This window comes from Trichoplusia ni, chromosome 11, assembly GCF_003590095.1.
Source record: "Trichoplusia ni isolate ovarian cell line Hi5 chromosome 11, tn1, whole genome shotgun sequence".
In the NCBI taxonomy this organism is placed as follows: Eukaryota; Metazoa; Arthropoda; class Insecta; order Lepidoptera; family Noctuidae; genus Trichoplusia; species Trichoplusia ni.
Window position 1 is genome coordinate 7,738,983 of NC_039488.1, and position 117,505 is coordinate 7,856,487.

The 117,505-nt window shown below is 35.1% G+C and overlaps 7 protein-coding genes across 9 annotated transcripts; 6 read left to right on the plus strand and 1 right to left on the minus strand.

Annotated features, from left to right (window-relative positions):
• Positions 1-1,190: 1,190 nt before the first annotated feature.
• On the plus strand, positions 1,191-18,193 carry LOC113498696 (organic cation transporter protein-like). 2 transcript variants are annotated; one of them, XM_026878813.1, is made up of 13 exons: positions 1,191-1,275; positions 8,045-8,214; positions 8,933-9,161; positions 9,633-9,816; positions 10,333-10,462; positions 11,416-11,544; positions 12,034-12,226; positions 12,675-12,780; positions 13,515-13,762; positions 14,584-14,663; positions 16,467-16,642; positions 17,034-17,206; positions 17,860-18,193. In XM_026878813.1, the coding sequence occupies exons 2-13, from the start codon at positions 8,127-8,129 to the stop codon at positions 17,897-17,899; spliced, it is 1,776 nt and encodes a 591-aa protein (XP_026734614.1). In that variant the 5' UTR covers positions 1,191-1,275; positions 8,045-8,126; the 3' UTR covers positions 17,900-18,193. The 2 variants fall into 2 exon arrangements, with proteins under 2 accessions (XP_026734614.1, XP_026734613.1); XM_026878812.1 differs by lacking the exon at positions 1,191-1,275 and adding an exon at positions 6,470-6,562.
• Positions 18,194-19,712: 1,519 nt separating this feature from the next.
• Positions 19,713-29,018, plus strand: LOC113498697. The gene is made up of 7 exons (XM_026878814.1): positions 19,713-20,305; positions 22,600-24,360; positions 24,693-24,887; positions 25,510-25,608; positions 26,968-27,003; positions 27,392-27,454; positions 28,817-29,018. The coding sequence occupies exons 1-7, from the start codon at positions 19,996-19,998 to the stop codon at positions 28,936-28,938; spliced, it is 2,586 nt and encodes an 861-aa protein (XP_026734615.1). The 5' UTR covers positions 19,713-19,995; the 3' UTR covers positions 28,939-29,018.
• Positions 29,019-38,450: 9,432 nt separating this feature from the next.
• LOC113498796 lies at positions 38,451-52,756 on the plus strand. The gene is made up of 15 exons (XM_026878941.1): positions 38,451-38,454; positions 38,690-39,034; positions 39,522-39,710; positions 40,226-40,295; positions 40,586-43,652; positions 46,746-46,892; positions 48,387-48,476; positions 49,112-49,141; positions 49,649-49,675; positions 50,225-50,275; positions 50,883-50,927; positions 51,122-51,163; positions 51,687-51,761; positions 52,441-52,557; positions 52,706-52,756. Exons 1-15 carry the CDS (start codon positions 38,451-38,453, stop codon positions 52,754-52,756), a joined length of 4,350 nt encoding a protein of 1,449 aa, XP_026734742.1.
• Positions 52,757-53,015: 259 nt separating this feature from the next.
• Positions 53,016-57,380, plus strand: LOC113498797 (dentin sialophosphoprotein-like). Its single transcript, XM_026878942.1, has 5 exons — positions 53,016-53,120; positions 53,571-54,656; positions 55,086-55,148; positions 55,471-55,530; positions 55,920-57,380. Exons 1-5 carry the CDS (start codon positions 53,043-53,045, stop codon positions 57,378-57,380), a joined length of 2,748 nt encoding a protein of 915 aa, XP_026734743.1. The 5' UTR covers positions 53,016-53,042.
• A 1,941-nt stretch (positions 57,381-59,321) lies between these two features.
• LOC113498712 (enhancer of rudimentary homolog) lies at positions 59,322-64,378 on the minus strand. The gene is made up of 3 exons (XM_026878829.1): positions 64,227-64,378; positions 63,954-64,139; positions 59,322-63,088 (listed from the first exon to the last, which is right to left on the minus strand). The coding sequence occupies exons 1-3, from the start codon at positions 64,227-64,229 to the stop codon at positions 62,966-62,968; spliced, it is 312 nt and encodes a 103-aa protein (XP_026734630.1). The 5' UTR covers positions 64,230-64,378; the 3' UTR covers positions 59,322-62,965.
• A 389-nt stretch (positions 64,379-64,767) lies between these two features.
• Positions 64,768-77,497, plus strand: LOC113498750 (breast cancer type 2 susceptibility protein homolog). Its single transcript, XM_026878891.1, has 10 exons — positions 64,768-65,203; positions 66,104-68,678; positions 68,712-71,097; positions 71,774-71,948; positions 72,588-72,795; positions 73,286-73,395; positions 73,590-73,700; positions 74,103-74,301; positions 75,355-75,451; positions 75,956-77,497. The coding sequence occupies exons 1-10, from the start codon at positions 64,949-64,951 to the stop codon at positions 77,061-77,063; spliced, it is 7,224 nt and encodes a 2,407-aa protein (XP_026734692.1). The 5' UTR covers positions 64,768-64,948; the 3' UTR covers positions 77,064-77,497.
• Positions 77,498-79,109: 1,612 nt separating this feature from the next.
• Positions 79,110-109,069, plus strand: LOC113498597 (glycogen [starch] synthase). Of its 2 annotated transcripts, XM_026878672.1 has the most exons (19): positions 79,110-79,324; positions 87,739-87,883; positions 89,326-89,403; positions 90,316-90,422; positions 91,261-91,452; positions 91,869-91,963; positions 92,511-92,613; positions 92,871-92,979; positions 93,677-93,830; positions 94,560-94,680; positions 95,198-95,364; positions 95,726-95,840; positions 96,752-96,829; positions 97,367-97,541; positions 98,597-98,726; positions 105,312-105,393; positions 105,957-106,089; positions 108,880-108,998; positions 109,029-109,069. In XM_026878672.1, the coding sequence occupies exons 2-18, from the start codon at positions 87,745-87,747 to the stop codon at positions 108,975-108,977; spliced, it is 2,076 nt and encodes a 691-aa protein (XP_026734473.1). In that variant the 5' UTR covers positions 79,110-79,324; positions 87,739-87,744; the 3' UTR covers positions 108,978-108,998; positions 109,029-109,069. The 2 variants fall into 2 exon arrangements, with proteins under 2 accessions (XP_026734473.1, XP_026734472.1); XM_026878671.1 differs by having other exon boundaries at positions 108,880-109,044.
• The last annotated feature ends 8,436 nt before the right edge of the window (positions 109,070-117,505 follow it).

Here is a 117,505-nt window from a genome sequence, read left to right on the forward strand (position 1 = left end):
TGTGATTCCCGGCTGTAATCCATACACCTTTGACAGTCGTTACAGGTAGTCAGAAGCTTGAAAAGTCTGTCAACCAGTCTTTCTAAGGGGTATCATGATGCCCAGGTAACTGGGTTGAGGAGGTCAGATAGGCAGTCGCTCCTTGTAAAACACTGGTACTTAGCTGAATCCGGTTAGACTAGAAGCCGACCTCAACATAGTTGGGAAGAGGATCGGCCGATGATAAGTGGTCATTTGATTAAACCAAAACCTAACTAAAAACCAAGACCTAACAAGACCTAAAAAGCATAGCATAATACGAGAGGGGCGTCTTTCTTTCACACCCTCAGTACTTTTACTTTAAAACTAGGATCACTGGGTTTGATGACATATTCAAACGTTACCCAGTTTTGTCTGCCCTTGACCGCTTCGGAGCTGCAAATGGTAGGTTTTTTGTTGATATGACATAACTTTGACAGCTGATAGCCGAGCGGTATAGTACAACATGCGAAACTCTCTGTACGTGAAGTCGTGAGTTCGATTATCGCGGTGGACGAACTGATAGGATATCAAGCTGAAAGGTTAGAGTGATTTTTAGGATGTCTTTGGTGGGATAAAGTTTGGAGTGATCCAGAATTGCTTGTCTGGGTGTCTTGAGCACGTGGGTTATAAAAAATCCACAACTTTCATACACCGCCATCTAGTCTCAAACTAAGCAAAGCCTGTATTATGAGTACTAGGCAAATGATAAACATACTTACATATTTGTAAAAACGTACCTATTATGCATATACTCATCACACAAACATCGAACCCACGACCTAAAATATAGAAGTCAAGGCTTTTAACCACTGGTATTAAAAGATTCCAAATTTTAAGACATATACGCCGTTATAATTTAAATGAAGAGGGCTCTTTCTAGTTTTTTTTTGTTTACTCTATCACTTAGGTATCTTTTTTAACTTCGTCTTATTTTAATTAAGTCAAGATCTGATGGGATCCCAGACAAATAGACAGAGCAGATATTTTTAATTACTTAACACATGTTTTCAATTCTAAAATTTAAACCAGTTTAAAACTAAAAATCAATACTGGATAGATGCAGTATAATTATATTATTTAGCATACCATAACTGGAATAAGCTAAATGGCAGAAAACAATTATAAAACAGACAAACGACTTGGAATAATATCATTCAGCCGACTGGCTTTGCGCGCGATACACGTGCCTCACGTTTTTTTTTCTATTTTTATCTGTGACATAGCGTCTTTGGCGGGAATACACGGAAAAAACGGGTGAGAGGGAATGTTTATTTATTTTTTGACATTTAAATGATAATTTCAGATTTGTTTTTAAATGAAACTCGGCAAATGTTATTGTACTGATAAATGTTTAGGTTAAAAACAATATGGCAACGATTTTTTTTGCCATTTGCGCCAAAAGAAGATTAATTTGTTGTAAATAATTGTTATTTAAACTTTTTCAAGGATACTTTTTCGTCGTGATCTTATTCTTATTTTCAATGAACTCAGTCTAGGCTCAAAAATAAGTACAAAGTTTAAGAAGAAGACAGCGCTCTACAGATTGTTTAATGCCGTCTCTCTTTCGCAACTACAATAATATTACTTTCAGATGTGGTGGGAGGCCTGAAAAGATATCAACACTGACCTCATAGGTCAAGTGTGACTCTAACACGTACTGACAGAGTTCCGTACAAAAAGAAAACAATTTGTATTTCTACGTTTTTACCACGTTTTTATGAAATCTCTTTTCTTGTTATTTACTTACTTTTCTTGTTTTTCTGTCGTTCCGGTTGGATTTTTGCACCTCAATTTTGAGGCACTTCCCGATAAGCTAGCAGGCTGAAATTTTCAGAGAAGCCTCAAACCCGATGACAATGCAATTTACAACTGTAAAAACGGCTGGGCCGAGTTTGATAAAATTTTAATGGAATGACATTTAAAAACGTAGGCTGTTTTAAATCTATTTACTATATTTTTTTAGAATTTGTTGTTACATCAACGGCAGTAATATATCATACACAAAAATCCCACCTTTCTAACCATCACGGTTCTTGAGATAAACCAACAGATAGACAGACAAAAAGCCGTGTCTCAATAGGTTATCCGTTTCCGTTTTAACCTTTTCGTACGGATCTCTAAAAAATTAACGTTCTGCTACTGGGAAAAACACTCATTGGCAACTGTATATTAGGATCCAGTAGTTATTAATAGAGTCTAAATATAGTGACGGTCAATATTAACCAGGCAGTGTTAGACACGTGGATTCAAGGTCGCTTATCAAACGAGGACGAAACAACGATCAAACCGCTTGATGTAGAGTTTGATACCGTTTGATGGCTTGTTACCTACTGATATTATAAAGTTGAAAGCTTATTTGCAGTGTCCGTCTTGTAGTTTTTTATATAATAATGGATACGTATTTTTAAATTTGTCCCGCAAACATAAATTGACCAAATTACAGTGAATGAAACTTACGGGTGACGTCATGATTGAGTATAAATTTTACCATATCGTTACGTCACAAGCCCTCTCTCCTAAACTTTAAAGCAGTTCTTTGTCAATTCTAGTTTTTCCGGAAAAGGAAAAAAATACGTGTCTCATACTTTTTAATTATCTAATTGAGGGTCTAATGAGATTTTTCTTTTTATACCCAGTCATCATCCCCATTGTATATGGACTTTCGAACGTTTTTGTACACTCACTTTTCTTGTTTGTTTGTCGTTCCGGTTTGATTTTTGCAACTCAATTTGGAGGCACTTCCCGATAAGCTAGCAGGCTGAAATTTTTAGCGTAGCTTCAAACCCGATGACAATGCAATTTGCAATTATAGAAACAGCTGGACCGATTTTGGTTAATTTTTAATGGAGTGTCATTTAAAAACGTGGATTTTTCTAATATTTTTTTAATCTATTTCTCTATTGTTTGTTCCTCTTTCACGCAAAAAACTAATGCATAGATTTAGACGAAACTTGGTACACAAATAGTTTATTACCAGGATTAACACATGGGATAGTTTTTATCATGATTTTATGTTCCCCTAGGATCATTTTCGCCCGCTGGCAACAAATAGTATCAAATAGTTTGACTGGCCTGTTCAGTTGGTCTAGTGTTTAGTGGTTTCAATTCCAGGTGGTTGTGGGTTCAATTCCTCAGGGTAAATTTTTTAGTGATGAGCACGATTATTTGTTCTGTGTCTGGGTGTATTATATTTATATTATGTATGTGTTTAGAAATATATCAGTATGTTTGTTCACATTTTGGGCCCATAAAATTTCACCAAGTTTAGCTCAATAGATTTTTATTTGAAGTCAGTTGTATATTTTTGTTATTAAACAATATTATAACTCTTTAGATATCAATAGAAAACAAAATGTATAAAAATGATGTCTCAGACTTTAATTTGTCAGTTCAATACATTTAACTGATCCAATCAGTATTACCGAGTAATTAAACTTGCCTCTAACAATTTTACAAGTATTTAACTAAATCAATATTTATAAACCTACTTACCTTACTAACGTCATAATTTCTACCAGCTGTGTTTATACAAGTGTAATTTATTGCTTAATTAATCAACAAATAAATTACGTATTTAAGCAATTTGCTTGTACCCAAATCTAGTTCAAATATATAATTAACTAGCTTTTCGTCCGCAGCTTCGCCCGCGTCGAGGTCGGTTATATCGCGTTTCCAAGAGAACTCTCCAAAAATCCGGGATAAAAACTATCCTATGTTCCTTCTCAAGGTCAACTCTATCTCTGTACCAAATTTCATTAAAATCGGTTCAGTGGTTTGGACGTGGAAGCGTAACAGGCAGACAGAGTTACTTTCGCATTTATAATATTAGTAAGGATTAGATGTACACGCGACTTCCTCCGCGTGTTAAGAAAAATGTTTATTATCTTACTTGCTACTATATATCCTACTAATATTATAAACGCGAAAGTTTGTATGTATGGATGTTTGTTCCTCTTTCACGCATAAACCACTGAACGGATTTAGACGAAACTTGGTACACAGATAGTTAATAACCGGGATTAACACATAGGATAGATTTTATCGCTATTCTATGTTCCCTTGTGATCATTTTCCTAGATTTGCACCCAAATGTAGATAATTAAAATTTGAAAAAGTAGCCTAAGTTACGCTTTATTACATCAGCTGTATACCTGTAGAAGTTCCATCAGAATCGGTCCAGCTGTTTCAGAGATTAGCCGGAAGCCGAGTTACATTAACTCCGCTTTCTTTATTTGACCCTTTGTCCGTCTGTCACCAACGGTTAAGCAATGGTTGGTACGGTCAAAAATAGGGTGACCAATTTTTCTTGCAAATTAGTTTTTTTTTCAGTTTGTACGGAACCTTCGATTGGGCGATAAAGACTTGCACTTGACCGGTTTTTATATATAATAGTTTTATTTTAAAGTATATAGCTATGTAATAATTCTAATCAGTTTTAATGGTGAACTATTGACACTGTATTTATTTATAACTACTAACTAGATTACAAATTGTCTCATTATTAGTAGTTTTTTCATGTAAAGTTGCCTCAATCTATTGATAACCTGATCTCATGATCTAGGTTAAGCAACTCTCGACGCGGCCGGAAATTGGATGGGTGACCAACTATGTCGTGTTTCGGCTTTAAATTGTGGGTACTTGCAGTAGTTACAGATAGTCAGAAGCTAGAAAGACTGCTAACCAGTCTATCAGAAGTTAGAAAGTCTGGCTGCCAGTCTGAATAAGGGGTATCGTGTTGCCCAGGTAACTGGGTTGAGGAGGTCAGATAGGCAGTCGCTCCTTGTAAAACACTGGTACTTAGCTGAATCCGGTAAGACTGGAAGCCGACCCCAATATAGTTGGGGAAAGGCTAGGCCAACGATGATGATGTCCAATATAATTTTGACGTTCAAAAACTGCTAGTAGCCTCATTAGAATAAATGATTTTCATTTCGACTTAGAGGAAAAACTAACAAGTAAATTCCTCTGTTTTATTGAACATCTCAGATATTTGTCTTTCAGATTACATTTATTAATATTTACCCAACATTTGCGTCAACCAGTGATAACCGGTGATAACCGGTATCACACTACTGGTAATTTCGAATAATTATAGTTTTAAAATGTAGGTTTTTATAGGCAATATTTTATTCTAAATCCCAGACAATGTTAGATTTCATTTGATTAGAAATGGAATAGAAAACTTCAAATGTATGTGAATAACATTCTTCTTCGACAAGTGACGTGACTTTGACTTGTCAGTTCAATACATTTGAGTGATTCGTCAGCGTTAGCGAGGAGACATGTAACTTGTCTACGGGATCCATTTCGATATTTTTTAAAGAGTTGGATACATTCTTAGTCATTAATTTATTTTAATAAACTTATTTTTATAACATTTGCTTATGGAGTTTCTTGTCGGTTCTCGTCCTTAAGAATGACAGTTTGGAACCGCGCATTTAAGGTCAATGCTGTAATGTTTAAAAGTGCCTGGAAAACGGAATACTTAATAAAAAACCTTTTGATTTTCATATTCTCTAAGCATTTCTATTCAACCTGGGAACCAATTCCCAATTATTATGTTGGAATAATGCTTAAGAGAATACGAATAGTGTCATTTCAATCCAATTTCCATTTATTCATTAGCCATTGTAAATAGCGAAATTGGGGAAATATTTGGCGGAATACGATAATTCCAATATTGTTAGGGCTTGAGGCACAGAGTATGCCACACGCAGTCAGTCTATCTGAAAGTTATAATCTATATCTATATCTATACTAATACATAAAGCTGAAGAGTTTGTTTGTTTGAACGCGCTAATCTCAGGAACTACTGGTCCAAATTGAAAAAATATTTTTGTGTTGAATAGACCATTCATCGAAGAAGGCTTTAGGCTATTAACCATCGCGCTGCGACTAATAGGAGCTAAGATATAATGGAAAGTGTGAAAAGAACCGGGCAGGTATACCTAAATCATAACTTATATCTTCTACCCGCGGGGACGAAGTCGCGGGCAACAGCTAGTTTTCCAGATTCAGCTGAGCCCAGTACCTATGTTTTATTTATATTTTTTCTGAAAAACTGTATGACGGACTATACCTAAAGATTACCACCAAGTTCCCGTTAAATTACTTGACAGATTTTTTCATACAAATAATGTAAAATTTTTCTACTATCTATCTGCCAGATAGGAAATTACTTTTCAAACAGGCGCCTAGTCAAATACTGTGAAAAATCAACGTATGACAGTCGGGATTTTAGGGCTTAATTTGAAAATCATTGAAAGTAATATTATACCAATACCGTTTATTTACAAGGCTGCTCCCAAAAATTACAGTCAAGTCTAACTAAATATTAATTAAACACAACATCTGACAGATTAATCCCTTTATTATTTAAGATGTGAAAGATAAGAGGTTTACAATAAAAAGATGATGTTTTCGCATTTTTAAACCATTCTTTAAACATCGTTAGCTGAAACACCTGGCTATTAAGAATAGTTTTAAAATTATTAGAGTTTTAAAATTAAAAAGTTGTTGTATTATCAAGTGAACAATTCTGGTAAGTTTTAACCGACTTTGTGATAGGAGAAGTTCTCTTTTCGATATTTTTATTTTGTGTTTTTTTAAGCTAGATTTTGACGACTCGTTTTTCATTGATTTTTTTTGTTACCGATTTTCATACAACCCTGACATAGTGATATATTTTTTTCTAAGGTAAAAAATTTCGATTAAAGTCATACGTAGGTACTAATGATTTATCATTTTTAGAGATCGTGGCTCCCGAACGGATTGACCGATTTCAATTGAGTTTGTTTTCTATTAAAGGTGAATTAGGGTTTTCTTAGATATTTTAATATGAAAATCAATTTAAGGGGTTTCTTGTATATATAATTCTTTATATATTGTTAAAATAAATTCTGAACTACACTTCATATAACTTTATTTCGCTTTAGCAACGAAAACAAGGGATTAATTTTTAGCACGTGTTTAAATCATAAACTGTTAGTTTGTTCATTCTCTTTATCTAGTTACCATCTGTCTGAGTAAATAAATATAATATTACAATAGCCATAATACTTCAACAAAGATAGATTATGTTGTAACTGTTTTAATAAAAAACATGTGCTTGAGATTGTAACTGCGTTTTTGTTAATTTTAACCACTGAAAAAGTACACTTTTATGTTTCAATTTAGGGCTGTAGTATTTAAACTATATCTGTGTATTATATATTACAAGCTTTTCCCCCGTGGCTTCGCCCGCGTCGAGGTCGGTTATATCGTGTTTCCAAGAGAACTCTTCAAAAGTTCTATCCTATGTTCTTCCTCAAGATCAACTCTATCTCTGTACCAAATTTCATTAAAATCAGTTCAATGGTTTAGACGTGAAAGCGTAACAGACAGACAGTTACTTTCGCATTTATAATAATTATTAGTAGGGATAACACACTTATAGGGAAGGTTTGAGCATTGATTACCACGCTAGCTCAGTGCGGTTTGGCGATTCCATATTCCAATAATTGTAGTCTAGGTTTCTTCAAGTTGTATTCCTTCACCGTTTTGTCAGTGGTGTCTTAGTATAATTAGAAAAGTATATATCACTTGCTACTGCACGGATAATTGAGGTCACCACGCCAAACACACAAACGCGCGTAAGACAAGCATTTGTGTGATCCACGAATGCTTGTCCTGAGTCTGGGTGTCTTTGTGCATGTGACTTGAATGTTTGTGTCATCTTACTAGTAACTTCATTCGTTTGGGAGTATTTTTTCAACTAACTTTAAACTTTGCAGACTTTTCCTCCGAAGGGAGTTTTTTAATTCATCTTAATTTGTTTTTTTTTATATATTTGTTACCACAGAACTTCGGACTCGATAAACCGATTTTGTTGACTCATTTTTCATATAGATATGAAGCTTGAAATAGCTATCATTTGGTCCCATAAATTTAATCAACTTAGTTTTATTTATTTGAATGTTATTTAACAGTTGTATGTTTTTGTGTTTAAAATAATATTATATTTAATAACAATTATTTGTTTCAGACCGGCGCTTATAAATTGTCGTCTAAGTAATTAGAAAAGACGATCGGAAAAGTGTCTTTGAGGGCAAAAACGTTTTTCGAAAATGGAATCACATGAAAAGAACGTAGTTTTCGCGGGAGTGATCCTGAATCCCGCCACCATTGAAAACAATATGGAAATGAAGAATGCAGGTAACGCCATTTTTTTAATTCAACCCAAATGGTCATCTAAATTTCCATTTTGTCCATTTTGATCCATTATTTAGACCGTTAAATAGATTAAATAATACAACACAGGCGTTTTTACGTGAAAGTTGAATCTTAAAAAAATCAACTGTTGTAAAATTGAGGCAATGGGATTTTGTCATAACGACTTAGCAATTATAGAAGGAGCCTCCCTCAATAAATGGGCTAACAAAAAGTGAAAAGAATCTTTATGTGCTATCTATTATCTATCTAATATCCCAGCTATATCTATCATTTTAAAAATCAATTCAATCGGACCAGCAATTCCTGATACAAGAGTTTTCTAACAATCAAACATACTCTTCAGCATTATAACATTCTTTCTCTTACTTCTAAAACATAGCGCTCCTTATGTATATTTAACACCAGAACTTAATGTACCTATGTTTAATCAATAAATATTCTTGATTCATCTTTATCATTTCACGACCTCCGTGGTCGAGTGGCGTACGAACCGGTTTCAAGGAATCGCTAGTTTTGAGGTCCCGGGTTCGATCCCCGGTCGGGCTATAAAAAATCACTTTTCTACATTGTCTCTGGTCTGGATGTTTGTGGTACCTTCGTTGTATCTGAATTCCTTAACGCAAGTGCTTTAGCAACTTACTTTGGGTTCAGAACAATGTATGTGATGTTGTCCGCATTTATTTATTTAAATCTTTTACAGCCCAAAGCATCGAATCCCCACCGGAACCAAAGGTCCAGTTGAAAGACTTGGATGACCTGCTACCCTACGTCGGCGACTTCGGCTGGTACCAGCGAATCCTGTTCCTCTTGATGATACCATACGCATTCTTCTTCGCCTTCGTCTACTTTGGACAAATCTTCATGACTGTCGTGCCAGAAGAACACTGGTGTTTCGTACCTGAGTTGGGGAATCTGAGTGTTGAAGCAAGGTGAGTTGCTATGTGGTTTTTGGTGGTTTGAATGTTGGTCTAGTGGTTTTTGGCAGTGATTGCTGTAAGAGAAGTCGTGGTTTCGATCCCCAGCCAGGATAAATGTTTCTGTGATGAGGGATGAGGGATAAAATCGGAACAATCAACAAAATAATTTGATAGTCCTATTCTACTGTCTGTCTGTCCCTTTGTCTGTTTGACTGTTACCAGACAGTATCTCATGAACTATGATATTGTCGCTAAAACAATAAAAAAACAAGTGCATTTTTTAGTGACGTCACACTATTGCTATAAGGGCTTTTCTTCAACCCCTCCCCCCCTTTCTAAAAATTAAAAACAAAATGAAGACTTACCTGGTCCATTTTTTGATGATTACACCTAGAAACTATTCTACCCCCCCCCCCTCTTTCTGTTACTAAGACCCACTTATTATAAAAGGAAACATGTTTTCATCCACGTTTTTTTTTCCAGACGCCATCTTTCCGTTCCTCTGGTAGACGACAAATATGACAAGTGCTCAGTTTACGATGTTGATTGGACAGAAGTCATCAAGAGTGGTGCACTGGAACCGAAGCCCGAATGGCGAGTCAAGAAGTGTGAGAGTCAGTGGGAGTTCAACTACACTGACGTGCCTTATCAGACTATTGCGTCACAGGTGATTATTGCTATAATGTACTAGCTCACCTAGCAAACGTTGTTTTGCCTAATAAATTCTTTCTAGTTTCTAGATAAATTCCAGTGTAGACAAAAAGTAACCATATTATATCAAAAATAAAAAAAATCGTTCAAGACATAAAGTTTTATTGTGAGCAACATTTATCCCTTAGGGGTATGAAAAATTGATATTAGTCGATTCTCAGACCTACTGAATACGCATATAAAATTTGGTCAAAATCGGTAAAACCGTTTTGTGGGAGACGGTAACTAACATCGTGACACGGGAATTTTATATATTAGAGATATTTCTACATACATACAGACAAATTACAACCAGACACAGGACAAACTATAACTGTATATTTTATATATGTAATATGTAACACTCGGTTTTTAAGAAATATTACGCATTTTTTTATTTCAAACATCTCCCGCAATAACATATTTAAAAAATAAAACCGCTCTTGCACGTCTGTGGACATTTTTATAAGCCTCTCTCTTTCTAACCTTACAGCAAGGCTGGGTGTGCGACAAGGATAGCTATGCGGCCACCTCTCAAGCTATCTTCTTCTGTGGAGGCATTGTCGGCGGATTGCTTTTCGGATGGATAGCTGACAAATATGGAAGGATACCAGCATTAATTGGTACGTTATTTTGTCAAAGTACCGGTCAAACATCTAGTTCAGCGTTCTAGATAACAGAAATATAAGAAAAAGAACTTCACACGAATTGAAAATTTCCTGCTTTTTGAAGTCGATTAAAATTGATTTTAAATCATGTTGCCTATACATTTTTAAATAATTATTTTTGGCGCTACATAAACGATAGATATTGGATCAAAAATATAGTTTCGGTTTTTTGTCTTTTTGACTATTTATCTGTGCGTTTGTCTGCTGTGAAGCCAGCAACAGTCTATCCGATTTAATTAACTTTGAAAATTTGTATACCGTCAAACAAGCCAACGTTGCCAATCAAGGTATCTTTGCCCCAAAAGCAATTTATAAGTAAATCCTCTAATATAAGAAACAATTTTAGTTTTAGGGCAATATTTATTATTTGGGTGGAAAGTTGATCATAAATGTTACCATAAAACTAAAATTGATTCCTATGTAAGAGGATTTGTTTATAAATTGCTTTTGGGGCAAAGATACCTTGATTGGCAAAGTTGGCTTGTTTGACGGTATATAAATTTTCAAAGTTAATTAAATCGGATAGACTGTTGCTGAATTCACAGCAGACAAACGCACAGATAAATGGTCAAAAAGACAAAAAGCCAAAACTATATTTTTGATCCAATAGCTATAGTTTATGTAGCGCAAAAATAGTAATTTAGGCAACATTATTTAAAATCAATTTTAATCGACTCCAAAAAGCAGGAAATTTTCAATTCGTGTGATGTTCTTTTTCTTATATGTCTGTTGTGTAGAACGCTGAACTAGATGAACCGATTTTGTTTATTCTCTTTTTCATTTAACGTGAAATACTTACCTGTCTTTTGATCCCTTAATTTCATTCCTTTTAATTTTCATTAATCTAAGTTCTAAATTTCCCATGCATCAAGTTTTGTTGTTCAACAATAATATTTCTTTTATTTCAGGAGCCAATATGGCGGGTTTCACTGGCGGCCTCGCGACCGCCTTCACTAATTCCTTCTGGTCTTTCTGCGTGTGTCGCTTCATCGTAGGATTGGCATACGACAACTGTTTTATCATCATGTATATAGTTGGTGAGCACTAGCTGTTTGATACAAACAATTCATCATCGGCCTAGCCTTTTCCTAACTATGTTGGTGTCGGCTTCCAGTCTAACCGGATTCAGCTAAGTACCAGTGTTTTACAAGGAGCGACTGCCTATCTGACCTCCTCATCCCAGTTAGGCAACACGATACCCCTTGGTTAGACTGGTTGTCAGATTTTCAAGCTTCTGACTACCTGTAATGACTGTCAATGATGTACGAACAACAGCCGGGATCTACAATTTAACGTGCCTTCCGAAACAAGGAGGATCGGAGAATTGTTGTCGGTCTGGTTTGATTTTTATCACTCAATTTTGAGGAACTTCCAGATAAGCTAGCAGAAAGACATTTTCAGGGTAGCTTCAAACCCGATGCAATTTACAACTATAAAAACGGCTAAACCGATTTAGACAAAATATTAAAGTAGTGACATTTAAAAACGTGGGTATTTAGATTTCTTAAATCTGTTATTTGTTCCAGTCTTGGAATACGTGGGTCCAAAATGGCGGACGTTTGTGGCGAACATGTCGATCGCGGTGTACTTCACGTTCGCGGCGTGCCTGTTGCCGTGGATCGCGTTGGGGGTCAACAATTGGCAGATATACACTCTGATCATCAGTGTACCACTAGTGTTGTCTGTTTTGACACCTTTAGTTGTACCTGAGAGTGCAAGGTATGATTCTTTTAATAAGTCGTTTTTCAATTATCTTAAAAAGCTATAAAAACAAGTCAAGTTCGATTCTGAATTTTGACAATGGGTTCCGTAGATAAAGCTAAAGAATAAGAAGTTTTTTATAGTATCTACTTTGGGAATGATTCATTATTAAATTATGAGAGTTGAACTGGCGACCCCACCATGTCAGCTCATGATTAAGGACTCCGTTTGGGTCCGAAACTAGTCGGTCGATCCCGATACATGCGCGACAGTAAACCGTTGCATCAATAATCATGAATGAGAAATTTCTTCAGCAAACTTGAAACCCAGCACAGTTATGACCTTGCTAAGTTTTTAGTCTCTTGAATCAGGAAACCTATACCTATAATAAAAAAGAAATGTGAATTATTTTGGTAAAATATTACTGAAATTTTACGTATATCTAAGCATGATATCTGTTCACCAGATGGCTGATATCCCAAGGTAAAATAGACGAAGCCATCAAGATTGTACAGAAATGTTCTAGAATTAACCGCAAGAAGATACCCGATGAAGTTGTTAAGGAGTTTAGAGTGAGTTGTTTACTAATTTAATTCATCATCATCATCATCATCATCATCATAATCATCATCAGCCCATTTTGGTCCACTGCGGGGCATTTTTTAATTCATTAATAAATAGTAAGATAATATTTAACAAAATAATACCAATTGCCCAAATTAATTTCATCACCACAAATTACAATAGTTTTGCATCTACTTTGGATTCTTCATGTCTGTTCCCCCATAGCGGGGGTTGAAAGATCCCCGGTAGATACCATATCATTTTTTATTAAAGTACTCTCCGTGTTGGACCTGTTTCCCCATGCACGTCTTTAATAAGGACCGGGTCTCTTCACATAAAGTTAGCCCGCAAAATAAAAGAGGATAAAACAATCACACCTGCCTACTGCCCACTGCTGGGCACAGGCCTCTTCCCATATAACAAAGGTTTAACAACAGATCACTATCCAAAATCACTTTCCCTACTAACAACCCTAATCAATTTTGACTGCACGGATAGCCGAATGGTTGAGGTCACCACGCCAAACTCACTTAGCACGTGTCGCAGGTTCGATCCCCGCTTACGACAAGCATTTTTGTGATCCATTAATTCTTTTCTTAGTGTCTGTATGTATGTGACTTGAATGTTTTCACAAACACCATTCTATTCACCATCTCCTTGTGTTGTATTCACATACGACACAAGGAGTAAATGCCTGAATTCGGAAATCACTTTAACCTTCTAAAATTATTTTTTCCACCAGGAAACAGCAAAAGCCATAGCGAAGGCAGAAGAAGAATTAAAGAACTACAGCGTCATTGACCTGGTGAGGACCCCTCGCCTCCGACGCCACACCATTCTCCTGGTGGTGATCTGGATGTCCATCGCCATGGTCTTCGATGGGCATGTGAGGAATGTGGGGTCTCTAGGGCTGGACATGTTCACGACCTTCACAGTGGCCACTTTTACGGAATTCCCTGCTGATGTACTCTTGATCCTGACTTTGGATATGTGAGTAAATTATTGGTTATATTTTTTTTCTAAAAAGAATATTTTTTATAATCGGCTCTCGCACTGTAGGATTTTATCCGTGTGTCGCGGGGGTGTCAAAAAATTCAAATCACATGCACAAACACCCAGACTCAGGACAAGCCGCACGCAAATACTTGTCCTACGAGGAGTTCCAACCCGTGACGGGTGGCTCAGAGGGTTTGGAAAAATTTAAACACATGCTCCACTCCACTTTTATCTAAATTCTGTCTTTCAGCAGATCACAGATTGATTGATTCTGGTCACTTAATTTGTCCTACTTCCTACTTATATACGCGAAAGTTTATATGGAAGATTCTTCCTCTTTTACGCAAACAACTGAACGGATTTAGACGAAAGTTGGTACACAGATAGCGTATAACCTGAAACACGGGATTTTTCTCTTAATTTGTATTTTTATCCCGATATATGATCCCGTATATATTTTCTACTAGCTGTTGCCCGCGACTTCGTCCCCGTGGGTAGAAGATATGAGTTTTGATTTATACCTGCCCTGTTTTTCTACATTTTCCATTGTATCTTCGCTCCTATTAGACGTAGCGTGATGGTTTATAGCCTAAAGCCTTCCTCGATTAATGGTCTATTCAACACAATAAGATTTTTTCAATTTGGACCAGTAGTTCCTGAGATTAGCGCGTTCAAACAAACAAACTCTTCAGCTTTATATATTAGTATAGAAGTATAGATTTGTAGAGGGGGTTAGGTTTGAGGCTACATTACACGATCTCTTGAAAATAATTTCGTGGAACAAGTTGATATTAATTTACCTTTCTCCATTTCAGTTTGGGACGACGTTGGCTCGCTTTTGGCACGATGGCTCTCAGCGGAATATTCAGTCTCCTAGCAACTACGGCTCCCATAGGTAAGTGGCTGTACAACTTCTTGATAACGATAAAGATAATGATGTTTCATAAACATTCAATCAAAGCTTTTAACACTCACTTTTCTCGTTTGAATGTCGTTCCGGTTGGATTTTTGCAACTCAACTTTGATGCACTTCCCGATAAGCTAGCAGGCTGAAATTTTCATGGTAGCTTCAAACCCGATGACAATGCAATTTACAACTATAAACACCGGCTGGACCGATTTTGATAAAATTTGAATGGAGTGACATTTAAAAACGTGGGTTTTTTTTTACTTTTTATATACTAAAGATAAAGATAAAGATAAAGATATATTTATTTGTATAAACATGTGTAACATAACATAGAAATGTAAATGTGGATGGTAAAAAATTGGGAATGACAGACATAACCCTTAAGTCCAGACATGTTTTGCCACAGTTAAGCATACAAAAATTTAACAAACATAACTATTTTTAAATAAAATTACAAATTAGAACGGTATTAATTGAACATACATATTTTAAAAATATTATTCTATAACTACTTACTATACTTATGTACTACATTAAAAAATCTCTAACACTATAAAAACATTTTTCAATCAGGAACTTTTTAAGTTCCTTTTTAAACAGCTTAGTTTGATAGATTTCTTTAATATATTCTGGAATTTTATTATATATTGCGGGTGCCATACATATCACACTTTTATGTAGTAGTGCAGTTTTTGCTGGGTGCAACTGTAAATCATTTTTATATTTATTTCGCCTACTTCTACAAACACTGTCAGATAAAAGTGGAAACCAATGTGTGTTGTTTCTTACAAATAAGGCTACCTCTAGGATGTATAGGGACGGAAGTGTCAAAATATGGTAATTCTTAAAGAAGGGTTGACAGCTCTCGGTAATTTTAATTTTAAACAGCCCTTATACAGCGCTTTTGCATTCTAAAAACCATTTCTGTGTTTGTAGAGTTACCCCAAAATATTAAACCATACCTAAGTGACGATTCAATAAGTCCGTAGTATGCCGTCAATAAAGCGTCGCTACTTACTGTAGACGAAAGTTTATATAAAACGTAGGATGTGCTACTTATTTTTAAACAGAGTTCTTCAGTATGACATTTCCAATTAATCCTATTGTCAATTTTTAGACCTAAAAATTTTGCTGTATCTACTTGGTTAACTTCATTATTTTCGTGTTTACTGTAATTTTACTTGAATTTTGAGGTCTTTGACTGTAGTTAAGAATATTTGTTTTATTTATATTTATTTTTAAATTATTATTGACTAACCATGTTGTAATAGACTTTAATGCTTTATTTATATCGGCTTCGAACAGATTTTTATCTTTACTTTTAATATTAATTGTGCTGTCATCCGCAAACAGTATCATAGGTTGCTCAATTGCATTAGGTAGATCATTAATGTATGTAATAAATAACGTAGGTCCTAGTACACTGCCCTGGGGAACACCATATGTTACATATCTTGGTTTGGAATTATACTGTTTTTCTTTTTTAGTTATTAAATCAAATTTTGTAATTTGTGTTATTTGCTGCCTATCTGTTAGGTATGATTTAAATAATTCGAGTACGTTTCCTCTAATTCCGTATGCCTCAAGTTTACTAGCTAGTATGGTATGGTCCACGTAATCGAAAGCTTGTGTCATATCGCAGAAGATGGAGCAAACAGGAGTTTTCCGGTCAACAGCAAGCATAATATTTTTTAAAAATTCATAAATAGCCATGTTAATAGTTTTTTGTTTTCGAAAGCCTTTTTGTTCCTAATACTAATCCTACTAATACCCTTTTTCTCCCTGCAGGTATACCATCAGCCTCCCTCGCTATAGTGGGTCGTTTTGCAGTGAATATTTCTTTTAACATCGGTATGCAGTACGCGGCAGAACTCCTGCCAACCGTCGTCAGGGCTCAGGGGGTCGCCCTCATCCACATGTGCGGATATGTCGCAACTATACTCACCCCTTACATCGTATATATGGTGAGTACATCACTATTAGAGTATTTATATAGTAACTATCGTGAGAATTATTCATTGTATATTAGGCATCCATTGCATCATGTCACACATGTATTTGACGAATCATCTGTTTTAATGAAACATTGTTATCTGACAGATAATTAAAAAAAAACATTTTTTGAATGAAAAAATCTGTCAAGTAATTTAACGGGAACTTATATGGCGGCGGTGAAACACCCTAGATCTAATAATAGAATTCTGTTAAGTCCAAAATATTGAATCCATTTCACTCTTTGGACACAAAAGACCATAAAATCTTTTAAAATACGATTCAAGTCACTTTTTATGACTGTATACATATGTCTTTTTGACATAAAAACCAAACTAAATTCTCTTTTCTCGCCACCTCCAGGCTACCATAGCTCGTGAGATCCCGCTCCTCATTCTCGGCTGTCTGGGCATCTTCGGCGGCTGCCTGTCTCTCTTCCTCCCAGAATCGATGGGCAAGGATATGCCACAGACCATCCTGGATGGAGAGAACTACGGCTTGGGGCAGAAATTCTGGGACTTCCCATGTTGGAACAGGTAAATGATTGTTGTACTTGAGTATTTATTATTTGAAGCTTCTTTTTAGTTACACTTGTCCCGTTGTCTGTTTATCTGTTGGTCTGTAATCAAATTTTACGAGTTGAATTTGATCCTTTTTCCGGTTTCCGATTGAGTTGAAATTTTGACAGCGTATGTTACAATGCAATATTATGATATGGTATAGAGGTCAACTAACGCTGGTGCGAGAAGTTCTGGAACTGTCTTCTAGTCCAAAGCAATTTAGAAGCCTTTCAAAAAAGCTGAGTAAAATTAATGCCGTATTGTTCTTGCAGTTCTATGTACGGACAGGTAAGCCCGAAGGTGTAGGTTTGATCTCCAACAAACGCTTACGGTTGCCTAAATTTTCTTTGACACAATTCAATAATACTGCTGTTCTGGCATTAGTCAACATAAAAGGACATGTGAACTTCTGAATGTTTGTTCTTTGAAAATACAAGAAAGTATTGTGAACAATTTTAAATAAATTAAACTAAAACTAATATTTACATTTTTAAAACTATATCAATATAAAAAGAAAAATATACATTATTTACAAAGCTTCAAAAAAGACATCCTCATCCCTGCCAAAGTCAGGAAACGTACCCAGAAGGCTGGCTGCATTGCCACTAATACTGCTTTATTCCTTTCAGAAAGAAGAAGGAGATTGCAAATGGGGAAACACGTCACTGAAGAATCTACAGACCCTATTAAAATTAACTTTTAATTTATAAGATAGTAAAATGAACAAACCACCTCTTTCATCGCTATGACAAAGGCGAAAAGTGATGTTAAATTACTTAAAGGAATGAAAACATATTTTTTTAAAAAAATCGTGTGTATATGAAAGGAAAGCAGCTTTCTTATAATTTAAAACTTTCTTAATAAAAAAACCAGTATAGGTTTAATAACTACATAATTATTAACCAATAATTTCAGACAAAGCCATCTAGTCTCGAAATAGTAAATTTTGTCTTATGAATACTAGAAAACTGATAAAAATACTTATATATCTCCAAATACATCCAGACACAGAACAAATGATCGTGCTAATCACAGAAACTTGTTTTGAGTGTGAAATGAAGCCACAACTACTGGCTTAGCAGTCAGGGCCACTAACGACTAGAGCAAAAAGCTAGTACATTTTTAAAACTATATTCACTATGCCAGTTCCATTTACCCCATTTTTCTGTTTGCACCACAATCCCCAACAATTAGATATACCTAAACAGACATATTCCTAAATGACACTTTGTTAAGTGACTCCAATACCTAGAGTCCACTTAACAGTGACAAAGACAACATGACACTTAAAGGAGACTTTTGTCTAAGTGTCATTCTGGAATACTGTTCTATTTGTGATCTCTTTACACTTTTATTTTTCATGACTATTGAAACTGTTTTGTTGTTATATTAATTTGATAATTAATAAATACATATTTTTATACTAAGGTTTGTTTTTCTTTATAACTTTTAGAAGTTTTCTGTACTTTGCGCTTTAACAAAGTGTCTAGGATATCTGCAAAGATTGTCTGAGAAGGTCAGAAAAACCAGGACGAATGACGTGCTCTGTGATGGTCATCCATCTATTGCCAGACCTTATATAAAGTTGCTTAACTTTATGGATGGTAGTTCAAGGATAGTTTGAACGAAGATTATTTACAATGGATACAAAAATTTAATACAATCAGCATCTTTGCTTATCTCAGAAGAGGAAAGTTAAAAACGCTTAATAGCTGTAAACATTTTGATGTTTTCAAAAATAAATAAAAGAAATGTAAACATAGTGAATATCCGAACGCGATATGCGAGAAAACGTAAATATTGTGATTTTGTGGAATAGTGATGGGGGTGTGTCGATAAGGATTTGGTAAAATTATCGATAATTTACAAAAAAAAAAAAATATTGACAGGTTTTTTGTGTTCAGAATATTCAGTACACGTATAAAAAATAAGTGGTAGAAACTGTTGTTTTTAGATGTTTCGTTTTTTTCTTTCAAGAATCTCTGTTACCCCGCCTTCAAATGATAAAATACAATTAATTTCAACAATTATTCTCTTATGGTAGATGGATAAAGTAGGTCTTTTTGACTAAAAAAGTAATAAGTGAATTGTGCCTAAAAGAAAATCGGCTTTTTGCCGTTCTACTTACAAATAAATATAACATTAATAACTGCTAACTACATCATTATACATAAGAGCATTTAGTTACCTTACCTTAAAATATTTATTTATTTATTTAATAATCACACTAATCTACCATTACAGGTTACTTAACCTAATGCGGTACCTAGGACTAAACAAAGGTCTGAGTATTTATGTGAACTAGGGTTTCAAAGATTCAATTATTATGCACATAGTTGCAGGTGTAGATTCCAGCGACTGTTTTAATATGTAATCTTCTGATAATTCTGATATGCATAGGTAATAAGTTAGCCTGATACACATGCCCATCATTGCTCCTCCTGGAGTTGCTTGTTGCTTCATCCACTTTTCTCCTAATATCAGAAAGCCACTAATAAATTAAAATAGTAAATAGACATGAACAATCTTAAAAGTCAATAGCCACACAATATCGTAACACATCCATGCACTATACCCAAAAAAATCCCTAACAACAACTTCCGGCACAAAAAAAAACAATCGAAAAATAAACCCCAAAAAAACATCGATAGCCGCACATCACTAACCGCACCACAGAATTTACAAACAAAACCAACAAATTACATTACACATAAGCGGCATTCTTTTCATTCAAACAACAGTTCGCGCCAAGATATGTCGATAATATGTTCGCTTTAATCAACATTTTTCTCCTCACTAGAGTTCTTGTCTCTAGCAACTATCTCGAAGCGGAATCGAACTTCCAAAAACCGAAATTGGAGCGTAATAATATCGTGAACAAGGGAGTCTGGGTTCGGAATAAGTTTAAAGAGAATCTGTTTGAGAAAGGGAGGGTGGGTGACTTTATATTTCGAGAGAATTCGTTGGATGTGGATAATTTATTGCAAAACAATTTTGATGCGTTCGGGGCGAATTATATGCAGGACTCTCCGCTTGTTTCTGCTTACGTTGAAAGGACCAAAAGAGCGTCTCGTGGTAAGTACATACTCCTTATTAAAATACTTTATTTTCAAACTAGTTAGACGTCCCGCTATACATCAAAAATGACCCAAAGGGAACATAAAATCGGGGTCCTATGTGTTAATCCTGGTTATAAACTATCTGTGTAAGATTTGCGTCTAAATCCGTTCAGTGGTTTTTGCGTGAAAGAGTAACATTCATACTTACAAACTTTCGCGTTTATAATTTTAGTAGAATGAATAATTATTTTTGTATAAGGGTGGTTGAGGTCACCACGCCAAACATTCGATCCCCTTCTAGGACAAGCCTTTGATCCTTGAAAGCTTGTCCTGAGTCTGAGTGTCTTTGTGCATGTGACTTGTTTGCAAAACCGTCCGAATTTTCACCAATAATGTTCTATGTATTTTTACCAAAGTCTCTAAAGGATCCATTTTCCGTTTTATTTTTGACCGTGACTGTTTAGTTTTTAAAGATAAAAATACAAACTCCAGCTTATAAAACAATATTTCTTCATATAAATTTGTCACTTTTGAGTTATCTGCTTCTTTTTATCACCATTTGTGGTGCCTTAACTCCTCTTAGTCTCAAACCCATCCATATTCGAAGCGACGTAAATCACCGCCACCAGACAACTTTACCCATCATCGCTTACTTTCATACAAATCGATATTCATAAGCTTGAACAACATAATAAGCAACTTAAGTACCCGAATGGACGGTGTGTCTTTGTTCCCTTGGAAGATGGGTAGGCCTTTAGTGTGGGACGCCACTTGTGTCGATACTCTCATATTCATATTCATTTATTTGCATACCATAATGTGATACAGGTGTTACAAATTAGGCTTAGAGCTAAAGTACAGTTATGGACCCTGTTAGGGCACAGCAACATAGATAAATTCTAACAGAATATAAAACTCTTACGCCATCTCATCTTCCCGGCTCTTCGTGCTGCGCTGGCTCTGCTGCCGCGGCTGCTGTGAACAAACGGCGCAAATATAGTAATCTAGTTGGTAGTTAATTCATAGTACCCGAATAGTTTTATTTCCAACACGTGCAAATATCTATGATTTGGGCTAACGGTAGTCGTTTAGAGAGTAGATAGCCTAGTGGTAAGACCTCAGCAAAGTTAAGTCAATGGTCGAGTTCAATTCCATGACTTTTCAAATATTGCGGGCGTTAAAATATCACCTATAAATATTACATCTTCATTTTAAAATATGTGTCCTACGCCTAATCTCTCTCCAGTCGTTTAGGTTTGCCGCCCCATCGGGTTGTGAGAGTAAGGGAACAGAGAGTGCACCTGTGCTAGCAATATAATCTATTCTTCTGGCTGAACGTACCGTTGGCTAGTGCCTTTCCAATAGATAGTCGTGGCCAAAATCGATCAGGACTTTCAAAATGTCCTTTGGAGACTAAAAATTTCGTGTATCGGAGATATAAAACCTCATTTTAGAAGGGTGAAAATCAGCACCTGTCTCTGACTAAGCAAAGCTTGTATTAGGAGTACTAGATAACTGATAAACATACTGATATCTTCAATAACACCTATAATAAAGATAAATGAACCCAGACACAGACAAAATTAAATGCTCGTGCTAATCACACAAACATTTGTCCTGGGTGGAAATGGAACCCACGACCTCTGGTACAGCAGTCAGGGCTACTTACCACTAGACCCACAGGCCAGTCCAGAAAGTATAAGAAATGTATATGCACAGAATCCAGTATTATCAAATAAACAAAGATATTTATAAATATTTGTCTTTACGCCGCGCGCGACATTCGGTAACTTTACAAACATTGCGATCACAGAGATGATTATTATCATTATTTTGTCATTCATTGGATGTTGTGTCTCATATTATGTCTGTTATAGTTGAGATTATCAGATTCAAGTAAATAGACATCGTTTAAGTGCGATTCCGATTGGCTACAATAAGGGTTCTAAGTATCTAACTATTTAGGAAAATACTTGCCCAGCATTGGGATAGCATTGGCTAGAGTTGGATGCCAATAGCCGAGTGGTTGAGGTGACCACGCCAAACCCACTGAGCGTGGCGTGTTGCTAGTTCGATCCCCGCGTAGGACAAGCATTTGTGTGATTCACGAATGTCTGTTTTGAGTGAGGTTGTTAGTGCACGTGACTTGAATGTTTGTAGAACAACCCGCGGCACAATTATTAAATTCCATACTGTGTGGATCATTTTTGTATCAACTCAATATAAATACCAGTTTTTTTCAAAAACACCCAAAAGTTTTAAATTACTACGAACTATAATGAATGTACTTAATAACTTTATCCTCCGCAGTCGTACGAGAACAGCGTCCTAGAAAGAGTATAATAAAAACCTGCACCGGAAGAAATTGTAAAAGCAAACCCATTAATCTTGACAATCAATCAGGGACCGTCGATGTCGTCAAATCCAAAATACTGAACGAACTCAGACCTACTTCCGTTTTCAACGATTACCCTTACGAAGTAGCTATCTTACTGAATAATAACAAAAGCGAACTAGATTTAACTAAAAATGACACTTCTGTCTATCAAAATGATGACGCCAATGCTATAGTTAACCAAACAGGTGACCAAATCCAAGATGCTGTATTCACAATGGAAAATGAGAACAAAGAAAACAACACAGTCACAAGAAACATTATATCTCCTAAACGTAGCATGAAATATGATTTCGAAACGGAAATTATCAAGAAATTTGAGATCACCGAAGATTTGAATAGAACGGACCAGGATAATCAGGAATTAAACTCAAGTGTTAAAGTTAACGATAGGAATATATTTGACAAAGATAATACTGTATGGCATCAGAATGCACCGATGCCAGATGTTAATGTGTACAAAGTTGTACCCAAAGAGCCGCAAAAGAGTAAACCAGTCACAGAAAGAGGTCTAATAAAAGTAATCTCGATGTTGACAAAGACCTTCAAAAAGATTATAAGACAGCATCACGAAATCAAAGATATACATAACAGAATTAATGACATAAATGACGAATTTGGTAAAAGTGCAGCGACAATAACAAGCAAATTCCAAGATTTCGACGTCAAATATTTGTATTTACTAAAATTCCATGAGAAATTAAAAGTATTCGACGCCAAAATGGCTGCCAAAGAAGAGTTCTTCAAAAACAAAGAAATGGAAATGGCTAGAAACTTTAAAGAGTTCGAAAATCAGCAGAAGAAATTCTTGCAACAGCAACGTCAGTTTTACAATATACAGAAACTGATGCTAGCTCAAAACGAAAAGATTAATCTGAAACAAAATTTGATCGCTAAAACTCAAAGTGAAATATCACACCGTCAGAACAACTTTGCGAGAATATTAAAGAAGGCAAAACAATTATACATAGACAGTAGAAACCCAACGATAACTAAACTCAGTTCAAGTTTAAGTAAAATGAACAAACCGACAACGAAAGTTGAACCGAAGTTAACGACTACAAATCCATCGTCAACAACAACCGAATCAGTTAAAATTAACCTCTTCTCCATCCCAACATCAAACAAAATAGAAAATCAAGATGACTTAATTATCAAAGAAAAAGATGAACAAACGATCGACGATTTGGTTTATAAATATTACTTCAATAATACCTTCATTGATAATCTAATGAAGAATAATGTTCTAAACAGTTTCATGGCACCTTCTGAAAACACTGGTCATTCGCGTAACGTTAAGAATAAAAGGAATGAATTGGAAACTACTATTCTACTACCTGTTTTCGATTCTAATGACTCTGAAGCTTTTGTTAGTAAAGACAGAGAAAGGAGATGGATCAACCATCATTCGAAACATAAGAGCAAGAGGAGAGATCGCGGTAAAGGAGCAATAGCCGCGATAGTCAACGCTACCGATGCTAAACATTCTAAAAAACAAACTAATAATGTTCCCGTTGTAAATGAAGTTCCGAAAGATGCACCTAAAGAAATCAAAATGAAGAACGATCCTTTTTTAACTATGGCGACGAATTTCTGCATTGAAATTAAACAGAATTTGAATGCGCAAATGCTGAGGTGGTGCGTGGAAAAGGCTTTGAGAAGATTACAATTTCTGGGTGAGCATCTTAGTAAGTTTTTATTAATTGAAAATTGACGAAAGACAAGGTTTAAGAGATACATTAAGCTACATACCATTATCAGTTCTTTAAGTCCGTTTTATTAAAAAAAAAAGCTGTAAGATTATTTCTCAACATCATTAATGTCCACTCTAATGAAATGTATTCAAAAATGAATCAGGATTCTAGAGATGAAATCAGTTACAATTGAAAATTAAACCTTAAATCAAACCAACGAAACTTTCGTAATCACCTTTGTCTTTGCATTCAAATTGATTTGAGAGATTAAAAAGTCATGGCTCAAGTAGGTACTAATTTCCATTTTTTTCCAGACATTAAAAACTTTCCAAACTCGCCATCTTTGGAGATACCAACGACAACGCCTCAAGCGAAACCTCTAAATATACCGCTAAATACGAAATTAAATGTATTGGGAACGCAATACACTGGATTGAGTACGACACCCAATGGTGCGATGGCTGGAACATCATCTACTGTAGCTAGTGGTCAAGTGGCTGAAACTACAGGTAAAGGACCCTTTAGAGTGAACCTTTAGAGTTTATTTTTGACTGCACGGGTAGCTTTGTTGAGGTCACCACGCCAAAACTACTGCGCGCGTCGTGTCGCAGTTTCGATCCCTGCGTAAGACAAGCATTTGTGGGATCCACGAATGCTTGTTCTGAGTCTGGGTGTCTTTGTGCATGTGATTTGTATGTTTGTGAAACTCCCCGCGATACAAGGATTAATTTCTTAGTGCGGGAGTTGTATGAAAATGGGAAAATAACTGTTCCCAGTTGATGGCAAAAGCTGCCTTAAATCTGCGATGCAAAACATTTTAAGATTCACTTGCCTCCATAGTATCTCAACACCTAAACTAGGCCAAAAGACATGCAAATTCTTAGTTTTGTAAAAAATTACAATTATCTTGAAAATTAAGTATAGTTCAAAGATATTTTGTAAAACGAAATTCGTTAAAACTTATGAACTGAACAAGTGATGGAGTTTTAACATTTTTAGAATTTGAAACTGAAAATTTCTATCAGAAATCACACAGCCACACCGATTTTTAATTTTATACAAAAAATGTTATTTTTTCATTAACCTACCTAAACCGTTCTTTTGTTCCTAATTTTGGATCTAATCTTTTAGGCTCATCGTCGACTACGCAGACGCCTTCACCAGCAACCATAGCGGAAGCAAAAACAACATCTGTGCCACCGTCATCCACCGTCAAAGCCTTCTTTCCTGGTAAGTTAATTTAGCATCATTGTATACAACCTTTTCAAAATATATATTGGGGTGACCTCAGAGAACATATTTTACTCTGAGTGCATAAGTATGGAGCAATATGTGCTAATATGGTAATCATGGCGGGCGCAATGAGATTAAGGAAGGAGTTAGACCAGTAAAATGGGAGAAATTAGTTGCTGGCCTAGTCTGTGTAACAATCATGGTCATAAATAATGAGGCATAACAAACAGTCGATGAAGCAAGTAAACGTTCACTGCATGGATGGTTGAGTGGTTGAGGTCAAAACGCAAGAAGCCCGCTGAGCGCAACGCGTTGCAGGTTCGATCCCTGCGCAGCGTTTGTGTCAGCGATTTGTTGTCCTGAGTCTAAGTGTCTTTGTACATGTGACTTGAATGTGAAACCCCACGATAGGGGTTAATTTCCTTAATGCGTTTTAAAAAAGAAAATCAACAAAAAAAAGCGTAAGGGAAACAGAATAACTAAAATGTTATTATGTATTAAAAGTCGTCAGCTAAATTATCACACGAGAAATGGCAAATAACTGTTATTCCATAGAAAGAAGGCTGGTAAATTTGATACTGTCAACAGCTCAGAATTTGAAATGCACCCATTGTCTTGCCCAAGATTCTTTAGAAATTTCTTTCAATACAAAATTGTTAACAGAATGCATTACTGGTTTGTGTTACTTCTAACTCGACGACCTCCGTGGTCGAGTGGCGTACGCACCGGTTTCAAGGTGTCGCTAGCTCTGAGGTCCCGGGTTCGATCCCCGGTCGGGTCAATGTAAAAATTCACATTTCTACATTGTCTCGGGTCTGGGTGTTTGTGGTACCTTCGTTGTATCTGAATTTCATAACACAAGTGCTTTAGCAACTTACTTTGGGTTCAGAACAATGTATGTGATGTTGTCCGCATTTATTTAAAAAAAAACTACTGGACAAGTTACATTTACTGAACGATGACGTTCGCCAAACTAATGTTATTTCTTAAATCTTTAACCTCAATGAAAACGGTCGAGTGTCATCATCATCCTAGCCTTTTCCCAACTATGTTGGGGTCGGCTTCCAGTCTAACCGCATACAGCTAAGTACTAGTGTTTTACAAGGAGCGACTGCCTATCTGACCTCCTCAACCCAGTTACCTGGGCAACACGATACCGCTTGGTCAGACTGGTGATATAACTTTTAAAAGCCACGCCTTAAAGTAGTATTAATATGGTAGACCCTTGGCTCTTTATGTACCTCAGAGACTCGAATAATATTACATACCTTTTGAGGTGTCGTTAAATTCGTCTCAATTGGGAGATCCTCTCAAGCTTGAATAATTATAATATTCACTTTCTTTTGTCTTTTGCAGGTAATGAGGAACTAGAATCAAATTTGAAACAGTTCGGTGAGTTTAATTAATATTTATTTAAAACTTCCCATTAAAGCAGTACATTTGTGGACTCTTTAAGTTTCGCAAATGTACATAGCTATATTAAGCCTACACTGTCACGCCTTCAACACATTGTGGAATGCAAATAAGTGTTAGGAATGTGAAATATTGCAGAGGCAAATATTAATAAAAATAAACTTTAAAATATGCAAAAAAAATCACATTGACATAGATTTTTTAGAAAATGGTTTTGTTGGAAACCTTTCCATCTATAGACTAGGACATCCCCACTACTGGTAACATTTTTAAAAGACTACCATTTTTAAAGTACAAAAAATCTCAAAAAACACTTTGCAAAAAGAAAAAAAAGAAGAAACTAACTTTTACTATATTTTTTCTACAGATTTGAAACCAGACATCGAAGGAAACTTTTACTACGAGGGAAGCGTACATGCCAGTGAAATATGTAAGTTTATATACATGTAGATATAGTAGGGCCAAGGAACTAGATAAATGTAAAACAATCTGACCTCTACTGAGTAACTGACATTAGCGACAAGACGTTAGTTGCTCCATAGCTGTCGTTAAATGACTGTCGTTCGCGTTTCGTGGTACAGGAAAGTATAATTGCAGCTGCCGTCAACATTTTCATTTTAAATATCGCAATAATCAGCCAATGAATGTCCCACTGCAGGGAATAGGCCTCTTCACAGAAAGAGGGAGTTTAACTTATTGAAGAGAAAATGTTGAAAAGCCGAAATAACGATTGGAAGTGATATAATTTAGCAGTTCATGATATTTTTTCGTCTCGTTGGCCTTACTCTATTAATTATTATAGAATAAGTAAATATCAATAGTGTATTAACCAATAATTAGCTAGTAATTGTCAGGTAGGTAGTCCATAATCGTATTTAGCGAAAACCGGTGAAGTTAAAAACTGTTGGAAAATACGTAGGAACTTTTGGACACAAGTGACATTCAGGGTTAATAGGGATCGATCGGACTCGCTTTGGATCTCTCTCTCTCTGTCTAATGCTCTTATATCATTATGACGTCAGCTTGTCCGTGGTTGGAACACGGTAAAGTTTTTAATCCACGCGTCTTGACATAAACTCAAAAACGATCATTTATCATTCTGCACAAGAAATCTGTCAATGTTTTATTTTGTATCTCCCATTTATTTAATTTTTTGCGCAAGCAAATAAGCATCGCCATTATTTCATCAATCTCTGGCTGTGCTAGACAAACGCCCCTTGCCATACTAAGATGGATCAAGCATTTTTCATTTCACTTGTTCAAATGAGCTTGTTGACCCCAGATTAAAATTTTCCCTCCGATTTCTTGAACCTGGTGTTACACTTTATTTTTTCTCTCATATCTCATCTCTGGCTGCCGACTCGCTAGCCACTGTAAGTCAAGATAAATGAAGGGGCATATATTTATCCACATTGGGACAAATTGCCGATACCCCATAACATTTCACATGAATGTACGCATCAAAGTCCTGGAAATAAAACCGGGTCTCTTCTTGTGAAATTATCTCGTGATAATAATAATAATTTTATACCCCAAAATCATCATACACTTTGGCATTAAACATAGAGCAAAATTTATCCCGGTACTTGTCAAAAATGAATGTGTGTCATTCCCATATATGTATTTGAAGTTTTCTTTTCATCTCCAATTCTAATGCGATCTAACATAGTACATATTCAGAAAAAAACGTTAAAGCCGCTACCAAAATGTCAGTTGTTTTTTAAAGTAAGGTCAAAGCAACATACAAGCACCCTGTACGTTAAAGAGCGTGTAGCAATTTTGTTTTTCTCAGTTGACAGCGAAAGCCAAGGGATCGATGATATTATACCGGGACTTGAGAGCAACTCACGGGTCGACATGGATCCCCTTGCCTTTGACCTCCAAGCTAAACGAAGGGCCTTTGTAAGAAAGTAAGTAAGACTTTACGCTCTTTTCGTTCACGGGTGCTCAGGGTGTTGTTTTTTTTATAAGGTCAGGATTTTTTTGGTTGAGGTTTTTTTGTTTTTATTTGATTTTAAGGTCGTTTGGTGTTTTGTTTTGTTTGATGAGGAATTTGTTTTCGGTGAAATGTTTTTTTTTTGATGGTTGAAATGAGAGGCAGGACTTTTTGGAGAAGATTTTTTTTCTCTTTTTACGTAACGCAGGAGGTTTTCGCTGACCCTGTTTTTTTTTATTTTCTCTGTGACGTAGGATTTATTCAGAGAAATATTTTTTTTTTGTTTAATATGTTAGGCACTATTAGGCAGAACATGTTGAAGGCAAGTTTTTTTTGCTCTATTTTTAACATAAAGCAGGACTTTGTAGATCATACGACGTTTTACTTTTATGTTATGAATATATTTTGGCTAGATTTTGAATTGTTTAGAATTTGTTTTATTTCAATTGTACGGTAGATTTTTTCTCCATTTCATTTAAAATATTTGGCAGGAAATTCTCGCCGACCTAAGTTTTTTTGTTTTATTTTTAAAAGAAAGGTCATTTTTAGGTCTTTTTTTACTTCAGTGCATAAAAAGCACAACTTGTGTTTAAGAAGAAAAGACTGCCCAATGCTTTTGGTCACGGCGTCTCACACTGTACACGACGTGTCGTGGGTTTGATCCGCGCGTAGTACAAGTATTTCTTTGATGGACGAACGCTTATTCTTAGTTCAATTTCAAGTACATAAGTCTTTTTTTCTTTCATATAGGCGACATTAATCACTAAATTTAATGCCCCACAAAACCGTTTACACGTAAAATCAAAGCAACTCAGTTTTGAGGCACTTTCCGATAAGCTAGTCTGAAATTATCAGGGTAGCTTCAAACCCGCAGTTGCAATTTAAAACTACGAAAACGGATGAATCGATTTTGAAAAAATTTAATGGTATATTCAGATTTTCTTTCAATACATTAATTCATGCCAACCAAGATCAGTATTACGGTGTATAAAATGAAACCGCATTACAATTTTACGTTGTCGGTAAAACGAAAAGTAAAAGTAACGAAATCAGAGAAAAAGAGTCAGATTTTACAGCCGGAAACACTTTGCTATTAACGTGAACAATAATACTCGCAAAAATCAACATTCATCTCTTACTATCAAGCTAAAACGAACCTAGTTCATATATGCCATAAGGTTTAGTTTTGTAATAACAGACTTATATTCATTTATCGCCACATGTTCTTGTACTTGTATTTCAAGACTGTTTTAGGTACAATTCAGATACACCTTAAGTATTAATGGTCAGAAAATTACATATTTATCTCGACTATAATATGATAATAAATAAATTATATGAAAACTAGCTGTTGCCCGCGACTTCGTCCCCGTGGGTAGCAGATATAAGTTATGATTTATACCTGCCCTGTATTTTTCACATTTTCCATTGTACATATCTTCGCTAACCTAAAACCTTCCTCGATGAATGATCTATTCAACACAAAAATATTTTTTCAATTTGGACCAGTAGTTCCTGAGATTAGCACGTTCAAACAAACAAACTCTTCAGCTATATATATGAGTATAGATAATATAGTTGACACACTGTGTCCCACTGCTGACAAAAGTCTTGCCCAAAATCCTTACACCTAGGCTGCGAATCAAAAAATATATATAAACTTTTTAATTAAACCTTCTCATTTCTTGTTTCAGATTGAACGAGCGAATAAAACAGTCATTGGGTTAAATCAGCCGCTTATAGGCAATCTATCAGAAGCTACTAATTTTTAACTAGAAATATTTTAAAATAATACAGTCTTAAATTTTGTACCTAGGGTATTGTCAATAATATTAGTTAGGCTGACACACGAATAGATAATGGCTGAGAAGGAGTAAAAGAAGAATCGAATGACGTATAAGTTAAAGAAGAAAAAGAAATGATGAAAATGATATAGAGAGAACTAGAAAAGAGTCCATTAGTATAAAAAGGGTGGTTAAGAAGTTAAAAAGAATACTAATATGTGATACTGTGTTACAGTAACATGTGTTGTGTTGTCAGATAGACAGTCGCTCTGTAACATACGGGGCTCAGCTGACGGTGAGACTGGAAACCGATACCAACATAGCTAAGGAGAAATTTATACATGCTATAAAATGTGTAGAAGATAGGAATGGAGTTACAGCTATAGAAGAAGATATTGATGAAGATGATGATTTTGAAGAAAGTTGAGTTGAGAAGGACTTGTACCCAGAAAATGCTGTTATTGATGTACTAGACCTCAAAACAGCAGAGCAAGTACAACAGTTCAAAAACAAATGAAGTCCAATGCTGAAGTTTCCAGAACTTCTGCCTGTTATGAAGACCTGAATGTCGTCAATGATGCTGTGATTTATAAAGCAAATATGGGCGAATCCAATTTGAAAGATCTGAAGGAATTAACTGTGAAACGAAAAGAGTATGATTTTTAAATAGTACCATCTATTGGAAGAGAAGTGTCTAAAGCAGAAAGATGATACGATGATAGAAGAAAGACTTTGATAAAAGAAAGAAGGAGAATTCAAGAAATGAAAAAAGAGAGATCTTACGGAAAATGTTTCAACAGAGGGAGTTTGATGCGAAAAGAAAAGTAGTTTTAAATTAATGCAATTAAATGCAATTTGCTTAGGAAAGATTTAATAATTTTTTTCATCTACATTTTGGAAAACATTTTTATTCTGCCAAAGAAACAGATGAATGTAGTACTTCATTTGATAAATAATTAAGATTGTTATAAACTTAAAAATGTATTACGATATTTTTGCTAAATACCTGCGTGTTTTTGATACCTAATAACGCCCAGTACCTGTAAATGTCACAAAATGACAGTTAGCAAATTTAAAAATATCTTTTTGGTGAATATGTATATCTTTTTAATACTGTAAGTAATCTTTTCTTAACAAATTGCATTTTTGCAACTAAATAAGGTATCTTGTAACACTAATATACGTTATTTCTTTTGAAATAGTGAACAAAAATGCAATTTTAAATGTAATTAACTATTAAAATTGTGGTTTAATAAACTTAATGCATAATAGTTTCTTTTTTATTATTTCCATTTAAATCACACAGCGCCATCTAGTAGCACAAGTAGCTAATATGAAAATGTAGTTGAATGAAAGCGACACTAGCGCCACATTCTCCTGCGGCATAAATAGGACCTAACCTCACAGTATTACATAACACGAGAAAAGTCTACATCAGTTAAAAAAACCTCATAAAAGTTACTCAATTACAATGTACACACAACTTAGAAAAAGTCATTGTCAATCATTGGCACCTTGCCTGCGTTAGGATCGAACATGTACCTCGTGCATTAAACTCCAGGCATAGAACTGCAGGTTCACCACGACCGCGACGTCAGGCGTGACAACAATAGCCCTGTCCGCCATTCCACCGCTCACTCATCTCAGCCCCTCTGGGCCGAGGTGAGTGAGGGGTGAAAAGCGGGAGGGCTTTCTGACACTCAATCAGCTGATAGGCAAAGAATGGGAGGGGCGCGTCGTCCTGCGCATCCGTTCTTAAGAGGAGTGAACGATGTGCTATTTATCATTTGAGAAGAAGTCCAAAGAACTAGGGCCACGCAGAGCATGTGCGAGCGATCCTGTGACTCTGGTTAAAGCAGTAGAAGGAGGGATGTACGTAGTCAGCGGGAGTCCGACATATCTCCACGCCCTGCCGTCGACGTTTTTTTTTATCTAGCCCCCTGCGTTCCATCGCTTGGCAATGGCCTCCCCCAGATCCTTCCACGATTCTCTGTCCTGGGCCTCATATAACCACGTAGTAAGCGTTAAGGTCCTCTCGCCACCGCTTCCTAGGCCTCCCCCGGCGACGCCGTCCATCCGCTGGCTCCCATAGTGTGGTGCCGTCGACATAGGTTAAAATAATTAAAGTCTCACACCGAAAAAAAATCAAACTTACATTTCTACAATCATTAAGGTCAAAAGAAAACACTCGAATGCATAAAGATGACAGGTCAGGGTCACGTGACATATCGAAATGTCATTTCCATACATTCGTTTTTCTTGACGTCAACGATTGCAGAAACGTCATTTGTCGAAAAGGACAGGAGACGACTCGCACGCTTACTCTAAGCATGTGGTTTTAACAATGCGTAACGAACAAACATTATTTATGACTTTTCCATTTCCTTTCTCATTGCTAATTAATTAGCAAACCGGAATATATTCGATAGTAAAACTGAGTAAGTTATTTTGATTTCCTCAGTCAATATGATAGTTTATTGAACATAGTTGTGGTGTGCGGTGAGATAGGAAGGGCTTCTACCACCTGTAAGGGTCAATTTAAACTGAAAGAAAGGGGTGATTAATCATGGCGTGCGTCTATACACTCTCCAAATTATAGTGAACTTTTTTGACAATGGAAATCCTTATTGTTCTATTTAACCAACAAATTTTGACCACTTTATACTTATGTATGTGACTTAGAATGAATATTGTATTCAGTTTATTTTTATTGTATTCTAATAAAACACTGTTTCCAATATAATAATGTCCTATTCTTGTTCTAGACTTTAAAATATTTTTATGCTGGAAACAGCAGAAAATTTGGACCTTATGTTAGGTAACGCCTCTTGTAACAATATACTTCCCAAAAATAAATATTATATTCTTCCATTCTTTCATATTCTCTTGAAAATTAATGATAAATAGAAAAAAATCCCACGGGAACAAAAATCGGGATAAAAACTATCCTTTGTATTAACCCAGATTATAAACTATCTGTGTAAAAGGTTGCATCAAAATCCCTTCAGCAGTTTATGCGTGTAAGAGGGAAAAACATCCATACATACAAAAAATCGTGATTATAATGTAATATTATTGTTATATCTCAAGACACTGCCGACCTCCTTCAGTGTGAATTGACCCTTAAAGTTGTGGAAGCGGGCCAGCGCACTACAAAGTATATAGTGGCATCTCTTTCCCACACACGCCATAATATTGCTTTTAGATGTGGTGGTTGGTGCTCAGATAGAAAGTTATATTTAAATAATATAAGTGGAAATTGAAGTCAGAGTTTCGTTGCTTAGCAACAAAATTTAATAATTATTGTCAAATGTTAATTGTCAACTAATCTTTGTGTAAATAGTGAAATTACCAGAACTGTCTAAAAACAGAAGATTGGTGTTTTATTGGGATCTAGTCGTACTAGTCAAATATTATAAGGTAAGTTATATTACATAGCCGTTAGAAGATCTTGAACCGTTTTCGCAGCACACGCAACGGAAGCCCTCAAACATGAATAATTCTCCCCATTTTTTCAACATTTCCATTGTATCTTCGCTCCTATTAGTCGCAGCGTGATGTTATATAGCCTATAGCCTTCCTTGGTAAATTTTTCAATTCGAACTAGTAGTTCCTGAGATTGGCGCGTTCAAACAAACAAACTCTTCAGCTTTAAAATATAATATTAGTATAGATTAAGCTCTGTAAAGCTGACTTAAGAACGCACTTTTGTATGTATACAATAAAACAGATGGCTGGCAGGGGTTGAATGCTAGTGTATGAAGAATTACAACGCATTGCCATACAACGACACAAAAGCGCGGATGACGTAACACGGCGGTTCAGGTTTAGTCAGTAAGAGTCTGACACAAACTGTTCTCTCCCCCGAAGGAGAAAAAAAAAAGTCTGGACGCGAACAGGCGAAGATAGATCTCGATGGCGCGCAATTGGAGAGGCCTTTGTCCAGCAGTGGACGAATATGGGCTGATGATGATCATGATGCCATGGGTTTTGCATGCGGGGAACAGTTTTAATTGACAGCTAGCTCCCACATGCGAGGAAAGAACGAACTTGAATGCAATTCGGTTTGGCAGTTAGCTTTGAGAAGAGGGAAAGCCAGTGGTCCCCGAATGCTTTTGTTTGAGGCCAGTAATTATTTTCTTTTTCTATTATTTTTTTTTTCGTTATAACTAATACGGTTAATCCACGTCTGTAAGTCTGACAACCAGTCTAAGGGGTATCGTGTTGCTCAGATACCTGGGTTGTGGAGGTCAAATAGGCAGTCGCTCCTTGTAAAACACTGGAACTTAGCTGTATCCAGTTAGACTGGAAGCCGACGACAACATAGTTGGGGAAAGGCTAGGATGATGATGGAGCTGTCTTAGGCTTAAAAAAGAAATCCCCATCCTCACTACAAAGCATGAAAAATTGGATTAAAACCGATCAAGAGCGGGTCAAACTTGTGACTCTGATCTAGTTCATGTCGAAAATTATTGATGAACAGAAACGTTAAGGAAAATACTAGGTTCTGCTTATATTAGTCGACGAATACGTTTCTGATTCGTATCACCAAAAAAACAGTAAAAAAGCCGGTCATAAGCAGTCGGACTTGCGATACCGAGGATCCCTTACAAATATCACGAAGAAAACCTAATCTGGTTCCATCCCCAAACAGAAAACTGGAATTTGAAAATTTGCTAAAAGGGTCGCCTAGCAAATTATGAAACGTAGCAAGCGTTGCTTAACCTAGATTTATATTTTCACTATTGGTTGGAGCAGCAACAGAAATACATACATTATCTGTTAAAATGTCATCTGTTTAGCTATGTGACGCTTAGTGACAGAGGAATATACCGACAGCCTTAGAAACAGAGTTTCATTTTAATCCTTCGGTATAAGAAACCTCAATAACCAACGTCCTTGATCCAAAAACAAAAAGTGGACGAAAATCAAAACACATCCGTCTAAAGCCAAGTCAAAACAATGGAATTAATAGCCCAAAAAAAACATTTTTTTACCCTCTAGTAGATTTTATCAGGAAAATTAAAAAAAACTATGACGAAAACATGATTGTTTACGAAAATGTTCTCATTTCGATTCTGACGGTCGTGCCGAATACGTGTTAAGGTGAGTTAATTGTTTATTTAGTGTTTTAAATAACAAAATTAAGAATATTTCATTTAATTTAAAGAAATATCTCTAAAAGAAAGTCTGACAACCAGTCTGACCAAGGGGTGTCGTGTTGCCCAGGTAACTGGGTTGAGGAGGTCAGATAGGCAGTCACTCCTTGTAAGACACTGGTACTTAGCTGAATCCGGTTAGACTGGAAGCCGACACCAACATAGTTAGGAAAAGGCCAGGATGATTTTCTATGTCTCCTCAAGGGTGTCGCGAGTGGATCGAAATAGTACATTATTTAGCTCACGAAAAGTTCCATGGATGTGTCAGATCTCATACAAGACTAAATTGTGCAACCCTAAAGTAGGAGTGATGACTTCTTACAAAATTATAAATGAAGCCAAACCCTTTGTTTTAAAAAACGAATTTGACATTTCTTGTCTGACTACCCTGAGAAGAAATGTCGAAACCAACTCAAGTGTAGTTGTCACTTTTAAGGTCCAGACAACTTTAAAATACAAATTTAAGTGTATAAACTAATGCAGAAGAACTTGGTCTGAAAACTAAACCATACAATTTTACTATGTTACCCATTATGATCCATTTTGTCTTACAATATCTACAATATGGCGTTTAAAGACTTTTAATGTAATCCAAACCAAAATTTTGTTATATGTTAAACATTATGATCCATTTCGTCTTACGTGCGACCTGATTTCAATGGATCAAGTTAAGACGTATCACCAATGTTGACAAAAGAAATGAACGAACCTACTTTCGAAACAATACTCAGCTTTTTAATGCCTCATTGTTAAGACTTTTCTCTTTGTACAGAAGAATAGATTTTTATTTGCTTAAAATGCAGGTGATAGCAATGACATTCAAAATCCCTTTTTCGTGGTAACTTTCTTTACGATGTTTTCTACGTGAACGGAAAACTACTATATTGTAAAAGGCGTGCTGCTGGGAAAAAGCACTTCGGAAGCGGTGAAGGGTAGGCGAAACTGGATGCTGTTAGTTGTAATTATCATTATTAAAGTGCTATGTCCTAGATTTATAGAAAACATCAATTTTGAACTAAATACATGGAAATCACTGCCGGCCGGGATTATAGGGCAAGGGCAAATACAAGGCTGGTGGCATCACCACGTAGAAATCAATCCAATTCAAGGTCTTTATTAAAATTGACGTCTACATTAAAACATTGGAATGCTATAGCAATGCTTACCCTCTATACGAGGTAATAGCCAGCTTCGAGGTCATCTAATTAAATAAACGACTTTTAACTAACCTCTAACCTCTGACCTTTGACCTTTGACCTTTGTCCTCAGTATAACCCCGGCAGCACCACCCCACACATGACACGATGCGACTACGACGCGATGTTCTACAGGGTGTTCTGCGTAACTCTGCTGGCGATAGCATTCACTTTCACTGTAATACTGACGAATGTCTTCATAGACATCGATGGACTGATAGCTAGTAGGAAAGGTATGTATAGACATAGCCCACCAAATGGGCAGATAACCAGGGTAATAGTACCCTGGTTATCTGCCGGATGACCTCATTTCTAATAACCAAGGTGACAAAAAAATAAGCTGAGCTGCTGAAAATTGGCAAGGGGTGGATTCACGGTTCTGGGCGAAACTTTACGAAAATTTACAATTGTCGATAAAATGACACTATTTGTATTCTCCATATTTTGCCATCACATCCAACTCAATAAATGGAAATTCAAATTCATTCATTACAATGAATTTCCAGTTGCTAAACTTTTACTATAGAAAGACAACTCTCACTTTAAGGAACTTAATCCTTGTGTCGCGTTGGGTATCACAAACATTCAAGTCATGACATGACATGACACCTAGACTCAGAACGTGTATTCGTGGATCACACAAATGCTTGTCCTCCGCGCTCGCTATCAGCATCGTTTGTCGATAGCGCATATATCCTACTCATGCCACTACTGAAATTCAGAATCAAAAATCATAATGCTTTCTATTTCTTGTAAGCCTTAAATGGCGACTAGACACTTTAGGACTACCCATGGAAATGAACCAGAAAATATATTTTAAAGTTCTAAGGTAATATCAAATCACGGGACAGCTAATTGATATTGAATTTGATGTATAACCAAAAAAAGATAAAACGTCAACGAAAGTCAGTGTCAGCCTACTGAAAACACATTTAGAGGTGTATTTCTAAAACAAAAATATTAATAAATCAATAAATGTTTAAGAAATCAGCCTTAATTTCCAACTGAATTTTAATTTTCCAGAGAAATTGAATGCTCAAATAAATGAAAATACAGCCAACGACGAATTCTCGAATATGAATACAGACAACGATGACCTTAATTACGGAGAAAATGACGATTCTTATAGAACTAAGCGGTCTATTGGTATGTAGACAACATAATAATGTCTGTCTTTTATTAGTCCCAGTTCTAGGCAAAGTTCCCATCAATCACAAAACTTTTAAGTTAATTCACATTGAATGAGTAGCGACCGGTAGATACTTGATGAAGCAAAAGATACAAATAGTTTTGAATCTTATATATCCAAGGAGGTCGTGGCTAAACTACTGCTGCACAATAGGGTCCGTAGATGGGTGACCGTCTATCTCAAAACGAGTTCTTTCGTGTTTCTCAAACATTCAAGTCACATGCCTAACGATACTCAGACTTAAAACCTAGATTCGTGAAACTACAAAACGCCCCACCAGGGAATTGAACGTGCGATACGTCTCACCCAATAGTTTAGGCGTGGTAACTCACCTATCTGAATACAAACTTATTTACTCTAATATTATGACTATGACTAATAAAACATTTCACTAATTACAGAAACTCAAAACTTCCTATTCCATATAAAGAATCCGAAAATCAAGAACATACTGACAAACCGACTAACAACTCTTCTAGAAGAATTAGACGCAGAAGAAACCACACCAGATGCTAATATAAAAGATATAAAGACACATAAAGATCCAGCAAAAGGTACAGATGCTGATACTACAGAGAAAACAGCAGAAGATGGAACGAAGCAACCGCAAAATGATGAGGATTTACTTCATCTGACAATGCATAATATATTACTACAAGGAATCATTGGACACATGGATTTGAATGATGTATATAAACGTGTACACACATTAATGTCTAATATTAATTTGCGAGACGGTAAAAAAGGTAGGGTTTTAATTTTGACTGATTACTATTCTTCGGAACTTTATTCGGGTTCTTGCTGGTTAAAAACTGATTTATTTACCAGGAAAGAGATCCTATGTTTTAATTGCCATACACAAGACTGAACAGACTTCAACGACTAAATACGTGACACAATGTTATGGATAAACTTGATCTCACGAACAATGCCATGACGTGGTAAAGCGCCTGGTTTTACACCAGTAGTAGCAGGTTTGCGTCCTGTCTGGGGATTAAGTTTTTTTCATTGCAGTTTTAGTTAATACTCGCAAGAATGTTTATAGTTTTATCGGAATTTGTTTAATATAATAAAACTTTACATGTATAGTATACGTTAAAAATAACAATTGTGTAATTATTAAATGATGTAACGGTTTACTCACGCGTATTTATCGGGGTAGCCCGACTAGTTTCGGCTTTTCGAAAAACTATAAAAAAGGCCATAAGTAAAAAGATTTATTTGAAATTACAGATCAGAATATTAAAATGGATGAAATGGAAAACTTACTGACCGGTAACAAAGCAAGTATAACAAAGTCAGCTATAGAAGACAAGTTTTTGGAAGAACTAGTCAATTGCAATGAACTGCAACATCAAATAACCGAAGCTTCCACGCCACAGCCTAAAATAGAATCAAGGAAGAACATTGGAGTCATCAAAAGTGAGAATGCAATATTAAAAACAAGAGTATTCCTAACCGCAGCTTTCTTAAAGTTTATAATCTTCAATAATGATGATGCTACTATGCAAATTGTCTCGTAAACAGAAAACGAAGGGGATACAGTGAAAATCTCGTGTGACGTCACTTACCAGTACATTTTTTACTAGCTCCCAGTACTATGCACTTCAGCAACTTAATTGCTTTTTAATAATGTGACAAAATAAAAATACGTGTTCAACATTCTTTTGGAAATCTAACTAAACAGATTTGTATTATTAGTGTTAGTTAAATTCCCAATTCTTAATAGAATCTTAAGTTGGTGTCAGTAGCATTAGAGATCCTATTCCACTCTTGGGCCAACATATTCCAAAAGCGCTTATTCATTCCGACTTTCTCAACCTTGATCATAGGAAACGTTCGGTAGTGACGTTTCTTTTTAACGAGTTACTTGATTTAGTCAAATTCATTCCCAGACTATTAAGTACTGTATTAAAAATCTCATATTTGCTTTTCAGCTCCAAATGTTATAATCAAAACAGTAATAGATATTACTTCAATAGGCGATAAAGCCAAAGAAGAATCTAAGTAAGTACCTCAACCATATGTGAAAACTAAAACTTATCATTTTAACATACATCCATAAATGTCCATATTTTGATTCAAATGGTGAAAGAGACTTTCAAATTTGGGGGAATGATGATTCTCAAATAATCATAGAGATAAAGACCAAACAACCGAAGGTGAAAGAGAAAGGTCTTTGTCCTAAAGTGGGATCAAATGATCTTATGACCATAGATAAAATCCCCAAAAAGTTTTTTTTGTAGGATATACTCCGGCTCTGCCAGCAGCGTTACTTTTGCCCTTTTTCATTTCAGAAACCAAAAAGACAACATAAAAGGCGTTATTGAACTCGTTTACAACGGAAAGACAATAAAATTCACAACACCAGACTCAGATGCAACTAACTCAATAAGAAAACAAAAGTCTAACGCAGTCAAACCACAAGTTCTGAAAACTATAGAAATACCAAATACAAAAGAAGATTCAGATTACAAGAAAATACCAAAATCGTACCTGAAAAACTTCGTAGAAGAATACTTTAAAAGATTCCCGCAAGACAAGCAAATCAGTACTGAAATTAACGAGAAATATGAAACAAAACGGATGAAACGTCATATCAAGATAAAATACGATAATGATGACGCATCAAAGGAAAAAACTAAACAAAAAAAGAAGACTGAGGACGACGAACTCTATGTTGAAATTGAAACCCACTTTGACAGCAAAGGATTGAAAGGAGAAAAGAAAAAAAAACTGATCAGGAGTCTGATCGAAAAGATACAGAACGCTATACATTCAGACATGGATGGAAAGTTAATAAGCAAAACAAATGGTAATAAGAAGAAAATAAAACAATTGCACGTGAGAAAGAGGACACAAAATCCATTGGAACACAAAGACCGAGTATTAGTCAACAAATATACTATACCAATAAACGATTTTGAACGACGACAGTCGAACCCAATCACCAAAACAATTAAATTGCATGAGAGCTCACCTCTGATTGGTACTAGGTCAGGAGATGACTGGAGAAAATCTTACTCTGGTCCCTCATTTTTAACTGCAAGTAAATCCATAAATTCAGGAGAAATGAGTGAAGTGGATCTCGATTATAGCAAAGTTTTAGACGTTAATGGAATTCCGCAGAGGCTACAGAAACCATTAAATACAGAACTTAGTGAAGAAACTGTCAGTACGAATTCTTATTACGATATAGGAAACATGAAGTTTTTTATCAAGGACATTGATGGGTCAGGGTTTTCTATCGGGTTTAACCAGTACGTAGATGAACCACCCGACCCAGACACAATGAAACTATTTACTGGTCTAGAAAACGTTATTAAGACTTATCATCAGAATTACGATCCCGCTGATCCTGTCACAACGGAAGCAGCACCCCTAATTGAAGAAAAAGCTCAAGATGCAGACCAACCTAATAATGAACACATCATAGTCCGGAGGTCTGTTAATAAAAAGCGAGATTACCATTCAAACGAATACAAAATAATATTCGATGATAATTTTTTACCGTACAATAATTACCGCGACATATTCGAATCAAAAAAGTCTGACACGGATATTGAAATAAGCAAGAATCAAGTCAAAGATATGCCCTTAATCGTCGACGAAAATGTATTCGAGAAAAATCTGAAACCATCTGAAATATTTGGGTTAGCAAATCTATTTCAACGCAAAAAGAGATCAATCAACGTTAAAAAAATATCAAATTTGAAAAGCAAGATCAAATTAAACAGGTATTTAAATACAAAAGCGATGTCTACGAAACGGATATTTTTGAACAAGAAGAGGAATAAACGGCAAGTTAACAAAATAAGAATTATAGCAACGGATATGCCTCATTTAACAAAAAACTCCGATGAGAATATTTTTGTTGTGTCCGACGAAAATGTATTCGCTGACAGAGCGATAGTCAAAGAAGTAGAAACGGCAGAAATTGATCACGACAAGCAAGAAGACACAGAATATGTGCCTTACCAGCCTGAAGACAACATGCCAATACCCGCCAATTACGTCACAAAATTGTTTGACGGTAGATCTAGGCATAATCCACTAATGGCTAAATATCCACATATATTCATGGAAGAAGTGTCAAGATCTCGAGAAGAATACATACCGGATAACGCTTTACTATTCGGCAAAATCCCTGGGATAGGGAGAATAGGCCCAAACATGGAACCGGAAAAGATAGAAGAGATTCCGACTCCAGAACCACCGAGCGCTCCGCCACCCATCCCAACAGCAGCTGACCAGTCAAAGTCACCAAAAGTGCAAGAAATAGTCAACGCTCTCGCCCCATCCCCAACGAAAACAAACTACAAGGTCACTGTCAAAATTATTCCCAAAAATTTGACAGGTCTTAACTCGGGCTTCAAAGAAATACACACCAGTATAAACAAACGATTCCATAAAAATGGACTTATGTATTCTTCGTTAGTTAATGTATCAGAAATATCTAAAGTAGTTAAACTCAACAGATCAAAAGACATGATAGATTTCAAACCACCTGACACGGTTGTAGCAAGGAAAATAAAAGACCAACAAGATAAAATGCAAATATTACTGAAACAGCACGCGAGGCATATCAACGAACAGCTGAGTCGTTTGAACGAAGAGAAATCGAATATTGAATCGTTTCTTGTTGATGGAGATAACGGCACAGATCGCTTTGATGAAATGGACATACTCCCTCAAGCACAAGCTCCTGTCCTCGCTAAACCAGCGAAAGGAATTGTAAGCCAACTAGATAACATCAATCAAATGACAGCTGATGCTTTCAAAGAGATGCGAACCACACTAGAGTTAACCGAACCTCCAACTACAACAACAATGGCAACAACAACAGAAGCCCAGACATTCTCAGAGAAACTAAAACACAATATAATAACAACGATAGAAAAGAACGAAAACTTAACTGATCAAATACTGAAGAAAATTGATAGAAACACGGAGATTCTACAGGCGTTTCTAAAGAAATTGACGGAGAAGATAGAGCAAACACCAAAACCGAAGGAAGAAGAGAGTAAGTCAGAGCAAGTCAACAAATTCGAAGCGAACACGTTCCCCGAGGAATGGAGGAACCAAGGGGTACAATTCAACCAGAATATGGTTATAAGGAAAAACGACTCGCATATATCCATCCCTTTCGTTTACGCATACCAGCAGCCAATCTTATCCCATAAGAGAGAACCGCCTGTCGCGAGTGTCGTGTACCACGGTCACATTCACACAAATACCATACACCCCAAAGATATACCAATATCAGAAGAAAAGGATAAAGTCACAGCCATCCATAAAGTTCCAGAGACAAATCAAACTAGATTCTTTATAGATGAACTAGAAAATGATTACAAAGTCATTCAAGTAGGTGATGTTAAGAAAACACATGATTACAATATGGAGAATGGTAAGAATGCTACAGCGAAAGCTCATAGTTAGGATTTATTTATAAGTATTTTTTCATGTAATAAATGATTTTAGAATGTTTCCATTGTTTTATTTTCTCCTTATCTAGTACAATTTGCAAAAATGTGTTTGAGACGGGGTGTTCGACAAGAAAGATGGTCTAGTTGTAAGTGGCCCTGACTGCTATACCAGAGGTCGTGGGTTCGATTCCCAAGCAGGACAAATGGTTGTGTGATGAGCGCGCTCATTTATTCTGAACTCTTAGCATATTTAGTAAATTTACTCATAAAAGTTTAAATACGTGTAGGTTAAATTTTATGCCATTAATTTTAATAAATAAAAACGCTAAAAAAGAACTCCTTGAAAAATACTTTTATATTTTGACATTATGTTAATAGTGAGAAGACAGCGAAAGGAGAAATTTATAAACCTAATTTTAGTTAAATTCAAGAGTTGATTTAAGTCTAAGTGACGCGACTGTTGCACATTTTTGCATGATAAAAACTTATAAACCAGTTACCAAAATACTTAACAAGTCATTTATACTGGGAATTATTAATAGGTTCTTAATTAACTTTGATAATTAAATAGGTACAAAGTAACTATAATTATAGGTAACGGTATTTCTAATGGTCATCAAAATGCTTTAATAAACCGCATGAATAACCCTATAAAATATAAATAATTTTGGAGAGGCAACTAGCATACATCGGAGCCCGATTCTGCTATTTACAATGGCAGATGAATGAATGGCAATTGGATTAAATTTGAAATCATTCCTATTCTCTTAAGCATTTTGCCAATACAATAATTGGATCCCGTACTGAATTTCCTATTGTTGTGTAGAAAACTGCATATGAGAATACGAAAATTGTCATTTCAAGACAAATTTCATTCATTCATCGGCTATTGTAAATTGAATTGGGGCCCAGTAGCACTGATGGACACAGACCTCCTCCTACTTACACAAAAAAAAAAGTTTTATTATTACCACCACGACAGCTCACAACGAAAATTTCAATTTGTAATCCAGATTACATAGAATGCAGGATGTCAATTGTCAGTGCTATCTCCGTACCTAAATTCAACCAAATAGGTCACACCGTTTAAAGGTGTCAAACATACAAATTTTCATTATTAAATACCGCCGCCGCGTCAGCTCAGATAAGGACTCCGGTTGGGTCCGAAACTAGTCGGGCAACCCCGATAAATACGCGTGAGTGAACCGTTGCGTCATTTAATAATGAATCATTCTCACGATAGTTACTATCAAAATACAAATTTTCGTTTTTAATATGGGATGACTTCTATGGGACGCTCAAAATATTGACTAAACAAATGTGTCACAGTTTTAACCACTGCGGTTAAGAAATTAAGATTTAACCCATATTCAATCTATTACATGGTGCAATGGAAAGATTTTTTTCAATTGTGTATCACAATTGAAAAAATCTTTTATTTATTTATTTAATCTTTTACGTAGAATTGTGGTACATAAGGCGGACTTAATGCCGCGAGGCATTATCTACCAGTCAACCTTTGGGTATAATAAAAGACAGACTTTTACTATATTATTAGTAAATTGCACAACAAATTTCGGACTTCTTGAGAATATTAATTACAAATGAGTTAATTAGGTAACTAGATATTTAATTAAAACTGTCAATGAAATCATTAGTTTAACAGTTAACTAAGATTATGATTGATGGCAATGATTAAATAATAATTAAGTTATATATAAAAGTAGTTCTTAATATAATTGTAATCATTTTGTCTGGCGTGGCGTTGTGTCAATGTCGCAATGAATTTTTTTGTGAGTGCTTTTCGTGAATTTTGCTGTGGCGATTTTAAGAATAATATTTTGTCTATTTTAGTGTGTTTCGCGATGAAACTGAAATGCTTATTAATTCATTTATTATTATTGAATTCTTTAAATATTAAATTAATATAAATACGTAAAGGCGAGCTTATTAACCCAGTGAAGGGTTTTCTTCCAGCAAATCTTGGCCAGAAAGAAAACGTTACATTTGAGGGTGTACTTAGTAAAACATTTAAAATACATAAAAGTATACTTGACCAAATATAAAAGTTATATCTGGTCATAAGTAAAAGTTCATTATCAAAAGATAAATCGATTTCGTTGTGGAATTATGATGATAAAAATGGTTTTAAACTCTTTTTTGGGAATTCGCTCTGATTTAATTAAAAGTGTTCACTAAATTGTGTAATAGCGACTTTACTATGTAGAGTATTTCAGTTGTATTTATAAGCTCAGGCAGATTTTTCAGGATATTTTTTTATGGAATCAGATTGGCGAAAGTATATGAAAATTTTAGTTCATAAGATATTTTTAAATCTAAGTTCAATAGATATTTTGAATGATGTTCAATTATGGTATTGTTTTTTACAGTTTAGTGTTTCCGTGCTTTGGCTCGGAGTTACCGGGATAACCGGACTTCCATCAGCAAAATTAAAGGTATGTGTAAATGTTCATACATTTTTTCCTTAAAAATTGGGTATTTAACTAAATCTAATAATGTAAATCTGTCTAGCCAGTTTTTCGAAAAATATAAATGGATATTTTTAATTTTATCACGTAATTTAAAATTAAGGAAAATTAAAAGCATTCAAAATAATGGAATATATGGTAGTGGGGCAAAAACATCACTTGCTAGTAAAAAGCTTACTAGTAAGTGACGTCACACGAGATTTCAAATCACTGTGACCCCTTTATTTTTAGTTTATGAGATAAAAGAAAAAATACGTATCCAATATTTTTGTTATATCTGTCTGACGGACTTAACAGATTTTTTTTAGTTTTATTATGAGTACTACATCATTGAAAAACATACTTATATATTTCTAAAAACATACTTAAATTATATAGATAAATTACACTCAGACACAGAACAAATGATCGTGCTCATCACACAAACATTATCCCTGGGTGGGAATCGAACGCACGACCTGTGGCATAGCAGTCAGGGCCACTAACCACTAGTCCAACAGGCCCGTTGATAACAGCTTTAATATCAAGATCCCTTGTTTCAGCCTTCCGAGCTGGTGTATAGAATCCAGGAAGAAAAAGATGGATCATCCATAATCATAACCAGCCCTAAATTGAAAAAGCCGACTTTAAGAGAGATAATATACTATCATATTATAGAGAGGCCGTATACGAAGAAAAACGGGAAGGAGGTTAGTCAATGACTTTTATTCCCACGATTTTATACACTCACTTTTCTTGTTTGTTTGTCGTTCCGGTTGGATTTTTGTAACTCAATTTTGAGGCACTTCCCAATAAGCTAGCAGGCTGAAATTTTCAGGGTAGCTTCAAACCCGATGACAATGCAATTTAAACCTATCATTGTAACTCCTGTGAACTAGCATAAACTATGACTACCAAAGAATACCACTATATTTTGCATTGAAATGAAACTACTTTTACGGATTTTATCGCGGTTTTAATTTTAGATTTTAGTTCCCGACGTTTCGAAACCTTTGCAGGTATCATGGTCACGGGCAGACTGAGATGGTGTTCGTCTTGACAGAAGATGTTGCTCGTTCTACCTTCATATTTTAATTAATTATTTGTGGTCCGACCTACGCAGTATGAGCTCACTGTGTCTTGATGTCTTGCAGCGCTGCTCTTGGGTTTGGCCTTGAGTTTATTTATTATTGGATCCCAAGTAGGTGATATCTTCCAGCCATCTTCTCTATTGAAATTAGGGTGTTTTTTAATCTCAATAGCCTCGCGAAACATCCTAGGTAGGAATTTGGATTCTTTAGCGAGGATCTGTGGTTGGTCAAATCTAATATAATGGCTGGAACCTTCAGCATGTTCGGCGACTGCAGACTTCGTTGAGCGGCGGTGTTTGACGTCAGCTATGTGTTCTTTAACGCGGGTCCCTATGCTTCGTTTGGTTTGACCGATGTAAGAGAGGCCGCAGTCACAATCTAGTTTGTATACTCCTGCATCTTGTAGAGGTATGTGACACTTGACAGATGGTAAGGACTGGCTAATCTTCTTGGGCGGCTTGAAGTATGTTTTAATTGAAGCTCGCTTCAGGATGTAACCAATCTTGTCAGTGACTCCTCTGACATATGGTAGTACAGCAGGCAAACGATCAACAGTGGCTGGCTTCACTCGGTTTCTGTGACGGGGCCGTGGAACTTGGAGCTTGTTGTCTCGCAGTACTTGCTTGACGTGTTGAAGCTCAGCGGCAAGGTGTCTGTCATCACAGAGTCCGTGTGCTCTCTGAAACAAAGATTTTCCCACGGTAGCTAACTGTTTAGGGTGGTGGTGAGATTCACCGTTTAAGTACCTATCTGTATGGGTCTTCTTTCGATACACGGTGTGACTTATGGTCTGATCAGGATTCCTTTTAACTAATATGTCTAAGAAGGCAAGAGATTTATTATCCTCCAACTCCATAGTGAATTGAATTTTGTTATTGATGGAGTTGAGATGTTTTAAAAATGCATTTACTTGACTAGATGGTAAAACTGTGAAAGTATCATCTACGTACCGTTTGTAGAACCTGGGAGTGAAAGGAGCTGTTTTTAAGGCTGTCTCCTCGAAGTCTTCCATGAATATATCGGCGACTACAGGGGATACAGGCGAGCCCATCGCTACACCATCTACTTGTACTATATTTTGCATTCAACTTAACTAGTCACATTATTTTCCAGGGTTCATCGACTGACTATCAGCCAACCTATGAAGAAATTCGAAGAGTATTCACAAACGGTCCTGGATTCCAATATGGCCGAATTAAAAAGGTAAAATTATAATAATATACATATAGGTACTAGATGTTGCCAGAAGGCCCGTGCGCCACGTATCGAAAACTAGCTGTTGCCCCCGACTTCGTCCGCGTGGTTAGAAGATATAAGTTATAGTTTATACCTGCCCCGGTTTTTCCACATTTTCCATTGTATCTTCGCTCCTATTATATAGCCTAAAACCTTCCTCGATTAATGTCTATTCAAAAAAAATATTTTTTTCAATTTGAACCAGTAGTTCCTGAGATTAGCGCGTTCAAACAAACAAACTCTTCAGCTTTACATATTAGTATAGATGATAACACGGAAACATAAAATATGGATGAAAAGTTTCGTATGTGTTAATCCTGGTTATAAACTATCTGTGTACCAAGTTTCGTCTAAATCCGTTCAGTAGTTTTTAGGTGAAAGAGGAACAAACATCCATACATACAAACTTTCGCGTTTATAATATTAGTAAGATTACTTTCTTAATACGTATGTATTCATAATTATTTGATAAAGATTTCACTAGAACTCGCTCGCTACCGCCGCGTAAGCTAATTTTTATATTGAAAATGGACAAAATTCTGGAAAATTTTCTGGAAAACAATATACTTATCTATTTAATAATTTGTGTTTTTTATTTGCAGAATGACCTCCCAAACGACGGAACCGGTCAGGTGAGTTTGAAATAAAAAAACGTTTCTTTTTAATCAACGAAAGTATGGGAGTGCATATGTGCGAGTATAAGACTCATGTTAATAAGTAAAAGAGGTATTTTTTCAACCATTTTTTAAAGAAGTTTAGGTTTTAATTCAACTTTATAACATTGTGTATTGGCTCATAACTTTTGACAGGGTTTTTAATGTTTTTATGCACTAGGTTTTAAATTCGATCCCAACGCAGGCAAAGTATCGATGTGACTTTTTTTAAATTATTAATACCTTCTTTATTATGCTAAGTCTCCACTCTTCGTTCAGTCGTACTGAATGATGAATCTTAACCATTCAGATTCTATTAAGAAGACCATTGCATTAAAAAAACAGATTTAATTTAATTCGGTTCAGCTTTTTAGGAGGAGCTGAATGACAGACACACTTAGAGTCGAATAATTTATAAAACTAATGCATAGATTTTTTTATATTTCGTTATTCCTGTCACAATTACATTATTGCTGTTTTTTTTAGATTGATATACGACACGGTGATATGTCGGTAAGTTTATATTTTATAATTTTCTTTGTGATTTGTACAATAGATATGACGCCATTTTTTTTTTCAATATCCGTTATATATGATACTAGCTTTTCGCCCGCGCCGATGTCGGTTATATCGCGTTTCCACGAGAACTCTTCAAAAGTCTGGGATAAAAATTATCCTATGTTCTTTCTCAAGGTTAACTCTATCTCTGTACCAAATTTCATTAAAATCAGTTCAGTGGTTTAGACGTGAAAGCGTAACAGACAGACAGACAGAGTTACTTTCGCATTTATAATATATACTTATATAATATATTATATTATATATTACTTTCGCATTTATAATATTAAGTAGGGATAGCGATAGTATGGATACAGTACGGATTTATGAATAGTACACAAAAATAAATTGATTGCTATAAAGTGATTTGAATTTTCGCGTGACGTCACTTCTCTGTTTAAATTATACGAAGTTGTTTCGTCATAACCCTCTCTGTCTGTCTTTTTTGTATAAGTAGTATTTAAGATTGTAATTTATTGTTATTTTCTTTTTCTTCTCCTTCAGGTTTCAGACCAAGGCAATATTAATTTTCCGCTAGAACGCGCAAGTGATAAGGTAATATTTAAATTAAAATAAATCTATACTGAGCCCAGCTGGAGAGATTTCGAGATTTTCTATAGATAATCCTGGGATTTTTATGTTTGTGTTTTTGTCCTGAAATTTTCGGAATTAAATTTAATGAATGCCGCGATCTTCGGAATTTTTATACAACTAATTTTATTTAAGTTAACAAACTAGAGAAATCTGTCTAAGTTCCTAGGCAGAATTCTGCTAAAATGACCTGTTTTCGATCTCGGGATCGAATCTTCTACCCCTAGCACAATATCTTAAAGTCGGTATGTAAGAGAGATACCGCTTTACACCGTGTATCGTGCTGTCACACTCACACAATTACGATACCATAACTTTAAAACGTGGTGATAGGACTCGGGGCAAATTAAAACCGATATATAATCCAATCAAGAATAGGGATCTGCTTCTATTTGTTTTAGGGTTGATCAAAATTAGATTTTATTTCCCCATTATTATAAGTATTTATAAGGGCCGATTTTTCAATCGCCAGATAACTTTTATCCGTCGAATATGTTTGACGTTTTAACAGCTTTTGTATAGAAAAAATGTATTATACAAATCGGCCCTATATCGAACAATTTTGTTTCAGGACAATGAGGCGCCGAAAAGACGAAAACGCGATACTACAATTGAGGTTTGTTCTTACTTTCTAATTACAATCATTATCATCAGCCTTGAATAACCCACAGCTGTGCATAGGCCTTCCTCTGTTTATACTTTTCTCCTCTGCCTCTTGCCTCTCATTCTTTTTTGGCTGCACATCTCATTTGCTTATGACGTAGCCGTCGTATTTTCATTTTTTAATGTAATTCTTTGTTTTCATTGCAGACGTCAGCATTTCAGAGGAAGAAAAGAGAAAGCAATATTATGGTAAAAATATCCTTTCATATGTTATTAAATAGTTACACTTTATAAGTTTAACGGCAATAATTTTAATTAAGACCGAATTCCAAACACCACACTGTATTCAAAAACTGGGATTATAGACGTCGGAAAAAAGCCTGCCAGGCTAAATTGGGATTAAGCTGTTTCATGTGGCCCAGGACAGAGAATCGTGGAAGGTATTGGAGAGGGCCTTTGCCCAGCAGTGGGACACAATGGGCTTGATTAAAACAAGTACATTAACAAATATGACAGCTGCGCAAGAGTATTTGCGCAAATGTCATATTTTTACAAGGTAGCTTACAACGTGGTTTTCTTTGTGAATTTTTGACTTACTCACTTTTGATTTACTTTATTTCTTTTTTTTATGCATACAAATATTTGCATGCCATGACAAGTGGCAAACATGTTTTTAAGCACATACCTAATGTAATGTCATCCTACATGCATGCACCTGCGTGTGTATGTATGTTTATGGCAAATAAATGATTCTTATTCTTATTCTTTACAGAGTGGGTTACCGAATTGGCCGTCAACACTTTACATGAACAAGCAGCCGGCATTCACTAATTTACCAAACGCTATTGTAAGTATTATATAGCATAACTTTAGGGCCCCAATTCTGCTATTTTTCCCGCGTTTTCGAAGTTATACTTCACGCCAAACCAACTTTGCGCGACGTGTCGCGGCTTCGATCCCGCAAGACAAGCATTTGTGCGATCGAATCATCACGAATGCTTGTTCTGAGTCTGGGTGTCTTTGTGTGAATTGTATGTTTGTGAAACTCCTGCGACACAAGGATTAAATTCCTTAGTGCGGGAGACGTTTTTTTTTTAAAAAAAAACACAGACAATCTTCTTTTGGCGCGATGGAGAAAAATTTTGGAAGTGAAAATACTTCATCGTGATGTTAGTTCTAGGTGGCATGAAACTCGATAACTATGTTCAAATAGTATATTCTAGTATTTTATTATGTTGTCATATTTTTACGTTAACAAAACCTTTTTTTATTTATTTACTTACTTTTTAATATCGTTAATATCTACTGCATTTTAGTTATTTTTTTCTCCATACGCAAAAAAATTATAACTTCTAACACATGTACATAAGTACACTCACTTTTCTTGTTTGTTTGTCGTTCCGGTTGGATTTTTTAATAGTTTAACAACTAATTTAGAGATGTTGTGGTATATTATATTACAGACTACTATTAATTAAGTGTTTCTATCGGTTCATATTCCTAAAACTATGATATTTATTTTACAGGGCGATGTGAACTTAACCCAGAATAAGGATGAGAATCAAGGCATGAAAGTCAACGGATTTCCCGGATTCATGCCTTTTGGTATGGGCTATACTGGCAATAGTGGCAGCCTGTGGAACGTAAGTAAAATAATATTCCACAACTTTCACACAACGCCATCTAGTCCCAAACTTAGCAAAGCTCGAATTATGAGTACTAGACAACTGATAAACATACTTATATATTTCTAAATACTTACATGTTATAATATAGATAAAATACACCCAGACACAACAAATGATCGTACTCATTACACAAAGATTTGACCCGGACGTCTAGACTGATTTGAGCGACTTTTTTTTTAAACAGCCGTCGACTGTGAGGATACAGTTACCGTAAAACGTGGTGAGTAGAGGGTTTTTTGGGGTGGATAGAAATAGAACTTTTATTAAAATTTGGACGTTTAACTAGAAAAAACATAAAGATTATACGCAAACTCACAAGTATGTCATAAAGTAACTGTGTCTAAGTATTTTAATGTAAGAAAATATTCATGTAACCCCCTAAAAAACAATATTCTCTATTCACCCCTCGAAACTCTACTCAGCCCGTTTTACCGTATTAAATGGAGTTTTTCTTTCAGGATTTTAACGACCCCTACCACGTTTTCCACGAGGGTGGCGACCGAGCCTTTGACCTAAAGGTACTTTATGTTTAATTATACTTAGTGCACTTTAATACTGCTCGTCGATTCACGCGGAACGATGCTGCGGTTTTGCAAACAGTGAATCTTGATAATTAGCAGGAAATTGCCGCTAGTTTCCATTCCAAACAATATTAAAACATTCAAACATTATTAACAAATAAATGTTTCTTTCTTTCTTTCTTTCTTTCCCATTTGTTCATTATTCCTTGCCACTTAGCTCTATAAACCATGCGAATCAATTGTTCTTTTTTAAATTTCACTTTTCTTCTTATTGTTTGCTGTATATATACCTACTACTAATAAAATATAATATAATATAATGTTGGACAATATTCACACAACGCCATCTAGTCTCAAATTAAGCAGAGCTTGTGTTATGTTACTACTAATACTATTGAAGTGATAAAAATTTTACTCAAGTCTCATTCTTTTTCTTTTTATTTCTAGCCTCATCCGGCTACAGACCCAACACGCAACCAACCAGCTCCAAGACCAAGTAACGGAAACTTTTTTCCCAATTTAAACCATCTAGGTATCAAAAAAGACAATGAGTACGCCAATAAGTTAACAAAACCTCTGATCACCGGTCAGGGACAGCCAGGCGAAGAAGAAAACTTTGATGGTGGTGAAGTAGATGATAAAGACAGTAGATCCTGGTCTAGTGAAAGCAGGGAAAGTGGCAGCAGATCTGGAGAAAGTGGGAGCAGATCTGGTGAGAGTGGCAGTTGGTCCGGAGAAGACAGCGGCGAAGACATTCCATCTGAACATGGTTACCATGGAAACCCTCCAAACAAACATAACTCTCGAGAGCAAAAAGGTCCTGGATTACCTCTAAATAGAAATACTGAAGTAAAGGACCAGAATAATGATATCAAAAAGAATTTCGATCAAATTTTAAGTGATTTACACAAAATTTTCGTTAGAAACAACGCATCTGTTATTATCCCGGATAACAATCCAAATTTAGTTGGGAACAAAGATGCCATCGCTGGAGGTAATAATGATACGAAGAAAGCAAATATGATAAGTGTTTTGGAAGGATTATTCACTAACATTATTAGAAATACTATCATTGTTAATAATAATGTTCCAGTTGTACAGAATCCAGGTACTTCCAATCCGAATGTACCGCAGAGGTTACACGATCCTGTTGATACAACTACAAACTCTAATACAGATCTTACTTCACTAAAAGACACTACGGATAATCCTAAAAGTAAACCTGATATCAGTACACCAGACGCTGGTAAAGATTCAAAGAATTTTGGTGTTCCCGATGAAGTTACTACGTTTAACAAAAGCAAACTACCTAATATAGATGGAGAATTGAATAAGAATAAAACATTAGATGATAAGTCACCAAGCTCAACTGAGAAACCTAATAAAAATGAAACTAACATTGATGATGAGAAGAAACTCAATTCAACTGATAAGGGTGATGAGAAAGCAAGTGATGATTCTAAGAAATCTGGTAATGTTACTGGAATGCCTGTAGATGGACTTAAAGATAATGAGGGTAGTGGAAGTGATAAGGTAAGGAGATGACGTTATGATATATTTATTGTTAGGAATAGGTTGGATATTGTGGCTAAGGTTGTTCTTTGAATAATTAAAGACTAGTTAAGTGCAAATCGGACTCGTGACAATGAGCGTGACGTATCAATAGGCTTAAAAGGAAAACAAAGCGGTGGCGTGATAAATATGAATATACACGCCTATTTTTGCTATCATCTTCAGTGAAACTTTCAACTGTCTAGCTATCACGGTTCATGAGATCCAGCGTGGTGACGAAAGAGCGACAGACAACGAACCTCAGTTATAGAGTTCTTTATCTCAACTTTGGGTACCAAACCCTGAAATAATAAAATTGTTACAAGCAGACTACCATTGCGCTTTAATTCACTTCTTGATTTAATGACAATGATTTCTAGAAATAAATTATTTTCTTTGTGTATTTTTCAGGACAACATTGATACTAGCAGAAAGAATAAAAACTTCGATCAAATTGTAGATCTGATAAATAATGTAAGTATCACATGATCTACACAAACTTGAAATGCTTAATCGCTTTGAAAGAACGCGTTTTATTAGATTTGAAAAAAAAACTGGTTCGTTGAAGGGGCAGTCGCTGATTCTAATAACCCACTGAGCACGACGTGTCGCGGGTTCGACCCCGTATAGAACAAGCGTTTGTGTGATCCACGAATGCTTGTCCTGAGTCTGGGTGTCTTTGTGCATGTGATTTGTATGTATGTGGAACCCCACGCGATACAAGGCTACAATTCCTTACAGAGATAGTCGTTTATTTTTAGATTGAATCTAACACGATGTTTGTATTTAATTACAGGACAAATTTTGGAAGTTCATGGGCGACTTGAGTGCCAAATATCTAGAAACAGTTATTGAGGTAAGAAATACATACTCAGTAGTCAATAATATAGTTAATAACATTATATGAGGGTTGTTGTTTTACCAACGCCTCTTCTTCTTCTTAGCCTTACTCTGCCAAGAGTGCAACGAGCACTCTTGGCAGAGTGGTCGTGGTCGTCATTTCAGCTGTTAGTGGCTCGCCTAACTATACGCCTCTTAGGTTCTGTTAAATTGCTTGACAGATTTTTCATAAAAAGAATGTTCTTTTTTATCTATCTATTCACTTAGTGCTAGATATTGTATTTTTTTTTGCATTTGAGCAACTCTGCTTTCTTAGTCAAAATGTTAAAATACTAATTTTAAATGCTCTTAAACATGTTATTTGTGATGAAATAATTCAAACCTGATTCTTTGTTTATATTTTAGCGCACACAAAAACTTATGAATGACGAAATTAAAGCACAAATTGATAAATACTTTAAAGAACATAAATCTGAAGTTAATAAAGATATACAACCTAAAAAAGATGAAGCGACCAATACAGAACCAGAAAAGGCTAACAATGTTGTAGAAAAAACAAATGAAGCAAATACAACGGAGAATCCAGTAACAAGCCTAGACGATTCTAAAGATAAGAAAGCTAAAGATACAGAAAACTCTAAACAATCAGACGCAAAGAAAGATAAAGCAAAAGAAACTAACAAAAAAGATATAGTAAACGTTAAATCTCATACAATCTACGGCAACGCAGTAGGCAACGATAAAGTTACAAATATCTACGTATTCTACGCATCGAAGAATCTTGACGCTATTATAAAACATATAAAAGATCTTGTCAATGGTAATAGTACTAATATATTTAGTTTCGAACATGGACATAAAGTTGAAGATAAACATACTAATGAGGAACATAATCATGGAACAGATAATACAGGAACAGTTACTGAAGCTAATATTGAACCTGTTACTAATAATACTAATACTCCTGACGCCACAACAACAGATGTAGGTATTAAAGCTAATAAAGATGAAGTTACTACGGAAAGCAGTAACAGTGGTAATGTTACTGAGAAAGCAGGAAATGACGTCACTAGTAAACCCTCAGCTACGTTAAATAATGTGACAACTGAAGCTGTAACTTCTAATAATTCTACTGAAAAACCTGGTAATAATTCAGTTAATGATAGTAAACCTGACGCAGGAAAGGATGATAAAAAGACAGACGGCAATGCTAATAGTACTACTACGGAACCTAGTAAAGCCAATGAAAGTGTAAATGGTACCCAATCTCCAAATACAACTGTTTCTTCAGAAAAAGACAAGAAAAATGCAACAGATACAGTTGAATCTAGCACAGAAAAAGGAGGCACGGACCCTGCTCAAGTAGATGCTACAACAAGCAAACCTAATGTAACTGAAAATAAAGCTGAAAATGCAACAGCAGCTGTTGAACCCGCTAAAAACTTAACGGAATCTGGAAATGATACGAAAGTTACTCCTGAAAAAGATTTAGCTGGAAATAAAACAGCTGATAGCAATGCCGAGGCAAATAATAAGACAGCGCCATTAGCGTCTAATTCTACGTCAACAGATATAAAACCAGGAAATGCTACTGATTTAGTAGAAACACCTAAAAATGCTACCGTAGACATTAAAAATGACGCCGAAAAGAATAATGGAACTGGTTTACCAGCGGAAGGAAATCAAGACAAAGCTTCCGATGAACATAAGGATTCAAAAGATAATGCTGGAGACAAAAAAGATACTGTTGAAGTGAAAGATAAAAAAGAATCTTCCGGAAACGAAGGTACAACAGAGACATCTGTCAATAAAGACTTTTCTTCAAAGAAACCGGATGAGACATCTACCGAGAAAAGTAGTTCATAAGCAAAACTAAAGTGGGGGTCTTTGTGCATGTGACTTGAATGTTTGCAAAGCCGACACACAATGATCAAATCGTTTTATTTTTAAATAAAACCATAATAAACTCCGTTGCATGTCATGTTTTATTCAAACTCTTATTAATTTTAATAGTAACTATCTTGAGAATGATTCATAGTTAAATGATGCAACGGTACACTCACGCGTATTTATCGGGTGTGCCAGACTAGTTTCGGACCCAACCGAAGTCCTTAATCATGAGCTGACGCAGCGGGGTCGCCAGTTGAACTTTGGGCTGAGTTGTTGGGTCCGAAACTAGTCGGGCAATCAAGATAAATACGCGCGAGTAAACCGTTGCTTCATTTAATAACTCTTATTTGGTTTGACTTAAATGTCGTTATATATTTTTTGTAAGCCAGCAACGTTTTATAGTAATTTTCCTAATCCTTACGTTATGGGTTTTCTAACAAACATTCAAGTTCATCGGGTTTGAAGCTACCCTGAAAATTTCAACCTCCTAGCTTACCGGGACGTGCCTCAAAATAAAGTAACCAATATTACCGGAACGACCAATTAACAAAAAGTGAAAAGTAAGGACAAAGGGTATTTGTCTTGTATACTTCTTAAAGGATACCACTTTATTATAATAGACCACTTAGTGTTATTAAGCAAATAAATCTATACTAATATATAAAGCTGAAGTTTGTTTGTTTGAACGCGCTAATCTCCAGAACTACTGGTTCAAATTGAAAAAATATTATATATTTTTGTGTTGAATAGACCATTCATCAAGGAAGGTTTTAGGCCATATACCATCACGCTGCGACTAATAGGAGCGAAGATACAATGGAAAATGTGGAAAAAACGGGAAATTATTCATCTTCGACGGCTTCCGTTCAAAAATTCCTAACTTATATCTTCTAACCACGCGGACGAAGTCGCGGGCAACAGCTAGTATTTTACTCTTGAGTCATTTTTTCTTCCTCAAACGCTTATCCTACGCGGGGTTCAAACCCGCGACAAGTAGGACAGTGGGTTTGGCGTAGCGTAGTTTGGTGAGCTCAACCACTCGGCTATTCGTGCAATCACTCGGTAGCCTCAATTAGGTAAGATTTTCTTTTATTTGAAGCTCTGTGGAGATTCGATCATATTAGGGATCTTTTAGAAATTAGAGTTTCTTTCTTAATTATTAGAATTTTAAAATTACAATACGGATCATTCTTGATTTAATTAATTATCACACTAATCTACCATTACAGGTTACTTAACCTAATGCGGTAGCTAGGACTAAACTAAGGTCTATGTATTTATGTGAACTAGGATTTCAAAGATTGAATTATTATGCACATAGTTGCAGGTCTAAATTCCAGCAACTGTTTTAATATGTAATTATCTGATAATTCTGATATGCATAGGCAATAAGTTAGCCTGATACACGTGCCCATCATTGCTCCTCCTGAAATTGCTTGCTGCTTCATCCACTTTTCTCCTAGATATGAAATCCTTACTATTTACGATTCCCATGTTTCAAATTTCTGTCTTTCCGCGATTTCTTGATGTTAAGTTACGAGACCGAATACCGAACACCCCGCTGCGTTCCAAAACTGGCATCATAGATGTCGGTAGAAGGGCTGCTCGACTAAAATGGGATTGGGCGGGTCACGTCAGCCGCATGGACAGCGACCGCTGGGCTAAAATCACCACTCTATGGGAGCCAGCGGATGGACGGCGTCGCCGTGGGAAGCTTTGGAAGCGGTGGCGAGACACTCTTAATGTTTCCGCACGGGCTGGTTACATGAGGTCCAGGACAGAGTCGTGGAAAGATTTGTGGGAGGCCTTTGCGCAGCAGCGGGACACTGGGCTAGATAAAAAAAAATAAGGATCAAAATTTGCTTAGGATAATTTAAAGGAAGGAATTTGCAGGTTATCAAAATAAAAAGACACAAATTGTTATTGCCAAATAGTTATTTAACTCTTATAAGGAACTTACATAGTATCTTAAATAACCTAGAAAGTAACGAACGAGAAAAGTAAAAAAAATGACTTACACATCCGGTAGACATTAACAAAAATCACACACTGTCTGTATGACATACTTAATAATAAGTGACTAATTGTAAACATTTACTGATCGCATGTAAACTTTAATAATCGCGTGTAAATTATACTGATCGTGAGTAAACTTTACTGACCGCGTGTAAACTTTTGATCACGTGTCATATTTTTTTCGTTTTGTCATATTTTAACTTGTATTATAAGTTCACGAAGCTGTTTACTTGTTTTATTCAAAACTGTGTCATATTTGAATATTTTAAGGTGGTGTTGCAGTTAGCAAGCACACAGCGAAGTTATATCATAAACAATATTTTAACTCACAATTTATAGAAATCAACTATTAACAATTGACATAGATGGTGATTGGACGAACGATGTGTTTTTTACAATTAATTTGTACAATGATCAGGTTAATATTGATCACTTGTCATTTTTCTTGAGAACTCTGATCAACAAATATTACAACTGATCAGTGATCAAAAAGGGCCACCAGCGCCTCGTTAAAATATAAAATTATTGTAATTGTGAAAGAGATGCCTTTCTACGCCGTATAGTGAGCTATCACGCTACCACAATTGCAAAAACCCTACTTTTAGACACACTGCTAGTCCCTAGAAAAGATCCTGATTGTTTTCGATTAAAAACAATATTTAAGAAATAAATATTGTTACCTTAATATTAGTCCAACAAAAATTAAAGAAGAGATTTTTTGTCATATTTATACGTAATGGTGATACTTTGAGTCTACGACAACTGGGACTTGACTGAAAGAGATCTACCCTTTAAACAATTAATCAAAGGTCATATTCGGTATATGACATTTAAACAGACTTATTACTAATATCTTTTATATTTTTAATTTTTAATTATAAGCAGTGCTGACTGTCAGGACGAAAGCCAATCAAATTTGGAAAGCTGTGACGGTCTTTTACTACCTTATTCGTGATAACGAGTTGGCACTCTACGCCATGTAGTCCAGTTCATCTTTTCCTTGTACTTTCAACACTTGGCAGACACCAGCACTGGTTATAACATAAAAAATGACTTTCAAGTATCACCTTAACAAATTTAACTTACCAAAAAACGATTAATTACCAGTTCTTGGTAACAGAGTATGGAACAAATGGAGTGTTAATGACCTATAGGCTATAGTGTTCGCGTGCTAGTCCCTTCCTTCAGATATATAAGAGATGAGACAAGAAAACCTAAGTTCAGCGTAAACCACACGGTAATTTAATATAAACCTTAACTGCCTTGACATACGGTCAATATTTCACAACGCTGGAATCGCGGCTGAGCGCAGTTCCTTGAAGTGCGAAGTTATTCTCCACCGTATGTCAACGTAGTTAAGGTTTATATTAAATCGTTATCTAGTTAGAGGTAGACCGTCTTTTGTCTCTCTCCCCCATCTTGCCTCGCACATATTTTGAGTAAGAAGTTGTATGAAATCTGGGAGGTATACACTATTTCTTTTAGTACAAATGATAATGATAATGATGAACTACTGATCTTAATGCATTATGGGAAAAAAATGACAGCTATTTAACAATCAGTAGAATCTATTCATCCAGCCCAAACTTCCGAGGTTTGTTCTGACCTCAAAACTTAGGACTAGAAAACAAATTACACGCGAAATGAGAACCTCATAATTTTTGGAGACGGTTGAAAACGTCGTTCGGGCTTAGCATTTACACGTCGGAGTAAATCGTATACTCTAAGGATGCGACTAGCACGAGAACATAGTTATAATCTATTTGTATGTGTATTACAAAGTTACAAAACGACTTATTTGATGGTAAAAGGCACGGTAAAGGCTTATAACAATCCAACGTACTATGCCTTTCAGTTCTGTTTTATCATCATTCTGAAGCATTACAAATAGATACAAATTTATCACACAATAATATAGTCAGGATTATTGATTTTAGTTGTTTTAGTTTAAGAGCTCCTTTCTGTATATCTATGCTTTATACTTTAAATATAAGGAAAGTTTGACTATGATTATATCTTGCAATAATATCTTCAATTAAGAGATAATTTGGTATTTGACTAAATTAGTTTGATTGACAGATTTCCCAAACATATTGAATACGTATTTTTCATATTATTGAATCATTAAAAATGTCGGAAGGTAAAACGCACTTGAGAAAATGTAATTTATGGTAGTGGGGCTAATGACATCACATGCCAGTAAATAGCGTACTGGTAAGTGACGTCACGCGAGATTTTGTTTTAATGTACCTTCATTCAACAAAACAAAAGGAAAAAAAATGATTCCAATAGTTTTTGAAAATCTGTCTTATAGACTAAACACTTTTTTTCGTCGAAAGCCACGCCAAAGTCAGCAAACATTGTATCAATTTATGCTGTTGAATCCACACACTGATAGAGAGTCAACTCTACTTATGTAAAAATGTATTTTTAAAATTTAAAAGTATTATTGACAATGTAAGAATGTATTGCTATAATGACAATTAGGGTCATGGTGCAATGTGAAAATGTATTGACACATTTCGTTGCCATAGCAACCAAGGACTATTGAACAGAATGTGTGTTTATTTAGATTTTAATCTTTTATTTGAGAATGTTACAGTATATTGCTATGCTTAGTGCCAAATATTAATTAAATTCAAGGATGTTCATAGCAAAACCATTGAGATTATATTATTAAGATAACTTTACTGACCAATCACAATTGTATATTGCCAACAATATTCAAACCCAAGCATTGTTTACAACACAACAGCAAAAACAGCATTTCCAAAACATTAATATTAAAATAACATTTAGACGGCCATTTTACAAAATTGATGCTTATTTTTGCAAGAAGCTTTTTCAAGCTACATAACTCGAACCATGACTGTATAACACAGCACTTTATAGTGATATATGAGTAAAGTTAGTCTAAATTATACAGATTTATCACACAAGGTGTAGCAAAAACATCAAGACACAAACATGAGTGTATTCCAACAACAATATGAGTTATTTAAGCAAATGCACTGCAGAAAAAAAATATATTACACTGAAAATATCTTAGGTTAAAACACACCATTGAGCAGACATCTTGGTATATACTTTTTATAGAATTTGTATTGAAATAAATCACATTAGAAACTTTTTAAAAACTAGGGCTCCAGATTCTATGGCCCCTGTCTGGAAATTATTCCTTATGAGCCTTATAACCTGCGAGAAATGCCAGTATATAATTTGCTGATAGCTTCACTTTGGGTTTGTAACTTATTACCTCTGTATAACAAAGCAAAAGTTGTCAAGTATACGAGATTTACTTGTCCTCATTGACAAATAATCAAATCAACCAATCTACAATGATGCTACTTTAACCCTTAACATCAAAGTTATAAGGTTAATTACAGAATAATTAAGTTTACAAACATTTGTACTACCGTTTAAAGAGATATTACGGTATACCGTAAGTATTTTACTCAAGATGTTAACCACTACCCATATACAGTTCTATAACCTCGTCTGCAACACTCCATACGTTCGTTACTCTGCGTACTAAATATATTACCCTAATCGGTTTGCCCTGCTGCCTGACGTAGTAATACGTATATTTTCTCTTTAATCCAGTCTTTGTTGTATGGAGCGTATGTGTTTGTTGATTTCTGGTAGACTAGGCAACTTAAATCGGCCAGCTGAAATAGGAAGTCAGTTTAATTAGTGATGAAGAAAATCTTTAATAACAATTGTCCGGCACTTCATGAGATGAAATAAGCAACTTTAATGTTATTACATCTAAAATTACTTATTATATTCTGAGTACACCTCTTCGAAAGGAAAAAATATTGATCACCACAATTGTTTAGTTGCATGATGAACAACTGGCTTCGAAATGGAAGCAGAAAGAAGGTGGTTTGGTGTGGTGAAACTTGGGGAGCCCACGTCCAGCAATGGACAGAGATGGACTGGTTTAAATCATTGTAGTTATGGGTATCCATACGGATATCCGAAATAATAGAATATCCATAACCGTAACCGAAACCGATACTATATTTTACAAATATTCATATCCGTATCTGGTTCCGATATTATATATCCATAACATCCCTGGTTTAAATATAATGGAAAATCTAGATCCACAAGTACTTGGTTGTGGGTAAAACATTATTTAATATGATTACATTATGCAATTTTTCTACGACAACCATTAAGAACATCCCATCACAAATTTTCGGTCAAGACAAAATATAATAAACATGAATATTTCTAGATTTTTCTATGCTTTTCATGGGTAAGCAGAAGTCTTATAGGAGCAGTCTTAAGAATTACAAATATATAATATAAGCGATTTGATAATATACTTGTTACGGAAAGTTATCTGAATCTGTTATTTGATCGCTGCATCGATTTTAGAAGATATTACCGTGCAATTTTTTCACAAGCATAGTATTCCATTAAAAAGTCACGTAAGAATTGTTAACGTTAATCAAATTCGGCTGAAAAATAATTATAAACGTGTTATCTCATGTTTTTATTAGAATTAGTAAATAAAATGCTTACCTGATCGATAAAATCGAATAATTGCGAGATATCGTAAGTTATTGTCGGCGTATTCGGGTTCCGTCTTTTTAAATGCTCTTCATATATTTTACATACACCCTCCATACAATCGTTGACGCTCTCATAGTCAGAATAAGTCCTAGTTTCTGGCCTCGGACCCGGTTGCACCAACAAAATTGTATGAGACTGAAAAGCGAATAATATAACATCATAACCTAGTTTTACCCGCCATTATTATTTAACAGAAAGCGATGAAGATACAGTTTCTCTTACCATTTTCGAGGAGTATTATAGAGTTTCTTCTAGGTTTTTATAAGTATTTGATTGTTTTAGAAGATAAATTGTTATTTTCACTTGTAAAACGAAAATTATCGAGGCACGGCTATAGCTGTAGGCGCTTGATATTCGTTTGGAAGTCGAAACATGCACAGATACACAAGGAAAGGTAACGTTTTTTGAAAGTATAGTCAAACAAATCTTTTAACTGTAACGATTAACCCTTTAGTTTTAAAGTATTATAGCGTAAGTTTCCAATTTGATATTATAAATGGAATAAATTGAATTCATTTAAATAATATTTTTTTCCAATAAGTTTTTCAGAACGATAACATTTTTCATTTCACGTAATAAAAATTCACAGTTTGCCTAAAATTGAATATCCATAAAAAACTCCCGAAATTAATTCTTTCATTAGCATTGTTTCAAAAAGCACTTTTTATTCTTTAAGTTCGAGTAAGTGGGCACTGTTCAGTACAAGAAAAAAACATATTCAGAAGTTAAAGATTTCAATTGAAACTTTTCTTGGAATAATGGAACGTTTAGTACAAAACAAGTGTCAACATGATGTCAATTTCAGAAAAAATAATTATTATGTTCGCGCTAAATTTATTTCATGCTCTAAGCCAAACAGAATTTAATTAAACCAAAATATTTTATAGTTTTAACCACATACTTATACAATCTCAATTTCTCCGGTGTTAAATTACATTATAAATATGACAAACGCTATAGAGAGTTTTGAGTTTGAATTAAAAAAACAAAGTACAAAAACTCCTAAAACTTTATATAATAGCAATAAGCAGCAAAATACGACTATATATAAGCCTCAAGATGTGATATCGAGTGTTTCATTACAAATGAAAGCCATACAAGTTGCGGATTCTTTAAAATCTGGTAAATGTGATAAAAAGTTGAACCAGTTAAAGAAATCGACGTTTTTAAGTGTTAATAACTTACCGGCGTACGAAGAGGTGAGTGATATACCTAATTTGTTTATTTCATGCACACTTAAATAGGTACAAGCACTAAAATAGTACAATAAATACATCATATCTCATTTGTTTGACATTCTATCTCATTAGCATGTGTACACAGAATGACAATTAAAAATAAAAGAAAAATACTTAAGTTAACTATTAACTTACTTTAGACTAACTTGAAAAGCACATAATAAGTATAAATTTCCTTTAAAAGAAATCAATTATTATTCATGTTTGAATTTTTTCAACACAATTCATACAATAATAAGTAGATTTGTTTAACTTTTTTAAGAATATGATTCTTAAAGATGGAATTATCTACTGTTCAAATAGTGACATTTGTGACTATCGCGAATAGTGAGTTGGCAAGTGAGTTCAGAGAGTTAAAAATGACAGATTTTTATTGACATTATTAAGAGTCACAACAATGACTATGCCCAATAATGTGTGCAATTATAAGTTTGCTAAATATCTGTGAACTATTTTATTGCTATTAGTGAAAACCTGTTATTGGCTGTATGTACCCTTATATTGTTTCATATTCATTTTATTGTAGCTGTTGGTTTTCCATTACAAATAAATAAATAAATAAGAACAATTATTATATTTGCTCAGGAGTCTATGTTATTTTTATGCACACTTTGTGTAGAATATTTTTTCTTATAGTTTATGAATGGAGTTTTTGAACAGATAATCTGAGTTAAACCTGTTCATCGTCTTTAAACCTTCACATGCTTTGTCCCTCTGTTTATAACAACTTTTGCCTTTCCATCCATTTTAACAAGAACATAGCTTGAAATGGGAAATAGTCATACACACACAAACATACAGCAACAAATTAAAAAGAAAATTAAATAATGATAATTTATTTTTTCTCCATGTCCTTTCTAGGTAGCAAAACAAACAATGAAGTTTGACACCCAATTTGCAACAGACACACAACTGATAAATGTAATAGAAGACGCAGAATTGATTGACGCACATGCTGGTATGACAGAGGAATTTGATTCCTCATTCCGTCAGGCAGAGACAGAAGATCAAAGGGACATAGAAGAAGATAGTAGAAGAATGAAAGATGCTGAAAGTGCTAATGAAGCATTAAATGTAAATAGAAATGATAAAATTGCTTCTTTGTTGCAAAATTCCATCAAAAATGACACAGGCATTAAAAACGATGACAGAGTTACAGCAATGGAATTCAAAAATGATGTTTTGATCATTAGAAATAAAAGGAAACTGGATACAGATGATGATGATTTGATTGATTTATTTGACAAGAATGATGAAAATAAAGGTTTTAAACATGCAACAGATGAACATACACAATTTGAAGAATACAGTCAAATGCTAAACCAATGTATAGAAATTGAAGACGAGGACATAGAAAGGCCACTTAGTCCAATATTTATGCAGAAAAGCAAACCAAAATCTAAACCGTCTACACCATTAGTAGTTAGTCTAGAAACATTTGAGAAATTTGAGCAAATAGCAATGCCGATCGTCGAATCAAATGACATAAATACTGCTAAACACGTAATTAATTCTCAAATTCTAGATAATGAGCTACTAATTAAAGTTAATGAGGTTTTACCACCAGATAAAGAAAAACTGACAAACGATGTAAATCTTAAATTTCAAATTGATGAAACAGATGATAATGGAAAAGAGATAAAATCTCTTATAGTCGAAGATCCAGACTTGGATATACAATTTCTAGAACTAGACAAAGAAATATCTGAGGATCTAATAAAGAAAGCCAAAACTGAGAATACTGAAATATTAAAAGATGAAATACTATTTAGTTCTGATGAAGAGGAATTCGTTCAAAAATCCTACCAAGATCTACCATTTACGTGTGCTCTGGCAACATCGTTTTATAATGTCAAGGATATGGATGAGACAATGTTTGTGGGGTTTCAAACGGCTAGTAACAAGTCCATACAAGTCTTCACGGAATCTTTTGTTCAAGCCAAAAGCCTATTAAGCAATGTGAGTGAAAGGGACGACGATATAACTGTCACCGACTTAGTTAATAACTGTGATGGTAATGTCAAAAGTAAAGATGTAAAAATGGACTTTATTGATAAAGAAACAGAGCTTGATTTAGAATGCAATGATGATGCAAATGATAATAAAGAACTTTGCTGTGAAGAAAAAGAGGTTGATTTAGTTTGTACTAATGATGCAACTAAATGTGAAGGACATAGGAATATAGATTTTAATGGTAAAGCAACAAGGCTTGATTCAGCTTGCAATGATGATGATGCAAATATGTTAGATGTGCAAAGGAAAGCAGACCTTATTGATAGAGAAACAGAAATTGGTTTAGCTTGTAATATACAAGCAGTTGATAATATGGATATAGATGTAGTAATAGAAAGACCGGTTATTATAACAAAACATGAAATTGAAATTAAATCTGTGTCTAATAGTAATTTTCAAGGATTCAAAACGGCTAGCAATAAAAATATTAAACTCAGTGAGAAAGCTCTTGCAAGATGTAACAAAGTATTTCAAAATATAGATCTAAATGAAGATTTTGGATCACAAACTGAAGAAATACCGAAAAAAGAAAATAAAAACTTAATTAATGAAATAATTAATAAAGATGAGTTTGAAACCATTAATGAACCAGAAACCAAAATAATGAAAAATCATACAAATGACATTCAAAGCATAGACGATGTTATAATCCAAGAATTTGAAAATATTGAAATGTCGCTAGAAGAAGACGGAGGTATAAGAAAAGTTGAGACAGAGAATGTTGTTGGTATTAAAAATGAAACAGATGATAATGCTTTAGAAAAATATCAAGATTACGTCAAAGATATCGATTTTGATAACGATTTTACTCAAGTTGATACTAATGATGAATTATCTGAAAATATTACTGAGATCAAAACACTTAACGAACGTACAGCAGACGCTAAAACAGCTGAGGTAATTGAAATAACTAGTATTGATACAATAATAGACAATATAAATTCAAATAAACCATCGACAAGTAAATCTTTCATTGGATTCAAAACAGCTAATCACAAAAATATAAAAATTTCAAAACAAGCCTTAGCTAAAACAAAAAGTATTTTCAAAAATATTGACTCTACAGAACCAAAATCACTTGAAAAATTAAATATAGAAGAATATAATACTAATATGGATAAAAATAATATTTTTGAAGGTTTCAAAACTGCAAGTAATAGAAATATTATTATCACCAAAGAAGCTCTCGCTAAAACAGCCAATATATTTAAAGATCTAGATTCAGATATAATAATACCTGAAAAATATGAAAAAGAGGATATAAATGAAAATATAGAATTGTCAGCTAAACAGCCATCGACTAGCAAAGAGTTTTTAGGTTTTAAAACTGCAAATAATAAAAAGATTACCATATCTGATGCAGCTTTAGCTAAAACGATAGATATATTTAAGGAAATTGATGTTGATTGTAAAAAGGACAACAATATTGATAGGGCAAGAAAAGAGATAAATGAAGATTTTAATGAATCTTCTACTGATTTGCCTAATTTTGTCGGATTTAAAACGGCTAATAATAAGAGTATAAAAATATCTGAAACAGCTTTAGTTAAAACGAAGAATATTTTCAAAAATCTAGATACTGAAGATTTTGATTTTCCATCGAAAAATAATGAAGAATCTTTGAAAAGTCAAAAAGGACTTACTAACAAGTTTTCTAATGATAAAAAAAAAATTAAAAAGCCTTATCCTGTAGAAGATCTAGATAGAAATAAAGATTTAAATAAAAGCCTTCAAACAATCGATTTCAATGAATCATTTACAAACAAAGCAAGATTCGTTGGCTTCAAAACAGCTAATAATAAAAATATCAATATATCAGAAACTTCTATTGCCAAAACTAAAAACATATTTAAAGATATTGATGATAATGTTGCTAGTTCTAAAACAGAAGAGGAGATTAATAAAAATGTTGCCAACGTTGAAATTTTCGAAGAAATTGATGATGTACCACCACCTTTAGGTTTTATTGGATTTAAAACTGGTCATAATAAAGAAATAAAAGTTTTAAAAGCAGCGTTAGCTAAAACTAAAAATATATTTAAAGACTTAAATCAAATTAAAGAAAATAAATCCGAAAAAGATTATTATCCTACTATTATTAAAGATGTACTTGAAGCAAATACAAAAATTAATTATAATGAAGTCAAAAGTATTGAAAATACGGTAAAAGAAATCTCGATTCCAAAATTCCAAGGTTTCACTACAGCCAGTAATAAAAAAGTCAAAATCTCAGAAGAAGCATTAATTAAAAGTAAAAACATTTTCAAAGATACAGATCAATATGAAATAAAGATCAAAGAAAAAGATGACTATCCTACTATAGAAAAAGATAGAGAAAATAAAAGGAAAGATAGTCCACTTAGTTTCCAAGGATTTACCACAGCGAGTAACAAAAAGGTAAAGATATCGAAACAAGCCTTACTTAAAAGTAAAAATATATTTAAAGATATTGAAAGTGATCCAAATACTGATGTTATTAATGATCCAACCGACAAATATGAACATGAAGATAGGGAAATAGCTAAAGGGATAGAAAACCCACCTAAATTCCAAGGATTTACCACAGCAAGTAATAGAAAGGTAAACATATCAAAAGAAGCCTTACTAAAAACTAAAAAAATATTTAAAGATATTGATAATGATCCAAATACAGATTTTAATAATGATCTAACTAACAAATTCGAAAAAGATGGTGAGAGAGTAACTAAAAATGATTTATCTGATGGTATTGATATCAAAAATTCTAGATCCAGTCCTATTTTTGAAGGTTTCAAAACAGCAAGCAAGAAAACAGTTTCAGTATCAAAAGAAGCAATTGCAAAAAGCAAAGAGCTATTTCTAGAAATTAAAGAACCTGAATTTCTAGGTTTTAAAACTGCAAGTAATAATAAAGTGAAAATATCTGAAAAAGCGCTGAAAGAAACTAGAAAAATATTTGATGATGAAATTCTTAGTTTTAAATTTGATAAAAAACATCATTTAATTGAAGATTTTTCAGCCGAAATGAAAATACAAGATAATGATAGTACTAAGTTTATTAAAAAAAGAAATTTAGATATAGGTGTTAAAGAAAATACAGATAATGGTGCAATAAGAAACAAAAGATGTTTTTCAGAAATAGATACATCTGAAATTAACAAAGAAAAGATAATTGTTAACGAAATATTGGATACGCAAATACTAAATGACTTTGAAGAAAGCCTTCATACTGAAGATTTTAACAAGACGGCAGTTACATCAAAGAGATCTGGCAGCCCGATCTTATCTTGCCCTAAAGCTAAAAAAAGAAAGAAATTTGTCACACCATATTCTCAAAAACAACCAAAATGTTTTAAAACAGTCGAGAAAATTAATAAAAATGTCACAGGAATTAATTTCACAGAGGATTATAAGAAAAATAAATGTTTTACTTTAAAAGATTTACAAAAATTAAAACAAACAAACTCTGTTACTACTGATCCTTATATACTAAAATTTAACTTTGAAAATTTATTAAAATTCGAGTTTATAAATGAAAGAAATAATTTAACTGATTCAAAATTAAATTTACATTTATTCAAAGATCTATTTACAAATTCAGTTAATAATAAACTGATACCTAACGGTTGGTTAGATAACCATTTTAAGTTAATTCTCTGGAAGTTAATATCTTATGAGGTTAAATTTAACTTGAAGTTCAATGCAAGAAATGTTATGGATCAATTGAAATTCAGATATGATAAAGAGTTATATAATGCTCAGAGGCCGGTTTTAAGGAAAATTTTGGAAAAAGATGATGTCCCATCTAAAACTATGGTGTTGTGTGTCGCTGGGGTCTATGTTGATGGAGTTAGCGTTGCCAGGTACGTGTTAAATGTTGCTATGTGTAATATTATTTTTATAATATACTAGCTGTTGCCCGCGACTTCGTCCCCGTGGGTAGAAGATATAAGTTATGATTTAGATATACCTGCCCGGTTTTTTTCACATTTTCCATTGTATCTTAGCTCCTATTAGTCGCAGCGTGATGGTTTATAGCCTAAAGCCTTCCTCGATGAATGGTCTATTCAATACAAAAATATTTTTTTCAATTTAGTCCAGTAGTTTCTGAGATTAGCGCGTTCAAACAAACAAACAAACTCTTCAGCTTTATATATTAGTATAGATTTACAGATAATTTCCTAAAGAAAAATACTTGAAAGAAAAATTGTCACCCACCAAAGTTTTGAAAGCACCACCTGTTTCTTAATCTTATGACTGCACGGATAGCCGAGTGGTTGAGGTCACCACGCCAAACCCACTGTTCGCGTCGTGTCGTGGGTTCGATCCCCGCGTAGGACAAGCATTTGTGTGATTCACGAATGCTTGTTCTGGGTCTAGGTGTCTTTGTGCATGTGATTTGTATGTTTGTGAAACCTCCCGCGACATAAGGAGCGTTTAGCGTGGTGACCTCAACCTGTCGGCTATCCGTGCAGATGTTTACCTTTATATACCTTTATCTTTTGAAAAAAATAGTATTTAAAATGTTTAAACTTTCAGTGCATCAACAACGAATCTAGAACTTCTACTAACGGATGGCTGGTACTGCATCATGTCTACTCCGGACAAAATGTTAGCACAGTTGGTCTGTGATGGCAAAATCACTGTTGGGACTAAAATCGTCACCAACGGGGCCGAGTTGGTTAATTGTGAGCAAGGAGTCTCGCCTTGGGAGGTAAGTCAATAAATATATAATAAAAAGTTGCACAACTTTTAACACAACGCCATCTAGTCTCAAACTTAGCAAAGCTTGTATTATGAGTACTAGACAACTGATAAACATACTTATATATTTCTTAATACATACATGATATACTCGTAGATAAATTACACCAAAACACAGAACAAATGATCGTGCTCATCACACAAACAGTTGTGGGTGGGAATTAAATCCACGACCTACGGTATAGCAGTCTGGGTCACTAACCACTAGACCAACAGGCCAGTGAAATTTTCTCCTCTCTTCAAAATCAAAGTGAGAAATCAAAAATACCGTTTGGTTTTATATTTATCCAGCTTTCCTTATGTTTGTTGAAATTAATGTTAAAATCTCAGATTACGGTTGTGCGATGATATTTTTTTAGAAACACACACGCCGGAAAAACACATAAAATATACGATAATAAAAAAACATACGTCAGATAGAAAGTCTTCCTCTCTCCTACGATAATGCTCTGCCCTTCGGGGTCCATAATTGTTCATTGTACCTAAAATTACCACCCCTAACTACCATTATGGAAGCAATAAAGTATTGAGTATTGAGAATTTTTCCTATTTTTTTTCTGATTTGGAGCAACTACAAAATTATTCCCAGGATACATCAGCGGTCCGTCTAAAGATCTTCGGCAACTCGACCCGCCGCGCTCGCTGGGACGCCCGCCTCGGTTACCATGGCAACGGCGCCATCTTGTCGCAGCTGTCAGCTGTCAAACTGGATGGCGGGAAAGTGTCGAAGCTTATGGTTTTTGTGACCAGAGTCTATCCAGCTATGTACGTTGAGAAATTTGAAGATGGGAGTACTGGTGAGTTATTTTTAATTAGGTAATATGGTTTTTTTTTTGTAAACTGAGATGGTTTCAAGTATTTTTCAAATTCGTACCAAGAAATATCGGTGGGAATATTAAGTGTATAAATTTTTGGGTTCCGTATCCGGAAAAGCGGAAATCTATTACTGACGCTCTGCTGTCTGTTCGTCTGACCTTCTGTCTGTCCGTTTCATGAACCGTACTAGCTAAGCGGTAACGCTTACGAGGGCAACACGATACCCCTTTGTTAGACTTTCTAGCTTCTGACTATCCGTAACAACTGTCAAAGATCTATGAATAACAGCTCAATTTAACGTACTGGTAAGTGACGTCACAACGTTTAACCCACAATTTAACGTGTCTTCCGAAACACGGATAACTTGTGAAAAAATAGATGGTCACCCATCTACTGACTGACCGTATCAAGCGTAACCAAGGACGTTATTAAACAAATAATAATAATAAAAAAATATGTTTTTGTTTGCAGTGACAAGATCAGAACGTTTAGAACATTTGCATCAGATGAAGACAGAAGCAGAAAGGCAGGGCATCATGGAGAAGTTATATGAAGAAGTGGAGAAGGAGTTCGCTGATCAGGTAAAGAAAATGTCTATAATTATTATATTTTATAGCCTAAAGACTAAAGATTTTTTCCAATTTGGACCAGTTGTTACTGAGATTAGCGCGTTCAAACAAACAAACAAACTCTTCAGCTTTATATATTAGTATAGATATAAATACAGTACATTTATATCAGGTTGCTTGTAAGTTCGAACTGTTAATAATTTCAGGAGTCGCAGGATTCCGAAGGCTATACAGATTCTTGCAATAGAACATGTCTGGACAGCGGCTCGCAAATCGCTAAACTGATGAAGAACAGCCGAGATCCAGCTGAATTCAGAGTAAGTATAAAATTATGAGGTTTAAATGGTAGGATTATAGAACTTGTGGTGATGAGGATGCTGGTTTGAATTCCAGTTTAACGAAGTCGGATAAAATTAGCTTATGTAAAGTGTTAATCCAAGGTCGTCTCGCCGCTTGCCCAAGGTGACCTGTACAACAAATTTCATCGAAATCGGCCCACCCGTTAAGCGTTAAGAGGTAACAAATAAACACGTTCACAAACACACACAACTTCGTACTACAAGGCTGACTTTTTGATTTGTGAATCTAAAATACAAACTCATTCGAATTGGTTCAGCCGTTTAGCAGGAGTTTAGTGATGCAATCGTACAGAAGAATGACATGCTGACTGCTGAAAAACATTTCTGCCCGTCTAAATTAATACTTTTCTATTATTCCAGGCACACTTAACATCATCCCAAACCCGTCTCTTAGAAGCCCACACAACGAAACGCAGGGAACATCTTCTAGAAGATATACAGAAGAGAATTAGAAAGAAGATGGAGACAGCAGGTGTGAATGTAAACAGGAACGTGGTAACGTTGTTGAAGATAAGAGTGGCTGGTGTAGAAGATAGAGAGAAAATTGTTGTGACTAAAGGTGACAGAATTTTAAAATTAATTAATCTCTACTAATATTATAAATGCGAAGTAACTCTGTCTGTCTGTCTGTTGCGCTTTCACGTCTAAACCACTGAACTGATTTTAATGAAATTTTGTAAAGAGATAGAGTTGACCTTGAGAAAGAACATAGGATAGTTTTTATCCTGAATTTTTGAAGAGTTCTCTTGGAAACGCGATATAACCAACCTCGACGCGGGCGAAGCCGCGGGCGAAAAGCTAGCTTTACTATAACTATCTCAATTTCATAGATTTTACAACAATAGGTTATTTGTTTTTAAGAGATTAACTTATGGAGTTTCTTGCCGGTTCTTCTCCATAAGAATGACACTTTGGAACCGTGCAACCAGAGTCATTCTTGTAACGTTTTAAAAGTGCTTGGAAAACGGCCTATTTGAAATAAAATATAATTATTTTTATCTTCCTTACCTACTCTTTTATGATGTGATAAAATTAAAAATACGTTTTCAATATTTTTGGGAAACCTATCTGACGGACTGCATAAATTTTTTTAGTGAAATACCCCATTATACAAAACCTATTTGACTTTTTTTTTCTTATACACGGTGATTTTTTAGTCGTCTTACAAAAGCAGCCCAGTTCATGTATGCGACGTAAAATACCCCTAGGCGCGATTATTATTTTTTTATCATCAACTATGATAATAAGTTCGAACAAAAATAAAAGAAGAAAAATCTGAAATATACTCTTAAAAATGAAAAAAACGCCGCCGCCCGCGCCCCTCACCATTGTTACAAGCCTCGGACCGCGCTCGCAACAGAGCTGTGTTTCTAAAAACTACGAATTGCATCATAATATTGAATAAAAATTACATTTTAAATTTATTTAAATGTCATAAATACCAATTTTTTTATCATGGACGTGTTCTAGTCCTTGGATACATGAACTGGGCTGCTTTTGTAAGACGACTAAAAAAACACCGTGTATACATGAAAACATTATTCAATTCTAGAATATAAAAAAAAAATAAGTATTTGGTTTTCGCTTTTGATCTATCTTTTTTGTATTTTAGGCATGATGTCAATATGGAAACCGACAGAGGAAGTACAAGAAATCATTAAAGAGGGCGCTTGGATCGATATTATGAACGTAGTACCCACAGCTGTTAGGTAAGCATATACCATTATTTGTTACAATACCAATAGGAGCTCGTGGCTAAGCTTCAACTGCACAAGTTAATCGATCACAGGTTAAGTTACGCTTGACGTGGTTGGTCCGTAGATGGGTGACCTTCTTTGTCATAACGAGATCCTCCGTGTTCCGGAAGACACGTTGAATTGTGGGTCCCGGCTGTTATTCTTACATCTTTGACAGTCGTTACAAGTAGTCAGAAGCTAGAAAGTCTGACAACCAGTCTAACTAAGGGGTATCGTGTTGCCCAGGGTTGAGGAGGTCAGAAAGGCAGTCGCTCCTTGTAAACACTGGTACTTAACTGAAACCGGTTAGACTTGAAGCCGACTCCAACATAGTTGGGAAAAGGCTAGGATGATGAATACGAATAGATATTGGTGGGGTCCTTGTTCCGCATTTAGGGTCCAAATTGGGCCCAACAGTTTAACGAACTGACACAAACATATTAATTTATATTTATATGTACTTTGCCCTTATTACAGATACTCCGAAATTCAAATATCAGCCGGCAGACAATCAATATTCAGTGCTTCAAAATACAAAGACGTAGAAAAAATTAAACCATACACAAGTCTACTTAAACGCAAATGTTACACCATAAAAGATCTAGCCCAAAACCCAGCCATGGCCACCGATTACAACGAAATCGATACCGTAGGCATGATATTTCAAATCGATCCATCGATTTCGGACTTCGATTCGACTAAACAACCCTTCCAAAATGTTTACTTAGCTGATTTTGATAAAAATATAATCTGTATAAATTTTTGGGGAGGACTAAAGAAATTTGGTTTCCATAATGTTTTGGATACCGGTCAAATCGTCTCCTGTGTGAATTTACAAAAACGGGCTGGCAACACTAGGAAAACTATACCGCATTTTCGCGTAACTGAGTTCTCGTATTTTACGAAGACGCCGAAAAGTGAAAATGCTAGAACAATAGTTGATGATTTAAATAAAATGTTTTTATCACTCGATCGAAGAAAATTCTGTGAGCAATGTATAGAAATTAAAAATAACTATTCCTCTAACAAAAATAATGCTGAAAATATATCCCCTTATAGATTTAATAATAGCGATTATAATCAGTCTAGAAATAAAATATTTATCGATTCGCCTTTAGCTAGACCGAAAACGGATGACAATTTCAACCTAACCGGCCTTGATTTTGAGTCTACATTCAGACAGACAGACACACAAAATCTATCAGAAGAAGTCTTAATTAGAAAGCGTAAAGTCAACGAAAAAATAGCTAAATTAAAAATGTATGGGGAACCACCGCCATTGACCAATCTACATATTATAAATAAATCAAAAAGTGCTTCGAATTCATATAAAAGTCCTTTATTAACTAAAAACAATCAATCTAAAACAACACACGAACTGTCAAACTCGAAATCTGACAGTTGTGTGAATGTTGCCAATGAGAAAAATTCTCCCGAAAATGTGGGAGATAGCCCAGTGATTTTGAATAGAACTTATGTAAAAAGTATAGATCCAGTCAAAATTGATTTTGATGTGAAAGATGATAGTCATGTTGATCATTTTGCTGATGATTTCGATGGCAGTCCGCCTTTGAGTCTAGATTAATTCTTTCTGTAAATTAAGGGCTTACAGGGTGTTTTAAAAATGTCTAAAAGTACTTGTTACCGATATTAAACTAATTACTAGTAATAAATTGTAGATTTTTGGATTATACTTTGCTAATGACCTGAAAAAGAATAAAATTTACTGGCCCGGTCTAGTTGTTAGTGGCCCTCATTGCTTTACCGTAGGTCGTGGATTCCATTCCCACCCAGAACAAATATTTGTGCGATGAGCACTATCATTTTTCTGTCTGGATGTACTCATAATACAAGCTTTGCTTAGTTTGAGGCTGAAGGCGTTACGTGAAAGACGTAAAATATAATTTCATTAAACAAAAATGTATCACTCACCCTTAAACTAATTTAAGCTAAGAAAACTCATTCAAAGTATTTTTTTATAAAATAGAAGAATATTTTGCGTGAAAGAGGAACAAACATCCATACATACAAACTTTTGCGTTTATAATATTAATACGATACGTGTTTATAATTAAAATTAAGAATTTACACTAAGTGCCATTTAACCTTTTAAATAAAACAGTATTAAATTAAGAATAACCGTTTATTTTAAGCTTTTATTAATCTTTAAAAAGGTAAACGTAAAAAATACTTTAAAAGTGTGATATGTCTTGTTACGTTGTAAATAATTTGTACTATTTGTTGAATAAAAACTCTGTGAACTGTTCCTTTTTGTTTTCTTTAAAAAAATATTTTTTCTAATGCTACTATTTTGTAGTAGACTTGGCAGTCGATTACGGATTTGCGTAAACGCCGGTTAAGAGAGTAACTTATGGAGTTACTTGCCAGTTCTTCTCCATAAGAATGACAGTTTGGAACCGTGCAACTAGAGTCAGTAATGTAACGTTTTAAAAGTGCCTGAGAAACGGCCTATTTGAAATAAAAACTTTTTGATTTTGATTTTGAAAGTTGAACTTTTAACCGGCGTTTACGCAAATCCCTAACCTTTTACAAGTAATTTGTAAAATAAATTTTAAATCTGTTTATTTCCATGAAAAAATATAAAAGTAATTCTAAATAATACGGTAGCAAAACTCTATTACATCTAGATTGTAGGCCAAATTGTTTATGCTTTTAATACAAAAATGCCGATATGTTCTGGAAAGTATTTCAGGAAAACTGGATTCTAATTATTGACACCTGGAAATGCCAAAAAATAAGCAGTTGGTGATCAATGCCCTATATTGGATCTGCTTTACAAAGTCATTATTAGTAGTTAGCACTAAATCTGATGTTCAAAGGTAGTGAAGTCAAAATCAAGAGTTATTTATTTAAATTAGAAGGAAACAATAGGGGTGACGACTGGTATAAAAAGAAAAATCTCGTTAGTCCTTCAGTTAGATAATTGAAAAGTATGAGACACGTATTTTTTCCTTTTTCAGAAAAACTAGAATTGACAAAGATTAACTGCTTTAAAGTTTAGGAGGGGGCTTGTGACGTAACGATAGAGTAAAATTTATACTCAATCGTGACGTCACGCGTAAGTTTCATTCACTGTAATTTGGTCAATTTATGTTTGCGGGACAAATTAAAAAATACGTATCCATTATTATACAAAAAACTACAAGACGGACACTGCAAAAAAAAAATTGTCATCATCCCTATTGACTGCAACATCTTCGGCTGAACAAATGGCGCAACAAACTAATATAGAAACGAGAATATTAAAACAGTGTTCTTTATCAAAACTCTTTATTTTCAATTTATTACTGTAATCACGGGTTAGGCAAGGAGTTCAACAAATGATAATAGGCGATAGTTTCCGGGTTCGATTCCCGCACAAAACAAGTCTACAAGACACAGGTACAATCTACATCCATTTACACGCAGAAAAATTTGAAATGTGAAATATGTTCAAACCCTACTTATTAATAAAAACATTAGGAACATCATTCCGTTAAGTTTTGTAATATATAACTTATGATATTATTGTAAATTCGTTAAAAGGCCAACGTTTTTTTTCAATCGTTCCGAAACTCAACCAGCTGTTTTATTACCTGACAACCCGACTGTCAGTTCAAGGTGACCTTCAAAGCTAGCAAGTTTGACGTTTTGTAACCTACAAAACTATTTTCATTTGAATTCTCTACCCGCGCAGACATGTACTATGCGGTAATATACTCGTAAATATTATCGGCGTTTAGAAAACTGTGCAATTACATCGTAATACAAGTTTTTAGTGCCATTTTAAGTGATAAAAGTGCTTGTCCGTGCATCCGGCGTACCGCATCAACTTTTTTTTAATCCGTAAGTATTTATTACTTTTTTATTTTCTTAGACACGTCGTTGATCGTTCCATTCTGCCTATCGGCGTGGATAAAAATAGTTCGTTTTTTTAGAGTTGTCTTAACGAACTCTCTTTTAATAGTCTATGCACGAAGTGAAAATATAAATTACGCGTTTGAAAAGTTTCTAAATATTCGCCGAAGAAGTTATGTATGAAAATTTTTATTAATACGTAAAAGTAACTCATGAAAATTATGCTAATGTCATGATTGATCCACTATTATTGGCAAAATTTAAATTACCTGTAATTTACATAAATTAACACTAGATATAAATTATATTAACCTAAATGCTACAAGTTTAACTTCGTCATTATAATTTATAAAAATATTACATATTTGTACTAATAGTTATAATTTAGTTTAAATATTTTTCTGAGTTTTTAAATAAAAAATTAACATACCTTATAAGAATCTCGTTAAAGATTGCTTAAAAATTATTACTTGTTTATTTCAAATCAAGAAGCAATTATTGTTATCTAATCTGTATATTATTTAGGAATAACAGTTTGAAATGTTTTACACTGGGCTGTTGAGGTCAGATAGGTGCATGCTCTATAAAAAAAAAACTGATGAATCTGATAAGACGGTTTCAAACAATATAATTTTGGAAATGGCTACAAAAAAGCCACATTCTGAATTATTTTTCAAATAAATAACATGGGAACTCCTGATATTCGATAATTTACTCCATGTTAACTTGAAAGTGAAAATTACTGGTAAAAAAGCAATGGTAGGTGGTGATCATTAAAAATATACTATAATTAAAATTAATAAACATAGGTAGAAAAGAAACACAGTACAATGCTTTTTATAAAAAAAAAAACATGAGCAAAAAACTGAAAGAAAGAAAGAAGTTTTTATTTTATCTTCCTCGTGAAAGACAACAGATTATCCCTAATTTTCTGGATTAATTTTATCTGGTGATAAATCTATTGATAGCAAATAAATGCTTGACCAAAAGTCTTGCAACTATTCAAAAAGATATATCTGTTTGACAGATGATTAATTTATTTTTTGGGTTGGGTTAATTTTCAAGTTGTTTTCTAAGAGGGCAGCATAGAGATTTAGAATCTTATTGAAACCCTATATTTCTAGCCAAATACAAAACTAAAATGATGAAAGATATCTGCTAAATAAAATAAAAATGCATTGGATCCTAAGTGCTCTGCTATGAAAAAGATATTGGGTTTTAAATGACACAGCATGCTATCCATAAAAAAAGAAACTAAAAAAAAATATGTTCCATATATAACATTAAAAAATAAAAAAGTGCTATGTTGTTGCCTACCTATCTTGGTCTCACATTGTTCTGTAAACATTATTACATAATTTACATTTAAATTGAAATAGTGCTATGCTATCGTCTTTTTTGGATTAATATATTTTTATTTTGATAAGTCTTTGGCCATGCTTTTCTAATTTAAATGCAGGCTATCTATCATTAATATCAGCCATCATATATAGTCATAGTTATATTATTACATAAAGCTGATAGTAATAATTGCATAATTGTCTGTTATCTGTATTATAATGAACTTCTGTTAATATATCATACACTTTCATTGATTAATGTTACCCTGGTAGTGTTATAACCTATTTGGAGCTGAAGACAATTTTTTTAGGTTATTTATTTTTAATAAAATAATTTATAATACAATTTCGTTAAATACTAACGTAAAAACTTAAATTTTTGGGATTTTTTGAGAATCATACAGAAAAATTACAGCCAAATGAAAAATTTCTTGCTTTTTTTAAGTTTATTTACAAACAGACAACCAATGACTGAATTTAATATGAGTTGAAGTGATTAATACTTTATGTGCCTAATCATGCTTTCTTTAATTAGTGTTATTGTTTATTCATCGCATTTTTCGCAATCTGTGCTGAGTCGGAATTGTTAATTAAATGATGTACCAAAAAGGTACGAAAAGACCTAATAATTGAACATTTAAACGGATAATAATCTTCTCAAGTGGAGTAGTTTACAGTGCTGCGGGTTCAATCCCCGCAAAGAACACATAGATTCCACTAACGCTTGCTGCAGGTCTGGGTGTCTTTGTGCTTGAGATTGTTCGTAAAACCTCCCTGACACTAGGATTATATTCCTTTGAGCGAGATTCGTATTATTTTTAGTATTCCGTACGGTACCTTACCTTCCGAAATTCGTCCACGTACCTGTCTCACATGAATCTTACTAGCTAGAAGGCTTAAATTTTTGCTATATCAACAAATCATGAAAATAAACATCGAGGTTAAGAAACGTTTGGTATGGTCATTAATTTGATGGGTGACCAGTTTTTGTTATAAATATTTTTTTCTCTATGCTTAACCCACAGTGGGATCATTCTAGAATTTCACCGTTTTTTAATAAAAATACACATTTTATAGTATTTTTAGGAAATACCATAATCTTTATAATATTATATTTATAATAACAGTTAACCGAACATAACCTATGTTGCTATCCGTACATGTAATCAACGATATCGCCTCTTCTGTGAACCCTACCTCTCAATAACAAAACACGCATGCGTGCGCGCATGATGCGTGCTTGTTTTGTATATCGGGAATAAATTTGATATGTTAAGCAAAGCAGGTCAGGTCAGGTTGTGGATGGGTGATCGCATATTAAAGTTCTTTTATTAAAACGACTCCCGAATTTATTCCTCGTGCCGCGAGAATTTCACAAACTTTCAAGTCACTTGTACAAAGACACCCAGACTCAGAACAAGCATTCATAGATCACACAAATGCTTGTCCAACGCGGGGATCGAACCCGTGACACGTCGCGCTCAGTAGGTATGGCGTGGTGACCTCAACCACTCGACTATCCGTGTAGTCAAACACATTCAAATGCAGATATATCCTACTTCCAGAATAAATGATTTCATTTCACATCTCTGCATTCAAAAGCTCGTGGCTGAGCTATAACCGCATAAGTGATTCGATCACAGGTTAAGCTATGCTTGACGCGGTTGGTCCGTAGATGGGTGACCATGTTTGTCATAGCGAGTTCCTCCGTGTTTCGGAAGGCATGTTAAATTGTGGGTCCCGGCTGTTATTCCTACATCTTTGATAGTCGTTACAGATAGAAGCTTGAAAAGTATGACAACCAGTCTAACTAAAGGGTATCGTGTTGCCCAGGTAACTGGGTTGAGGAGGTCAGATAGGCAGTCGCTCCTTCTAAAACACTGGTACTTAGCTGAAACCGGTTGGACTGGAAGCCGACCCCAACATAGTTGGGAAAAGGCTAGGATGATGATGATCTCTGCATTCAAAAAAAAAAACCTATGTACTACTATGTAGGTACTTAAATATTATCAAAAGTCATCATTTATAATTCTAATTGATGTATCCAGAGAGCATTACCCTAATAAAAGTAATATACAAAATTAAAAATAGTAGGTCAAAAGATCTCAAAAAAAATCTTCATTCAATTTACTCTCGCGACTAAATAACTGATAAATTTTGACACATAATAGCGTGATGTTTGTATGTGTGTGTGCATGCAAACATTATGTATTAATTACCTATTATTTTACTTATAACAAATGACAAGAGCGTGCGAGATTGTTGGACTGTTAAAAGATAATAATGTTTAAACGGAAAGACAGCGTGCTGCTGACGAGTTTGTTGCGCCGTTTCTTCAAGCATTTAGGAAGCGGTGAAGGGTGGGCGAAACTGGGTGCTGTCCAATATTATTTGACCTTCAAAAAGTGCTATTTAGTAGCCTAATTTGACTAAATTACATTGGATTGATTAATTTTTCGTTATAGATGGTTTGCGATACATTTTACAACTTTCCGACAATCGTTTCTCATTTGGACTGACAACACGTTTCGTCTCCTTTTCTCGGTCTTAAATTAAAACCTTTTCTTTCATCATATCTTTATAGAAAGAGAAAAGGTTTTGGTGGTTTTGTATTCAAAGAGTGAAAGTCTAATTCGAAACAATCACAGATAGAACGATCTGGTAAATATTCCATAGCTTGATAAGTCCTGTCGTCAAAACTAATTAATGCGAAACATCCATAGGTAAAATGTCCCATCGACGTTTTCTCAGCGAATAGTCTAAAGGAGAAACGACTGTCGGAGGATGCAGAATCTTCGCGTCGGCAAGACAACAACAGCGTTAGCAGTTTACGGCAACAGTTTGTTAGGCAACTGTCAAATCATCTAACACGGTTTGCATCAGCCTAGTTGAGACAAATGATGACCAAAAAGATAGAACAGCTTTCGGAAGACCAGCTATCACCCACCTACCACGATATCAAAGCTAATAGAAAAAAAATATATAATCAAACCAGTGATTACAAGATTACGTAGTCAAGATAATGATCTTACACGAGCCCACACACACATTCGAACGTCAATACGTACGACATACATGCGCACGCGCACACCTCCGTAATACATAAACATACCTCCGTAATATAGAAACGTCATTAATCAATCAAATGAGTTTAGATCGGTTTTTGTAACTTTTATACTTTTGTTCGTGGATCTTTCTGGAGCCTACCAAAAGTGTCGTGTCAAAAATACCCCATTATCTCAACCCTGGGAAACAATATAGGTATATAATGAATGTACCAAAAATAAATTTTTTTTTTTAAATTTGATCAACGCCATCTGTCAAATATACGTGGTATCATGAACTGTAAATGAAGTATTATTAAGAGACAAATTGAAAACCTCGTTCTTTAAAAAAATGGTTGAAAATGATTTCAAAATTAGTACATTTCTTGGCCGCGGGCGTCACGGTGTCCTTTTCTCTTCTGAGTCGTGAGTCCAACTAGTACTTCACCGATTGTATGGATGGGTAATCATCAAATGAATCTTTCCGCTTTGGGTTGACCATATTGAGTATCAGACTTCTACTGACTAAACCCCACCCATGTTCCTTCCTTTGCCCTTCGTATACCGGGGCCGCGGTAACCCTTTCAGACGAACCCTTTGCCCCGGCAACCCCACAGAGCTTGCTCACAATGCTCACATCTCTCTGAGTCGAGTGGAACATGAACGCACCGAGGACAAAATTTTCTTGTGTTAAAAAAAAAACTTCTCTCGCAGTAACGAATTGAATACTTATTTCGGGTTGACGGCTTTTACGGGTTTCATAAATATACAAATCACGTGCAAGAACGCAACCAGACTCAGAACAAGCATTCATAGATCACACAAATGCTTGTCCTGCGCGGGGATCGAACCCTCGACACGACGCACAGTGGGTTTGTGTTTGTGTGACCTCAACCACTCAGCTATCACTCATTAGATCGTTCCCCTACGTGCTCAGCTGTGTCGGTACTATAATACCTTGGCCGCATAATCTTGAACTTGTATTATATCTGCCCGGAGATAAGATAGTGACTTCTATTAAATAACGATTCGATTCGTAAATAGGTTATTATGAACTCGTACGAGTATGTTTTAAAGATAAGCGCTGTGGAGTTTGTTGCGATGTTTCTTCTCCCCAGATAATGTAGATAAGGAATTGGTGAGAGATGGCAAAAAAGGGGGCTATTATCACCTTTTCTTATATGAAATTGGAATCTTCTTCTCTTTTTTATATGTATAAAATGAGTTGCTGTTCGTTAGTCTCGCTTAAACTCGAGAACAGCTGAACCAATGTGGCTTATTTTAGTCTTGATAAATCTATATAAGATCTTAATATTTTTGAAAGTCCAGGGAACTTAGAAACGGTGATGAAATATGGAAAAGTTGAGAATATTTATTATTGTCTGCATTGTTATCATCGTCTGTTAGGCGGTACGTAGTTCGCCGGGACAGCTAGTTAGAATTAAAACCTCTCTCGCATAAAGGAATTTAATCTTTGTATCGCGGGGGGTTTCACAAACATTCAAGTCACATGCACAAAGACACCCAGACTCAGGACCAGCATTCGTGGAACACAAAAATGTTTGTTTTACGCGGAGAGCGAACCACTCATCTATCTGCTATTTAAATGTAAGGTAATGGTAATTGTGGAAGAGAGATGCCTCTCTCTACCGTGTAGTGCGCTGTCATGCTTCCACAATGATTAAGCTAATAACAAACGAAAGCTCAAATACACATAGCTTCAGTGTATTTTTTTTTCTCTAATTACGGAGAAATGCCCTTAAATACACAGGTGATTGTTACTAAAGCAATCTATTTTAATGACCGTTTTTGAGCATGAAGCAACAAGTTTTGATTACCTTTTTTTGGTTAGACGGGGGAATCCTTATGGACCCCCACTCCCTCGGGGAGGAAGCGGCTAGTGTCAGACTCACTGACTAAACCTGAACCGCCGTGCTACGTCATCCGCATTTTTGTGTCGGTGTATTGCAATGCGTTGTAATCTTTCATACAAGATTTGATCACCTAATAAGAATTTTTCAATAGTTGTGTTCAGTGAAAAAGTAATTTGCTTCAATATAGGTATAAAACAATTTTTCAATTACAACTGTTTTCTATTTAAAATCAGCTGCAAAGCAGGAAGCACAAAAGTTTTTTCTGTCTGCATCATATTTTTCTTTGCAAGAATTACATAAAACTTATGCAATTATTTGCCATATGTTTGGCGGTATTCCAATGTTTGTAGACGGTCTTGGCTGTGACCGAGGTCTTGCGTTGAATAGAGAAATTATAGAAGGTTCACTTTGAACCTATAAAAAGCATTTTCTCTTTCAAGAAAATCTTATACAGAGTATCCTGATAAATACTTCAAAGATGCAACGGTTTACTCATGCGTATTTATCGGGAGTCGGAGCCTGCCGCCGCGTCGGCTATTAAGTAAAGACTCCGGTTGTGTCCGAAACCAGTCGGTCAATCCCGATAAATACGCGGGAGTAAACCGTTGCATCTTTGAAGCATGAAATCATCATGACGGAAAGTACTATCAAAATGAGAAATATCTGTACGCGAAACGTTGCGGGTTCAGTCCCCATATGATACATGGCCTGTGTCTCTCTTCCATAACTGCTATCTTACATTAAAATACCGGATAGCCGAGTGGTATAGTCACACCACGGCAATCCCTGTTGCACTTCTGTCTATTTCTCTATGATGTTGGGGGGCGCGACTTCTCCTGACGTTGTCTACGTCCTACGTCATATAATCAGATGCCAATTCTTTGTTTATCTTCGAACTATCTTCCGGAGTAAACAAGACTTATTAGTATGTAGTATTTATAAACTAATTAGTTTCGAGCGCTCAGTCGAGAAAACAGGACAAAGAGATAGCTGTCTGTGTATGAGAGGTATATGTATAAGAAAACATATTTTTTTAGTCGTCTTACAAAAGCAGCCCAGTTCATGTATCCGACGTAAAATACCCCTAGGCGCGATTATTATTTTTTTATCATCAACTAAGATAATAAGTACGAACAAAAATAAAAGAATAAAAATCTGAAATATACTCTTAAAAATGATAAAAACGCCGCCGCCCGCGCCCCTCACCATTGTTACAAGGCTCGGACCGCGCTCGCAACAGAGCTGTGTTTCTAAAAAACTACGAATTGCATCATAATATTGAATAAAAATTGCATTTTAAATTTATTCAAATCTCATAAATACCTATTTATTTATCATGAACGTGTTCTAGTTATTGGATACATGAACTGGGCTGCTTTTGTAAGACGACTAAAAAATCACGGTGTATATTATTAATAGCAGCAATTTAAGTAAATGTGTAAACTATTGTGGAAACAGATGAATGGGAAGAATATTGCCCTAACGCGAAAATAATATATGTATATTCAATAAGTTTGCTAAAGAATATTTCGGTATTCAGCTGAAAACACTTACACGTTTTAAATGACATTTCCCTCATGTGCTTTACTGCTTTTCTATATTAAACCTTATCTCCTCTACGTAGCACACAAAATCGTGACAGATTTTTTAGAAATAAATTCTTTATACTGAAGCCTTCCATCAACAATACCTTGTATTCATAATTAAACCTTAATTTCTCACACATAGATCACTATATCGCAAAACATCTGCCGATTTTACTTCTACTACTATAACATGCGATCAATATTCAACCGTATTCTCTTATCCATAGATTCCACTGTAGTAGATTACATTATCCAACGAACAGCAACGTTTTCCTAATAAATAAATATGCCAGCTTTCTAATTGTTAGCAAAAAGCTAAGTTACCACTTAAGAAAGATGATTCTAAAATGATCATTGCACTCTTGCCCGCGAAATTGATACTGACCCCACGAGAACATAAAATCGGGATAAAATCTATCCTATGTGTTTATCCAGGTTATAAACTATCTTTCAACCAAATTTCGTCCCAATCCATTCAGTAGTTTTAACGTGAAAGACCAACAAACATCCATACATACTTCGTACATTGAAAATTAAACCTTATCGTCTCCTCCGCAGATCACAATGTCGCGCGACAGATCATCGAAGAGGTTCTACAGGGCCGAATCCACACATGATTTGCTCTCCTACATGGACAAGGGTCAGGCCGCCAGCGATGAAAACAGATGGACCTTCGAGACCGCCTGGGAGGTGGCTAACAAAGGTTTGTGTACTAATATAACCCACAATTAGCCACAACGCCATCTAGTCTCAAACTAAGCAAAGCTTGTATTATGAGTACTAGACAACAGTAACTGATAAACATACGATATACTATTTCGAAATACATTCATAATATTTATGGACAAATTACACCCAAAATCATAAAAAATAATACATTTTTAAATCTATATACCAACGTTTTTAAATGTCACTCCATTTAAATTATATAAAAACCAGTCCAGTCGTTTTTATAGTTGTAAATTGCATTGTCATTGGGTTTGAAGCTACCCTGAAAATTTCAGCCTGCTAGCTTATCGGGAAGTGCCTCAAAATTGAGTTACAAAAATCCAACCGGAACGACAAACAAACATACAAACTAGTTTTAAAAAAGACGCGGGAATAATTGAATATGAAATGCTCATCACACGAACATTTTTTAGGATAGAATCGAACTCACGAACTCTGGTATAGCAGTCAGGGGCACTTACCACTAGACCAACAGGCCAGTTCTATACACACTTAATTTCCAAAACAGTGCTTAAAACATCTTAAACTTGATTTAAAAGCAACAATAGAAAGCTATGTCCTACTTAACATTAACTAAGAAAACATAGACAACAAGAAAAACTAGTATTCGCAAGGACTGAACGGAGTCTGGGCATAGACAATAGATGATCATATTACACTCAGACGCAGGCATCTTAATTGTGCAACGTATAAGTTAAATAACTTAGATAAGATTTATGTTATGAAATGAAAATTATTCTTTATATAGTAGCATTAAGGAAGATGAAAAGCACTTAAGAGGATGAAATGTATGGTGTGTCGGGCTAAATGTCACTTGCTAGTAAAAAGCGTACTGGCAAGTGACGTCATACGAGATTTTAAATCACAGTATCCCCTTAATTACGAGATTGAAAAAGTACGTATCCAATATTTTTTGGATATCTGTATGACGGACTAAACAGATTTTGTTGCCCAAATATCCTCAATACTCAAATAATATCAAAAAATATAATGATTCAGAACCATTATGGACCCTGTCGGGCACAGCAATAACTTAGGAGAGAGGAAGCAGTAACAGCCTTATATTTAATACTATCTGTTGCCCGCGACTTCGTCCACGTGATTAGAATTTTCCCCGTTCTTTCACATTTTCCATTGTATCTTCGCTCCTATTAGTCGCAGCGTGATGTTATGTAGCCTATAGCATCCCTTGATAAATGGTCTATTCAACACAAAAATAAGTTTTCAATTCGAACCAGAAGTTCCTGAGATTAGCGCGTTCAAACAAACAAACAAACCCTTCAGCTTTTATATTAGTATAGATAACACATACCTATCTAAAATTTTATTTTAATCTTTATATGATTAACGAATATGGGCTGATGATGATGATGAATATCCTATTGTAACTATGTTAACTTAGCCTATTTTTTCCAGTTGGAGGCATATACACTGTCATCAGATCAAAGGCCTATGTGTCCACTGAGGAAATGGGAGAAAACTACTGTTTGTTAGGTAAGATATATAATAATACCTACTATGTATCTCTGTTTTTAAAACGACCCCAGCAATATCTTAGTGTCGCAGAGGTGTCAGAAACATTTTCTTTTTATTGAACGACTCCCGCAGTAAGGAGTTTAATCCTTGTCTCGCGGGGGGTTTCACAAATATTCAAGTCACTGCTTGTCCTACGCGGGGATCGGACCCTCGACACGTCGTATTTAGTGGGTTTGGTGTGGCACCACTCGTTTAATCATGCTTTGGATTTTATAAATAAAGGAATGGAAGGTCCAAAGAAAACTGTTGTTTGTTTCAACGTATTTTTACGAGGGTAGGATAAAGAACACCCTGCCGGGGAAGCGGGACTGTCCGAAAGGGTTACCGTGGCCCCGGTACACGAAGGGCAAAGGAAGGAACATGGGTGGGTTTTAGTCAGTAGAAGTCTGACACTCCTTTCCGCTCAACCTAAAGTAGACTTGGACTGAACGGATAGCCGAGTGGTTGAGGTCACCAAGCCAAACCGTGCGCGTCGTCTCGCAGGTTCAATCCCCGCGTAGGACAAGCATTTGTGTGATCCACGAATGCTTGTTCTGAGTCTAGGTGTCTGTGTGCATGTGATTTGTATGTTTGTGAAACCCCCGCGACACAAGGATTAAATTCCTTATTGCGGGAGTCGTTTAAAAAAAAGCGGAAGAGGAATCATTTGATAATTTCACATCCGGAAAGAAGGGAAAACCGTCAAAGTATTTCTATATTCTATATAAAGAACTCGCAAAAGGTTTTGTCGATGCCACCCATGATCAGAAGACTGGTTATTTTAGACACGGATGAAGATATGTATTTTGACGCTCTGTAATGAACTTTTGTTTTTGTATATGTTTAGTCTTACGGTTTTTACAAGGTATTTCAATAAGTTTTCTTACTCAGGCCCCTACAAAGAGCAGTGCGCTCGTACGGAAGTGGAGGAGGCAGACTTTCCTCCAAACTCGCCTCTGACTACCGCTGTCAACGCTATGAGGGCGCAGGGATACAAGGTAATAAACAATTGCCCATTGCATTAAATGAAGAACAATTTCATAATAATTCAATCTCTGAAACCCTAGTTCACATAAATACTTAGACCTTTGTTTAGTCCTAGCTACCGCATTAGGTTAAATTAGTGTGATAATTAAATAAATAAATATACTAATAGAGATGACGACTAAAAAAAAGGTTTCGTTTATAGTTCGTCAGGTAGATAGTAAAGAAATAGTAGACACGTCTATTTAAGAAATAATCTTGATAAAGATAAACTGCTTTAAAGTTTAAGAGAGGGGGTTTGTGACGTAAGGACTTTGCAAAGTTTATACACATAAATGAAATCACACTATATTCACAAACACACTATAGTTCTATTCACAAAAAAATATTATATTATGTTTATATAGGTATATATTTGTAAAGACAAAAAATACATACTATTCATTATTAAACTGCATGATGGACACAAATTGTAGTCATCCTTATTGCAAGCTCGTAGATCACATTTTTCCATGCGAAATTTCTACCAAATCTGCCCAACTGTTTAAGAACTCTTCTTAAGTCTGAAACACAATAAGAAGAAGATTAATAAGATTCCTTCTATATTAATTTCCTCTGGCCGTTTGGGGTCGAAACTTTTGGGCCGTGGGGGCCGAGTGCCAAAACGCTTATTATAGATCTAGCAAAGTGTCTTGTTGAAATTTCCCGTGACCCAAAGGCTAGCTTGAAACGATGCCGATGAATTTTTTGATGCATCATTATTATTATTATTTTTGTCCTTATTTTAAGTGTACATACGTCATATGTAGATCCTTAAAATGAAATAACTGTATTTCCTTTTATTTATTCCAGCTACACACAGGCACTTGGCTAGTTGACGGCAACCCTCAGATCATCCTGTTCGACATTGGTTCCGGCGCGTGGCAGCTGGACAGCTACAAGCAGGAGTTGTGGAGTACCTGTTCCATCGGCATACCGCACCTAGATGTGGAAGCCAACGATGCTGTCATACTGGGGTTCATGGTCGCTCAGCTGATCGCAGAGGTAAATAGACAAAGATACGGATCACATAAGAACGTGGGAATATTTGTAATCCAGGTTTCCTCACGGTATTTTCCTTCACTTCTTGTCAGTGGTCTCTTAGAATAATTAAGAAAATACATAGGTGTACTACCTATGGTACTTTTCTTGTGTTGAGATTCAACCTTTACGCATACAAATACGTGAATGAAGCCGCAACGCATTGAAGGCATACAGTATTATATAACTATACTTTTTTCCCGCGTTTTTATACACTCACTTTTCTGGTTTGTTTGTCGTTCCGGTTAGATTTTTACGACACATTTTGAGGCACTTCCCGATAAGCTAGCAGGCTGAAATTTTCAGGGTATCTTCAAACCCGATTTTTTTTTAAATGTTGGTTTTTAGATGTTTCAAATCTTTTATTTGTTTTGTTTTAGTTCCGCAAAGCAGCTGAGAGCTACAGCGACACACCGCCGCGCGTCGTCGCTCACTTCCACGAATGGCAAGCCGGTATCGGTCTCATCATGTTAAGGTAAGAGTTATTCGACGCCAAAAACAACTGCTAAGCTAAACTGGGATTGGGTGGGTCATGACAGCCGCATGGATATTTTTTTTTCTTTTTTAAATGCAGACATCATCACATACACTGTTCTGAACCCAAAGTAAGTTGCTAAAGCACTTGTGTTATGGAATTCAGATACAACGAATGTACCACAAACACCCAGACACGAGACAATGTAGAAACGTGATTTTTTATATTGACCCGACCGGGGATCGAACCCGGGACCTCAGAGCGACACATTGAAACCCGTGCATACGCCACTCTACCACGGAGGTCGTCAAATTACTAAAAAGTGCCGCATATTATGAGAGCGAGCTGATGGATAGCGCTGCTTTGGTCAAGGTGTTACAGATTGGCCCAGGTTAGATAATCGTGAAAACATTTGGGACCGTTTGCCCAGCAGTGGGACACAGTGGGCAAGTACAAGATAAAAGAAAAAATAGTTCTACCATCTATTACAAGTCAATTCCGCTTTAATATGATTTGCGTCGAATTTTAACAATATGCATGTTTTTAGAACCCGTCACATAGATGTCGCTACCGTCTTCACAACGCACGCAACACTACTTGGAAGATACCTCTGCGCTGGCAACACTGACTTCTACAATAATTTGGATAAGGTATGGAATGAACTTTATGTTTTTAATTTTCAAAACCCGGGTCATATTTTTTTTGTCAGCATCTTTTTTGTCCCGGCAGAAAACCTTATAGACTTCATTTGCCCTGGGGAAGGCGAAAGGTTTTACCGAAGTCTTCTTGGCTAAAATATCAAGAATGCTTAAAAATACCATGTCTAATTTTTTTTTTTGAATCTCTCTCATGTTAAATATAACCCCAATTTGAAAACAATATGTAACACAAATGTGTTTTCTCTCAGTTTTCGGTGGACGAGGAGGCTGGCAAGCGTCAGATCTACCACCGCTACTGCATGGAGCGTGCCGCTGCGCATATGACGCATATATTCACCACTGTGTCCGATATCACAGGTATAATTAACTGTACTAGGCTAGTTTTGGTACTAAAGGTAGGTAAAAAGGGTAAAAAAATCGTACTAATATCTTATTTATTTATTTATTTAAACTTTCATGTACAACTGTGGTACATAAGGCGGTATATCACAAATACGAAACACACACTTGGTACACAGAGAGTCTAGAGCCTGAGAAAGGACACAGGCATTTCTTTTAACTTTTCTTAAAAATTGTTTATTTAATATAATGAAATATGTGCACACTAGCGCGTTGTAAACTGACGTCCATGCGGACGGAGTCGTGGGCAACAGCTAGTTTTATAATAAGTAATGTCCTCCTAGCTTTTTTCTCAACTATGTTGGGGTCAGCTTCCAGTCTAACCAGACGCAGCTGTATTATACCAGTGTTTACAAGGAGCGTCTGCCTATCTGGCCTCCTCAACCCAGTTACCTGGGCAACACGATACCCCTTGGTTAGACTGGATGTCAGATTTTCAAGCTTCTGACTACCTGTAACCACTATCAAAGATGTGTAAATAATATCCAGAACCCGTTACAAGTCTCCAGGACAAACTCACAATGCGTGTGTGTCGCGGGTTCGATCCCAGCATTTGTGTGATCCACGTGTGAGTCCTGAGTCTAGGTGTCCTTGTGACTTGAATTTTGCGAAACCCCCGCGACTTAATGACTCATTTTCTTTTCTTTTTCCTCAGGATATGAAGCTGAGCATCTTCTGAAGCGTAAAGCTGACATCATCACTCCTAACGGCTTGAACGTTAAGAAGTTTTCCGCCCTACACGAGTTTCAGAACTTGCACGCCCTCGCCAAGGATAAGATCAACGAGTTCGCCCGCGGACACTTCTATGGGTAAGACCTTATGTGCATGGACATAGCGTTCAAATTACAGTGGCAGATGGAGCGAAAAGTATAGCCATGTACATTGAAAATTGGACCTAATACGTGGGGGCGTTAGGATTAGTTTCAAAGTGACTTTATTGATTGGGAGAGGATGAATGATGATTGAAGCTGATGAAGATTGAATTGGGGGTTTGGTATTGGAAATTGGATCTTTTGTGTAGAGCTTTAAGGTACACTTTAAAAGAGACTTTACTTAGAAAGGTTCACAGTGAAGTTTTTGGGTAGGCTAAAGGGAAATTTTTATGAGATTATTTTGTTCTTCTCTTTGTTCTGGATAGGAATTTGTCCAATGACTCCTTTCGCTTTGGGTTGAAGGTTCGGAAAGGAGTGTCAGACTTCTCCTGACTAAAACCACCCATGTTCCTTCCTTTGCCCTTCGTGTACCGGGGCCACGGTAACCCTTTCAGACAATCGCGCTGCCCCAGCAAGGACATTTATCCACGTTTTTATACACTCACTTTTCTTGTTTGTTTCTCGTTCCGGTTGGATTTTTGCAACTCAATTTTGATAGGCTGAAATTTTCAAGGTAGCTTCAAACTCGATGACAATGCAATTGGCAACTGTAAAAACGTCTAGACCAATTTTGATAAAATTTAAAAACGTGGGTATTTTTGCCACGTTTTTATACACTCACTTTCTTTTATTAATATATTGCTTTAAATATTTGCTTTCTTCCAGACATTTCAACTTCGATTTGGACAAGACCCTGTACTTCTTTATCGCGGGCCGATATGAGTTCGGTAACAAAGGCGCAGACATCTTTATCGAAGCACTCGCAAGATTAAACCATTATTTAAAGGTAAATACTATTACAGAATACAATAAAATAATGTTAAAGAGTCTAGTTTTTGAACTTAAAGAAAAGCCTCAAAAACATTCTATTCACTTTTTTTCTTTTATCTTTTAAATATAAATGAAGGCGATACTGTGATTTAAAAACTCGTGTGACGTCAATTACCAGTAAGATTTTTACTAGCAAGTGATGTTACTAGCTCCCATTACCATACATTCATTATTTTTAATGATACGAATTCAATACTTTTTGAAAGTCATCAGCTTTAACTTCTATCTGAGGAATAAATATGGCTGTTTGACATATTTTCTATACAAAAGCTGTCAAAACGTCAAACATATTCGTCAGATAAAAGTTATCTGGCGATTGAAAAATCAGCACTTAACATAACAGTATAAATGTGTTTAGTCGGTTATACAGATTTAAAAAAAGGATTGAATACGTATTTTTCATTTTATCAATTATTTTAGTCAAGACCCTTATTATATCTGTTATACTCACACATCTTCTCTGTTTCCCCCAGTCCTCAGGATCGGACATGACTGTCGTAGCCTTCATGATATTCCCCGCGAAAACAAATAACTTCAACGTGGAGAGTCTCCGCGGTCACGCCGTCACCAAGGCCCTGAGGGACACCATCAGCGATATACAGCAGAAGATAGGGAAACGGATGTATGACATCTGTTTGAGGTGAGTTTTTATACTCTCAACTTTCAAACAACGCCATCTAGTATCAAACTAAACAAAGCTTGTATAATGAGTACTTGACATACTTATACAGGGTGTCCCAAAACTCAACGATAATCAGAGACCGAATGAAGCGCCAAGTGATAACAGATCAGAAAAAAAAAAATCCATATCACTCAGTTCAGTGATAATGAATGGTCTATTCAAAACAAAAAAAACTTTTTCAATTTGAACCAGTAGTTCCTAAGATTAGCGCGTTCAAACAAACTCTTCAGCTTTATATATTAGTATTGATTATATGGAGTGATAGATAAACGAAACCCTACCCTATTGTAATTTATCAATATAAATATATTGTTACCAGCGGCCACCTCCCGGACGCATCGGACTTGCTTCTGAAGGACGACACGGTTCGTCTTAAAAGATGTATCTACAGCTTGCAGAGAGATGGTCTCCCGCCAATCACTACGCACAATGTGGTAAGTTATTAATTAACCTGCCAATACCGTATTTAGGGTAAAAAGTTCCATACTCAAAGGTAGAAAGGGTATTTCTTTTCAGAAAATATTGTGGATAATAACTGAAAGCTCAACACACCTTCATCGTGATTCATGAGCCTGTTGATAGACGGACGGACAGACGGACAGGTGGATAGACAGCGGAATCTTAGTAATCGAACTTACCCTTTCGGTTCAGAACCTTAAGAAATATTAGCCATTTTATACCTTCAGATTTACTTGTCAGAACCCGCTTTAGGGTTCCTTACTGAAAAGGTAAAAACGATAAGCTATCTTGAGTAAAAGCGTAAAACTCTCCACACCTTCATCATGGTTCATGAGATACAGCCTGGTGACAGACGCATAGACAAACTTTGTAGTCTTAGTAATAGAGTTCTGTTTTTACCCTTTGCGTAAGCAACCCTTAAAAATTGACATTTGGCATTTTACCGTAATTGACTATAACCATAAAAAAACATCATTCTTTAATATTATAGTTTTTTTAAATGACTCCCCCATTAAAAATTACTCCTTGTAACGCAGGTGATTTCACAAACATTCAAGTCACATACACAAAGACACCCAGACTCAGGACAAGCATTCGTGAATCACACAAATGCTTGTCCTACGGGATCGAACTCGGGGCACGTCGCTCTCACTGGGCTTGGCGTTTAACTATTACTAGCCTGGAATGTCCCACTGCTGGGCAATGGTCCCCCACTCTTCTTCCACTTGTCTTCATGAGCCGCGAGGGACCAGTTCGGTAAGAACGAATCCAGGTCATCCCGCCATCTCCGTGTGGGTCTGCCTCGCTGACGTCGGTTTTGTGTCACGGACCATTCGGTGGTATTTTTTTTTCGTTTAATTACTAAACATATGACTTGTTTATCCAGGTGGATGACTGGAGCGACCCTGTGCTGAACAGCATCAGGAGATGCCAACTCTTCAACACCGTTAATGATAAAGTCAAGGTATAATGCGTACTTTTACTATACTAGCTGTTGCCCGCGACTTCGCTCGCTTGATAGGTAGAAAATAGGAAAAAAATGGTAAAATAATATCCAGGCTTTCATGTTAATGAAATTGGGCTGTCCCCACGTTTTATACACTCACTTTTCTTGTTTGTTTGTCGTTCTGGTTGGATTTTTGTAACTCAATTTTGAGACACTACCCGATAAGCTAGCAGGCTGAAATTTACAGGGTAGCTTCGAACCCGATGACAATGCAGTTTACAATTATAAAAACGGCTGGATAGATTTATATAAAATTTGAATGGAGTGATATTTAAAACGAGAGTTTTTAGATTTTTCAAATCTATTAATTTTGTATCATTTAACTGAGGGTTTTCCTTGCCAGATATTCTCCATAAATATGACTACTAGACATTTTGAAATAACAACTAGAGTCATAATTAATATAAACATTTCAAAAGTGCCTAAAAAAAGACAAAATTCAAATAAAAGCACTTTGATTTTCAACAAAACCTAAAATCAAAATCTCCCTCCCAGGTAATATTCCACCCGGAATTCTTAACATCAACGAACCCACTCTTCGGCCTGGACTACGAGGAGTTTGTCCGGGGCTGTCACCTCGGCGTGTTCCCGTCTTACTACGAGCCCTGGGGCTACACCCCCGCCGAGTGCACCGTTATGGGGATACCAAGTATCACCACCAATCTATCCGGTGAGTACCTTTAAGTGGTATTTTTTTTAACGACTCCTTCTATAAGGAACTTAATCCTTGAGTTGCGGGGGTTTCACAAATATTCAAGTCACATGCACAAAGACACCCAGACTCAGAACGACCATTCGTGGATCACACATATGCTTGTCGTACGCGAGGGTCGAACTGACACGTCGCGCTCAGTGGGTTTGGCGTGGTGACCTCAACCACTCGGCTATCCGTGCAGTCAATTATTTAAACCATTTATTTTTTCGTCACACATAGATACAGTCTAAAGGAAAATTATCAAAAAACGTCACACATTATTATATTACAAGACGAACTTATTAATTTGTGTAACAAGGATCTATCTTAGTATAAGCTGTGATCAGATGGCACCTGACTATTTTTGACTACGAATGGAGTATTTCACAAAAAGAAAAAATATTGCATCTACCATGTTTTTATTTCTTCATCACCCTAAGGTCGACATGCCTAAGGCATTAAGTCCACGTTGTGCATAAAGGATAAATAAATAAATAGATAGCCGAGTGGTTGAGGTCACCAAGCCAAACCCACTGAGCGTGACGTGTCGCGGATTCGATTTAGGATATGCGTTTAGTGATCCACGAATGCTTGTCCTGAGTCTGAGTGTCTTTGTGCATGTGACTTGATTATTTGTGAAACCGCGAAACAAGGGTTATTTCTTATTAAAAAAAAAGAACTGTTTAGTCCCACAGACAGATGTCCAAAAGTATTGATTACTTATTTTTATTTTCATGTCGTAAACATAAAATGAAGGGATACAGTGATTTAGAAATCTCGTGTGACGTCACTTACCAGTAAGCTTTTTACAAGCAAGTGATATTTTTATCCCTACTACCATACAATTCATCATTCAAGTGTTTTTAATCTTCCATATTTTTAATGACATTAAAAAGAAAGTAATTCAGGCATGTCGATGTTTTTCTTTCTATTTACAACTATTACTAATACATTTACATCTAATTTGTTTTTATGTACTTATTTTAATATGTCTTCAAAGTAATTAATTAATTAACTACATTTTTCTCCAGGTTTCGGCTGCTTCATGCAAGACCACATAGCGGATCCCATGTCATACGGTATATACGTAGTGGACAGACGCTATATCTCTCTAGAGGGTTCCGTACAACAATTAGCCCAGTACATGTATGATTTTACCAAGTGAGTATCCAAAATTTTTCTTTTAAGGAGATTTTACCCGCAGTTTTACCAACGTAGTACCCGATCTCGTGGTAATTTTACGAATTTCTCTATAAGGAATATTAGACTTCTTTAAATTTATATTCAAAACTATGACAGCCATCAGGTAGAGTGGTTTACATGAGTTTTTTTTTGTCTTTTAGCAATTTTTCCATAGTTTCTCATCGTTTACACCTTCCCCGGACTGTTACGAATATTTCAAGACTTAGATAAGCCAAATGGGTCGAGATAAAACAACAAACAGCTATTTATTTCCAGATATATAAAATTATCATGTCACGGTGTACGAAATTGATCTCCTCCGAAAAGACTCGATCGATTCTCATGAAATTTTGCGTGCATATTGGTTAGGTCTAATAATCGGACGACATAATCAAAATCAAAATCAAAAGTCATTTATTCAAATTAGGCTACTAAGTAGCACTTTTTGAAGGTCAAATTACATTGACAGCACCCAGTTTTGCCCACCCGTCACCGCTTCCTAAGTGCTTTTGCTGTGAGAGAAGAAACGGCGCAACAAACTCCCCAGCAGCACGCTGTCTTTCCATTTACAATATAATTATTAAAAAATATATCAAAATAAGTGTGTAGGTGCCGTGCCAAATAAACAAAAATTTGAGGTCATGGTACCTAAGCCACTATGAACTTAAACTGTCAACTACTCGGCCAAGGTCAGCAGACCGACCAGCCACCGCAAGCAGCACCCGTTCACGAGTATGACGCAAGGGTCAGCCATCACCTCCCTCGCCATATTTGAGGGAAGGAGGTGACCCGACCCAAGACGCCACCGCAGGCAGTGACGACTAAGGGAGCATGACGTATCTGCTGCCGGCTAATAAAATAAAACTCAAAGAAAGAAATACCCCAAACGTTGATTTACCTGGCACAGCCCCGAACACGGAGGCGGCATAAATTGCTACGTCATTCAATCTTATAATTAATAAAATTATACATGTCAAAATTTCTAATAAAGAACATATACGTTTATGCGTATAATCATACTAAAATAAAACAAAATAGGTAACACAATGTTACATACATAAAGTATGCCTATCAAATAACATAATAATCGTAATAACACGTCATACATTAATCCACACTAAAACCGTCCTGTGTTAATCACGGCGACCAACTATTTTTATCATTCAAGTAATCATTTATTGTATAGTAAGCCTTCTTGCATAGTTTATCTTTAACCGTTGATTTAAACGAGTTGAATGGCAATTCCAATAAACTAGGAGGTAGTTTATTGTAGAGGCGAACACTAAGCCCTACAAATGAGTTGTGTACCCTATGTAAACGGTGCGATGTACCAATTAGCTTATGTTTGTTCCGTGTATTTATACTATGTATATCACTCTTTTTATGGTATAAGTGAAGATTTTGTCGTATCCATAGTATATTATCTAAAATAAATTGGGATGCTACAGTTAAAATGCCTATCTCTTTAAACCGCTCCCTAAGAGAAACTCTAGAGCCTAGCTGATAAATGGATCTGACAGCTCGCTTTTGTAAGACGAATATCGCTTCGATATCAGCCGCCTTACCCCACAGAAGTATGCTATAGGACATAACGCTGTGGAAGTAGCTGAAATAAACAAGACGAGCTGTGACCACGTCAGTAATCTGCCTAACTTTTCTAACTGCGTAAGCGGCAGAGCTGAGTTTATTCGCTAGGTATGCAATATGCGCCGACCACTTTAGTTTTGCATCAACCGTAACACCGAGAAAAACCGTTGATTCTACAGTCTCTAGCACTTCATTATTTATAACAATATTCGGCCCAAGATTCTTAACATTAGGCGTCGCGAATTTAATACATTTGGTTTTCTTGGCATTTAATACTAAATTGTTAGTTGAAAACCAATGTGTGACGCGAGTGAGTGTATTATTTATTTCATTAAAATCATTTCTATTTCTGTTGACTTTAAATATTAAAGAAGTGTCGTCTGCAAACAGCACAACGTCACACATGCCTTTTAAAAAGAATGGTAAGTCATTAATATAAACTAGAAACAAAAATGGGCCGAGTATTGAACCCTGGGGTACCCCTAGTTTCACAGGTAGTCCGGTGGACTTGCTACCATTGACATCTACACATTGGACCCTATCACTCAAATAGGAATTAATTAAATCCAGTGATTTATTTTTGACACCGTAATGTTTGAGTTTGCATAACAGTGTGTCATGCCGGACGCAATCGAACGCCTTTGAGAGGTCACAGAAAACGCCAATAGCATTCTGAGAGCTTTCCCAAGCGTCGTAGATGTGTTTCAGTAAAGCTACACCCGCGTCGGTAGTTGAACGTCCCTTTGTAAAACCGTATTGCTCGCTATGTAAGAGGGTCTTGTGATTAAAATAATGCAGAAGTTGTTTTAAAATCAATTTTTCAAAAATCTTGCTAAACGCAGGTAAAATTGATATCGGTCTAAAATTACCAACGTCACTTCTACTACCTGCCTTAAATAACGGTATGACTTTACTGTGCTTCATCAAGTCCGGAAAGACACCTACGTCTACGCATTTATTAAAGATGACAGCTAAAGAGGGTGCTACAATGTTTATTATATTACTTAGGAGTTTTACAGAAAAGCCCCAAAGATCTTCTGTTTTTTTTTGACTGAGTGATTTGAAAGCATTGTTTATATCTAATGGAGTCACATATTCGAAACTGAAAGTAGAATCACAACTGGGCACGCAATTACGTAATAAGTTTTCTGCATCAAGTGATGATGATTTTAAGGAACTCGTTGTAGTTAATGGTATATCTGCGAAAAAGTTATTAAAAATAGAGGCAATTTTATTAGCTTCAGTGACTAATTCATTGTTGTATAAAATATCGAAGTTGTTGTCGCGTTTCGTAGCCTTACCAGTTTCTTGATTAATAATATTCCACGTGGCTTTTACTTTATTTAAAGAGTTTTTTATTTTTTCGCTGATATACTTAGACTTGGCCGAGTTACAAACCTTCTTAAAAATTTTTGAATAATTTCTAACATAATGTATAAAATCTGTGTCAAATTTATATTTTTTCATGCCATATAACTCATATAACCTGCTTCGACTTTTGTATATGCCAGTAGTGGCCCATTGGTTAAACGAGGCAGCAGAACTGCTCTTGACTTGTCTAGTTTTACACTTAAAAGTTGTTTCGAACTCGCTTTTAACAACATTAAAAACCGATTCATAAGCCTCATTAGGGTTAGTCGAGTCCAAAAGCGATGGCCGTAATTTTGACTTGATGTTGATTTTAAAACGAGAGCAACGATGCGCTGTGTAAGGCCTACTGACTACCTTAATGGTTTTATTAGATAGTAATTGAGAAAAACTAGCAAGTTGGCCACAATGGTCAGAAGTAATATTAGTTAAAAGTAATGTTTTATTTGCTTCACAACTACTAAATATATTATCTATGCAAGTTGCAGAAGAGGCCGTAAACCTAGTTGGTTCGCAAAAAAGGTTATTTAAATTAAACGACTTGAACAAATTCAGCAGTCGGATAGAAATTGGAGCTAATTCTAAAATATTTACATTGAAATCCCCACAAACTATAACTTGCTTATTATTACATTTAACTTTCGCTAATGAATCTTCCATAACAGATTCAAATAAATTAAAATCGCTTGAAGGGGGTCTGTACACACAAATTATAATGTATTGCTCTAGTTCCACACAGGACAGTTCAATAGTGCGCTCGACAGAAAGGTTAACAATATCAGGACGTTCTTTACATTTAATTTCGTTTGAAACAATAATAAGTGACCCTCCGCGAATAGCACTCTTTCTTACAAACGCACTCTGTATGGAATAATGGACGCTATTAAATACCGCCACCTCAAAGTCTCTTAACCAGTGTTCAGTTAAACATAACACCTGAACATCGTGATTTTCAATAAATAAACTTAATTCTAATTCTTTGCCGGAGAGGCCTTGCATATTTTGATGAACAACATTCAATCCATGCAGCCTCCCCGTTGTCCCGCCTTGCTGTTTAAACAGCTAGATGTATATAAATTGTTAGTACAATTACTAACATTATCAAAACCCTTGGGTACATTAGTACCTGAATCTGGTATATTATATGCTAATAATTTAGCAATTCGTCGCTTACATGCACTTGACAAATACATACTGTATTGTGTCAGTTTAAATGACCTAGAAAATTTATTTATATCAAAGTACATAATTGAATTTTTGTTATAACAAGTAATATTATAGATTAATAAGTTTAAATTGTATATATGCATATTCTGCTCATAAGTTAATGAATTAGAGTAGGGCAGAGCACAGAAAATGAATTTACATTTCTTTTTTTCACAAAGTTGTAACATTAGATCAATACAATCAATAATATCTGCTCTACTGACAGCCAGACCATCCCCAAATAATAAAATACCTGTGGAACCTGCATTAAACTCAGACAAAGCAATTTGTCTTGAAACTTTGTAAAAGCTGGCACCGGGTAAACAAGTATTTAATACACTCTGCTGGGAACAGGAACAAATGATACTACCTAATCCTTGACCTAATTTATCTGAAAAGATATGTGTCCTTATAATACTATTATTTTTTTTTATTTTCAAGTTAACCTTTTTTAAAGCTGGTGTAGTGAACACCGGTAAAGGTTCAGCACTCTGAGATTTTACAGAGGCCGTGGGTGGAGAGCAGGAGCAGGCACAACACAGATTATTGGTCAGGGACTCATATCTTTCCGCATTGTACCTGACCAAGTCAACCAACTCACCGGCCTCAACCATGCGTTCACTCAGTTCTTTTTGTGACGCTTCATATTTATGGAATATATCTTGCAGAGTGCATTCCCTAGACTCAAGCTGTTCCTGGAGGATAGCTATATCTTGATCATACATAATCCTACTTTGATCTTGTTGCCTATTTAAGGCCTGTAACTCTGAATTTAAATTTACTAGCTTTTTTCTAAGATAGTTATTATTGTTTCTACTAATATTTAAAGTATGCAGTGATTTCCTGTGTTTTTTTATAATTTTATTTACTTTTATATACTTTTTGAGCTTATTATGACTCTTAAATGTAGGATTTTCAATTAAGGACACATCTTCTGTCAAGTCAATAGTTACTGTGTTTACAGGGTTCTCATTACAAATAAGCATGGAGCCACTATCAACTAACTCCTCAAAAAGACTACAGGTGGTAGCGGACTGTTCCTGAAACTTGGCCAGCTGCATTGAGGCGAGGGACTTATGGGCCACACTCAACTCAAGTTCTAGTTCGGCTATACGTTTCAAGGCTTGCTCATGTGTGTCCATACACCGCTGAAACTCTGCAACCAATTGACGCAGGTTCTGATGTTCTTCAAGGACTTCAGAATGGGATATGTGCAAATCTGATAATTCGTTTTTTAAACTAGTGTTTTTATCTATGATTTTCTTCACTTCTATTTCACTATCGTCCCGTTCCCTCAGCAGCTCGCTGCATAGGTTCTTGGCTGACTCTAGTTCCTTCAACGTAGCCCTTAATTTCTCCTCCGTGGATGCGGCTCTGCGGGTCTGCATGTTTACACGCTAGCCTCTGCAATTCCTGAAAGGTGTTAAGTGTATTGAAGTAGCTAAGATTTAAAGGTGGGCGATACTTAAGGATGTAATAGGAAAAAAAGAAGGATCACTGAGATGAAAAAGTTAGTTAAAAACAGAAAATTAACTAAGTAGTAGCAGTAATTATGATAGTGGGAGTAAAAACAGTGCAATTACACTTAACAATATTATTTAGTATCAAGTGGGTAGATATTTTGCAATTTGTTAAATTTATTTAAGTTAATCTCTTGACTTTAAAGGAGTATTTACATTGGACTAACGCGAAGATTAATAATAAATAAGGAATATGAAGGGATAATTAGTATCTATATGATTATAGTATAAATTATTTTCTTCTTGTTATAAAAGTTTTGTACTTTGACCTTTTGATCAGTATCGATATGAAATTAATAAATAATTATTATTAACGAGACCTTCATGAAATTATATGTCATAAATGTAGCTTAGTTATTTAATTAAAACAGTATACTCATCTGGTTTAAGCGATGATTTCAAATCCGATCCGTTGCGATGACAGCCGGTATACTTTCGTCAATTTTGGCAGTGTTTTGTTTACAAATCATTCACTGACACAATCACACATAAGATGAATACGCAACACATTAATTTAAATGTTATTTACTTAAGATAAACATTAATTATTAAATTAAATTCACAAAAATTACGAGACACGGTTTTTGACACAACCGGTCGTCAGTGTTGCCAGCTCATCATCATCATATATTTTTCATGCACCTTTTTTTATTTTCTGAACCTCCTTTGTATGGCAAAACAACTTTACCGGGAATACTACAGCTAGTATCTATCTGCCAAATCAGCATTCGGCGAATTCAATTATGCTAAGTTAAACGGGCGATTTGTAAGTTAACCATTCAGGCCAATAAAGCATACGAAATATTCATCAAAATTTGTTCAGCCTTTTAGGAGGAGTTCAGTGAGTGATTACGTATTTTATCGTAATTCTTCTTTCATTTAGATTGACGCGGCGACAGCGTATTATTCAGAGAAACAGGACGGAACGACTGTCTGATCTTCTAGATTGGAGGAATCTTGGAATTGTAAGTATTCATCGGCCTAGCCTTTTCCCAACTATGTTATGCTCGGCTTCCAGTCTAACCGGATTCAGCTAAGTACCAGGGTTTCACAAAGAGCGACTGCCTATCTGACCTCCTCAACCCAGTTACCTGGGCAACACGATACTTCATGGTTAGACAGGTTGTCAGACTTTCTAGCTTCTATCCGTAATGACGTTTGTACTTTGATTGCAAAGCAAAAAAGCTATCTAAAACTCTTGCTTTTAAGCGACCTTAAAAAAAGGAAGTTCTCAGCTTGATTTTATGTATGTATGTTTGTCCGCGGTTATCTCGAGTTTGGCTGAAGCAATTTGGATGCGGTTTTCAGAAAAGTATGTTACATTCAGGAGAAAGTTTCAGTGCTTTAACCGACTCAAAAAAGGATGCTCTAAGTTTGTCCTGTAAAAATGCTTGTAGGTATGGATGTATGAACGTTTTTAGTTATTATTAGACAACGACTTATCATTATATGTTAATTTATTTTAAAGATTTTTTTTATACTATCTGGTTACAATGATAGTAATGTATTAATATACTTATCTGTGCAGTACTACCGCCAAGCTCGCGCCGAAGCTCTCAAGATCGTGTACCCTGACTATGTGGACCACATGGACCAAGAGCTTGGGAAGAGGTTCAACTACCCCCGCCCTATCTCCGAGCCGCCCAGCCCTACGCATTCCAGTGAGTAATCCCTACTAATATTATAAATTTGAAAGTAACTCTGTCTGTCTGTTACGGTTTCACGTCTAAACCACTGAACTGATTTTAATGAAATTTGGTACAGAGCTAGAGTTGACCTTGCGAAAGAAAATAAGATAGTTTTTATCCCGGACTTTTGAAGAGTTCTCTTGGAAACGCGATATAACCGACCACGACGCGGGCGAAAAGCTAGCACATAATAATATTAACAATAAGACATTGTTGACGACCTCCGTGGTCGAGTGGCGTACCGGTTTCAAGGTGTCGCTATCTCTGAGGTCCCGGGTTCGATTCCCAGTCGTGTCAATGTAAAAAATCACATTTCTACATTGTCTCGGGTCTGGGTGTTTGTGGTACCTTCGTTGTATCTGAATTCCATAACACAAGTGCTTCAGCAACTTACTTTGGGTTCAGAACAATGTATGTGATGTTGTCCGCATTATTTATTTATTTATTGTTTCTGAACCCCATAGTACATGTAATATTAATAATAAGGCATTGTGTATTAATACCAATAGCCCTTATTAGTTATACACAATACAATTTGCAATAGTTTTGTAGCTACCTTGGGCCGTCCATGTTTGTTCTTTAATAGAGCAGGGGTGGATGGCCCCTGGTAGATACCCCATCACATTTTACATTAAAGTTCTCGACAAGGCCTCTCCATGTTGGACCTGTGTCCCCGTGTACGCCTTTAAAATGGACCGGGTCTCTTCGCATGAAGTGATCCCGTGTCTGAAAAGGCATTGTTTGAAAAAGATAGAAACAAAAAACATTTATTGACCACGGAGAGCAAAAACTTCTCATGTTTCTGACTCCTACTTTTTACTGTTTTATATAGCCTGTTTTAGATCCCACTGCTGGGCAAAGGCCATATTCTCTTCCAAACCTCTCTACCTTTTGCGATTTCTGGCCACGTGCCAATATTTGATTAGATGCTACCTTCGTCGCGAACGACCTCGGGGATGATGTCCTTCCTCTGGCGTGCAATAGGTGATGATTTTTGCCCAGCGGACAGGCTGTATTCCAGAAGTGACCAGCCTACTCCCACTTTAGCGAGGTTTTTTTTTGTAGGATTATGAGCATGAGTGGCGGTCTTGCCAAATTTATATCAAAGGGCACACAGATATAATAAAAAATCTATTCAAGTGCGAGTCGAGTTTGAGATGTATTTTTTAAATTCTCTCTCACTTACCAAAACAAACTGTTTTCAATCATGTATTGTCAAAAATACATACCAAAAGAATATGTGGATCATATATACATGAGCGAACTTTCCCTTTCAACAGACTTTATTTCAATTATAAGAAACCTCAATATTCATACATATATACCTTTGGCTACCTCCCACCAGTCCGCCGTGACCCAAACGAGACAGAAAAAAGGGACTCTCAAATCCAAACATCAGAAATTGACGTCCAAAAAAAGAATCTACTCAATCTCCAGAAATCATTAGAAATACTAGATTTGACGGACGACGGCAGCGCCCACGGACTCGAGATAAGTTTCGAAAAGCCGAACTTTACCGAATCGGAGCACGAACATTACCGAACGCCGAATGAAAACTTTTTGGAGCCGCTGAACGAAGCGGTCGCTGAACAGATCGATCAGCTGATCTCGAAGCTCCAAGACTGTGCTGATAATGGGAATTGAGTGCGGTGATTTTGGATCTTATTTGTGTGTCGTTAGAGTAGACATTGCACTGGAGCTTTTTGGGGTTGTTTTTATAGGATTTCGTTTTTTATTGATTGGATGATTTGCTGGTTGCTTCGTGAATATCGATTCTTTTAGCTCAATGGTAAATATTTTTAAAAATGTCGAATAAAATTCTAATAAATCTTATATATCTATATAAACACAACCATAATCGTGTAATGTAACAATTGGTCAATTCCTATATCTTAGGATGCCAGTCAGAACGATTTCATCAACATTGTTTTAGTCATTTTAAAACTAAACAATAAGTATGTTTTGTTTTAAATAAATAAATAAAGTTATAAACTATTTAATTAAAATAAAAATAATTTGAAATCCAACAACATCTGTCAATATCCTTACGGACCTTTTAAATAAGAGCTACAATCAAAAACAGCTCCTATTCCAAAGGCATACCGTCTAAAATACTATGAACGGTGTTGACAGATGGCGTGTTGGTTGCCAGCCTAAAAATTACCACGAATCCGGGGAAAATGGAAACTCTGGCAGCCCTGAACCTTGGTTTATCTCGGTCTGGCTTATGGTCGTGCTTTGCCGGATTTTTAGAAAGGTCTAACTAGAATTTAGTTGTAGTTTTTTGTTTTGTAATGGCAACACTGCGACACGAGTGGTACACATATTGAGTGGTTTGATACACTGATTTTAGCACCTTTTTATAGATGGTGCTTGGTATTAAAAGAAACTATTAAAATGCAATACATAAAATAAATATATTTTTATATAAACATTAAAAAAATATGCTGAATATTTAAAGAGATTTCCGTAAGTCTAAGGTTGTCTCTAGTATTACTAACTAAATATAAATAAAAGCGCAATTGATGAACATATTCGAAAAGTGAAACTAAAATACCGTAGCGTTTTCAGGCATGAAAATTCACAAAATTCTGTGAAATTATTAAACTTGAAAACCATTTTATCCAAATCTAGGAAGTTAACATCCATATATGTATACACGTCATCCGTTATTTTTTACCTAGACACATCCGCAGGTCCTTTAGAAAACTCATAAAATTAATTCTGAAAACAAATATTTAAATTTCCATCTTTCATTTGCAGGAGGTACAACACCAGCGGCGTCAGTCCACGGCTCTGATGATGAAGATGAAGTGGACGAAGAGAAAGAACTGGCCGAACTTAGGATAAGCGATAAATAAATACATATATTTAAACATAAACAGCAAAGAAACAGTCATCATCATCCTAGCCTTCTCCCAACTATGTTGGGGTCGGCTTCCAGTCTAACCGGATTCAGCTAAGTACCAGTGTTTACAGAGCGACTGCCTATCTGATCTCCTCAACCCATTTTCCTGGGCAACACGATATCCCTTAGTTAGACTGGCTGTCAGACTTTTTCAGCTTCTGATTATCTGTAACGACTGTCAAAGATGTAGGAATAACAGCCGGGACCCACAATTTAACTCGCCCTCCGAAACACGAAAAAGTATCTTGGTGTATTTTGATAGTAACTATCGTGAGAATGATTCATTATTAAATGATGCAACGGTTCACTCGTTCGACTTGCCTGCGTCAGCTCATGATTAAGGACTCCGGTTGGGGCCGAAACTAGTCGGTCGATACCGATAATTACGCGTGAGTAAACCGTTGCATCATTTAATAGTAGCTTGGTGATATTGGACCTTTATGATATGTTGGACTGATGATTAAAAACTTCTATATTTTGAACTGAATTATATTATATTCATATTTGGCATTGTTGAGGTTGTCGCTGTAGAAATGAGACAGAAATACTGCCGTCTCGCTTTAATAATCATTGTTTACGATCTTAAGAGACTGGTAAGTGTAAGATTTTCAATCGACCTAAAAGTGTTGTTTTTTTTTTGTTACCTCGGAACTTACGACGTAATGAACGGACTATTTGATTCCATAAGTCCATCAAGTTTGGCTCAGTAATTTTATTTGATATCCGATGTATGTTTATGTTCTTAAAAAAATCTCTAAATATAATTAAGACGTTTACTAAAATATAGCTCAATTTTAATAGGAATGGTATCCAATTTACCTTGATAACGCGATATCTATATCGATATCCTATTAACGCATTACCCTGCATTATGCGCCACGAATGTTTGCCGATACCACAATATTCACGTGTACAATGAAAATCTCTACGACAAATCCCGTTTCTCTGCACCACCTCTTGGTTGACTGGTAGAGAATGCCTTTGGCATTAACTCCACCATTGTACTTGTTTGTATGAAGTATAAATAAATAAATAAATACGCCGTGACGTTAAAGAACGTTCATATAAAACCATAGTCTAAGGCTCTAGACCGCATTTCAACCGCAAATTGCAGGTAAAATGCAGTCCGATTGCAGTTCAATTACCGTGGACCTGCAATCGTACTGCACGTTTGCTTTGCAGTCGTGTCAACAGCATTCAAAATGCAATTTGCGTTTGGATTGCAGTTAAAATACGGTCCGACTATCTGGAGCCTAAGGAACCCAGTCCAACATATTATAATAGATTCAGTACAAGTTTACCGCAAGGTAATCAAAAACCGAAATGTAGTTGTTACAATATTATTGTATGTATACTAAAATCTTCCAGTTGAACATGCGCGACGATTCCGTGTGTAAAGTAAACCTTATTCCGTTGCAATAAAGTACATTTTACTGTGTGTTATAAATAAATTTCAAAAATATATTTACATTCGTTAAGTCTTGATAAATTATTGAAAATATTTTTATTGGTATGGGTTTATTATAAGAATCATTTATATTTGAAAAAGATCAACTTTCATTTTGAAATATTTATATTATAGAAAAAGAAACTAGATTATTTATCTTAAACTCATGTATTTTTATGTATATTTTTGATAACGTCATCTTTGGTGACATTTCTACAAGCATTGTCTCTGAATTCAAATGTCTAAAAGTGACAAATATAAGTCAAGTTACTCATTTTAAAGAAATGCAATATATTTTTAACCGTTAACGTCTATTAATAATGTTTCTAATTTAAGCAAAGCTTAAATTTTAAAAATCCTCTATATTATGAACACTCTTAGCAAGATTATCGGGTATTTGACTAAAAAATTCTAGCTTGTCAGATAGACTTCCCAAATATATTGAAATACGTATTTCTTTATTCGCTAACACATTAAAGATTAACGAAGATTAAAAGCACTTAAGATGGTGAAATGTATGGTAGTGTACGAATAACATCACTTGCTAATAAAGCGTACTGGTAAGTGACGTCACACGAGATTTTAAATCACTATATCCCCTATATTTGTTTAGGAGATAAAAGAAAAAATATGTGTTCAATATTTTTTGGAAATCTGACTTACTGGAGATGAATTAAAAAATACGTGTCCAATATTTTTAGGAAATTTGTCTGACTGACTAAACAGATTTTCTGTCAAATACTATTAGAGGTGTGTGAGAGAGATGCATGGATTGCGCTGTCTCGCTTACACAATTGAAATTATCTTACTTTATAAGCTTGGTTCCCCAATTTATCTATATTACGATATAAATCCAGTTCCTTTTTATTTAAGATTATATTGATTATGTATTTAACAACAATATATTATAATCGCTAAGGTATTTTTTTTATGAATTAGTATTTTTTAATGAATTTATTTGCTATGAAACCTAGCTTGCCTCGATCCTTTTTTTGTCTCGATTTTTGTTTCTAAGACATTTTTTTTATTCATGTTTGCAGTATATACAAGGTTATTTTTAATGATAAAGCATTATCGTAGAAATATGTTTCTATTGATAATTTAGTAAAAGAAAATCGTGGTCATATTTAACTATAGAATTGAAAAAATCTACAAGAAACTATTTTTTTATCGTAACCCACTACCTGGATATACTATAGTATAGGTCCTACTTAGGGCAAGCGTTTGTGTGATCCACGAATGCTTGTCCTGAGTCTGGGTGTCTTTGTGTATGTGACTTGAATGTTTGTGAAACCCAAGACAAGACAAAACTGTTTGAAATGAAAACAGTTTTTGGAAATTACTCAGAATAGTGTTAAATATGACCACGAATTAATTCACACATAGTAAAACTAATACAAAAACATGGTTTTAAGTAAAATTTTTACCCAACTGCAGCAGAGAGTAAATGTTTGATGCAATGAATTATGTCATAGTTAAGAAAATTTTAGAAAGATCATGTTAAAATATAAAGTATTTTATAATGTAAAAACGAAGTTATAACAATAAAAATAATGCATTTGTTTTCAATATGAAATCATATTTAAATAGAATTGAGAAAAAAATTAAATGTTTTTTTTTATAAAGATAAATTAAATTACTATTTCAATACTATGTTCCTAAGTCGTTTTTAAAATAAGATATATCTCGGTATTGCCAACTATAGAAACATTTTGAAATGTTGCCAGATATAGATTATATTTTTATATAACATTTTGATAGCGTGGTGACTTATAAGCAATATTTTAAACAATATAGTTTATTGAACACGCTTTTTAGTTTGTAATAAATATCTAGATTTATTTAAATATTTGCGTATTTTATGTATTTTAATTATTAAGATATGTTTTTACACCATATTTTGAAAAGAAAATATAATATGGAAAAGGCATTGTATTTTGGCCAGAGTTATTATAATAATTGCCTTATTATATTAAATAATTTTACAGTAAAAATATGTTATTTTTTGCGAAAAGCCTTTAAAGGCAAAAAAATACTGTTATTTGTAACTCTTAACCAAGAATAATAAAAGTATGGTGTAAAAACCAAATTAAGTATAGATTTATATTTTTGTATTTTTTAAGAAAACATTACTATTGCCTGTACTGCCATCTATCGTGTGTTCATTGAAACGTTATGTCAGTTATATCCAGTATTAGGCCGAATACTCGTAAGAAAACTGGGCCTAATATATGTGGGATATTATGTCTATAATCTTTTTTTAAGTCTTAATAAGTCGGATATTTTGTTTATATCCAGTATTCGTCCTAAAAATTACTATCCGGTACGAATATTCGACTATACCGCAGCAAGATTCCCGAATAAGTATCTTATCCAAACACCTTTATTTTTTTTATAACATGGGCCGGATATTCAATATTCAGATACTAACCACTATAGTTTTTTTATTGTGGAATTCGGTATTTTTACTTTTATTTTAACTACATCTGGGGCCCTACATTTTAAAGTAATATTTGTAAGTGTGGAAAAGAGATGCCGCTATACGCTTTGTAATGTTGTCTCGCTTTCACAATTAAAATAATACTTCAATATGCGGTTAACCTTTCGCTCCATACTTTTCATTCATATTAAATCGGCCTAAGAGCGAGATGGAGCTATTCAGAAATATCGCCATCTCGTTCCCCCAATAACTGGCATGACGTTTGTTAACATATTTAGTCTATAATAAGTCTGAAGCGATACATTTCATCCCTTGTGCCATACAATCAGAATTTTGTTATTTAGTCATAATAAAAAATGTTTTAAAATGTTTTTTGGATTTCATTTCTTTTTCCCTCGTTTTTATACACTTACATTTCTTGTTTATTTGTCGTTCCAGTTGGATTTTTGTGACTCAATTTTAAAACACTTCTGGATAAGCTAGTAAGCTGAAATTTTTCACGGTAGCTTCAAACCCGACGACCATTCAATTTACAACTATAGAAACAGCTGGACCGATTTTGAAATTTGAATGGAGTGACATTGAAAAATGTGGGTTTTTAGATTTTTTAACCTATTAATTTCATTTTAAAATGGGTTTCTTAGATACTTAAACAAATGATCACAAATATTTGTCCTGGGTTGGATTCGAACCCACGACCTCCGGTATAGCAGTCTGGATCACTAACCACTAGAACAATAGGCCAGTCAATTAGCTAATTATCATTAATTACATTCAACTTGGATCTAAACGTAAAAACTAAATCTTTGCCCACAAATGGAACACAGGTAAGCTTAAAAAAAACACAAAAAAGTAATCAATTTAAGCATTTTCTTTATTCATAGTTTGTATGTAACATTAAAAACTCTTGGTAACAAATAATAATAGAACAACTATAACTAAAACCATGAATTTTAAACCAACGCCGAATAAACCGAGTCGCAATAACTGAAGCTAACAATTATTTACTAAAATCTAGGTATTTTATTCCTGGATTTCTTATCTCCTTAAAACCTTTCACCACAAGTGGGCTATATAACCCACTCGTATAACTAAACCATTAATATAATCAACACGAAACATTGTATGTATGGATGTGTGTTGCTCTTTCACGTAAAAACCACTGAAGGGATTTAGACGAAACTTGGTACACAGATAGTTTATAACCTGGATTAAAATACACAACAACAGTAAGTTTTTATCAACATTTTCTGTACCCGTGGGATCATTTTCGATTTGTAGCGAGCGGGCCCGCGTGCAACAGTTAGTCAAGCATATCTTAAAGTATCATCATCGATCATCATCCTAGCCTTTTCCCCAACTATGTTGGGGTCGGCTTCCAGTCTAACCGGTTTCAACTAAGTACCAGTGTTTTACAAGTAGTATCTTAAAGTATCACTGTTGTAATTATGCAAGACAGGCATCGAAATCCAATGCCTCTCTTTTACAAAAGGGATGATGACTAAGATAATTGAAAAGTATGAGACACGTATTTTTTCCTTTTTCAGAAAAAATAGAAGTGACAAAGATTAACTGCTTTGAAGTTTAGGAGGGGGCTCGTGACGTCACGCGTAAGTTTCATTCACTGTAATTTGTTTGCGGGACAAATAAAAAAAATACGTGTCCATTATTATACAGAAATCTACAAGAAGGACACTGCAAAAAAAATTGTCGTCATCCCTATTGAGAGTCTTACTTGAAATCATGATACAAGGGTCTAAATACGGTAGAAGGGGTTGATTGGGGGTATTATGGAGTGGGTAGACACAATTTTTATTAAAATTCGGACGTTTAACAAGAAAAAATATAAAGGATATACGAAAGTAATTGTGTTTTAGTATTTTTATGTAATAAAATCCATGCGACCTCTCAAAAAAACACTATTTCCTGTTCACCCCTTGAAACTCTGTTCACCCCGTTTTACGATAAACAAAGTTGTTACCAGTATGTTAGAAAGATCAACATTATAACTATACTCCATTGGTTAAGGTACTTAAAATGGTAAATATTATGTTAAAGTTACCGAAGCTGTGTTTATTTAACCAAACCTGTGACACATTTGAAAGCGAACCACGGTTTCTTTCAAGTAATTTAATAAGGTACGGGGATTTCTCATGAAAAAACCATTTAAAAAACACTCATTAAACATAAATTAAATCAGCAATTTGACCTGTTATTTTGTATATTAAAATCACTGGATAGACCAATCGAATTTGGTCAAACTGTATCTATACTAATATATAAAGCTGAAGAGTTTGTTTGAACGCGCTAATCTCAGGAACTACTGGTTCAAATAGAAAAATTCTTTTTGTGTTCAATCGATCATTCACCGAGGAAAGTTTTAGGCTATAAACCTTCAACTAATACTAGCGAATATACAATAGAAAATGTGGAAAAAAGAGAGTAGATATAAACTCATAACTTATATCTTCTAACCACGCGGACGAAGTTGCGGGCAACAGCTTGTTAAGAATAAATTGTCTTAACTATTTTTCTTTAACCAAAAGTTTACCATTTAACTATAGTTATTGCAACTCGGCTCTCATATTCACATCCTTTTAATTATAAAGTCCGCACATAGAAATTTAATATATCATTAGAATAATATTTAGTGATAAATTTTATTAACTAGAAAAATTACATAATAAAGATTGGCCGAATGTTGGGTCCAATATTCGGCCTATGGGACAAATATTCGGCAAAAGAAATATTTAATCTATACAGTACTTAATTAAACTCGAGATTCAGGTAAAACAATCTTAAAAAATATACAAAATTCAGTTATTAATATATTTTATTTATATACATTTTGTAAGTCACGGAAAAACTGCGTTAAAGAATTCGGCCTAGTTGTATTTGCCGAATATTAACACTAGGCCCATCTGTATTATTTAAAAATGACATTTATCTACACAACTTTAAGATTCACAATCGTTTAGCACGCGTTCACACTAAATGTTTAATCACTTATTTTCTACTCACTCCAGTGTGGTCGTGTCTCTATCCTTACTAAATTATAAATGTGAAAGTAACTCTGTCTGTCTGTCTGTTACGCTTTCACGTCTAAACCACTGAACTGATTTTAATGAAATTTGGTACAGACATAGAGTTGACCTTGAGAAAGAACATAGGATAGTTTTTATCCCGGACTTTTGAAGAGTTCACTTGGAAACGCAATATAACTGACCTCGACGCGGGCGAAGCCGCGAGCGAAAAGCTAGTATAGTATATTCTTAGCGATTGTCTATGGATGGACGACCATACAACCCATACACGGTTAATACTTGAGAGCGTTTTTAATGTTATTTTTTGTCACAGTTTTCATACAACGCCATCTAGTCTCAAACTAAGCAAAGCTTGTATTATGAGTACTAGACAACTGATAAACATACTTATATATTTCTAAATACATACAGAATGTAGATAAATTACACCCAGACACAGAACAAATGATCGTGTCCTTCACACAAACATTTGTCTCGAGTTAGAATCAAACTAACGACCTCCGGTATAGCAGTTAGGGTCACTAACCACTAGACCAACAGGCCAGTCAGTTGAATTGGCTATGTCTATAGGTTGTATGGTCGTTATATTGTTAAATGTTTATAGGGATTACAAAACTGTGTAATCTATATCTATATATATCTATACTAATATATAAAGCTGAAGAGTTTGTTTGTTTGAACGCGCTAATCTCAGGAACTACTGGTTCAAATTCAACAATCTTTTTGTGTTGAATAGACCATTCATTGAGGAAGGTTTAAAGGCTATATATCATCACGCTGCGACCAATAGGAGCGAAGAAAAATTCATAACTCATATCTTCTAACCACGCAGACGAAGTCGCGGGCAACAGCTTGTTCTTAATATTGCTAGACACCTTGCTATACATTTAGTGTAAACGCGCCTTTTATAAAAAGCATTCAACCGGAATAGTTAGTTACAATAAGAATTGGAAATACGACTTTTTGGATATATTCTATTTTATTAACATACTAACAGATACCTTTTTATATATATTTTACATTTATCCCTAAAACTTATATTTATAAACGAAATTGCATAAAACCATTTAATATAAACTATATTATTTACATCGTTATATAAATCTTTTTTTCAAAGATCGAATTAAAAATAAAGATATTTATTTTTTTGTCTTTTAAAAGTAACTTTTGCTCTCAGTTCTCACATTTAATTTAATTATATTCAAAATAAACTTTCTTTCTTAACTTCCTAAAAATCCAATTTTTGATTTAAAATTATTTCCAATTACGAAACAAAGTTTATTTCTAATATTTTCAAAATCATACAAGATTTATCAAATCAGCATTGGCGAAAACGAAAATTTTGCAATATCGCAATCACCATGGCAATTTTTATGGTCAATATGAAATCCTTATTTTTTGGGGTATAAAGCGAATACCTTCAACCCACGCCGAGGGCACAGCGTGTGTATGAAGGATTGCAACGCATCGCCATACACCGACACAAAAACGCGGATGACGTAGCACGGCGGTTCAGGTTTAGTCAGTAAGAGTCTGACACTAGCCATTTC

What these genes read in the sequence shown, in the direction of transcription:
- LOC113498696 (XM_026878813.1), top strand. Translation starts at nt 8,127, where the DNA reads ATGGAATCACATGAAAAGAACGTAGTTTTCGCGGGAGTGATCCTGAAT. An exon ending in TTGATCCTGACTTTGGATAT is followed by an intron (nt 13,763 to 14,583) that starts GTGAGTAAATTA and finishes TCTCCATTTCAG; the next exon opens with TTTGGGACGACGTTGGCTCG. An exon ending in AGCAACTACGGCTCCCATAG is followed by an intron (nt 14,664 to 16,466) that starts GTAAGTGGCTGT and finishes TTCTCCCTGCAG; the next exon opens with GTATACCATCAGCCTCCCTC.
- LOC113498697 (XM_026878814.1), top strand. Translation starts at nt 19,996, where the DNA reads ATGTTCGCTTTAATCAACATTTTTCTCCTCACTAGAGTTCTTGTCTCT. An exon ending in GAGAAGATTACAATTTCTGG is followed by an intron (nt 24,361 to 24,692) that starts GTGAGCATCTTA and finishes ATTTTTTTCCAG; the next exon opens with ACATTAAAAACTTTCCAAAC. An exon ending in ATCAAATTTGAAACAGTTCG is followed by an intron (nt 27,004 to 27,391) that starts GTGAGTTTAATT and finishes TTTTTTCTACAG; the next exon opens with ATTTGAAACCAGACATCGAA.
- LOC113498796 (XM_026878941.1), top strand. An exon ending in TAGAACGCGCAAGTGATAAG is followed by an intron (nt 50,276 to 50,882) that starts GTAATATTTAAA and finishes ATTTTGTTTCAG; the next exon opens with GACAATGAGGCGCCGAAAAG. An exon ending in ATAGTGGCAGCCTGTGGAAC is followed by an intron (nt 52,558 to 52,705) that starts GTAAGTAAAATA and finishes AAATACACCCAG; the next exon opens with ACACAACAAATGATCGTACT.
- LOC113498797 (XM_026878942.1), top strand. Translation starts at nt 53,043, where the DNA reads ATGGAGTTTTTCTTTCAGGATTTTAACGACCCCTACCACGTTTTCCAC. An exon ending in AGGGTAGTGGAAGTGATAAG is followed by an intron (nt 54,657 to 55,085) that starts GTAAGGAGATGA and finishes TGTATTTTTCAG; the next exon opens with GACAACATTGATACTAGCAG. An exon ending in ATCTAGAAACAGTTATTGAG is followed by an intron (nt 55,531 to 55,919) that starts GTAAGAAATACA and finishes TTTATATTTTAG; the next exon opens with CGCACACAAAAACTTATGAA.
- LOC113498712 (XM_026878829.1), bottom strand. An exon ending in TATTCGATTTTATCGATCAG is followed by an intron (nt 63,089 to 63,953) that starts GTAAGCATTTTA and finishes TTCCTATTTCAG; the next exon opens with CTGGCCGATTTAAGTTGCCT.
- LOC113498750 (XM_026878891.1), top strand. Translation starts at nt 64,949, where the DNA reads ATGACAAACGCTATAGAGAGTTTTGAGTTTGAATTAAAAAAACAAAGT. An exon ending in ACTTACCGGCGTACGAAGAG is followed by an intron (nt 65,204 to 66,103) that starts GTGAGTGATATA and finishes TGTCCTTTCTAG; the next exon opens with GTAGCAAAACAAACAATGAA. An exon ending in GAAAATTGTTGTGACTAAAG is followed by an intron (nt 74,302 to 75,354) that starts GTGACAGAATTT and finishes TTTGTATTTTAG; the next exon opens with GCATGATGTCAATATGGAAA.
- LOC113498597 (XM_026878672.1), top strand. Translation starts at nt 87,745, where the DNA reads ATGTCGCGCGACAGATCATCGAAGAGGTTCTACAGGGCCGAATCCACA. An exon ending in TATCACCACCAATCTATCCG is followed by an intron (nt 97,542 to 98,596) that starts GTGAGTACCTTT and finishes ATTTTTCTCCAG; the next exon opens with GTTTCGGCTGCTTCATGCAA. An exon ending in TACATGTATGATTTTACCAA is followed by an intron (nt 98,727 to 105,311) that starts GTGAGTATCCAA and finishes TCTTTCATTTAG; the next exon opens with ATTGACGCGGCGACAGCGTA.